Source organism: Populus trichocarpa, chromosome 18, assembly GCF_000002775.5.
Source record: "Populus trichocarpa isolate Nisqually-1 chromosome 18, P.trichocarpa_v4.1, whole genome shotgun sequence".
NCBI lineage: Eukaryota > Viridiplantae > Streptophyta > Magnoliopsida > Malpighiales > Salicaceae > Populus > Populus trichocarpa.
In genome coordinates, this window is record NC_037302.2 from 7,072,449 (window position 1) to 7,216,627 (window position 144,179).

Here is a 144,179-nt window from a genome sequence, read left to right on the forward strand (position 1 = left end):
CTCCGTTTCCAATAATGCTGGTGCCTAGGTACAAGTTATCTTTGTGTCACCCTCCTATCAAACCTGATTTACTTAGCTTTCCGGGAATTGGTGTCTTTGCGTGTGGGTTGCGTGACCACGTGATCACGAGGTTCACATCATTTGGTATCAGAGCTTGGCTCCATTAATCAGGTTATATCCTTATGAAATTTTCGTTTCTTGTTGATTCCGCAAAAATTCCTTAGTATCCAATTTCTTCTTCTCCTTGAATTTGCGGCATATAAAAAAAAAATTGTTATTTCATTCTGTTATTGTTCAAAATATATCAGTAGCATCAAAAACAAAAAAAAAGAGAAAAGAGAAAAGCAAAAAAGAAAAAAAAATTGTTCAAAAAGACGTTTATTGGATTCTGCCACAGAAAACTAAACAAGAGAAAATTGGATCAAATCAACTCGGAATTAGCTCAAATTTGATACTCTAATTACTAGGGTCCTAATCGCACCACATATCAAATTTGGGGTCAATTGGATATCGTTGGCTTTGGGTTTGAAATTCGGGTCTAATCAGGTCTGATTCATAACGTTTTTGCGTCAGTATATCAAACCTTGTCGTAAATTGCTCAAACTTTATATTCTGTCTATTTGGGTTGATATTGCACTATATCTGAAATTTTAACTCAATTGGACATCATTTACTTTAGGTTCCAGATTCAGACTTAACTCGTCGTAAACGAGTCTGTTTTGCGTTAACTTTTGAAATTCGCTAGCTTTCTGTTGTTTTCATTTCTTGCAGTTTATTTTCATCATATCCAACATATTTGGGTGTTGTTTCATGATTTTGCATATTTTTTGTTTTTGTTTTTATTCGAGTCTTCAGTTTTGTTCATATTTCGGATAGACTCGCTTGCTACTCGCGAGACTATCATCGCAGTTTTGTTTTGCTTGTTTTCTAGTTTTTATTCCTTCTTGAGTCATATATATATTTGGATTGCGCTGCCAAGTTGGTTCTATTTGGTGTTGGTTTCAGTTTCGCAAGAACTGTAAGAAGGTGAGACGAGAGGTGTGAGCGTGTGAGGATATTAAGAGTGTTTGAGCGAAATACGAGCGACGTGAGGATAATTGTTTTTACCACTAACCAATTTTTGCAGGAACTATCATGTCAAATCAAAACAACACACCACCCCATCCCAAATTCAAGCCATGACGTAGATGATGGAGAGGATGAATTTTGTGATGGGAAATGTGTGTGACAGACTTTATAGGGTGGAGAAACGTGGTAATGAGGCTGGTACAAGCACCCAAAATGTGAGGAAGCTTGGGGCTGAACCGAAAGCAAACAATGATAGTAGGGCCAAAAGGCCAAGGTGGGCTGATTATAAGGAGGCCGTTGATGATATTGGTGATGGTGATTTTGAGGATGAGGCCATAGGCCATCGGGAAGGTTTTCAGCAGCCTAGAAACCGAAGGGATTATGGGAATAGAACTAGGGGCCAATTCAGCCAAAGGGAAAATTTTCGTAGTGTTGGGGGACATGCTGATTTAGATGGTGATTTGGATGCTATCAAACTGAAAATACCTTCTTTCCAAGGTAAAAACGATCTCGAGGCATATTTGGAGTGGGAGAAAAAGGTGGTTTGGATTTTTGATTGCCATAACTATTCAGAGGTGAAGAAAGTGAAATTAGTAGTCATCGAATTCACGGATTATGCACTGATTTGGTGGGATCAGAATGTTATTAGTAGATTGAGGAGTGGAGAGAGGCCAGTAACATCGTGAGAGGAGATGCAAGTGTTGATGAGAAGGTGATTTGTGCCTAACCACTATTATAGAGATTTGTATATGAAATTGGAGGGTTTGAATCAGGGTTCTAGGTCCGTGGATGAGTATTTCAAGGAGATGGAGATTGCCATGATTCGGGCCAATGTGATTGAGGATCGGGAAGCTACTATGGCTAGATTTCTAAATGGGCTGAATAGGGACATTGCGAATGTTGTAGAATTACAACATTGTGTGGAATTGGAGTCCATATGGCAATGAAGGTGGAGAGGCAAATAAAGAGAAGGGGCAGTACACGTTTTCAAACCAATTCGGCTTCATCTTCCTCAATATGGAGGCTGAATTTGAAGAGAGAGGGGGCTGTCCAACCAAAGCCTTATGCAAAGGCCGAACCACCTAAGGCCAAAAAGGATACTCATACGGATGGGAAAGGTAAATCTGAATCTCAACCTATTCGTGATAGAGATATTAAATGCTATAAGTGTTTAGGGAAGGGGCACATTGCATCTTAGTGTCCAAACCGAAGAGTTATGCTTACAAGAGACAATGGGGAGGTTGAATCTGAAAGTGACAAATCTGAAAGTGAAGAGATGCCACCTTTGGTGGATTGTAGTGATGAGCAGATTGCATATCCTGTTGAGGGGGAGGCCTTGGTTATAAGGTGTGCGCTAAACATGCAAATCAAAGAAGATGATGTAGATCAGCAACGGGAAAATATATTTCACACACGATTTCACATCCAAAACAAGGTATGTAGCATGATAATTGATGGACGTAGTTGTGCTAATGTTGCTAGTGATACTCTTGTGAAGAAATTGAATCTGAGTTGTATTAAGCATCCTAGGCCTTATAGATTGCAATGGTTGAATGATTGTGGTGAAGTGAGGGTTACTAAGCAGGTTTTGATTGCGTTTGCTATTGGGAAGTATTCCGATGAGATTTTGTGTGATGTAGTCTGATGCGAACTCTAGCGGAATTTAATGGTATTCGCGACCCCAAGATCAATCTAACCCAAGTTTGTTGAGATTTGAATGAGCTTATCACAATGGAAGACTTGCTCCAAGGCAACAAGACTATAAACCAACTCGATCACAACGCCTACACCTGGAGACGAGCAAAATAAGTGTAAATTCACAACAAAGAATGGTCAATTCTTTGAAGAGTTGAAAGTTCAATCAAGAACCAAGATTGAGCAACCAAAAGTCGGCTACAATGCTGAAAATATTATCAAAGGTCTGCCCTAAAATTATTCCTAAAGAGTATTTATACTCCAAGCCAAAACCCTAGTTTCCCTAATGGGTCTAACATAAACCCAATTTAAATAATAATCAACCCAAGCTAAAACTAGCCCAAACTAATTAAAATAAACAAAATAAACAAGTCTAAAACCCAAACAAATTGTCTCCTCTCAAAATAATTAAAGTTTGATAGCCCAACTAATTAAATAAGACAAGTTCGTTGTTTCCGCATTCTGTCTGGCAGCAGCAAGGCCCAACTTAAAATAGATGGTTCTCTCTCGTCTTAATGAATTAGAAGGCGTGCCATATACCGTTGGAATGGTATGGAATTCTAGTTTCCAGCCCAACTAGAATCACATCAAATTATATAATGTTTAGGAACATACCTCTTCTTCATTATTGTCTTCAACTCCTCCCATGTGCTAACTGGTCTTTCTCTATTCCTTCTTCTTTCTACCACTAATCTCTCCCACCAAACCATGGCATAGTCAGTAAACTCCACTACAACTAACTTAACCTTCTTTTCTTCAAAGTACCTATGGATGTCAAAAATCATCTCCACCTTTTTTTCCCAATCTAAATAAGCTTCCGGATCAGTTTTTCCCTCAAAGGCTGGGATTTTTAACTTAATACTACCTAAATTTCGGTCTATATCTTCCAAATCATCAAAATCCCCTCTGTGCTCAAAATCCCTATTTGGTCGAATATGTCCCCTCCTTGACCGATTCTCATACCTCTCTCCCCTATGTGTACGGAACCCACCACCACGGTTAAGATCATCCTCGACTTCATCTGCAGAGTTTCCAGCAACACTCTCCTCCTTCCTAGCTTCTCTACCCCTTTTACTATGCCCTCCATCAGATCTAGTCTCTAATTTTTCAATCGTAGTCATCAGCTCACCAAACATAAATTCCATCTGTTGTTGTATTCTCGAAAGCCCATCTTCTTGGATTTCACCGTTCTTCTGTGGCACACTATTATAAGACATTATTTTTTTTAAACCTGCACGAAAATCGTTAGCAATAAAAATAACACCTCACACACTCGTGTTTCACACAAATTTATAGGCTTTTCACTCGAATATGCTCCCTATGCCTTTTTCCACTCAAATTGCCTTTCTTTAGTTCTTGAAATCACTTAGCAACAATTCAGGAAAAAAAAACAACCAACTATGCAGTGAATTTATAAATTTGATATAGACTCTAGAAGCAAGAAATCACGAAACTAACAAAACAAAACTCGATGATAAATTCACGAATAGCGATGCAAATTTGTACGAATAATATAACAATTTGAAGACATGAAAAAAAAATCAGAAAAGAGCTAAACAATTACGAATTATCAAGAACTTAGGATTTAATTCAAAAAAATTCCAGAAACTCAAGAAAATCAACTAAACTACCTAAATTTTCAAGAAACACAAACAAGACTACAAAAAGATTCTGCCAAAACAAAAAAAAGTGATTTTTCTTTTCTTTTTTTTTGTGCGGCAACAATCAAGATTTCAAGATCAAGCCTCCTATATATATATATATATATATATATTTCGGCAAGAACAAAACAAAATCAAGAACTTAGGTGTGTATGCAGATTTTGATTAAGGAAGCATAAAAAAAAAGAACACTAACTTATGATTAAGTGTTCAACAAAGCAATAAAAAGTAAGATCCCTATTTTTTTTATTTTTTTTTATATATAGGTGGCCAAATCTATCAAGAATCAAACAAGAAACAATAAAGACTCAAATTGAAGGATATAACCTGTGATTAGATTAGCTCTGATATCAACTGATGCGAACCCTAACGGAATTTAATGGTATTCGCGACCCCAAGATCAATCTAACCCAAGTTTGTTGAGATTTGAATGAGCTTATCACAATGGAAGACTTGCTCCAAGGCAACAAGACTATAAACCAACTCGATCACAAGGCCTACACCTGGAGACGAGCAAAAGAAGTATATTCACAACAAAGAATGGTCAATTCTTTAAAGAGTTGAAAGTTCAATCAAGAACCAAGATTGAGCAACCAAAATTCGGCTACAATGCTGAAAATATTATCAAAAGTCTTCCCTAAAGAGTATTTATACTCCAAGCCAAAACCCTAGTTTCCCTAATGGGTCTCACATAAACCCAATTTAAATAATAATCAACCCAAGCTAAAACTAGCCCAAACTAATTAAAATAAACAAAATAAACAAGTCTAAAACCCAAACAAATTGTCTCCTCTCAAAATAATTAAAGTTTGATAGCCCAACTAATTAAATAAGACAAGTTCGTTGTTTTCACATTCTGTCTGGCAGCAGCAAAGCCCAACTTAAAATAGATGGTTCTCTCTCTTCGTAATGAATTAGAAGGTGTGCCATATACGATTGGAAAGGTATGGAAGTCTAGTTTCCAGCCCAACTAAAATCACATCAAAATTCAATCTGTAACTCCAGTTATGACTAAAAGAGTAATGAAAGGTCAAACTGTCCGAATCTAGTCTTCTTCTCCCAATCCTTGTGTAATGGTCTTGGTTCCACCAACAAGCCCCTCTTGAACATGAATCAGATTAATCAAGGCTTGCTCTTTATTATTACAAATCCTCTTGAAGTCCACCTTAGCCCATGTATCTTGAAGAAGTCCATTGAAAGCTTCTTTGAACTTCTTAGCCCTAAGCCTAGTAACTGGACCAACTGGAACCTCCAATGGATCCTTTGATGGTTGGATCGCATCATCCCCTCGCTCCTCAAAAGGATTCGACCTCGAATCATCACCTACATCAAATGAAGAAAGATCAAAAACATTGAATGTAGCACTAACACCATACTCACCTGGTAGATCCACTTTGTAGGCATTATCATTAATCCTTTCTATGATCTGATAAGAACCATCTCCTCGAGGCATCAACTTTGATCTTCTTTGTTCAGGAAACCTTTCCTTCCTCATATGCACTCAAACCCAATTACCTGGTTCAAATATCACTAATTTTCGTCCCCTATTGGCTTTGTTTGCATATTGTTCATTCTTCTTTTCTATTTGTTGCTGAATTTTTGCATGGAGATCTTTCACCACCTGTGCTTTTTGATTACCATCAAGACTAACCCTTTCATCAACAGGCAAAGGAATCAAATCTAATGGTGTCAAAGGGTTAAAACCATAAACAATCTCAAATGGGAAATAATCAGTAGTAGAATGCACACTACGATTATATGCAAATTCAATGAATGTCAAACAATCTTCCTAATTTTTAAGATTCTTTTGAATGATAGCCCTTAACAATTGAATCAAAGTCCAGTTAACATCTTCAGTTTGGCCATCTGTTTGTGGATGACAAGTAGTAGAATATAAAAGTTTAGTTCCTAACTTACCCCACAAAACCTTCCAAAAGTAACTCAAAAACTTAACGTCTCGATCGGATACAATGCTCCTAGGAAGACCATGTAGTCGAATGACCTCTCTAAAGAATAGGTCAGCTATATTTATTGCATCATCAATTTTATGGCAAGCAATGAAATGTGCCATCTTAGAAAATCTATCCACAACAACAAATATAGAATCTCTCCCTTTCCTAGACCTAGGTAGACCCAAAATGAAATCCATAGAAATATCAACCCAAGGTTCCTTAGGAACAGGCAAAGGTGTGTATAGTCCATAAGGCATTACCCTAGACTTAGCTTGTCTACATGTTATGCACCTATCACAAGTGAGGGCATGTCATTACAATCAGACTCCTTACTAGCGGACACAATCTCTCCATCATCCCTTAGAATCATAACTCGATGATTTGCACATTCTGATGCATAGTGTCCCAATCCTTGACACTTGAAACACTTTATATCACGATTACGCTTCGGTTGAACTTCTCCCTTAAGTTTTTGATCATTGGTCGAAACTTGCTTCTTCATGGAGTTAGGTTCGACAACTTTAGAAGTTACCTAAGGCTTCGATGACGCACTACCCTCTCTCCTATAATTCATCTTCCAACTCGAAGAAGACCCCGTATAAGCTCCAGATCGTGTATTACCCTTCCTTTTCAACTGTCATTCAACCTTAATGGCTAAGTGTACTAACTCCTCCAAATCAACATATGATTGCAACTCCACAACATTAGCTGTCTCTATTCAAGCCATTCAAAAACCTAGACATCGTAATTTCCTCATCTTCATTAACATTAGCTCTAATCATAGCCACCTCTAATTCTTTCTGATACTCCTCCACACTCTTATTACCCTGTGTAATCATTTGTAAACGATTAAACAACTCCCGATAATAATGTTTAGGAACATACCTCTTCTTCATTATTGTCTTCAACTCCTCCCATGTGCTAACTGGTCTTTCTCTATTCCTTCTTCTTTCTACCACTAATCTCTCCCACCAAACCATGGCATAGTCAGTAAACTCCACTACAACTAACTTAACCTTCTTTTCTTCAAAGTACCTATGGATGTCAAAAATCATCTCCACCTTTTTTTCCCAATCTAAATAAGCTTCCGGATCAGTTTTTCCCTCAAAGACTGGGATTTTTAACTTAATACTACCTAAATTTCGGTCTATATCTTCCAAATCATCAAAATCCCCTCTGTGCTCAAAATCCCTATTTGGTCGAATATGTCCCCTCCTTGACCGATTCTCATACCTCTCTCCCCTATGTGTACGGAACCCACCACCACGGTTAAGATCATCCTCGACTTCATCTGCAGAGTTTCCAGCAACACTCTCCTCCTTCCTAGCTTCTCTACCCCTTTTACTATGCCCTCCATCAGATCTAGTCTCTAATTTTTCAATCGTAGTCATCAGCTCACCAAACATAAATTCCATCTGTTGTTGTATTCTCGAAAGCCCATCTTCTTGGATTTCACCGTTCTTCTGTGGCACACTATTATAAGACATTATTTTTTTTAATCCTGCACGAAAATCGTTAGCAATAAAAATAACACCTCACACACTCGTGTTTCACACAAATTTAGAGGCTTTTCACTCGAATATGCTCCCTATGCCTTTTTCCACTCAAATTGCCTTTCTTTAGTTCTTGAAATCACTTAGCAACAATTCAGGAAAAAAAACAACCAACTATGCAGTGAATTTATAAATTTGATATAGACTCTAGAAGCAAGAAATCACGAAACTAACAAAACAAAACTCGATGATAAATTCACGAATAGCGATGCAAATTTGTACGAATAATATAACAATTTGAAGACATGAAAAAAAAATCAGAAAAGAGCTAAACAATTACGAATTATCAAGAACTTAGGATTTAATTCAAAAAAATTCCAGAAACTCAAGAAAATCAACTAAACTACCTAAATTTTCAAGAAACACAAACAAGACTACAAAAAGATTCTGCCAAAACAAAAAAAAGTGATTTTTCTTTTCTTTTTTTTTGTGCGGCAACAATCAAGATTTCAAGATCAAGCCTCCTATATATATATATATATATATATTTCGGCAAGAACAAAACAAAATCAAGAACTTAGGTGTGTATGCAGATTTTGATTAAGGAAGCATAAAAAAAAAGAACACTAACTTATGATTAAGTGTTCAACAAAGCAATAAAAAGTAAGATCCCTATTTTTTTTATTTTTTTTTATATATAGGTGGCCAAATCTATCAAGAATCAAACAAGAAACAATAAAGACTCAAATTGAAGGATATAACCTGTGATTAGATTAGCTCTGATATCAACTGATGCGAACCCTAACGGAATTTAATGGTATTCGCGACCCCAAGATCAATCTAACCCAAGTTTGTTGAGATTTGAATGAGCTTATCACAATGGAAGACTTGCTCCAAGGCAACAAGACTATAAACCAACTCGATCACAAGGCCTACACCTGGAGACGAGCAAAAGAAGTATATTCACAACAAAGAATGGTCAATTCTTTAAAGAGTTGAAAGTTCAATCAAGAACCAAGATTGAGCAACCAAAATTCGGCTACAATGCTGAAAATATTATCAAAAGTCTTCCCTAAAGAGTATTTATACTCCAAGCCAAAACCCTAGTTTCCCTAATGGGTCTCACATAAACCCAATTTAAATAATAATCAACCCAAGCTAAAACTAGCCCAAACTAATTAAAATAAACAAAATAAACAAGTCTAAAACCCAAACAAATTGTCTCCTCTCAAAATAATTAAAGTTTGATAGCCCAACTAATTAAATAAGACAAGTTCGTTGTTTTCACATTCTGTCTGGCAGCAGCAAAGCCCAACTTAAAATAGATGGTTCTCTCTCTTCGTAATGAATTAGAAGGTGTGCCATATACGATTGGAAAGGTATGGAAGTCTAGTTTCCAGCCCAACTAAAATCACATCAAAATTCAATCTGTAACTCCAGTTATGACTAAAAGAGTAATGAAAGGTCAAACTGTCCGAATCTAGTCTTCTTCTCCCAATCCTTGTGTAATGGTCTTGGTTCCACCAACAAGCCCCTCTTGAACATGAATCAGATTAATCAAGGCTTGCTCTTTATTATTACAAATCCTCTTGAAGTCCACCTTAGCCCATGTATCTTGAAGAAGTCCATTGAAAGCTTCTTTGAACTTCTTAGCCCTAAGCCTAGTAACTGGACCAACTGGAATCTCCAATGGATCCTTTGGATCGCATCATAGTCCCAATGCATGCTAGTAACTTACTTTTGGGGCGTCCATGGTAGTTTGATCGGAAAGCGATTCATGATGGGTTTAGAAATAGGTTCACTATTGTAAAGGATGGTAAAACCATCACTCTTGTACCTCTTTCTCCAAAACAAGTGTATGGTGATCAAATGAAATTAAAAAAGGAATGTGAGGATGGGAAGAGTGAAAATTCACGTGAGGACAATGGTGAGAGAAAACCATCAGATTCGGCAAAACCTAAATCATTAATTAAACCGGTTGAGAGTGGAGGTAAAAACCGAGGAGTGAAGAAAGTAAGCTTGTGTGATGATAATAGTGTGGAAAAATTAAAGAAACAACCTAATTTTTATGCAAAAGGATCTCAAATCAGATCTGTATTTTTCACTAATAAGCCAATGATCTTACTTGTGTATAAGGAGGCTTATTTTAACACTAACGATCTTGATTCTGCTATTCCTAGTGTGGCTGTTTCTTTGATGCAGGAGTTTGATGATGTATTCGCTGAAGACATCCCTAATGGATTACCACCATTAAAGGGGATTGAACATCAAATTGATCTTGTGCCCGGAGCTTCAATTCCTAATCGTCCAGCCTATAAAAGCAACCCCGAGGAGACGAAAGAGCTTCAAAGGCAAGTAGATGAGTTGATGATAAAGGGGTACATTTGTGAGAGTATGAGTCCTTGTGCTATGTCAGTGCTACTTGTGCCTAAAAAGGATGGAACATGAAGGAAGTGTGTCGATTTTCGTGTAGTCAATAACATAACGGTAAAGTATCGACATCCTATTCCTAGGCTTGATGACATGCTAGATGAGTTACATGGATCATGTATTTTCTCTAAGATTGACTTAAAAAATGGGTACCATCAAATTAGGATGAAAGAGGGTGACGAGTGGAAAACTGCATTTAAGACTAAGCATGGTTTGTATGAATGATTAGTCAAGCTGTTTGGACTTACAAATACGCCTAGCACGTTTATGCGTTTAATGAATCATGTATTGCGTGCGTTTATAGGTAAGTTTGTTGTTGTGTATTTTGATGACATTTTGATCTATAGCAAGAACTTAAATGAGCATCTTGATCATTTGTGTAATGTACTTAGTGTGTTGCGTAATGAGCAATTATATGCTAATCTTAAAAAGTGTACCTTTTGCATGGAAACAATTGTGTTTCTTGGCTATGTCGTAACTGCGCAGGGTATCGAGATGGACGAGGAGAAAGTTAAGGCCATTCGGGATTGGCCTACACCAAAATCGGTAAGTGAGGTAAGGAGTTTTCATGGACTTGTTAGTTTTTATAGAAGGTTTGTGAAGGATTTAGTACTATTGCTGCACCTTTAACTGAAATTGTGAAAAATTCTGTTGGATTCAAATGGAATGATGAACAGGATAAGGCTTTTAATTTGTTGAAAGATAAACTTTGTTCGGCGCCTGTTTTAGCTTTGCCAGACTTTATGAGAGCTTTTGAAGTTGAATGTAATGCGTCAGGTATTGGTATAGGAGCTGTGGTAATGCAGGATAGGAGGCCCATTACGTATTTCAGCGAAAAAATAATATTGGGCAGCCTTGAATTACCCTACATATGACAAGGAGCTTTATGCCTTGGTAAGAACTTTAGAGACGTGGCAACATTACCTGTGGCCCAAGGAGTTTGTAATACATTCTGACCATGAATCATTGAAGCACTTGAAAGGGCAAGGTAAGTTTAATAGGAGACATGCCAAATGGGTTGAATTTATTGAAACCTTTCCGTATGTGATCAAGTATAAGCAAGGGAAAGAAAACATTGTGGCTGATGCACTTTCACGTAGGTATGTTCTTTTATCTACTTTGGATGCTAGATTTCTAGGATTTGAACACATAAAAGAATTGTACAAGGATGATAGTGATTTTGCTAATGTTTACAATGCTTGCGAAACTTCGGCTTTTGGAAAGTTTTATAGACTTGATGGATATTTGTTTAAAGAGAGTCGTTTGTGTGTTCCATTAAGTTCTATGCGTGAATTGCTTGTACGTGAAGCACATGAAGGCGGGTTGATGGGGCATTTTGGTGTTGTTAAGACTTTGGATGTGTTGCATGAGCATTTGTATTGGCCTAAAATGTAAATCCCAAGAAAAACCAAGGCTGGATTAAATTAAAGAAAATAAACTAAACTAAAAAGAAGTGGGGGTAAGAACCAATACACTTAAAGAAAATGGGGCCTAAAATGCAAATAAGAATAATTATAGAGCATAAATACTCCTATTCTCACCAAAAACAGATCTGCAGCTACGTAAAGAAAGAAAAGAGGGAGTTTTTATATCTATTTTTAGAAATTAAGAGAGAAACACCAAAATTTCAAGAACCCATCCCAGATTGAGGGTTATAGGTAAAATAAACCCTGGTGGGAAAGGGATTAACAAGAAAAAATTGAATAAGAAGAGAAGAGGGGAGGGTCGGCTGTCATTAGAAAGAAAAGGAGGGTTCGAAACCTTGATTCGCATCAGGTAAGATATTCTAAACCTGGTCTTATGAGTCATTTCAAGTCGATTATGAATTGATGCCTGGATGTTAATTTATATATTGAGTTCTTAGACTTGAATTGAGGAAAAAGTAAGAGTTGTTAAAGTAAAGAACTTCATGTGTTGTGTGTAAATGGAAAAGTTGATGAATCTGGACAGTTTCGTCTCTTGACCTTCAAAGAGATTTTGGGTAGGAGAATGAAGGAATTAGGATCAAGTTCCTTCATAGAAATTGTAGTTTTGGATGTTTATTAATGAGTGATTTTGACTACTTGCGAGGAAGAACTGGGTTCTTCCCAAAACATAGAACTTGTAGCCTCATGTCTTACCTTTCCAACGCCATAAATTTCGCTTGAATCGAAGTTCTATAACTCCAGATATAGTTAAAGATCTGAGGAGAGGTCAGACAGTAACAGTTCAAAAATGGACAGTAACAGTTGGACAGTAACAGTCCAAGCGTTGTTGATGAGCGATTTTGACTACCTTAGAGGCAGAACTAGGTTCTTCCCAAAACATAGAACTTGTAGCCTCATGTCTTACCTTTCCAACGCCACAAATGTTTCTTGAATCGGAGTTCTATAACTCTAGATATAGTTAAAAATCTGAGGAGAGGTCAGACAGTAACAGTTCAAAAATGGACAGTAACAGTTCAAAAATGGACAGTAACAGTTGGACAGTAACAGTCCAAGCGTTGTTGATGAGCGATTTTGACTACCTTAGAGGTAGAACTAGGTTTTTCCCAAAATATAGAACTTGTAGCCTCATATCTTACCTTTCCAACGCCACAAATTTTGCTTGAATCGAAGTTCTATAACTCCAGATATAGTTAAAAATCTGAGGAGAGGTCAGACAGTAACAGTTCAAAAATGGACAGTAACAGTTGGACAGTAACAGTCCAAGCATTTGTTGATGAGCGATTTTGACTATCTTAGAGGCAGAACTGGGTTCTTCCCAAAACATAGAACTTGTAGCCTCATGTCTTACCTTTCCAACGCCATAAATTTAGCTTGAATCGGAGTTCTATAACTCCAGATATAGTTAAAAATCTGAGGAGAGGTCAGACAGTAACAGTTCAAAAATGGACAGTAACAGTTGGACAGTAACAGTCCAAGCGTTTGTTGATGAGCGATTTTGACTACCTTATAGGAAGAACTGGGTTCTTCCCAAAACATAGAACTTGTAGCCTCATGTCTTACCTTTCCAACGCCACAAATTTCGCTTGAATCGGAGTTCTATAACTCCAGATATAGTTAAAAATCTGAGGAGAGGTCAGACAGTAACAATTCAAAAATGGACAGTAACAGTTGGACACTAACAGTCCAAGCGTTTGTTGATGAGCGATTTTGACTACCTTATAGGCAGAACTAGATTCTTCCCAAAACATAGAACTTGTAGCCTCATGTCTTACCTTTCCAACGCCACAAATTTAGCTTGAATCGGAGTTCTATAACTCCATATATAGTTAAAAAGCTGAGGATAGGTCAGACAGTACCAGTTCGAAAATGGACAGTAACAGTTGGACAGCACAGTCCAAGCGTTTGTTGATTAGCGATTTTGACTACCTTAGAGGCCGAAATGGGTTCTTCCCAAAGCATAGAACTTGTAGCCTCATGTCTTACCTTTCCAACGCCACAAATTTCACTTGAATCGGAGTTCTATAACTCCATATATAGTTAAAAATCTGAGGAGAGGTCAGACAGTAACAGTTCAAAAACGAGGCAGTAACAGTTGGACAGTGAAAGTCCAAATATAAAGAAAGGAATGATAACTAGGATTGGACAAAGAACGACAGTAATCATGAGTGAGATGAGAAAAACATAAAGTACTAAGAAATGACTGAAAAAAAAGACTTATTGGTTGTTGATATGGTTATTATAAAACATATCCTTGAGTAAGAAAATTTATGAGATAAACCTGTGATTTGCAGGAGGGACCACAGACGTGGTGCAACAACAGCAGCAGGGGAGCACGAGTAGAGCTTCTATTGCAGGTAGGTGTTTCACACCTATGCTTCCTAGTTAAATTCCATGATTTAATATATTTTGATGTGAAATGTGAAATTACTGAATGTATGTCTATTCAAGGTGAAAAGTTGTTATGTGAATTGCCAAGTGATGAAATTATCACTGAAAAAGGAAAATATTAGAAGTGTGATTTGAGGCATAAACTAGCATATATTGAGTGTATGTTAGGATCCCGGGTAAGGGGATCACCATGTATTGTCTAGCATACATTGAGTGTATGTTAGGATCCCGGGTAAGGGGATCACCATGTATTGTCTAGCATACATTTAGTGTATGTTAGGATCCCGGGTAATGGGATCGTCATGAATGGACTAACATATATTTAGTGTATGTTAGGATCCCGGGTAAGGGAATCTCCACGTATTGGCTAACATACATTCAGTGTATGTTAGGATCCCGGGTAAGGGGATCACCATGGAATGGCCAGCATACATTTTGTGTATGTTAGGATTCCGGGTAAAGGGATCGCCTTATATCGACTCCTATGGGGTGGTGATGACAATACCAGTGAAATTGGTATCGGTAATGTGATAAGAAAAAGTAATCACATTGATCTTATAAAGTCTGGAATGAAGGTTGATAGTGGCAGAGAGAACGGTTATTAATAGTTTGAATAAGGAAGAGATTTTTAAATAAAAAAAAACTAGAAGGGAGAAGTAAATGAAATATGAATGCATGTTACCCTGTTGAAATTATTAGATATTCATATTGTTATATTTATGGAAATATTTCACCTTGCAGTAATATGTATTTTGTTTCAGGATCATCGCATGCACGACAGGAGTAGAATCCTAGCTTATGTTTCTTTTTTGAAGTCTAGGTCCTAGGGAGTATACCCTTGTATTTTGTAAACATGAAAATGGTTGTATAACTTAATTTGTATAATAAATGTTTAAACTTGATTGGATGAATTTAACATTGTAGTTTATATAACCATATTTCATGTCTATGTATTTATATTTATTTAAATTATCCATCCATAATGATATTTTTGTTATATAATGCATATCATAAATATTATGGTTGATAGGTGTGAGTATAATTGTGGAATTGAAACCCAGGATGATTGGGTCGGGAATTAAGTTATGAGATGCGAACTGTTAGAAGTGTAAACAGGTTACATGTCGGTAACTTGAGACCTTCCGGTATAGGGGGGACTCTGTCGAAATTCTGGTAGATGTTAATACGAAGACCATGAATATGTATATATATATAAAAAATATTAACTACTCTGTTTTTCTATTGACATGAGATTGTGGTTTTATCCCAGAAATGGGGGATGTTACATTTTGGTATCAGAGCTCAGGTTGCTATTCCGGGGATAGGAATGATTATATGGTTTTGGAATGTGTTTCAGGATGGTGAGAACAAGGCAAGGAGCCAGGACTGATCCATCCCCAGTTCGGGGAAGTGGCCAGAGTATTCATAATGAAAGTGATCCAGACTGGGATCCCTTGGCAGACACCTCCTCTCATATACCTGCAGCATCAGTGTACTCAGAAGGGGGCGAGTCAGTGAGACTTCGAGATGATTCATCGTTCCGTCAAGCAAATGTATCCATGCCCGAGGGATCAGACAGACAGGGGGGAGATAATATACCTCCACCAGCGGCACCGGTAGCTGAATCAAACCTATTTTCGGATCCTACTTTTATGGAACATATAGTGAGAGTTGTGGCAGCAGGAATGGTAACGGGGGCCTCCAATACGACTCCTAGATCAAAGGGAATAGTCACCATAGTGCAATGGGTGAAGGGTATGAGAGAGATGGGTTGTATGACTTACCAGGGTGAAGAGGATGCTGAGGTTGCTGGGCATTGGCTGAGGAAAGTGGAAAGAGTTATAAATCAAATGCAGGTGCCAGAGGAGCTACGGGTGGATTGTGTGACTCAGCTATTGGTTGAAGGTGCCCACTCTTGGTGGGAGACCGTTAGAGAAAGGAGATCAGGGGAGGTATTGAGATGGAGGGATTTTCGTGAAGAGTTTGAGGAGAGGTACTATTCTTGGGAGCATAAGAGGGAGAAAGAACAGGAGTTCTTGGAATTGAAGCAGGGAGATTTGACAGTGCTGGAGTATGAGAGGAGATTTCAGGATTTAGCAACTTTTGCCTCCACTTACCTTCCCACAGAGCGCCACAGGGTGGAGAGGTTCCGTGATGGACTGAGGCGGGAATTGAGGATGATATTGATAGCCATGCAGTTTCAGTCGGTACGGGAATTGGTACGTGCTGCTCAGGGTATGGAGAGGGTAATAAAGGATACCCCGAAGCCAGTGGTCGAGCAGAGCCAGGCAATAGGAGCTAAGAGGAGAGATTTTGAGTTTATAACTGGGAGACCTCCCCTCCCAAAGAAGGGGAAGAGTGGGTCATCATCAGGACAGTTCTAGAGAAGGGGTGGGAGTTTCACCCCAGGAGGGAGCTCAGGAGGATCTAGACAAGTCAGTGGAAGAGGAGCTTGGGGAGGACAGTCTAGACAGGGAGTCAAAACTGCTGGAGGGTCTACAGAGCAAAAGGGACAAGTATATCCGTTTTGTCAGGGGTGTGAGCAGCGACACCCGGGAGATTGCTCTGCGATGCCGGGGAGATGTTATATCTGTAGAAGTGAGGGGCATCGATGGAGAGAGTGCCCGCATGTAGGAAGAGGTTGTTACTATTGTGGGGACACGAGTCACCGAAAGAAGGATTGTCCTCGTAGAACTACCGAGGGAGCCCATGGTCAGAGGATTGAGGTTCAGAGCCAACAACAATCGATGACAGTCAATCGTCCTATCAGGCCTACCCAGTCAGGCACGAGTGCTACACGCGGGAGGCCCAGAAATCAGGAGGGGAGGACTCAGGGTCGGGTATATCACATGACCTACGAGGATGTGGGAGCTGTACCTGATGTGGTGGCAGGTACTTTACAGTTAGATACAATGCAAGTTTATGTTTTAATTGATCATGGAGCTAGTCATTCCTTTGTATCTTATAGAATTGTGAATAACTTGCATGTGTTATCTAGTAACTTGGGAGTAGGGGAGACGATTAGTACACCTTTGGGAGAGAATATACATATTGATGATATTTATAGAGGGGTAAAACTATATATTGGAGGATTAGAGTTGAGGGTAGATCTTATGCCGTTAGAGTTATATGATTTTGATGTGATTCTGGGCATGGATTGGTTAAGTAAACATAAGGCACAAGTGGATTGTTTCACCAAGACGGTGACAATCCAAGGAATAGGTGATAAAAGAGTAGTGTTTAAAGGGGAAAGAAAGGTAATTCCAAGTTGTGTAATCTCAGTCTTGGTGGCTAGAAAATTACTGAGGAAAGGTTGTTCTGCTTGGTTAGCCCATGTAAGAGAGCTGGAAAAGGGTAGCATAGGTTTGGCTAGTATTCCTGTTGTGAGGGAGTTTCAAGATGTATTCCCAGAAGAGTTGCCTGGATTACCTCCAGTTAGAGAAATTGAAGTTTCCATAGAAACTATTCCAGGAGTTTCTCCTATAGCCCAGTCTCCTTATAGGATGGCACCTATGGAATTGGCGGAACTGAAGGTCCAGCTTCAGGAATTATTAGATAAAGGCTTCATCCGGCCTAGTAACTCACCCTGGGGAGCTCCGGTATTGTTTGTAAAGAAGAAGGATGGCACCCTTCATTTGTGCATTGATTATCGTCAATTGAATAAAGTGACGGTGAAGAACAGGTACCCACTTCCACGAATAGATGACTTGTTTGATCAGTTGAAGGGTGCTAGGGTATTTTCTAAGATAGATCTGAGATCTGGATATCACCAGTTGAGAATCAAGGAACAAGACATACAAAAGACTGCCTTCCGAACCCGTTATGGGCATTACGAGTTTTCGGTGATGCCATTTGGGTTAACCAATGCTCCGGCCATGTTTATGGACTTGATGAATCGGGTGTTTCGGCATTACCTGGACCAATATGTGGTTGTATTTATTGACGATATTTTGGTGTATTCAAACTCTTATTTGGAGCATGAACAACATCTAAGGGTTGTGCTACAGACTTTAAGGGAAAATTGATTATATGCAAAGCTGGATAAGTGTGAGTTCTGGCTCGAGGAAGTGGTATTTTTGGGCCATGTAATATCCGCAGAAGGAATATTTGTAGATCCAAGAAAGGTTGAGGCCGTGTTAAAATGGGAAAGGCCTACCAACGTGACAGAAATCCGGAGTTTCTTGGGTCTTGCTGGATATTACCGAAGGTTTATTGAAGGATTCTCCACCATAGCATCACCTTTAACTAAGCTGACCCGCAAGGAAGTCCGGTTTGTTTGGTCGGAAGAGTGTGAAGCAAGCTTTCAAGAACTGAAGGAGAGACTCACTTCTGCTCCTGTGTTGGCCCTTCCATCAGGGACAGAAGGGTTTGTGGTATATAGTGATGCCTCAAAAAGGGGTATGGGATGTGTATTGATGCAAAATGGGCGTGTCATTGCTTATGCATCAAGACAGTTAAAGTCGCATGAGGTGAATTACCCGGTTCATGACCTAGAACTTGCAGCGGTGGTGTTTGCCTTGAGAGTATGGAGACATTATTTATATGGGACACAAGTTCAAATCTTTACAGACCATAAAAGTTTGAAGTATTTGATGTCACAGAAGGAGTTAAACATGCGGCAGAGAAGATGGGTAGAGTTAATAAAAGATTACGATTGTGTTATTGATTACCATCCTGGTAAGGCTAATGTAGTAGCCGATGCCTTGAGTAGGAAGGGAAAAACAGTGATGAATGATATGGAGCTTAAGGAACAAGAAAGTATAGTGGAATTAAAGAAAATGGGCTTGCGGCTAAGTGTAGGGCCCGAAGGATCACTGTTAGCTCAGTTAAAGATCCGATCTGTGCTTCGAGACAGGGTCTTGGTGGCTCAACAAGCAGATGGGAAAGTAAAAGAGATCAAGGAGAGGGTAAACAAGGGTATAAAGACATCATTTCAATTGTTATCCGATGGGCTAATAGCTATGGGTAGGCGAATTTATTTGCCTGAGGATAAGATTTTGAAAGATGAAGTATTAAGAGAAGCTCATGAATCTCGATTTGCTACTCATCCTGGGAGTACAAAGATGTATAGGGATTTAAAGGAAAACTACTGGTGGCCAAATATGAAGAGGGAAATAGCAAAATTTGTGTCGAATTGTGGGATCTGTCAACAAGTAAAGATAGAACACCAGAAACCTGCAGGGGAATTACAGTCATTATCAATTCCGGAATGGAAATGGGAGGATATTTCTATGGATTTTGTGACGGGATTACCCAGGGGAAAGAAGGGGAATGATGCCATATGGGTGGTCGTGGATCGACTAACAAAATCTGCTTTGTTTTTGCCAATGAAGAAGATTGATTCGGTGGATAAGTTGGCAAAATTGTATGTAAATGAAGTAATCAGACTTCACGGAGTGCCGGTTTCAATTATATCGGATCGGGATCCAAGGTTCACATCAAGATTGTGGCCTAGCTTACAAAGGGCAATGGGGACAAAGTTGAATCTGAGCACGGCATTTCATCCTCAGACGGATGGTCAATCTGAAAGGACCATCCAAACTCTTGAGGATCTCTTGAGGTCATGTGTGCTGGAGTTTGGAGGGAATTGGGAGGATCTCCTGCCATTGGTGGAGTTTGCTTATAATAATAACCATCAAACTACTATTGGTATGGCTCCATATGAAGCATTGTATAGGAGGAAATGTCGTACCCCAATTTGTTGGGAAGAAGTAGGAGAAAGGAAGCTTTTGGGACCTGAGATGGTGCAACTGACAACTGACAAGGTGAGGGTGATCAAAAAGAGAATGAAGGAAGCCCAGGATAGATAAAAAAGTTACGCAGATCGCCGAAGAAGGCCGTTGGAATTCCAAGTAGGGGATAAAGTATTTTTGAAGGTGGCTCCCTGGAAAGGCATCATTCGATTTGGAGTAAAAGGGAAATTAGCCCCGAGATATATTGGCCCTTTTGAGATTAAAGAAAGAATCGGGCTAGTTGCATATCGATTAGAATTGCCTGTATATTTGGATAAGATTCACAATGTGTTCCATGTATCATTGCTACGAAAGGCCAAGATAGACCCCTCACGGGTATTGCCACAAGTTCCTATGAAGATTAAAGGGGATCTAACCATGAAAACTAAGCCCGTCAAGATCTTAGATCGAGATGAGAAATTGTTGAGGAATAAAAGAGTTCCCTTGGTGAGAGTATTGTGGAGAAGCTCTCAAATAGAAGAAGAAACATGGGAAAGAGAATCTGAGATGAAGGAAAAGTTTCCGCACTTATTCTCCGACATAGGTACGTAACTTGAATTTCGAGGACGAAATTTTTATTAGGAGGGGAGATTGTAAATCCCGAGAAAAACCAAGGCTGGATTAAATTAAAGAAAATAAACTAAACTAAAAAGAAGTGGGGGTAAGAACCAATACACTTAAAGAAAATGGGGCCTAAAATGCAAATAAGAATAATTATAGAGCATAAATACTCCTATTCTCACCAAAAACAGATCTGCAGCTACGTAAAGAAAGAAAAGAGGGAGTTTTTATATCTATTTTTAGAAATTAAGAGAGAAACACCAAAATTTCAAGAACCCATCCCAGATTGAGGGTTATAGGTAAAATAAACCCTGGTGGGAAAGGGATTAACAAGAAAAAATTGAATAAGAAGAGAAGAGGGGAGGGTCGGCTGTCATTAGAAAGAAAAGGAGGGTTCGAAACCTTGATTCGCATCAGGTAAGATATTCTAAACCTGGTCTTATGAGTCATTTCAAGTCGATTATGAATTGATGCCTGGATGTTAATTTATATATTGAGTTCTTAGACTTGAATTGAGGAAAAAGTAAGAGTTGTTAAAGTAAAGAACTTCATGTGTTGTGTGTAAATGGAAAAGTTGATGAATCTGGACAGTTTCGTCTCTTGACCTTCAATGAGATTTTGGGTAGGACAATGAAGGAATTAGGATCAAGTTCCTTCATAGAAATTGTAGTTTTGGATGTTTATTAATGAGTGATTTTGACTACCTGCGAGGAAGAACTGGGTTCTTCCCAAAACATTGAACTTGTAGCCTCATGTCTTACCTTTCCAACGCCACAAATTTTGCTTGAATCGGAGTTCTATAACTCCAGATATAGTTAAAAATCTGAGGAGAGGTCAGACAGTAACAGTTCAAAAATGGACAGTAACAGTTGGACAGTAACAGTCCAAGCGTTTGTTGATGAGCGATTTTGACTATCTTAGAGGCAGAACTGGGTTCTTCCCAAAACATAGAACTTGTAGCCTCATGTCTTACCTTTCCAACGCCATAAATGTCGCTTGAATCGGAGTTCTATAACTCCAGATATAGTTAAAAATCTGAGGAGAGGTCAGACAGTAACAGTTCAAAAATGGACAGTAACAGTTGGACAATAACAGTCCAAGCGTTTGTTGATGAGTGATTTTGCCTACCTTATAGGAAGAACTGGGTTCTTCCCAAAACATAGAACTTGTAGCCTCATGTCTTACCTTTCCAACGCCACAAATTTCGCTTGAATCGGAGTTCTATAACTCCAGATATAGTTAAAAAGCTGAGGAGAGGTCAGACAATAACAGTTCAAAAATGGACAGTAACAGTTGGACAGTAACAGTCCAAGCGTTTGTTGATTAGCGATTTTGACTATCTTAGAGGCAGAACTGGGTTCTTCCCAACATAGAACTTGTAGCCTCATGTCTTACCTTTCCAACGCCACAAATTTCACTTGAATCGGAGTTCTATAACTCTAGATATAGTTAAAAATCTGAGGAGAGGTCAGACAGTAACAGTTCAAAAACGAGGCAGTAACAGTTGGACAGTGAAAGTCCAAATATAAAGAAAGGAATGATAACTAGGATTGGACAAAGAACGACAGTAATCATGAGTGAGATGAGAAAAACATAAAGTACTAAGAAATGACTGAAAAAAAAGACTTATTGGTTGTTGATATGGTTATTATAAAACATATCCTTGAGTAAGAAAATTTATGAGATAAACCTGTGATTTGCAGGAGGGACCACAGACGTGGTGCAACAACAGCAGCAGGAGAGCACGAGTAGAGCTTCTATTGCAGGTAGGTGTTTCACACCTATGCTTCCTAGTTAAATTCCATGATTTAATATATTTTGATGTGAAATGTGAAATTACTGAATGTATGTCTATTCAAGGTGAAAAGTTGTTATGTGAATTGCCAAGTGATGAAATTATCACTGAAAAAGGAAAATATTAGAAGTGTGATTTGAGGCATAAACTAGCATACATTGAGTGTATGTTAGGATCCCGGGTAAGGGGATCACCATGTATTGTCTAGCATACATTTAGTGTATGTTAGGATCCCGGGTAATGGGATCGTCATGAATGGACTAACATATATTTAGTGTATGTTAGGATCCCGGGTAAGGGGATCTCCACGTATTGGCTAACATACATTCAGTGTATGTTAGGATCCCGGGTAAGGGGATCACCATGGAATGGCCAGCATACATTTTGTGTATATTAGGATTCCGGGTAAAGGGATCGCCTTATATCGACTCCTATGGGGTGGTGATGACAATACCAGTGAAATTGGTATCGGTAATGTGATAAGAAAAAGTAATCATGTTGATCTTATAAAGTCTGGAATGAAGGTTGATAGTGGCAGAGGGAACGGTTATTAATAGTTTGAATAAGGAAGAGATTTTTAAATATAAAAAAAACTAGAAGGGAGAAGTAAATGAAATATGAATGCATGTTACCCTGTTGAAATTATTAGATATTCATATTGTTATATTTATGGAAATATTTCACCTTGCAGTAATATGTATTTTGTTTCAGGATCATCGCATGCACGACAGGAGTAGAATCCTAGCTTATGTTTCTTTTTTGAAGTCTAGGTCCTAGGGAGTATACCCTTGTATTTTGTAAACATGAAAATGGTTGTATAACTTAATTTGTATAATAAATGTTTAAACTTGATTGGATGAATTTAACGTTGTAGTTTATAGAACCATATTTCATGTCTATGTATTTATATTTATTTAAATTATCCATCCATAATGATATTTTTGTTATATAATGCATATCATAAATATTATGGTTGATAGGTGTGAGTATAATTGTGGAATTGAAACCCAGGATGATTGGGTCGGGAATTAAGTTATGAGATGCGAACTGTTAGAAGTGTAAACAGGTTACATGTCGGTAACTTGGGACCTTCCGGTATAGGGGGGACTCTGTCGAAATTCTGGTAGATGTTAATACGAAGACCATGAATATGTATATAAAAAAAAAATTAACTACTCTGTTTTTCTATTGACATGAGATTGTGGTTTTATCCCAGAAATGGGGGATGTTACATAAAATGAAAAAAAGATGTGCAACGCATATGTGATAAATGCATAACTTGTAGAAAAGCACAGTCTAGGACTCAACCACATGGCTTGTATACCCCTTTGCCTGTACCGAAAGAAGCATGGGTAGACATTTCGATGGACTTCGTCTTAGGTTTACCTAGGTCAAAACGGGGTAGGGATTCCATCTTTGTAGTTGTTGATAGGTTTTCAAAGATGGCACACTTCATTCCATGTCATAAAACTGATAATGCAACTAACATTGCTGATTTGTTCTTTAGGGAGATAGTACGGCTTTACGGGGTCCCTAAGAGCATTGTTTCTGATAGAGATGTTAAGTTCCTTAGCTATTATTGGAAGGTGTTATGGGGCAAATTGGGTACTAAACTGTTGTTTTCAACTACTTATGACCCCCAAACAGATGGACAAACCAAAGTAGTTAATAGGACCTTAACACAACTTCTGCGTGCTGTCATTCAAAAGAACTTAAAGAATTGGAAAGATTGTTTGCCATTTATAGAGTTTGCATATAATCGTAGTGTGCACTCTACTACTGAATTTTCACCATTTGAAATTGTGTATGGATTTAACCCTTTAACTCCAATGGATTTGATTCCTTTGCCAATTGATGAAAGGGTTAGTTTGGATGGTAATCGTAAAGCACAGGTGGTGAAAACACTTCATGAGAGTGTGCGGCAACAGATTGAAAAGAGGAATCGTGTGTATGCGACCAAAGCCAATAAGAGGCGCAAACATGTTGTCTTTCAGCTCGACGATTGGGTTTGGGTGCATATGCGCAAGGAGAGATTTCCGGCCCATAGGAAATCAAAGCTACAACCACGAGGAGATGGGCCATTTCAGATCCTTAAAAGGATCAATGACAATGCTTATAAAGTTGATTTTCCAGGTGAGTATGGTGTTAGCGCTACCTTTAATGTTTCTGATCTTACTCTGTTTGATGTAGGTGATGATTCGAGGTCGAATCCTTTTGAAGACAGAGGGGATGATGCGGATCAGCCTAACACCAAGCGTAGTCATGCCAACGACCCATTGGAGGTGCCAATTGGGCTAATCACAAGAGCTAGGGCAAAGAAGCTTAAAGAAGCATTGAATAGGCTTGTTCAGAACATATGGAGCAAAATGGACCTAGAGAGGCTTGGGACATTTAAGGAGCATGAAGGACAGCCTTTAATTCATCTAGTTCAGGTCCAAGAAGAGCCCAATTCTTGTGGAACAAGGGGTTGATGTGTCCGGCCCAATACCAGCCTTGTTAGGCTTGTTATTTTTCTTAATGCTACAAGGATAAAAAGTCAGCAATTTATTCTCCTAATTAAGGAAGTTGGCCATATCTTATTCCTAAAGAGAGGAGGACTATTCCTAACTTAGGAAGGAAAGTAATTAAATCAGCAACAAAGAAGGAAATTTATTTTCTTATTTTTCCAAGTTAAACAAGGAAATCCAAGCTAATCAAGGACATCAAGGGGGGCAGCAACACAAATTTTCCAAATCAGATTTTTCCTAGTTTATTTAAGACTTCTTAAGGGTGACAAATCTGATTCTAGCATATTTAGCATGATAATTTTTGGATTTTTATTATTTTTATTATTTTCTTCTTAGTTTTTGGGTTATTATTACTTATTTGGGTCAATTGTAAGTGGGCTTCATATAAGTCCACCTAAAGGGGGTCCATTAGGGTTTCTTTAAGTCTAGAGTCAGTATAAATAACGGCATAACCAAACATGTAAGGTTACGCAATTTTCAGATCAATAAACTTCTTTGCTGCACTTATTGTGTGTTGGTGGGATAATCTCCCTTCCTTAGTTCTCTAAAGAACTAAAAACGACTTATCGAAGAACAACTGTCTTCGTGGTGTCATCCTTATACTTCTCGTTCACGAATCAATATTCATTAGGTGGGGGTCTTCGTTTCCAATAGTGCTGGTGCCTAGGTACAAGTTATCTTTGTGTCACACTCCTATCAAACCTGATTTACTTGGCTTTCCGGGAATTGGTGTCTTTGCATGTGGGTTGCGTGACCACGTGATCACGAGGTTCGCATCAAGTGTTGCTTGCAGCGGTACTGTACAATTACTGTTCAAAACTGATTTTTCAGTAGAATTAAGTCTCGGCCTTTTGTTTCATGAAGGGAAAAGACGTTCTGAACAAGACTAGTGATTCCATATGTTCTACAAGGAAAACAACCTCCGGAAACTCCTGTAAAAATTTAAGCGTGATCCAATAGTTGGATCAAAAGTTATTGCCCTTTTGAGTTGTTATTCTGGTATGGCGTGACCAGACCTCCTCTTCAACGAGTAGCGATTCCATAGGTACTTCAAGGAAAATGGCCTCTAGAAACTCCTGTAAAAATTTAAGCGCGATCCAACAATCGGATCAAAAGTTATGGTCCTTTTGAGCTGTTGTTCTGGTCTTGTGCGACCACCCCTCATCTTCACCAAGTAGCGATTTCCTAGGTACTCCACGAAAAATAGCCTCCGGAAACTTCTGTAAGCATTTGAGCACGATCCAACGGTCGTATTAAAAGTTATGGCTCTTTTGAGTCGTTTTCAGCTCCTTTGAGCTGTTATTCTAGCTTGGCGCGACCACACATCCTCTTCACCAAGTAGCGATTCCATAACAAGTATAAGCAAAAATGGCCTCCGTAAACACCTGTAAAAATTTGAGTGTGGTCCAACACTCGGATCAAAAGTTATGGCCCTTTTGAGTTGTTACTCTAACCTAGCGCGACCAGACCTACGCTTCACCGATTAGCAATTCCATAGCTACTGGAATGAAAACGGCCTCCGAAAACTCCTGTAAAAGTTTGAGTGTGATCCAACAGTCGGATCAAAATTTATAGCCCTTTTAAGCTGTTATTCAGGTTTGGGGCAACCAGACCTTCTCTTCACAAAGTAATGATGTTATAGCTACTCCAAGGAAAACAACCTCTAGAAACTACTGTAAAAATTTTAGCGGGATCCCACAGTCGGATCAAAAGTTATAGCCCATTTGAATTGTTATTCAGGTTTGGGGCAACCAGACCTCCTCTTCACTAAGTAGCAATTCCATAACTTGTCTAAGGGAAATGACCTTCGGAAACTCCTATAAAAATTTGAGCACGATCCAACGGTTAGATCAAAACTTATGGTCCTTTTGAGCCGTTACTCTACCTGGCGTGACTAGACTTTCTCTTCACCAATTAACGATTCCATAGCTACTGCAATGAAAACGGCCTCTAGAAACTCCTATAAAAATTTGAGGGTGATCCAACAGTCGGATCAAAAGTTATTGCTGTTTTGAGCCATTACTCTGACGTGGGGCGACCAAACGACCTCTTTATAAATTTGTGAGTCCATAGCAACTCCATGGAACCGGCCTCCAGAAGCTCCTATAAAAATTTAAGCGCGATCCCACCATGACTCAAAAGTTATGGCCTTTTTGAGTCGTTACTCTGACCTGGCGCGACCAGACCTCCTTTTCACCGATTAGCAATGCCATGGCTATTACAATGAAAATGGCCTTTAGAAACTCCTGTAAAAATTTGAGCGCGATCCAACATTGGATCAAAGGTTATGGCCGTTTTGAGTCGTTATTCTGGTCTGGCGCTAGCAGACCTCCTTCTCACTAAGTAGCGATTCCATACCTACTCCAAGGAAAATGGCCTCCGTACACTACTGTAAACATTTGAGCGTGATCCAATGGTCAGATCAAAAGTTATGGCATTTTGAGCCGTTACTCTGACCTAGCACGACAAGACCTCCTTCATTGATTGACGATTCCATGGCTACTACAATGAAAACGGCCTCCGGAAACTCCTGTAAACATTTGAGCGTGATCCAACGGTCGAATCAAAAGTTATGGCCCTTTTGAGCCATTGCTGTGACTTTGCGCCACTAGACCTCCTCTTTACAGGGTAGTGATTCTATAACTACTCCAAGAAAAACAGCCTCTAGAAACTACTCTAAAAATTTGAGCGTGATCCAACTGTCGGATAAAAAGTTATGGCTGTTTTAATTTCTTATTAAGGTTTAGGGCAACCAGACCTCCTCTTCACTATGTAGTGATTCCATAGCTTTTCAAAGGAAAATGGCCTCTGGAAACTCCTGTAAACATTTGAGCGCGATCCAACGGTAAGATCAAAAGTTATGGTTGTTTTGAGCCGTTACTCTAACCTAGCGTGACCAGACCTCATCTTCACCGATTAGCGATGTCATACCTACAGCAATGAAAACGGCCTCCGAAAACTCTTGTAAAAATTTAAGCGCGATCCAATGTTGGAAAAGGTTATGGCTTTTTTTAGCCGTTATTCTAATCCGGTGCTAGCAGACCTCCTTCTTACCAACTAGTGATTCCATATCTTCTCAAAGTAAAGCAGCCTCCAAAAACTCTTGTAAACATTTAAGCGCGGTCCAACAGTTAGATAAAAAGTTATGGCCCTTTTGAGTCGTTACACTGACTTGGCGCGACCACACCTCCTCTTCACCGTGTAGCGCTTACATAGAAACTACAAGAAAAAATAGCCTCTGGAAACTCTTGTAAAAATTTGAGCGCGATCCAATTGTCGGATCAAAAGTTATGGCCCTTTTGAGCCGTTACTTTGACCTGGCGTGACTAGACCTCCTCTTCACCGATTAGCGATTCCATAAGTACTTAAAAAATTTAGCGTGATCCAATGTTGAATAAAAGGTTATGACCCTTTTGAGCTGTTATTCTGGTTTGGCGCTACTAGACCTCCTCTTCACTAAGTAGCGAGTCCATAGTTGTTCCAATGAAAACAGCCTCCAGAACTCTTGTAAAAATTTAAGCGTGATCCAACAGTCGAATCAAAAGTTGTGTCCCTTTTGAGATGTTACTCTGACCTAGCATGACCAAACCTCCTCTTCACAGATTAGTGAGTCCATAGCAACTCCAAGGATAACAGCCTCCAGAAACTCCTATAAAAATTTGAGCGCGATCAAACGATCGAATCAAAATTTATGGCTCTTTTGAGCTGTAATTCCAGTTTGGCACAACCAGACCTCCTCTTCACTTATTAGAGATTCTATAGCTTCTTCAAGGAAATCGGACTCTCGAAACTCCTGTAAATATTTGAGCACGATCCAACGGTCAGATCAAAAGTTATGGTCCTTTGGAGTCGTCACTCTGACCTGGCGCGACCAAACCTCCTCTTCACCAATTAGCGATTCCATAGCTACTGCAATGAAAATGGCCTTTGGAACTTTTATAAAAATTTGAGCGTGATCCACCCTACCTCATTTAAGAGGGGGTATAAATGCAAGAAGAGAGAGAGAGGGGGCTACTTTTCCCTCTTCCTAAAACGAGTTGCATGCTCTTGCCCCCTTTCCTCTTCCTAAAATGGGTTGCATGCTTTTGCCCCTTTCCTCCTTCGCAAAGAGAGCTCAACAAACTCTGTTGCACGTGCCTCCTTAGGTGTGAGAGTGAGAACAGAAAGCTTGAGAAGAGGTTGAACAGCTGTAAACATGAAGGGAGTAGAGGCCTAAAACCAATGGGAAACTGAAGGAGGAGGAGAAACCTAAAGAGAGGAAGAGGAAGAAGCAAATTGAGAACAGAAGGGGAGAAATATTGTCAAACCCTTCCCAAAACTACTAGATCCATGAGGTATAAACCATGTCTTTCTCCACTTGTTCTTAAGGCTTTGAAACCAAAAGGAAGAAGAAACTATGGGTGCATGGCCCAGGAATTTTACATCAACTGTTAAGGAAAGAACTAAGCTAAAAGGAGGGACAAAAACGAGGTTGAAAAGGGTGACCTCACTCGAGAACATTCAATAAGGGAAATGGATGATTCTGAATATATAAACCTAGAAAAAGAACTGGCCATATATAGTGAGGGCTAGACAGATTATGAACTCAAGTGACAAAATGCATGAATGATGATCTTGTTAGAACTGTAGAAACATACTTGAACCAAAAACAGAATACATACATGAGTTAATGATGAAATTTCTACAGATTGAGTCGCTGAAATTATATGTAAATGTGTTGAATTAATGTTAATATGAATTTGTGTTGCTAATAAACCTTGAGAGACATGTTGCAGCTGAAACAAGAATTTCTCTAGTTAATGCCTTGGTTCATTGATGTGTTGAATGGATATATGTCGTTGTGAATCAAGAAAGTGAGCATGTGTTTGTGAATTGTATTGGTACATTGTCATAATGCAAGTGAGAATGCATGAATTTATGTAGTAGTTATGCTAAATACTGATATTGGAAGGAATGAGTTAGGAAAACCTTGCTAAATAAATTGCGTTGATGTTTGTGTTGTTGATGATGAATGATGAAGGGAATGTGATTCGGTGAGCCCTATATCCACCTCAGGTGATAAGTATAGGTAGAGGGAAGCCTTGCGTAAGCCTTACGCTTGGCCAAAAGGAAGTTATAAAACCAAAAACGATTCCATCGTCGCTGCTGACTTCTGAATCGGCAGCGACAGGAGTTGCGTTGATGATTTTTGAGTCGGCAGAGACTCAGTTTTCATCAACAATTTCTGTGTCAGCTGAAAACAATTTGTGTTTTATTTTCTGTTAGTCTATACTTTTTTATTCTTTTTATGCTTTAATTTTTTACTACCTTTTGTCTATCATTTTTATTATCATTATGAATTCTTTTTATGCTTTATTTTTATATATATGTATTGCACATGCATTTGTATATTGAATCTGGATTAAGGCATCATGCATCACTAGCTTTAATTTTTGAAAGCGCATACAAGCTTCTAGTTTAGGTAGGGATTAGCGGTCTGCCCTATGACTATTGGTCAGGGTTTAGATACGTGAAACACCCAACTCATGTTTATCTGCATGGTAATAATAGGCATATGTGCTTTAACCATTTGTCGCAATGCCCTCATACTGTCTTTATGAAAACTATCACTATGCATATTTAAGATCCTTTTGAGACCAATTAGAAAACCTACCCACACTTACTTAATTATTAGAACCTACCTTTAGGATGTTTGACCCCACTAGAACCTACCCTTAGGATGTTTAACTCCCTGATAATTTATTTTTCATATTAAATATATGTATATATATACATTTTCATACATTTGCTTTCATACTTGCTTTGGGTTTTTTTAAATGTCATGTGTGCATATACAGGTTGAAATATAGGTCCTCGAAAAATCCAAACCCATAAAATCTATAACACTAGATTTTGATGAAGAAACATGAAGGACACAGAACGTGCCCATCGTGATTCTCATTTTCAAGGGGAGTTAGATTCCTTGAAACTCAACATGGCTTGCATTACTAGCATACTCGAGAAGACACTTAAGAATATCTCTAGTAAAGGTCCATCTGATTGGCCAGCGACCTTTGCTCAAATCCAAGCTACAATCCAACCTGGATAAAGGGTAGGTGGCCATGGTCAAGAACCCCACTACAATATGGCATTCATGCAGCCAACTATACCAAGTGGACAAGGTCAATAACCCTACTACAACTTGGCATTCGTATATCTAACTATACCTCTACTTATCCCAACAGTTGTAGATGCATATGCTAATGAGTATCATAAGACAAAATACTTTGAGGATGTCGAGTATGATAAGATAACAGCATTAGAGGCAAAAGTTCCATCAAAGGTGTTGACTTATATGAACCCATGCAAGCTACTGAAATGTGCCTGGTTCAAAATGTGGTTGTGCTAAAGAAATTTCATGTACCTGAATTTATAAAGTATATTGGAACTCAATGCCCTTTTACTCATCTCAAATCCTATTGTAACAAAATGTCAGAGGTTGTGCATGATGAAAAGATGCTAATGCACTTAGTTCAAGATAGTTTAAGTGAAGTTGCTTTAAATTGGTACATGAGGCTAGACAACATGCAGATCCAAAGATGAAAACATCTTGTAGTTACTTTCATTAATAGTACAAATTCAACATGGACATTGATCTTGATAGGTCTAGTATGTCTCTTATAAAGAAGGGAGATAAAGAGACTATGCGGGGTATGCTTAAAGATGGAGAGATTTGGCCACCCAAGTACATCCTCCACTCCTAGATAGAGAGATGGTCACCATGTTTACTAATATCGTCAAAGCTGTTAGTTTAATATGTCTTATAGCCAATTGGTTGGTTACATATGGTATTACTATATTCATGGAAATAAATATTTATTATTAATAAATGCTTAATTTATCTTCAATATTCATATAATATTAGATTAATGAATCTAATATTTGATTTATGAATCTAGAATAAAGATAAAGTTCATGAGGCAAAAATGTTTTGCAAAGAAAATTATAAAGTTGTTCTAATTATAGGATTCCTATTGCATCAAAGTATTGTTTCTAAAATGTTCCTGGTTGATGTTTTTTTAAATACTAGACATTTATTAGAGTCATGAAGACTGATACATAGTATGTTCTTTCTTTTTATAAAAGGAAGCAGTTGTTCTCATAAGCTGATGTATAAGAGATACCTAGAACTAATATGTAAATACTTGTTATAAGATATGTACACTGAACTGACCCACAAAGAATTCCATATAGAGAGATAAGTCAATGGAAAGGCTCACATGATGGTTGTGTATGTGATCTTTAGACTTGAGATCACTAAGTTATCTTATATACAGAATGTTATGCTTTGATCATGTTACATGTTATCTTAATCAAAGTAACGAAGAGGCATATATTGGGTATAGCATGAACTATATAAAGGTACTTGAGTTCATAACCCTAGGAGAATTAAGAAAATGTTTCATCTGTTCTCAAATAGTAATGATTGAGAAATCCTTGGTCAAGGTGGAATGAGATTTGAAAAGAGTTTCAAATCTTATTCAAACAATCAATGACTATTATTTAAAGAACAAACATGATTTAACATGGCAGACATAGTTCATGCTTTAATGTTAAATCAAAACATTATTGATTAAAGAATATTAATTACACTGAGATACCAGTCACTGAAAGGTGAAGTCAAACCACTAATGACTTTTCTAATATCTGGAGGATCATAACACATTGCTAGACGATACACTTGATCTTCAAATATAAATTAATCAATTGTTGAATTGATAATAAATTAAATTATTTAATTTATTTAAGTCTATTTAATTTGAATTATAATTTATATTTGAGCCAACTTATTAGGAACCTAATGGGTCACACACATTAAAAACCATTAACCATAAATTAAATTGGAATGATTTAATTAAGTATGACTTGATTAAAATATATTTTATAAATTAAGAACTAAAACATGAATTATATTTGTAAACCTAGAAAAATCAATTAAGGACATGATTGAGTTAATTTCTAAAATTGTGTTGAATTAATATATAAATATTATTAAAGGGGAACATTTTTTTTTTGTCAATTTATAGGGTTTGTTAGATTTTCCTCTAAATAGTAATCTATGCTCTTATTTTTTTAGTGGTTTTTTGTTAGATAGAAAAACTATGCAAGTCATAGAATAGAGAGTTAGTACTCTAAGCATAGCAATCCCTCTCTCCTAAATAGAGATTTAGGATATTTCTCACTAGTTGTTCGTGTGGATTACCATTGAAGGCTGGACAATTGGATAACTTGTGGTTTACGACAACCTAACCTTAAAGAATTATTCAAAGCCCAAGAAGATCAAATTTTCAAGTAATAAATCCCTAACAACTCATGATCTGTCTAACAAGATCCTAGGGACTTCTGAATAATTTTGTTTTATTATTTTCACTGTGTGTTTGACATTCGAGAACCTAATAAAAACACCCTACTGTGAGCATGTTATGGGTAAATCAGCTCAGTAGTTTACTGATGTTGTGATAATGACTGAGCATATTGAGTAAGGTATATGGAGTGAAACGATTTGTGCACCATTTGAGAATAAGGGTTTTGAAGAAAAAAGATAGATGTTAATAATGTCGAAGGAGGATATAAAGGTAAAAGGAAGAATTTCCAAAACTATAACACTCAAGCCTCTTCATCCCAAATAGCTAATGTCAACTTTAACTTACCTTTACCCACTAAAAAAACCCGAAACACAAAATAATCAAATTGAGAACTGACCTAGAAGAAACTACCATACAACCCATGAAGAATTACCCCCACTACCTTTATCTAAGAATTGGACAAGTACCTCCAGTTTCTCCCATACCAGCACAACAACCCTATCCTAATTGGTACAAACTAGAGCTCACTTGTGAATATCATGCAGGCATAGTCGGGCACAACATTGACTCTTGCAACCAGTTCAAAAACAAGCTCTTACAATTGATCAAAGTCGGATGGATAACGTTTGATGAAGCTCCTAATATGAATACAAATCCTCTGCCTTGAAAGATTCTATGAATGAGATCTATGAAATAAATGTGAAAGATGGATATGGAAGGAATAAATATGAGAGTGAAGATTTCCACAATGAAATGATATAGATGTTAACTCAAGGTACTCTAAGAGTTGAAATGGAAATGAGCAAAGAAATACTTGTAGTTGAACATTTATAGATAGTTGACCTACGCATCAACACCTTAGAGTATGAAGATAAGGGATAAAGTTTGGAGACAAAAGTTAAAGTGGAGGATGAGATATTGTCTCATTTGTCTATTCACACATTAAAAAAGACTTTCGTAAAAGCTTTTGTGAGAAAGTTAGTAGATAAGGAGAAATTCTAGAATTGGAAACTAAGCCTATTCCTCTCGTGTTTAAAAAGTAATTGCTTTTGTTTGATCATGTCAATCAAGATACTTTGCCTTTGTTTTACTTTACCTTTCTGATGTTGTTGGTAATTTAGATCATGATGCCACAAGTTTTTCCTTTGTTAACAAGCTTTTATTTTAATGAGATCATGTATTTTTTTTTTCAAAATGTGTTTTGTTTCCTTTTACATGTCTACACAAATACACATTTAGACAAGCACATCTTTTGCTTTCAAGAATCCTAAAAGTGAATATTCCACCAATATAATAGACTAGGAATTCTTTTGAGTATTTCCCTCCTTATAAACCAAAAAAAAAAAACTTTGTTTTTGCAAAGGATAAAACAAATATCAATCAAAGTGTAATGACCTAGCTACTTCAAAGTCAAAATTGGTGGTATTTTGTTTTTGTCCTTACATCCCCGATGCTTTTCACAATAGCATCCCAAGGTTAACAATAGGTTTCATTCCTTATCATGGCTCAATACTAATATGGTTGTCGTAAATCAACATCCCTATAAAATGGTTACTCGATACACATACCCATGATATTTTATTTACATATTCGTAAGTTCACGTTACATCTCATTGACATATTTATAATATTACGTTCATGTTCTAACCTCGTTATTGTCATGAGTTTATACAAAAGTGTCGAACGACAATACACAACTAGTACATTCGATGTTTTTCATAATAACATTTCGAGAATTGATGGATGGATTCCTTTTATTAGTATTGCATAATACGCATATAATAGTGAGAATCATCATTTTCATAAAAAATATTCATTACATATACCACAATATTATATTGGTACAATCATAAGTTTACATTACATCCCATTAACATAAGCATTAATTGGCGTTCCCAATCTAATATTGTATCGTTACGAGTTCATAGAAAAGTGTTCATCGACAACTATACAACTAGTATATTCCTTCCTATTAAATACATAACACCTAAAACATACTATTACATAGCACCTTTCAAAATATATGAACTCGTGGAACGAACTTTTCTATGCACCTTGATTGTGCGATGTCCCTGTTATAAAAACACTTGGATACAAGAATTGTAAATAATCTAAACATAATAATAAACAATTAGAAGACCGTTATCGTTACATTTCGTAATCAACTTTAAATGGGTACATTTCTTCTTTTACTTCTCATATGCATTGTACAATCCTTATTATTTCATTAAGTGTATTATTCTCACTCATATGCCCCAACCTCTCCATAAGAGTTATGGGGCTGAATTTTAAACATTGGTTGGGGTTCATTACTTCACTTTAACCTGGTCATCCACCTTGGATGCTTTTAGCCGTAGCTAATCTCAACATCCAAACTTGGTCATCTATCTCGGATGTCATTAACCAAAGCTAATCACAAAATCAAACTCGTCATCACTTACGGATACCATTAGCCAAGGCCAATCATCATAATTAACGCGACCATCCATCTAGGATGTCATTAGCTAAAGCTAATCATCAACGCAACCTAGCTATCCATCTAGGATGCCATTAGCCAAAGCTGATCATCAATTCATCTTGGTCATCCCCTTAGGATGCCATTAATCGACGCTTATCATCAATCACAACCCGGCTATCCATCGCGGATGCCATTAGCTGAAGCTAATCATCAATCACAACCTGGCTATCCCTCGCAGATGTCATTAGCCAAAGCTAATCATCAATTCATCTCGACCATCTCCTTAGGATGCCATTAGCTGAAGCTAATCACCCAACATAACTTGACTATCCATCACGGATGCCATTAGCCGAAGCTAATCATCAATCACAACCTGGCTATCCCTCGCAGATACCATTAGCCAAAGCGAATCATCAATCCATCCCGGCCATCTCCTTAGAATGCCATTAGCCGAAGTGATACGGTTCAGCCTTGTGATACGAACCAACCAAGGTCAGATTCGGATTTTGGCGTAAAATTTTCTACCATTCAGTTTTACGCTATTGAGCATAACTTCAAATCCAACCGTTGGATCGAGCTAAAACTTTACCAGAAGATTCTAGAGGTGTTTGTCTATGTTGGGTACATTTTCAGGAGAATACACATTCGGAAAGGACTTGCAATATAGGTTCGAATAGGTTATACGAATTCTGTTATTTACTTCCTTTTGACTTGTGGACTTCCTATTTGACAAGGATCCTTTTCTTACAAGGATATGGGAGCTTGTTTTGGGAATTTCCTAGTTCCACAAGGATCTTTAATGAGCTGCAATATAATCTCCAAGTGTGGCAAGGATTCATTAATGTTTCAGAATCCTTTTCTTATAAGGATTCCTTATTAATCCTAACTACACAAGGAAAGAAGGGCTGGTGGTATTTAATAACAAGTTAGTCATTTTTATTATTTTCTTTCATGTTTGGGCTTAATTAAGACTTTGTTTTCAGTTAGGATCCAAGACTTGTTTGGATTAAGTTATGGACTTTTCAGTTTAGGGTTTTGGGTCAGTTTTGAGTGGACCTCATATAAGTCCACATAAGGGGTCCATTAGGGTTAATTTTTCAAGAACTATTTAAACTCATGTAAGCCAAACTTTCTGCAGCTTTAATGATAATTACTTTTGAATTTTTCAGTTTTAACGTGTGAGAGTGATTCTTGCATTCTTCAGTTTTTGAACGAACTGAATCTGACTTATCGATGATTAACTGGCTTCGTGGCGTCATTCTACTCAATCCAATAGTGTTGGTGCCTTGGGGCATGTTTCCATTGTGTCACACTCCTATCAGACCTATTTTAGCTTTCCGGGATCAGATCTCAATCTTGATTGTGGGTTGCGTGACCACGTGATCACGAGGTTCGCATCACGAAGCTAATCATCCAACATAACCTGACTATACATCGTAGATGCCATTAGCCAAACTTAATCATCAATTCATCTTAGCCATCCCCTTAGGATGCCATTAGCCGAAGCTAATCATCCAACATAACCTGACTATCCATCGCAGATGCCATTAGCCAAACTTAATCATCAATTCATCTTAGCCATTCCCTTAGGATGCCATTAGCTGAAACTAATCATCAATCACAACCCAGCAATCCCTCTAGGATGTCATTAGCCAAAGCTAATCATAATACTCATTCAATATTTTATAACGGTTTGGCACTCATTATATCTTAATAATAAATCATTTATAATACTCATACAAACATTACGTATCAATTTAGAATTCATTATAACGCAATGATAGTCCCTTCGTAATACTCGTACAAACATTCTGTAACAGTTTAGCATTCAGTATAACAAAACAATAATAGATCTTTCATAACGAATTCACTTTGAAAGCTAACGTTATGCTAGAAGAGGTGAAAGCCACCTACTTGTTCCTCCCGCGTGGTGTCCTCATCCGGTCAAAGGTTTGATCCCGGTCAGACCACCTGATACATCATATGGTCATAAATCAGCACATTTACATTCGACAATCATATGACTTATCATCATATGTATTTCAAGAATACACATGTTCACATTCAAGTGTCCCACATATTTTACAATCATACAATGAAATCGTTACAAGCATGTAAATCAATTCTGATATGGAAGTCTGTTGCAAAACATCACTAGTGAAAACTGATTCACTGGCAATAAAGAGTTCGACAACAAAAACTGATTCGCTAGTGACACCGAATTCAGCAGTGATACTAGTTTTCACGGTGACACAGAAATTATCAACGAAACTGGTTTCGTGGCTGACGCCTGAAATTATCAGCGAATACCCCCTTGTCAACTTGGAAATCGCTAGTGAAAACTGAGTCGTTACTGGCTCATAAATCATCAATGTAGTCTAGTTTCACCGCTGGCACATGAAATCGTCAAAATCATATAATTTATTGTTGACTCAAAAAATCGTTGCTGAAACTGCGTCGCTGCCGACCTAGAAATCGTCAATGCAATCCATTTCTACTATTGGCGCATGAACTCGTCACTATACATATCCTTCTATTAACACATAAATCGTTGATGAAAATTGGATCGCTGCCAACAAAGAAATCGTCAATGCAACCTAGTCTATGGTTGGCACTAAAATTGTTAGCACACATAGGCAACTATTGATTTAGAAATCATTGATGAAAACTGAGTCACTATCGACCTAGAAATCATCAACGCAATCCAGATTTACAGTTGACGCTGAAATTGTCAACGCGATCTAAGTCGCTGCCGATTTAGAAATCGTTAGCGACAATTCGAACAAATCTGGCTTTGCTTTCTCCTTAGACTACGTGTAAGACTTACGTTATGCCTTTCTCCTTTGTAACACTTCCAAGCTAAGACTTGGACACATACCGACAACAATCATATCTCAATTTATATCACAAGGCATCAACAATGCACAACCAAATCTCACAATGCATATTTGTTATAGGCTCTCCTAACTACTACTTCTAATTATACCAATTCATCCATTACACAACAAAATCAACACATTACCATGGGATGATTTCCTTTTCAGTTTTAACATGCTCCTAAGGGTTTAAGAACAATACAATCCTGCACATGCTCTCATTCTATCTTATTTTCATAAGTGTAATCACAACAATCATGCCACAACCATGTTTTCATTCATTTAAGCCATATTCATGTAATTTCACTCATCTCATAACAAAGATCAAAGCATGAACATCCATACAGTTCTGGTTCCAGCACAAAAATGTACATAGGAGTCCAACTAGATCACAATCCAAGCATTTTTATTATTTCATTACATATATCATACAAATACATCAATCATTTATGAGAATTTAGATATAAATATTAATTTAGCTTCTAGTTCGGCTTCAGCATGTCCTTGGGGATCTAACAAGATCATCATTCATACATTACTTCATTTCACACACAATTTAATTATCCTTCAACCTAGTTGGCCCCTCCCCATGTTTATACATTCAATTTCATTCATGTTTTTATGAAAAATGGTCTGCACGTGAGTCTTTTCTTCCTTAAGGTTCTGCTTAGGTTCCCTTTTTGTTTCTCTTTGGTTATAAGTTCTTGAGCTAAGGTGCAAGAACACTTCTCTCCCACTCTAGGTTTCCCCCCCTTCTCCTTATCTAAACCGTGAGTAAATCCTCAGCCAAGAGATGAAATTAACCTTACCTCACTTTTTTAACAAACTCCTAGTATAGAGTTTGTTGGTATCTCTTTCTTTTTCAGTCTGTTTTTCTTTTTCCTTTATTCTGTTGTCCAGCTGGCCTGCTACACCCTCTCTCCTTCCATAGTTTCAGTCATCAACCTTACTCTCTAGCTCTTCTTTTACTCACACATTCAATGAAAGGAACATGCAACTGGATCTATTTAGTTATTTTTCTCTAGACAAGAGGGGTCTGCTGTAGCTGTTGTGGACGGTTTTGGGAAAGAGGAAAGGTCACCTCCTTTTCCTCTCTTGTATTTGGTCACTTCTCCTTCCCTCTAACTCTCTTCTCACTGAGCACCCAAGTAGGGGGTTTGCATGCAGCTGATTGCTTTTTATTTCTTCTTTGGGAGAGAGCAAGAGAACAAGGGACATACAGTTGGACACATGCAGGCTGTTGTGGCTAGTTTTTGGGGGAGAGGAAAGGACACCTCTTTTCTCCCCCTTGTATTTATACCCCTTATAAATGTGAAGGGGTGTTTGGAAGTCTAGTTTCCCATATTCTTATCCATATTTGGTTCATCCCAGGGCTGGACAAATCCTTCATAGTTCTCATTTAAGGTAGGTCGATGATTAGTACTTAAAAGTGTATTTTTATCAAGGTTTTATATCATCATTTTGCACTTGAAGTATCAATAACTCCTTAACTAGAGCATGTTTTATAATAACAAGTATGATAATATAAGATAGTTTTAATTTATGGTAAATGTTCATCTTAAATGCAGGCCTATCACATAAATCAAAGGATTGATTGATGAGTTCAACTACTGAAATTGAGAAGACAAAGAGAGGGTTACGTTTAGAAAAGAGATGATGGTTCAGTCCAAACTGGAACACTGTTCAGTCATTGGGTCATATCTAGGTAGATCTTGGATTTCAATTTCATTTATATGGCTAGAAAGCTAAGATATAGGCAAAAAACATTCATGGGGAGTCCAAGACTCAATTCTGTTGTTTGGAAGTCCAAATCTTAGCAACAACGGAGAAGTTGGAATCTGTCATGCAGCCTAGACATTGTTCAGTATTCAGCCCATATCTCGAGTTCTAGAAGTCCAAATGCACTGATTCTTTTTTTGTTGGAAAGCTGAGACAATTTCCTAGAACTTTCATGGGGACAATGTGTTCAAATTCTGATGTTAGCAATGGCGTTTTGTTCAGACAAGAAGATAAGGATTGTCACCAAGTCAAGATGTGGCCACCCACTCAACAATTAGTCATCAAATCAATAGTTCCAAATTTTGGCCTATGAAAGAAGGCATTTGCCATGCATTTAGGCATCTTGGTTTTCAGATCAAGATCATTTTCTTGCTCTCTTTCTTTATATTTTTATAATGCTTAAGTTTTGTTTATATTAATCTCTTGTTTATGCTTTTCATTTCCTTTCCTTTACTTAGTTAACTTATATCTTATTTATGTTCTTATCTTGTTTATTTATGTTTCTCTTCTTCATTATGTTTAGCTAAGTTTATTATGTCAAGGTGAAAAGGTTACCCTAATGGTGTAAGAATAAGTATAGTATAAACTCAACATGGACTTTAATGTTTGATACTAACATGTTTTGTATTTGTTATCTTATTCACTCTTAATACTTTGCTTGTTAAATGGTTAATCTAGATTTATGTTGTATAACCTTGGTACAACAAATATTTGGCACTTTCATAGCCCAAACCATATGGTATAATCGACACCTGTGCTATAAAAGGAACTTGTTTGTTGTTAACATAAGTTATAATCATGAATACCTGACAACATTTACAAATATTAGCATTCTTCGAATAAGATAACTAATGTAATCATGTTAACAATTTATAATCCGATTGGAACCTCCTCTGTGTGTGGTTTCCAGTTGCGTAATAAGAGTTTATACTATACTTGTTTGAAATACCATTAGTGGATCCTCTAACCTTGACAATTGTTTTTATCATTGTTTAATCCTTATATCAATATCACATCTCAAAGCTCTCTTCAACTTATTATTATTATTATTATTATTATTATTATATAGTTAACCTCCTTGTGGTTCGATCCTGATCTTGCCGGGTTATTTATTACTTCGACACTCCTACACTTGGAAGAAGATATCAATCTTTTGGTCGTGTCAGCTGATTCTGCTCCCTTACATTTCCCATTAGAGTAGGCTGGTTGGTTACCTCTAACTCCCTCTTAGCATAGGCCGACCTTATTGAAATTTTTGTTGGGCTTTACATAAATGTTTTTTAGGAAACCAAAGGTTTTAGTACAAATTTAGAGGTCAAATTGGTGTTTGTTTTTAATAAGTGAGTTTTAGGAATTCAAGTGATCTCCTAGTAAGATGACCAAATGCTTAAGAAACCTGGAAAAATAACCAAAAACCATTCAAACTAACTTTGAAGCTAAGCTTTAGTTGGTTGAATAATGATTCACAATTTAATTTGGTGGAAACTATTTTGCATGTCCAACTAATTACAATGTATGAAAGCAAAGCTTACTGATCCTAAACACATGCATTTAAGATGATGAAAGACCATATTTGATAATCCTTTCATGATACTTGAAAAATATCCTTTGTGAGTCCTTGTTGAACTTAGTAAATGTTTCTTGCAAAAGAACCTTGACTTGGATCACACCCCACACCAGGAGCAAGTATGAGGATTATAAAAGCAATTAAACCTTGGAATTATACATCCTCAATGATCAATGAAAAAAATCAAAAGTGCCCAGATGAAAAGCTGAGGGGCATGTAGAGATTCAAATATTCAAAAAGGTCGAGCATGCCATGTGATGGTGATGATGATGATGCTCAAAACCAAATGAAGAAAACAAATAAAAGTAATCCAAACCCAACACTAGAGGGCATATAAGATAAATCCCAAGATCTGAGAGGCCATCATGAAGAATAAGGGAAGGCTTGAGAATGAGTGCTAGTGATCCTTAATCCTAAAAGCCCTTAAACACCTCTTTGAGCTTGTAAAAATCCTTTTCTTTCATAATCAAGAGCCAAGACCTACATTACATGTCTGATAGTCTTTTCTAATCAAAGGCATTTAATCTGTGTTTGTAAGCGAAGCTCTCCCGTATAAAATGAGATCTTCAAAAGATTATGGTCATACTTTATTATTCATATAAGTAGAATGAATGCTTCAAAGATTTTCTTTTCTCTGAAAATCTCGAGTTGAAACTCAAGCCTTTTTTACCAACAAATCTTAAAAAGAGAAAGTCACCTCACATTTTTAGTAAAGGAAAAGCATGCACCAAAATCTAGATTCAACTTTAATAAAACTCTGTCCAGGTGTCGCTTGAATTTTTCAAAACAAATTTACTTTAAACTTGCATCAAAATGGTTTTTGCATTTGGAAATAGCTTTGAAATTCCAAAGATTTTATGTGATATCGATCTTTTATGAGAACCAAACATTTTTTTGCAAAAATCATCCTTGAGAAAACCTAATCAAACAAAACAAGATAAAGTGCTTGGGGGCATGATCAGGTTAAGGGCAATTTAAGAAATCCAACAAGATTGGCTACGTAACTCCTTTTCTAATAAGATAGAAATAAGAAGCAAACTATTTATAATCCTCGAGAACTTAAGAGATAGCTAGAAAGCTATCATAGAGCAAGTATGTTGAATACTTAATGGTGGTCATAACACCATACTAGTGGTAGTTATATAATTATAGTAACAAGTATGAGAGTCTTGAGAGGTCACAATCAATGAGACAAGTGCTCAAATAATGGGATAGGCCAAGATCATTTAAGCTCATCAAATGAGCATCCCTTTCATAGAGATCAATTCCACAAGTTATAGCTTGAGTAGACCAAAATAGAGGAGCCATGAAAACCTGCTACAATGATTGAAACTTTGAAGACATAGAGTCCATGAAGAAAGGGGACCTATATTTATCAGGTAAAAATACATGTATATTAACCCCCAAATCATTGCATTTTGATCCTTGCATGGAGTCCAAGAAAAATAATCCTTGACAAATTCATTTTTTTTCCAGCAAAGGAAAGTTATTGGAAGTTTAGGTCCTACCAATATCGGGGTAGAGAAAGCCCAACTTTCATCATACGAGATCATGAAATATTTTTTAAGTTTATGTGAATGTGATTTTGAAGCATATCTTTTCGAGTGCGCTTTTAAGCCACTCACTTTTAAATAACATCTTTGAAATTATCAATTTTTTAGTACACCTTTGAGCCCTCGCCTTTTAGATAGTATGTTTTTTAGCCCTTATCTCCTTTGAATAGTGTTTTTGGCACTATCACCTTTTTAACTATGTCTTTAAGCTCTCACCTTCCAGATAGTATGCTTTTTAGCCCTTATCTCATTTGGATAGTGATTTTGACACTATTAATTTTTTAGTGCTCTTTTGAGCCCTCGCCTTTTAAATAGTGCATTTTTTAGCCTCTATCTCTTTTAGATAGTGTTTTTGGCATTATCAGCTTTTTGAATGTGCCTTTAAGTCATAACCTTCCAAATAGTGTGCTTTTTAACCCCTATCTCTTTCACATAGTGCTTTTTTGTAAACCCCGGGAAATAAATGTTTGTGTAAATTACAAACTAAACAAATGGGAAATAAAAGTGAAGAAATTCATGTACAAATTTAAATAAAACAAAAATTCAAAAACTTTCGGATTTAAATTTCCAGACAAAATATTTCGAGATATTATAAATTTAACCCAAAAATATTGAGGGTTGGATTAAATTAAAGAAAATGAATTGAACTAAACTAAAAAGTTGAGGGGTGAAATTATAAGAAATGAAAAGAGGTATAACTTAATTACAAGAAGAAAAGATGTGGGGGCAAAAATAATACACTTAAAGGAAATGGAACCTAAGTGCAAATAATAGAAATTATAGGGTATAAATACCCCTCTTCCTTACTCATCAAAAATTTGCAGCAACTATTAAGAGAGAGTGAGGGAGTTTTTGAATTGTTCTTGCCAAATCAAGAGAGAAGCACTAAAAATTCCAAGAACTCATCCAAGATTAAGGGTTTATAAGTAGAATAAACAGTTATGGGCAATGGATTAACAAGAAATTTTAAAGGTAGAGAGAGAAGGGAGGGTCGACTTTCATTAAAAAAAGGGGGAGTCGAAAATTTTTGGCTGGTTAAAGATTAAAACCTTGATTCTTACCAGGTAAAGAGTTATAAACATGGTTCTATAGGTCGTTTTGAATTCGATTGTGAATTGATGCCTTAGTGTTGAATTTTAATTAGGGTTTTTAGACTTGAATCGTGGAAAATATATTAATTGTTAGAATTAAGTTAATTTATGTGTTGTATATGATTAGGGGCATGAAATCATGATAATTCATCAAGAAAATGTATGGGTAATTGAGTTGGGGGTGGCCGACCATATGAAGAGCAAAGAGGGAAAGGGGGAAATTGTGGTTTTCCTTATTGAATTTATTATAATAGGTTGTTTTTTATGTGAATGTGTATGTGAATTGAATGAAATTAGCATGAAAGGAATGAGGGAACTCTTAGTTCCTTAAAGCTATACTTTCAACCAATTATACATCAAATGGGGAGGATGTTTAATTTGATATATTTAGCTTGATGACGTGTGTTTAATTGTATCAAAATGAGAAAAAATACATGTTGAAGTAGCAAGGATTGTGTTTAGAAGAATATTATTTGGAAAGTTAGTAAAATCGATAAAACATCCTATTTTGACATTAAGAGGAACGATTGAAATAAATAGAGTAAATTGTTTCTTAAAAGATATTGTTGACACTCTTATATGGTATGTGATATGGCCAGGGGTTGAAATAAAAGAGGGAAAGTTGAATTGTGGATGTTGCATGTAAATGGAAAGGTTGACGAATCTAGATAGGTTCATCTCCTGACTTTTATAGAGAATTCGGGTAGGAGGATGAGGAAATTAGGATCAGGTTCATTTATAGGAATTGTAGTTTTGGATGTTTAATAACTAAGAAAATTGATCTTACTCAATTTGGAGCTATAAAACTCCAGTTATGAGTCACCAACCGAGACTGAGTCATGACAGACCCTATAGGGCAGTAGGTCTGATTCATTGATGAGTAATTTTGAGTGTCTTGGGGATAGAACTGGGTTCTCCTCCCTTCAGGGTACTTGTAGCCCTGTATCTTATCTTTCCAACGAGACCAATTTGCTTGAAACAGAGTCCTAGAACTTCAAAAATAGTCAAAAATCTTAGGAGAGGTTGGAATGCGACCTCTGCTAGCAGATTCGGGAAGTCACTAAAGCGACTATCTAGACACGTTAAGGGTGAAAATTAAGGTCTTTTCCCTTCTGGGAACATGTGATATTACATCTTACCTTCGAAAAGAAATTAGCCATGTTCGAAATGAAAATTTATAATGATAATTATGGTTGAACAAAGAATGACAATATTAATGGGTGCAATGACAAAAATGTAAGATATAAAGAAATGAATAATTGAAAGAAGGACCTATATTGGTTGTTAATATGGTTATTATGAAATGTATCCTTGAATGAGGATAATTTATGAGATATTCTTGTGATTACAAGAGGGATCACAGGCGTGGTGCATCAGCAGCAGCAACGGAGCACGAGTAGAGCTTCTACTGCAGGTAGGTAATCCGCACCTATGCTTCTTAGTTAAATTTCATGATTTAATATGTTATTGAGGTGAAATGTGAATTAAAGAATGTTAGATATTATATGAAAGAATGAAAGTTTGCGTAATGATATTGTTATTTCAGATAGTATCCCCAATGTATATGTGTTTAAGATGAATGGTCTTTCATGTGAATTGCCAAGTGATGGAAGTATCGCTGACATAGAAAATATAAGAAGTGTGATATGTGGCATGGACTAGCATACATTTAGTGTATGTTAGGATCCCGAGTAAGGGGACCACCATGCATCGATGCCTATGGGGCATGGACTAGCATATATTTAGTGTATGTTATGATCCTGGATAAAGGGATCACCATGCATCAGCTAGCATACATTTAGTGTATGTTAGGATCCCGGATAAGGGGATCATCATATATTGACTAGCATACATTTAATGTATGTTAGGATCCCGGATAAGGGGATCGTTATGCATCGACGCTTATGGGGTGATGATGATACCGGTGAAATTGGTATTGATAATGTGTTAGGTAGAAATAGATATGGTTGATTTTATGGAATCTTGAATGGAAGTTGGAAATGGAAGTTGGAACAGTTTTAGTAGTTGAATGAGAAAGAGTTCCAATGGAAACAAAAAGGGAGAAGTGAATAGAAGAAGAATACATGTCTACCTTTTAAAATTATTGGATATTTGTGTTACTATACTTATTGTGATATTCATGTTTCAATAATATGTATTTTGTTTCAGGACCATCGCATACACGGCAGAAGTAGATTCTAGCTTTTGTTCACCTTTTGTCTTGTAGCCTAGGGAATATATCCTTGTAATTTTGTAATATTGAAACATTTGTATAACTTAATTTGTATAATTAATGTTTAAACTTGAATATATGAACTTAACTCTGAAATTCATATAATCATGTTCCATGTATGCGTGTTTATCTCATTTATCTCTCTATATTGATATTTATTGTTCAATGTATGTTATAAATATTATGGTTTAGATGATGATGATGTTTGTGGGTTTGAGACCCAGGATGATTGGGTTGTGATTGAGTTATTGAGATGTGGGATATTAGAAGTGTAAACATGTTATATGTCGATAACTTGAGACCTCCCAGTATAGGGAAGACTCTGTTGAAATTTTGGTAGAAATTTCAGTAGACTTTTATATGAAAACTATATAAAGTTTTTTGCCCTGTTTGCTTGTGTGTTTAGAGGTGATTTGTTCCAGAAAAATTAGGAACATTACATTTGGTATTAAAGCTCAGGTTGCTATTTCAGAGACTGAAATAATGATATGCTTTTGAAATGTGTTTCAGGAAGGTTAGAACAAGACAAGGAGCCAGGACTGATCCATCCCCAGTTCGGGGAAGTGACCAGAGTTCTTATTATGAGAGTGATCCAGCTTGGGATCCCTTGGCAGACACCTCCTCTCATGTACCTGCAACATCAGTACACTCCGAGAGGGGCGGGTCAGTAGGACTTTGAGATGATTTGGAGTCTCGTTAGGTAGAGGTATCATTGCCCGAGGCATTAGATAGACAGGGGGAGATAGTGTACCACCACTAGTGGTGTCGATAGCTGCGTCAAACCCAGTTTCAGATCTTGCTTTTATGGATCATATAGTGAGAGCTGTAGCAGCAGGGATGGTAGCGAGAGCCTCTAGTACAACTCCTAGACTAGGGGGAGCAGTCACCATAATGCAGTGGGTGAAGGGTATGCGAGAGATGAGTTGTGTGACTTATTGTGGGGAGAAGGATGCAGAGGTTGCTACGCACTAGCTTAGGAAAGTGGAGAGAGTTATAGATCAAACAACTCCTAGACTAGGGGGAGCAGTCACCATAATGCAGTGGGTGAAGGGTATGCGAGAGATGAGTTGTGTGACTTATTGTGGGGAGAAGGATGCAGAGGTTGCTACGCACTAGCTTAGGAAACTGGAGAGAGTTATAGATCAAATGCAGGTGCCAGAGGAGTTACGGGTGGATTGTGTGACTCAGCTATTGACTGAGAGTGTCCACTCTTGATGGGAGACCATTAGAGAGAGGGGATCAGGGGAGGTATTGAGATGAAGGGACTTTCATGAGGAGTTTGAGGAGAGGTACTATTCTTGGGTGCATATGAGGGTGAAAGAACAGGAGTTTTTGGATTTAAGACATGGAGATTTGATAGTTCTAGAATATGAGAGGAGATTCCAGGATTTAGCAGTTTTTGCCTCCACTTATCTTCCTACGAAGTGCCATAGAGTAAAAAGGTTTCATCATGAACTCAAACAAGAGCTGAGGGTAATATCAATAGCCATGTAGTTTCAGTCTGTTCGGGATTTGGTATGGGCAACTCAGGGTATAGAGAGGGTGATAAGGGATGCCCTGAAGCTGGTGGTTGAGTAGAGTTAGGTGACTGGAGACAAGACAAGAGATTTTGGGTTTTTGACTAGGAGACCTCCTCTCCCAAAGAAAAGGAAGAGTGGACAGTCTTTAGGATAGTTCCAGAGGAGAGGTGGGAGTTTCACCCTAGGGGGTAGCTTAGGAGGATCTAGATAGGTTGGTAGAGGAGGATCCTAGGGAGGATAGGCTAGACAAAGAGACACAGCTGCTGGAGGGTCTACAAAGCAGAGGGGACCCGTGTATCCATTTTGTTAGAGATATGAGCAGAGACACTCTGGAGATTGTTCTATGATGTGGAGGAGATGTTATATTTGTAGATAAGAGGGGCATCAATGGAGATAATGCTCGTATTTGGGTAGAGGCTGTTATTATTGTGGAGACACGAGTCATAGGAGGAAGGATTGTCCCCGTAGGGTTACAAAGGGAGCCCAGGGCTAGAGGACTGATGTTCAGAACCCGCAGCAGTTAGTTACAGTCGATCATCCTGCTAGACCTACCCAGTTAGTGACGAGTGCTACACGAGAGAGGCCCAGATTTCAAGAGGGGAGGACTCATTTCATTGTAATTAATGTAAGGTATTTGTGAAAACCCTTATGCCACTAGTCGTGCCTTACATCTTAAGATTTCATTTTTCTCATTTCATCTTCAAGTGTTTGGACTACAGGTTAAAAACTTCATGTTTCGCTAATGAATTTAATTTTATCTGGATTGTATCTTTTCATTTTGGCCAACTATTTCTACATCGACATTCTTTGATAGATTTAGGCTCAAGGTCCTCATTTCACTAATGATATCAAATGATATATTATATGAAAAAATGTTGTCACAACCATCTCATTTTGGTTCCATCTTTTTTTCATAAAGACAACTTATTGATATCTCTTTCTTTTTACTATTTTTAGGTACCTGAACCTGTTATAGGGTTTTATGATTAATTTTGTCTACATCCTTAAGAATATTTTCCTCCTCAATAATGACAACTTGATTATTTGCTTCTTCTTTTTTCTCTTTTCTAGGATTTTTATCTTTTGAATTGGTTGATTTACCACGCTTCTAGCATGCCTTAAATTCATTTGCTATAATTTAAACAAATTATCCTATTAGAAATTTAATCGTAACTGGAGCATTTATAGCTAGTATATGAGATTTGGTTACTCCCTTTAGGTGAATACATCTGGTAGCTTATTTGTTATGTTTTGCAAGTGAAATATCTTTTGAACTTCTTGTTCACATTGCTTTGTACAAGGATCAAAATTCAATAATGATAATGCATTTCATGTAATATCTTTATCCAATTGTTTAATTTCTCCCCTCTGAAAATGTAGTCTTATCAAAATGACAATCGACAAATCATGTTGTAATGAATCACTTATTAAGGGTTCAATATATTTAATTATCGACGGGGACTCAAACCCAATATATATTCCTAACCTCCTTTGAGGACCCATCTTTGTACAATATGAAGGATAAATTGGAACATATACAACACAACCATATATTCTTAGATGGAAAATGTTTGGCTCATGATCGAAAACCAATTGTAATGGGGAGAATTTATGATATGATGTTGGCCTAATGCATATAAGTGTTGCTACATGTAAAATAACATGTCCCCAAACATAAATAGGGAGTTTTGTTCTCATGAGAAATGATCTTGGAATTAACTGAAGGCGTTTAATAAATGATGTAGCAACATTTTGAGTATGAACATGGACAACAAGATGTTCAATGTTTATCTCAAGTGACATGCAAGAATCATTAAATGCTTGGGATGTGAATCAGTGTTGTCAAGACGAATTGTCTTGATTATATGATCTAGAAATTGTGCTCACAATCTAAAAGTTTGAGGAAGTAATCTTGCAAACATCAAGTTACGAGTTGATAATAAACACACGTATGACTATCTTGTAGATACATCTATTAAAATCATAAAATATATGTCGCGGTAGCACAAATTAATTACCCTCGCTTCAAACACAACACAAAAAATAGTATAGAGCAAGCAAGGGGTCGATCCCACGGGGAAGATTCAAGTCAGATTTTTATGCTAAATGATATGCAATTTGGGGGGGTTTGGATGTTATCTAGGTTAAAGCAAAAGAAAACAGAAAACTATCAAATGAAATTTAATAAAATCAGAAAATTATCAAGAGAACAAACCTTGGTCACAAGCACACATCCACCTACAGAAATCAGAACTGATCATGGAAACGAAACATCAATTTATATTCTAAATATTTATCTCTTCTTAACATTGGTTAGTTAACGGATCCGCCGTATAACTAACCTTAACCATCAAACAACCACAGTGTTCGCACTAGTAATTTAATTCAATGGCAGCAACTAGATAAGTTGATTAATCAAGAAAACATAATTGTCGCAGTCTATGTTTGATTTGATTGAATGTTCTCCCTAAGATTAATAACATAGATCCGCCACAATTATTAAACTCAGTTGCTTCACAAGTTCATATACCACAACTCCGGTTTTGATATCAAACTTAGCAATAGATTGTCTACAATAATAACTTAGAGTCTGCTCTAGCAATTAAAATAAACAATCATAGGAAAATAAGCATAGGAGAACAAACATATTCATCATATAAACTGAAAAGAAAAGGTAAAATAAATCTCACAGTTCTTGAAATCCGAAGGTTTCCGTGTCTTTGCAACCAAGAACAAGTGTTTAGCCTTGCATGTTTGTTGAACAACTAATCAAAAAGAAGGAAGAATGTATAATTTCGTGTTTCTTAGAGGAGGGGGGCATTTTTCTCCTCTTGGCTGGCTGCCCCCCTTCTCTTCTCTCATTCATTTTATATCCTAGGAAACCCTAGGTCTCTATTTTACAAAATAGTCCTCCATTAAGTAGATTGTTTACATTTAAGTACTTCAATAACTATTTTCCTAAAAACGGAGAAATAGCCTTGCATGAAATCTTCAAGCTTTGACTTAGAGGAGCTTAATTGCTGAAATAAAAACTTGGATATTGGTTTAGATGCTTCGAAATGTAATTTGGACTCGTTTCTTCACGAAACCTGTTTGCTGGCAGAATTTAGATGTCATCTTTGAAAAATCATATCTCCCTCATATGACATCGTTTTTATCTGCAATTTGGAGAGTTTATAGACCTTTGAGTCATGACTCCAAAAAAATTGAGTGTGCATCGATTGGACTTCTTTAGCTCCAGATATTCAAGTTGGAATGGCCGAAGGTCAACATTGGCAGATTGCGAGATTTGACTTTGAAGGCTGCGATTTCCATGCTCTTCCTTATTATATTTTCTTGCCTTAGATGTCCAGAAAGGTATGGATGTTAGCTTTTTAATGCCACTTGAATCACTTCATTTCAACCTGTAGAGCTCATGCTCTGCACAAAACATCAACTGAAGGTCAAATCTGCCAATTATCTCCAATTTACTCCTTTTTGCATCTTTCATCCAAAAGTGCCTTCAAAACATAAAACAAAGAATATCAATGCATTTTATATATAAAAACATAGGCAAAACACTAGTTTAATATGGGTGAAACTATCGAATAATATGGTTGCATCAAATACCCCCACAGTTAGCTCTTGCTCGTCCTCGAGAAAGGATAGGTAAAATCAAATTGAAGTTAAATTAAATTAAATCACTATGACTAATCTTCTAATCTCCCATCAATATCCAAGAATATATGCATTATAAACAAGAACACAATTAAGAAGGATAAAGAGTATAAATTTTCATGAATTTATTTACATGCAAACTTCAAAATTCAATTAATCGTCGGGATTTAAATGAAATCTATGTCATGCCAAAGTGATAGGTCCTCTCATTGATATACACTCCAACACTCACGTGTTTAAGGCTTATTTGTTTAAATCTCTCAAATTCAATCAATGAATATGTTCTACCATAAGTTTGCTCTTCAATCTCATCTCCATTACTAACATATTACAAATAATGCATGAATCAAAAGGTCTTATTTTCTGGTTGTAATGGGGCTAAGGTTAAGGTGAGGTAAAAGAGAGTAAAAGAAAAGGTTCAAACCAAAGAAAGTAGAGCATTCTGAAAAATGATATTTCAAACAAGATATTCCATCAAAGCGCATAAATTTTCCATCTTTAATCACCAATGCTTAACTTCTTTTGATTTCAAGCTTTTTCAACATAAAATCTTAAGAACATAAAGGAACACTTTTTTCTTTTTTTTTTTTCTTTTCCTTTTTCTTTTCTTTTCCTTTTTTTTTTTTTACCTTGGGCAACTTTGCCCATCTTTTCATCAAGCATCACTTCTTCTTTCTTTTCATATAATTTCCAACCATAATTCCATGATATATCATAAGTATATGCTCTACTAATCCTTGGCCAGGGGAAAAGGAAAACATATAAAAAGTTAAGGCTTATACATGGATAAAGCAAAGAAAAGATAAACAAGCTCAAAGGGGGCTCACTAAGGATAATATGCTTTAGGTTGACTTTTTGGCTCAAATGGTTAAAATTCCTAATGCCTTTATCATCTTCATGTATATATGTAATGTGAATGTAATCTCAACAAGATATGAAGCAAGTTCTAGAGATACATATCATTGAAAAAAGGCACAATAAAAGAATATAATGTTGAAGGCTCAAAAGCTTGCATTGGTATAACACTATAAAGTCAACATGACATATTCTCAAAGTCAATCCCTAAACCAATTAAACCTTAAAACTTGCATGCACACTCCTTCATTCGATTCATATCTCCATCTATCTCAATTAATTCTTATATGTAATACTCACATTCTCATAAACCAATAGGAGTTCAAAAGATCAAACATAGAAATTTTTTTTTTTTTGGAACAACAAAGAAAACCAAAATAAGAAAACCAACATTCTCCCAATACCCCCACACTTAAAACACAACATTGTCCTCAATGTTGAAATAAAAGAAAAGGAATATAGGAGAATGACAAAAATAAAGTAAAATGCGAAAAATAAAAGATTAAGGAAAAAGAAAGCAAATCTGTTTTTTTTTTCTTTTTTGTGCTGGGTTGCCTCCCAGTAAGCGCTTTTGTTTTATGTCATTGGCTCGACATGTTGCATGCTCATTCTTCATAGATTGGTTCAGCTAACTCCGCAGAAGCGGTGAGTTCTGTCATCCAACCTTCATAGAAAGGTTTCAAGCGATGCCCATTGACCTTGAGTACTTTGTTGGTTTCTAAACTTGTAATTTCAACTACACCATAAGGAAAAACATTAGAAACAACAAAGGGTCCAATCCAATGAGAGCACAACCTTTCAGGAAAAAATTTCAAACGCAAATGATAAAGAAGGACTTTGTCTCCAACATTAAACTCTTTTCTTGTAATCATTCGGTCATGGAGACTCTTAGTCTTTTCTTTATAAATCCTTGCATTCTCATAAGCATCATTTTGTATTTCTTCCAACATAATTCCAATCTTTTTGGGCACCAAAAGGATAGGCGTCACCCATTCACTGTCCATGATGGGGTGAATGACTCCTGTATCATGGGGAACAGTTTGCAAAGCTTGCAAAGCCAATGCTGATTCATGCACATTTTGGGAAACACATATATGCCTCTCCATCTCTTCTATCTTGGTAAAATCATAGTCATAGCTCAAAGCTACGCTTAATCCATCCTCACTATCAAAATCACAAACTTGTTGCGCACACTTATCAACTTGGTCATAACATGTGATAGAATAAACATTGCTACAAGGATAGGTCATTGCATCATGAAAATTAAATTCAATTTTCTCATCTCCTACCTCAATAGACAAAGTATCCTTACCACAATCAATTTTTGTATTGGCAGTTTTCAAGAATGGTCTCCCAAACAATATAGGAGTGTTGTTTGATGAATCACAAGAATCATGTTCCATATCAAGAATATAAAAGTCGCATGGAATGACCAAACTATCAATCTTGACTAGGACCTTTTATCACACTAAATGGGTAAACAAAACTACGATCCGCAAGTTGTATTATAATGCTAGTTTTATTCAAAGACTCAAGACTAAGAGAATCATAAACATGTTTAGGCATAACACTAATGGATGCACCTAAATCGCACAAGGCCCTTTTGAAACCAGCATTACCAATAACACATGGGATAGTAAACGCACCTGGGTCTTTTTGCTTCAAAAGCATATTCTTTTGAACAATAGCAGATACAACTTCACCCATACTTACCATTTCATGACCTTTTAGTTTGAAAGCTCTCTTGGTAGTACCAACTCCTTCAAGAATTTGGCATACTTGGGAATTTGCTTGATAGCATCAAGCAAAGGAATGTTGAGTTCTACTTTCTTGAAAACCTCTAAAATCTCTTTTTCTTTGTCCTCTTTCTTTGACCTAGAAGAACTCACAGGAAAAGGTGGAATTGTTTTAAAACTAGAATTCATTGAGTGAGGAGTTACCTTTGGAGTGTTGGTCGATGTTTCAGTTTGTGGAGGAGGAGGATGTTCCTTCTTTGTACTCAATTCGGTTTCTATCTCTTCTTCTTCCTCCATCTCAATTTGTTTCGACCTTTTCTCTTCAAATTCTTTCCCACTTCGCAGCATGATCACACTAACATTCTCTATTGGATTCAATGCTTGGGAGGGCAATTTTCCATTCATTTGTGCTTCCAATTTCCCCACACTTGAAGCTACTTGCCCCATTTGCTTCTCCAAGTTGTGAATACTTGACCTTGTTTCCTGTTGAAAAGACATGACATTTTGTTGCAAGGTCACAGTGTTAGAAGCCAAAGTTTTCATCATCTCACGAAGATCATCACTGGATGACGACCCCATAACATTGGAGTTTGTGAATGGAGGGGGTTGTCTTGCTTGATAATTCTGTTGCGGCTGAAATCCATGGGGATGGAACTGTCGGCCTTGATTGCCTTGTTGAGGTAGGTTCCCATAATATAAGTTTGGATGATCTCTCCATCCGGGATTGTACGTGTTGGAAAAGGGATCATATTTACGCTGGGACTGTCCGTTGAATCCTCCATCAACTGCATGAACCTGTTCAATGTAATCTTCTTGCATTGTTGGGCACATATCTGAGGTATGTCCTTGTAAGGAACACATGCTAAAAACTTTCACTTGTTGTACATTTCCACAAGCCAAAGAACGCACAAGAGAAGTAAGATCATTAACTTTATTTTCAAGGTTAGAAATACTTACCTCATTTACTCGTTTGCTTATGAAGTCTCCACGCATGCCAAATTGTTTCGAGTTGGCTGCCATGTTTGAGATTAATTGGTGTGCAGCCTCGGGTGTCTTATCTACCAATGCCCCTCCACTTGCAGCATCAATGATACTATGGTCAGTAGGCATCAATCCTTCATAGAAATATTGAATGAGCAGCTGATCGGGTATTTGATGATGAGGGCATTGAATGCACAGTTGCTCAAATCTTTCCCAATACTCGGAAAGTGTCTCTCCATGAGATTGTCGAATCCCACATATTTCTTTCCTTATGTTGGCAACTCGAGATGCTGGGAAATACTTTTCAAGGAAAATCTTCTTCATGGCATTCCAAGTTCCAATGGAACCTGGGAGAATAGAGAAAAACCATGTCTTTGCTGCCCCTTTCAAAGAGAAAGGGAAAGCTTTCAACTTAACTTGTTCTTCATCAACTCCATTCGGTTTCATGCCAACACAAACCATATGGAACTCCTTGAGATGAGTATGAGGATCTTCTCTTGCAAGACCATTGAATGTTGGTAACAAATGTATAAAACCAGATTTGAGCTCAAAGTTTACATTATTGTCAATGTTTATGCACAATGGTTGATTTTCCATGTTAGGAGCAGCAAGCTCCTTGAGTGTTTGTTGTCGTGCAACCGCCATGATGTTGAGGCGAGCTTCCTTTCTTAACCTGCGTAAAGTGCTTTCTATTTCAAGATCAACCTACACTTGAATTTGATTAGTAGAACGGGTCACAGGCATAAATCGCTAAGAAAACTCAAAACAAAGCAACCCACACAAGAGATAAAAAAAAAAAAAAACAATGCAAATTATATGAAAATCCTACGCTAGAAAACTAAAACTGCCTAAAAACCTTAGAAAACAGTGGAATTTGGCCTCGATAGGGTGGGGCTAGTGGATATCACTAGTCCTGTTCATAACGTCGTTTCCCTTAAGGAAACAAAAGGTCGAAACCTAATTCCACCAAAAATTCTGTTTTGAACAGTACCGCTGCCGCAAGTGAACAGTACCGCCGCAAGCAAAAATTTTGTTTCTCTTTTTTTTTTTAATCATAGAAAATAAAAATAACATGATAACCACAAGAATCAACTAAAATTACCTCCCCGGCAACAGCGCCAAAATTTGTTGCGATGTCGCGGTCGCACAAATTAATTACCCTAGCTTCAAACACAACACACAAAATAGTATAGAGCAAGCAAGGGGTCGATCCCACGGGGAAGATTCAAGTCAGATTTTTATGCTAAATGATATGCAATTTGGGGGGGTTTGGATGTTATCTAGGCTAAAGCAAAAGAAAACAGAAAACTATCAAATGAAATTTAATAAAATCAGAAAATTATCAAGAGAACAAACCTTGGTCACAAGCACACATCCACCTACAGAAATCAGAACTGATCATGGAAACGAAACATCAATTTATATTCTCAATATTTATCTCTTCTTAACATTGGTTAGTTAACGGATCCGCCGTATAACTAACCTTAACCATCAAACAACCACAGTGTCCGCACTAGTAATTTAATTCAATGGCAGCAACTAGATAAGTTGATTAATCAAGAAAACATAATTGTCGCAGTCTATGTTTGATTTGATTGAATGTTCTCCCTAAGATTAATAACATAGATCCGCCACAATTATTAAACTCAGTTGTTTCACAAGTTCATATACCACAACTCCGGTTTTGATATCAAACTTAGCAATAGATTGTCTACAATAATAACTTAGAGTCCGCTCTAGCAATTAAAATAAACAATCATAGGAAAATAAGCATAGGAGAACAAACATATTCATCATATAAACTGAAAAGAAAAGGTAAAATAAATCTCACAGTTCTTGAAATCCGAAGGTTTCCGTGTCTTTGCAACCAAGAAAAAGTGTTTAGCCTTGCATGTTTGTTGAACAACTAATCAAAAAGAAGGAAGAATGTATAATTTCAGGTTTCTTAGAGGAGGGGGCGTTTTTCTCCTCTTGGCTGGCTGCCCCCCTTCTCTTCTCTCATTCTTTTTATATCCTAGGAAACCCTAGGTCTCTATTTTACAAAATAGTCCTCCATTAAGTAGATTGTTTACATTTAAGTACTTTAATAACTATTTTCCTAAAAAAGGAGAAATAGCCTTGCATGAAATCTTCAAGCTTTGACTTAGAGGAGCTAAATTGCTGAAATAAAAACTTGGATATCGGTTTAGATGCTTCGAAATGTGATTTGGACTCGTTTCTTCACGAAACCTGTTTGCTGGCAGAATTCAGATGTCATCTTTGAAAAATCATATCTCCCTCATATGACATTGTTTTTGTCTGAAATTTGGAGCGTTTATAGACCTTTGAGTCATGACTCCAACCAAATTGAGTTTGCATCGGTTGGACTTCTTTAGCTCCAGATATTCAAGTTGGAATGGCCGAAGGTCAACATTGGCAGATTGCGAGATTTGACTTTGAAGGCTGCGATTTCCATGCTCTTCCTTATTTTATTTTCTTGTCTTAGATGTCCAGAAAGGTATGAATGTTAGCTTTTTAATTCCACTTGAATCACTTCATTTTAACCTCTAGAGCTCACGCTCTGCACAAAACATCGACTGAAGGTCAAATCTGCCAATTATCTCCAATTTACTCCTTTTTGCATCTTTCATCCAAAAGTGCCTTCAAAACATAAAACAAAGAATATCAAGGCATTTTATATATAAAACATAGGCAGAACACTAGTTAAATGTGGGTGAAACTATCGAATAATATGGTTGCATTAGTTGTCAAGATGAATTGTCTTGATTATATGATCTAGAAATTGTGCTCACAATCTAATAGTTTGAGCAAGTAATCTTGCAAACATCAAGTTACGAGTTGATAATAAACACACGTATGACTATCTTGTAGATACATCTATTAAAATCATAAATATCTAAATGGTCTATATTGGGAGGTAAGCCCACAAATATCACCTTGAATATGTTCTAGAAATCTTGGGGATTTAATCCCAACTTTAGCTAGTGATGGTTTAATAACCAATTTGCCAGCATACAAGTATTCTTTAAATTAGAGAATCTTCTGATTCTTTAATGGATGGCCATAAGAATTCTCAATAATTCTTCGTATCATTATTAATCTAGGATGGCCTAACTTGTCATGCCAAATAATAAAATTATTTGTTTTATTGAACTTCTGGTTCATTATTGCATTGGTTTTAATTGTACTAATACTTGTATAATACAAACCTGAAGATAAAATGATAATTTTTCCAATATTTTTTTTAGTAGAGACATTTGATACAATATGAAGATATTTATCATTTTCATTGGTAGTTTCAATATAGTACCTATTATGATGTATATCCTTGAAACTTAGTAGATTTCTTCTTGATTTCGTAGAAAATAAAGCATTATCAATTATAAATCTTGTTCCTTTAGAAAATATTATATTGGCTCTTTCGGAGCCTTCAATCATGTCTATTGAACCTGATATTATAGTTACTTTTCTTTCATTATTCTCATATTTGAAAAATATTGTTTATACCTTGGAATGGTTTGCATTGTTGCACTATATGCTAAGTATATATCTTCACCACTAATATTGGACTCATTTACAGTATGATGCAAATCCATGTTTTCTTCATGAAAGGAAATAAATAAATAATAAGTTCATAAAAAGACATAATTCTTAAAGTTTATATGACAATTATTATAACACAATCATTTATATTAAACATGTAACGACCTGGAATTTCCATGTAACTTTCATATTTCTAATCATCATGTCTAAGTATAATGAGGTAATTTATTTTTTTTAGCATTCTATATAACAATACATCCCATTATTGATTCTTTGATTTACCAAATTTACAATAGTGTTTTCCTCTATAACTTATACATTTTCTCAGTTCTTTTCTTATCCTTTTGAGTAATACAATATCAAATAACTCTATTACATACAAGCAGTAGCCTTCGGCCACCCACCAGTTCAATTGTTTCTCTATTTGATTCTTTCACATTGCTTCTCACAATTCATCTTATATTCTTTCAATTTTTCATTTACTTAAAACATACGTGTGATGGACACACACACACACACACATAACAAAAGAGATGCAATAACCAAATGTTAGAAATACAATCATACCATTTAGAATATTTCAAGGTGAAGTTATTAACACAATTTTAAGTATTCATAGTACATAAAAATAAGTATCTAACAAAATTATAAATAATGAAACAATACAATCAATGTTGGCCCACTTCGTGACATAGAATTGCAACATATATAGCATTATAAGAGTTATTAGTTGTCAAGAAGACTTATGCTCATGATTTTTTTATGAGCGAAATGAATCATTATGTCTATTAGCACTTTTAACAATCTTGCTCAAAACATTCAACTCAAGTTTAATAATATCTTAACTCATATGACAATACTCATGCTCATCATTGCAACTAAAATAACATTACAAATTTAACATCTAACCATAAAATACATGTACATGGTTTTTCATAAGGAAGGAGAACAATATGTTTATCCATAATTCTTTTAGTATCGATTACATCATATACATATTGAATTACACACTAGTTGTTATGGTGTCTAAATTCATATATGTCACTTTCGACATTGCCTTTACAATTAATTATGTAATACATTCAAATCTAAGGTTGCCAACTATACATCACCATATAGCAACTCATTTACTTAATTTTTGATTCTCCAATCAATAATTAATATTTCATTTCCTTAGTTACTGATTTTCTTGGGTACAATTCTTGAAGTAACCACATGTATTATCTTATGTTTACTCGTCACCATCACCGCTTAACATAATTTGTTTGTAACATTACCATATTTACTTTGACTTAGTAGTACATCAAATGGTATCATGTTTTAAGTTGCTAATCAACCCCCCTGTCATATACATTTTTAAGAATCGGTTAATGGTCTTACACAATGGTTTCCATTATACAATCAGGGATAGTTTCAATGGATTTCATTATTTGAAAACAACAACACCATGGTTTCTACTCACTGGAAACAACAACACAATGGTCTTCATTCAAAACAAAAACAACCACATGAATATTCTTTTTGTTAGGAACAACTAAGAAGTAATTTTCTTTATCATTTTTCAATTAATAGTTACCCTATTGAACCTAGATTTATCTATTTTTTACTCAGGGTTTACAAAATAAGCTAATATGAAAGGAACAAACCAAAATACATTGAAATATACTAGCATAAAAGAAACACTCCCAAAAGATTAGCTTAATTTTAAATTTTGTCATTCTTATATTTAACTCACTAATTATTATCATTACAAGAAATATCAACTTTCTCACCAGTATGCTTAAAGAAATCGGTAATATCATGGTGTGTCATATCCAAAAGGTTAAAATAAATATCATTATTATCTTGATATGGGTGAACAAAATGTATTTCTATGTCCTCCTTTTCTTTCAATGAGGACTAATATAAATGAGTAAGATGTTTGGTCCTACGACAAGTACGTGACAAATGCTCATTCATTCCACACCTATAACAGATATTTGATATATTTCTTGGTATCTTTTCTATGCATATTCTTCCATTTTCTTGTTTCTCTTTATTCTAAGAAGGTTTGTTAGAATTGTTGTAAATCCCAAGAAAAGGGGGGGCTGGATTAAATTAAAGGAAATAAACTAAACTAGAAAGAAGTGGGGGCAAAACAAATACACTTAAAGAAAATGGGGCCTAAATGCAAATAAGAATAATTATAGAGCATAAGTACTCCTTTTCTCACCAAAAACAGATCTGCAGATAACGTAAAGAAAGAAAAGATGGAGTTTTTATATTCATTTTTACAAATCAAGAGAGAAACACCAAAACTTTTAAGGGTTATAGGTAGAATAAACACTGGTGGGAAAGGGATTAACAAGAGAAATTGAACAAGAAGAGAAAAGGCGAGGGTCGGCTGTCATTAGAAAGAAAAGGAGGGATCGAAACCTTGATTTGTACCGGGTAAGGTATTCTAAATCTGCTCTTATGAGTCATTTCAAGTCAATTATGAATTGATGCCTGGATGTTAATTTATAGATTTGAGTTCTTAGACTTGAATTGAGGAAAAAGTATGAGTTGCTAAATTAAAAAACTTCATGTGTTGTATGTAAATGGAAAGATTGACGAATCTGGACAGTTTCGTCTCTTGACTTTAAGAGAGATTTTGGGTAGGACGATGAAGGAATTAGGATCAGGTTCCTCATAGAAATTGTAGGTTTGGATGTTGGCTAACTAATGAAATTGGTTTTGCTCAATTTGGAGTTATAGAACTCTAGCTATGGGTCACCAACCGAGACTGGGTCATGACAGACCCTATAGGGTAATAGGTCTGGTTCGTTTATAAGAAATTTTGACTGCCTTAGAGGTAGAACTGGGTTCTTCTTCCTTCAGAAAACTTATAGCCTCATGTCTTAGCTTTCCAACAAGACTAATCTCGCTTGAATCAAAGTTCTATAACTCTAGATATAGTTAAAAATCTAAGGAGAGGTCGGAGAGTAACAGTTCAATATCTAGACAGTAACAGTTTAAAAATGAGACAGTAACAGTTCAAAAAAAAACGAGACAGTAACAGTTCAAAAACGAGACAGTAACAGTTCAAAAACAAGATAGTAACAGTTCAATATCTAGACAGTAACAGTTCAAAAAAGAGACAGTAACAGTTCAATGTCTAGACAGTGACAGTTCGGGATATATATATATATATATATATATATATATTAGAAATGATAACTGTGGTTGGACAAAGAATGACAATATTAATGGGTGAAATGAGAAAAATGTAAAATATTAAGAAATGACTGAAAGAAAGACTTATTGGTTGTTGATATGGTTATAATAAAACATATCCTTGGGTGAGGAAAATTTATGAGATAAACCTGTGAATTTCAGGAGGGACCATAGGCGTGGTGCAGCAGCAGCAGGGGAGCACGAGTAGAGCTTCTATTGCAGGTAGGTGAATCGCACCTATACTTCCTAGTTAATTCCATGATTTATTTATATTACCAATGTGAAATGTGAATTACTGAATGTATGTGTATTCAATATGGAAACTTGTTGTGTGAATTGCCAAATGATGAAATTATCACTGACAAAAAAAATATGAGAAGTACGATTTGAGGCGTAAACTAGCATACATTTAGTGTATGTTAGGATCCCGGGTAAGGGGATCGCCACGATTGGACTAGCATACATTTAGTGTATGGTAGGATCCCGGGTAAGGGGATCCCCATGTATGGACTAGCATACATTTAGTGTATATTAGGATCCCAGGTAAGGGGATCATCATGTATTGGCTAGCATACATTTAGTGTATGTTAGGATCCCGGGTAAGGGGATCACCTTGCATCGACTCCTATGGGGTGATGATGATAATACTAGTGAAATTGATATCGGTAATGTGATAAGCAAGAATAATCATGGTTGATCTCATAAAGTCTAGAATGAAGGTTGAAAGCGGCAGAGGGAACAATTATTAATAGTTGAATAAGGAAGAGATTCTAATAAATACTAGAAGGGAGAAGCAAATGAACTATGAATGCATTTTACCCTGTTAAAATTGTTAGATTTTCGTGTTGTTATATTTATTGTGATATTCACCTTTCAATAATATGTATTTTGTTTCAGGATCATCGCATGCACGACAGGAGTAGATCCTAGCTTATGTTCCCTTCTTGTAATCTAGGTTCTAGGGAGTATACCCTTGTATTTTGTAAACATGAAAATGTTGGTATAACTTAATTTGTATAATAAATGTTTAAACTTGATTGAATGAATTTAACCCTATAGTTCATATAACCATATTTCATGTCTATGTTTTTATATTTATTTATTTTTATCCATCCGTAATGATATTTTGTTATATAATGCATATCATAAATATTGTGGTTAATAGAGTGAGTATAAAGGTGGAATTGAAACCCAAGATGATTAGGTCGGGAATTAAGTTATGAGATGCGAGCTATTAGAAGTGTAAATAGATTCCATGTCAATAACTTGAGACCTTCCGGTATAGGGGGGACTTTGTCAAAATTTTGGTAGATTTTAATACGAAGACCAAGAATATAGATATATAAAAAAAATTAATTACTCTGTTTTTCGATTGACATGAGATTGTCATTTTATCCTGGAATGGGGGATGTTACAGTTTGTTATCAGAGCCCAGGTTGCTATTCTGGGGACAAGAATAATTAGATGATTTTGAAATGTGTTTCAGGATGGTGAGAACAAGGCAAAGAGCCAGGACTGATCCATCCCTAGTTCGGGCAAGTGACCAGAGTTTTCATAATAAAAGTGATCCAGACTGGGATCCCTTGGCAGACACCTCCTCTCATATACCTGCAACATCACTGTACTCAGAAGGGGGTGAGTCAATGAGACTTCGAGATGATTCGTTGTTCCGTCAAGCAGATGTATGTATCTATGCCCGAGGTATCAAACAAACAGGGGGGAGATAATATACCCCCACTAGTGGCACCGGTAGCTGGATCAAACCCATTTTCAGATCCTGCTTTTATGGAACAAATAGTGAGAGCTATAGCAGCAGGAATGGTAGCGGGAGCCTCCAATACGACTCCTAGAGCAGGGGGAGTAGTCACCATAGTGCAATGGGTGAAGGGTATGAGAGAGATGGGTTGTACAACTTACCGTGGCGAAGAGGATGCTGAGGTTGTTGGGCATTGGCTGAGGAAAGTGAAAAGAGTTATAAATCAGATGCAGGTGCCAGAGGAGCTACTAGTAGATTGTGTGACTCAGCTACTGGTTGAAAGTGTCCACTCTTGGTGGGAGACCATCAGAGAGAGGAGATCAGGGGAGGTATTGAGATGGAGGGATTTTCATGAAGAGTTTGAGGAGAGGTACTATTCTTGGGAGCATAAGAGGGAGAAAGAACATGAGTTTTTGGATTTGAGGTAGAAAGATTTGACAATTTTGGAGTATGAGAGGAGATTTCAGGATTTAGCAGCTTTTGCCTCTACTTACCTTCCCACAGAGCGCCACAGGGTGGGTGGAGAGGTTCCATGATGGACTGAGGCGACAATTAAGGATGATATTGATAGCCATGCAGTTTCAGTCTGTGCGGGAATTGGTATGGGCTGCTCAAGGTATGGAGAGGGTAATAAAGGATACCCCGAAGCTAGTGGTCGAGCAGAGTCAGGCAATGGGAGCTAAAAGGAGAGATTTTGAGTTTTTGACTGGGAGACCTCCTCTCCCAAAGAAAGGGAAGAGCGGGCAATCATTAGGACAGTTCCATAAAAGAGGTGAGAGTTTCACCCCAGGAGGGAGCTCAAGAGGATCTAGACAGGTCAATGGAAGAGGAGCTTCGGGAGGACACTATAGACAGGGAGTCAAAACTGCTGGAGGGTCTATAGAGTAGAAGGGACCAGGATATCCATTTTGTCAGAGGTGTGAGCAGCGACACCCTGAAGATTGCTCTGTGATGCCGGGGAGATGTTATATTTGTAAAGGTGAGGGGCATCAATGGAGAGAGTGCCCGCATGTAGGTAGAGACTGTTACTATTGTGGGGACATGAGTCATAGGAAGAAGGATTGTCCTCGTAGAACCACTGAGGGAGTCCATGGTCAGAGGATTGAGGTTCAGAGCCAACAGCAATCAGTGACAGTTGATCGTCCTATCAGGCCTACCCAGTCAGGGACGAGTGCTACTCGTGGGAGGCCTAGAAATCAGGAGGGGAGGACTCAGGGTCGGGTATATCACATGACCTACGAGGATGTGGGAGTTGTACCCGATGTGGTGGCAGGTACTTTACAGTTAGATACAATGCAAGTTTATGCTTTAATTGATCCTAGAGCTAGTCATTCCTTTGTATCTTATAGAATTGTGAATAACCTCCATGTGTTATCTAGTAACTTGGGTGTAGGGGTGACGGTTAGTACACCTCTGGGAGAGAATATACATATTGATGATATTTATAGAGGGGTAAAACTATATATTGGAGGATTAGAGTTGAGGGTAGATCTTATGCCGTTAGAGTTATATGATTTTGATGTGATTCTGGGCATGGATTGGCTAAGTAAACATAAGGCACAAGTGGATTGTTTCACCAAAACGGTGACAATCCAAGGAATAGGTGATAAAAGAGTAGTGTTTAAAGAGGAAAGAAAAGTAATTCCAAGTTGTGTAATCTCAGTCTTGGTGGCTAGAAAATTACTAAGGAAAGGTTGTTTTGCTTGGTTAGCCCATGTAAGAGAACTGGAGAAGGGTAGCATAGATTTGGCTAGTATTCCTGTTGTGAGGGAGTTTCGAGATGTATTCCCAAAAGGGTTGCCTGGATTACCTCCAGTTAGAGAAATTGAAGTTTCCATAGAAATTATTCCAGGAGTTTCTCCTATAGCCCAGTCTCCTTATAAGATGGCACCTATGGAATTGGTGGAACTGAAGGTTCAGCTTCAGGAATTGTTAGATAAAGGCTTCATCCAGCCTAGTAACTCGCCCTGGGGAGCTCCAGTATTGTTTGTAAAGAAGAAGGATGGCACCCTTCGTTTGTGCATTGATTATCGTCAATTGAATAAAGTGACGGTGAAGAACAGATACCCACTCCCACGAATAGATGACTTGTTTGATTAGTTGATGGGTGTTAGAGTGTTCTCTAAGATAGATCTGAGATCTGGATACCACCAGTTGAGAATCAAGGAACAAGACATACAAAAGACTGCCTTCCGAACCCGTTATGGGCATTACGAATTTTCGGTGATGCCTTTCGGGTTAACCAATGCTCTGGCCATGTTTATGGACTTGATGAATTGGGTGTTTCGGCCTTAGCTGGACCAATATGCGGTTGTATTTATTGATGATATTTTGGTATATTCAAACTCTCACTTGGAGCAATCTAAGGGTTATGTTACAGACTTTAAGGGAGAATCAATTATATGCAAAGCTGGATAAGTGTGAGTTCTGGCTCAAGGAAGTAGTATTTTTAGGCCATGTAATATCCGCAGAAGGAATAATTGTGGATCCAAGAAAGGTTGAGGCCGTGTTAAAATGGGAAAGGCCTACCAACGTGATAGAAATCCGAAGTTTCTTGGGTCTTGCTGGATATTACCGGAGGTTTATTGAGGGGTTCTCCACCATAGCATCACCTTTAACTAAGCTGACTCGCAAGGAAGTCAGGTTTGTTTGGTCGGAAGAATGTGAACCGAGCTTTCGAGAATTGAAGGAGAGGCTCACTTCTGCTCCTGTGTTGGCCCTTCCATTGGGGACGGAAAGGGTTTGTGGTACATAGTGATGCCTCAAAAAGGGGTTTGGGATGTGTATTGATGCAACATGGGCGTGTGATTGCTTATGCATCAAGACAGTTAAAGTTGCATGAGGTGAATTACCGGTTCATGACCTAGAACTTGCAGCGGTGGTGTTTGCCTTAAGAGTATGGAGACATTATTTGTATGGGACACAAGTTCAAATCTTTATAGACCATAAAAGTTTGAAGTATTTGATGTCACAGAAGGAGTTGAACATGCAACAGAGAAGATGGGTAGAGTTAATAAAAGATTACGATTGTGTTATTGACTACCATCCTGGTAAGGCTAATGTAGTAGCTGATGCCTTAAGTAGAAAGGGAAAAATAGTGATGATTGATGTGGAGCATAAGGAACAGGAAAGTATAGTGGAGTTAAAGAAAATGGGCTTGCGGCTAAGTGTAGGGCCCGAGGGATCACTGTTAGCTCAGTTAAAGATCCGATCTGTGCTTCGAGACAAGGTCTTGGTGGCTCAACAGGCAGATGGGAAAGTAAGAGAGATCAAGGAGAGGGTAAAGAAGGGTATAGAGACATCATTTCAAATGTTATCCGATAGGCTAATAGCTCGTAGATGAATTTATTTGCCTGAGGATAAGATTTTGAAAGATGAAATATTAAGAGAAGCTCATGAATCTCGATTTGCTACTCATCCTGGGAGTACAAAGATGTATAGGGATTTAAATGAATACTACCGGTGGCCAAATATGAATAGGGAAATAATAGAATTTGTGTCGAACTGTGGGATCTGTCAACAAGTAAAGATAGAACACTAGAAACCTGCAGGGGAATTACAGTCATTATCAATTCCGGAATGGAAATGGGAGGATAATTCTATGGATTTTGTGACGGGATTACCTAGAGGAAAGAAAGGGAATGATGCCATATGGGTGGTCGTGGATCGACTAACAAAATCTGCTTTGTTTTTGCCTATGAAGATGACTGATTCGGTGGATAAACTGGCGAAATTGTATGTAAATGAAGTAATCAGACTTCACGGAGTGCCGGTTTCAATTATATCGGATCGGGATCCAAGGTTCACATTGAGATTGTGGTCTAGCTTACAACGGGCAATGGGGACAAAATTGAATCTGAGCATGGCATTTCATCCTCAGACGGATGGTCAATCCGAAAGGACCATTCAAACTCTTGAGGATCTCCTGAGGTCCTATGTGTTGGAGTTTGGAGGGATTTGGGAGGATCTCTTGCCATTGGTGGAGTTTACTTATAATAATAGCCATCAAACTACTATCGATATGGCTCCTTATGAAGCATTGTATGGGAGGAAATAAGACAGTAACAGTTCAAAAATAAGACAGTAACAGTTCAATATCTAGACAGTAACAGTTCAAAAACGAGACAGTAACAGTTCAAAAACAAGACAGTAATAGTTCAATGTCTAGACAGTGACAGTTCAGGATTTAAACAGAAACGGTTAATATATATATATATATATATATATATATATATATATATATATATATATATATATATATATATATAAGAAATGATAACTGTGGTTGGACAAAGAATGACAATATTAATGGGTGAAATGAGAAAAATGTAAAATATTAAGAAATAACTGAAAGAAAGACTTATTGGTTGTTGATATGGTTATAATAAAACATATCCTTGGGTGAGGAAAATTTATGAGATAAACCTGTGAATTTCAGGAGGGACCATAGGCGTGGTGCAGCAGCAGCAGGGGAGCACGAGTAGAGCTTCTATTGCAGGTAGGTGAATCGCACCTATACTTCCTAGTTAATTCCATGATTTATTTATATTACCAATGTGAAATGTGAATTACTGAATGTATGTGTATTCAATATGGAAACTTGTTGTGTGAATTGCCAAATGATGAAATTATCACTGACAAAAAAAATATAAGAAGTACGATTTGAGGCGTAAACTAGCATACATTTAGTGTATGTTAGGATCCCGGGTAAGGGGATCGCCACGATTGGACTAGCATATATTTAGTGTATGTTAGGATCCCGGGTAAGGGGATCACTATGTATGGGTTAGCATACATTTAGTGTATGTTAGGATCCCGGGTAAGGGGATCACCTTGCATCGACTCCTATGGGGTGATGATGATGATACCAGTGAAATTGGTATCAGTAATGTGATAAGCAAGAATAATCATGGTTGATCTCATAAAGTCTGGAATGAAGGTTGAAAGCGGCAGAGGGAACAGTTATTAATAGTTGAATAAGGAAGAGATTCTAATAAATACTAGAAGGGAGAAGCAAATGAACTATGAATGCATTTTACCCTGTTGAAATTGTTAGATTTTCGTGTTGTTATATTTATTGTAATATTCACCTTTCAATAATATGTATTTTGTTTCAGGATCATCGCATGCATGACAGGAGTAGATCCTAGCTTATGTTCCCTTCTTGTAATCTAGGTTCTAGGGAGTATACCCTTATATTTTGTAAACATGAAAATGTTGGTATAACTTAATTTGTATAATAAATGTTTAAACTTGATTGAATGAATTTAACCATGTAGTTCATATAACCATATTTCATGTCTATGTATTTATATTTATTTATTTTTATCCATCCATAATGATATTTTGTTATATAATGCATATCATAAATATTGTGGTTAATAGGGTGAGTATAAAGGTGGAATTGAAACCCAAGATGATTAGGTCGGGAATTAAGTTATGAGATGTGAGCTATTAAAAGTTAGAAGTGTAAATAGATTCCATGTCAATAACTTGGGACCTTCCGGTATGGGAGGACTCTGACGAAATTTCGGTAGATTTTAATACGAAGACCGTGAATATATATATATATATATATATATATATATAATTAATTACTTTGTTTTTCGATTGATATGAGATTGTCGTTTTATCCCGGAATGAGGGATGTTACAATTGTGACCATTATAGTTGTGAAAATTAATTCGTCTTTGCCTGTGGCCATGTCTGTGGCCTCTACCACAACCACAACCACAACCATAATCATACTTATTATTATATCTCATAGCATTCACTTCGAAGAATGGAGTTGAACTAGTCTATCGTGATACATGATTGTTCATCAAAATCTAATTATTTTGTTCAGTCACAAGGACATATGAATTCTATTAAGAGTATTTCTTAAAACATCATTCTCTATATTGTTGTTGCATGAGCACATTCTAGGCTTGAAAAGTAGATAATGTTTTTTTTTTCCTAACATATCTTCATCAATTATATTATCTCCATATAATTTCAGTTTAGAACTGATATTAAACATTGCAGAATTATATTCATTTACTGATTTAAAATTCTACAATCATAAATGTATCCAATCTTAACGAGCTTTTAGGAGAATAACTATCATTTGATGATCATTTATTTCGTTCAAGTTTTGTCAAAGAAAAAAGAGATCTTTGATTGTGAGATACTCAATTTTCAACTCCTTATGAAGATGATGTCGTAAGAAAATCATGGTCTTTGTATTATTTTGATTAAATGCTTCATTGTCATCTTCAACAGTGTCTCCAAGATCCATGATATTAAGATTAATTTCAGCATCAAGAACCTATGATAAATAATTCTTGCAATATCAAGTGACATAAACTCAAGTTTGGCAAGATTTGTCATGGTTACTTCATAAAAAATATCAAAAGTGTTAAGAATTTGGTTTAAACATTATAATAAATATTGAATAAACATTCAATCAAATATTGAATAAATTTTTTATGAACTTCAAAATAAAAAGAAAAATGATTCACTTAAATAACTAGAAGGATTATAATTTTTTTTTTAAGTGGATAAACATATTTTATACTTTTTATTCACAAATCAAATATGATTATCTGTTTTAAGATGAAAGTGAAGAGCAATCATGTTGATAACATATTATAAAATTATATATTTAGAAGTAAACAATATACTCAATAAAAAGTAAATAAAATAAATAAAAATAAAAAATATTAGGGGAATAAGAAGAGTATTTTTATTTCATATAATCTTGTAAATATAGTTGTAATTCACCATCATCTCCATGCTTGTATTTATAGTCTAATGTTAAGACCAAATGTTATAAGAACTTCTAGAGTTTAAATGTATTTTAGAAATGATGAATGAATAAAGATTGCAAATAGAAATCTATATACAATATAAAATATCATAATACTATGGTAATTTAAAAAAATTCCTAAATGTGACCTTAGTTTTGTATAAAAAAAAAGTTTTCAAAAAAACGGTGAAAAGTAACAAAAATATTTTCTGCAATCGGGGGCTTTATTTTTAGGCTCACTTCTACTCCTACTACTAGCCAGCTGTCTTGCATTGCTCATTTGTTGGACTTGAGCTTTAGGCCCTTGAAATGAAATGGGCTCTTCGGCTTTTTTCCTTGTAAACGACGTGTATCTTTATTCCTTCCTCATTCCCGAAACACAGAGAGGATACACACGGTTGTTCCCGAAAGCAAGAAAATCTGGAGAGACAGCGAGAGATGGAGATGGTAGAAGCAGACAGCTCTACAGCAAAATTATACAGTCTGAATCCAAATCGAATAAGCAACGAAGACATTTTGTTTTGCATAGACATCGGCCCAGAATCTCTTGTGGAAATGAAATCCACAGGACCCGGTGGTAAACCCCTCACTAGACTGGACTCAATCAAGCAAGCTATTCTTGTCTTTATCAACGCCAAGCTCTCTATCAACCCTGATCACCGCTTCGCTTTTGCCACTCTCGCCAAAACCGCTTCTTGGGTACCTTTTCCTTTTCTGTCTCTTCAGAATTTCATATTCATTGAATCGCTAAAAATTGAATTTTTCATATGAGTTTATCTTGTTAGCTTTCAATTTGGTTGCTTGTGTGGTGGCATGATAAAAGGAAAAAGGACCTTTTCTTTTATAGTGTAAGTTATAATTCTAGGGTTGCATTCTTCGTGAATTTAGCTCATTTTCTTGATGGATATCATTGTTCAACTATTTAATGCAATTAAAATAGAGGGTCTTGATATTTTCCTATTTGGTTGGGAGAAGGCGAATTGTTTGGCCAAGATTTTATGGTACTTATAAGAGAGTTTGGTGTTGTGGTTTTTTATTTTTATTTTATATGTATATGGTAGCTGCGGAAAGAGTTCAGCAGTGATGTCGAGTCTGCAGCTGCTGCTCTCAGGGGGCTCTCGGCGGCTTCAGCTTCATCTTCTGGTCCACCAGACCTTACTCAATTATTTCGTGTAGCAGCTCATGAAGCAAAGAAATCCTATGCACAAAATCGGATATTGAGAGTGGTGAGTACTACTCTAAGTTTGATATTCTGTGTACGTGAACAATTGTTGCTAAACATGGATGTCAGTTAGATTGTTTAGTTGATGATCTTCTATGAGATCATTGTAGATGATGTGGTTGATGCACTTTGGATATGATTGTATTGTAGTGGAAGAAAGAATTGGCACGAGAGAGAGAAATTAATCGGCACTTGCTTTGTGTAGCTTGTTTCAAGTAGCTTTTTAGAATGGTTTTGTGGGTTTTGGTGTTATTCTTGAGGTCGTGATTTAGTATGAGGTTTTATAAAATTGTTCAATATTCGTTGTCCTTGTATTAACTGAATTATGAGCCCAGAAATTGTGCTTTCAAACTCCATTTGACCTGGGTTACAAGTATTGTGTTGTGTGTAGATTCTGATATACTGCAGATCATGTGTACAACCTCAACATCAATGGCCTGTTAGCCAGAAACTCTTCACATTGGATGTGATGTACCTCCATGACAAGCCTGGACCTGACAACTGCCCCCAGGAGGTTTATGATGCACTTGTTGATACTCTCGAACATGTTTCCCAGTATGAGGGTTACATTCATGAGACTGGGCAGGGGGTGCGAATCCTCCTCCGTTACATGTCAGTGCTATTGTCACACCCTCAGCAGCGTTGCACACAAGACATGATGGACTTGCCCAAGTCTCTTACAAAGAGATCACCTACATGTGATCCAGCTAATGGTGAAGAAGGTGCTCCTATATCCAGCCAGTGAAGACCATGAACAATTGGAGTATTTGGTACTTACTTGTAGGCTGTGGGGTTTTCACTGTAAGTTATGCGAGCCTCCAGTTAAATATAATCTGTAGCCTATCTTCTGAGCTTCCTTCATATGTACAAGCTGTGAATTTCGCTTCATGCGATTTCAAATGAATCATTGGAAATGCGTCCTGAGTGTTATATATGGTCATCATGGTTTATGTTTGGCAGACAAGATGGCTCTCCCAAGTAGACTGGATACGAACTAGGCTAGACTTCCCATATTCTCTAGTCTGCTCTGTAGGGAGGAAATTGATATGGTGAATAGTTTTAGATCTTTCAACTTGAAGGGAAGCATCTCTCTCTTTAATATTTCTTGTTTGTTTATTTCCTGGGATGAGGAGGTGCAAGTTATGGCTGACTTCAATTTGATTATTTGACTTTGCTTGAACAAGTGTCCCAATCTTTTAAGCTTCATCTACTCACATTTGATTAAAAAAAAAAAAAAAACCCGAATCCATGTCAGCTAGAGAAGAGCTAAGAATTGTCAGGAAAATAAAATTTAAGGATCTGGAACTATGCTCAACTTGAGTGCTGTGTATTTGACAAACAATTTTTGTGCTCTTTCTTTCTTTACCAGTGATGTAACCATGCCGATGTTATAGAATAGCTATTTTTGGAGGTCGTAAATTTATAAAAAAAATCATGGTATTCAATAACCAAAATAGGGTGCATTAGAAAGAATCTAGGAAAAGAAGTGGTGGCCAAAATTGAGCAGCAGGCTGACTCCCTTCTGCTATCAGTTCCACGAGGCTAAATTAGCCTACGCTGAGAAATGTTTATTCTGATATTGAAAGCTTAGTCGCTGGTATCCTGCGCTACGTTTGCATGTTGGATTGGTTAAATTTTTTTCAATGTCCAAAAAGAAAAAAAAAATTCAGCTAATGCTAGTATTTTTAAGAAAGTAAAAAAAAAACTCAAGACTTAGTTAATTTACTTGATTGGTTTCAAATTCAATTAGTTTAATAATATTATTAATAAAAAAAAGATAATATTAAATAAATCGAACCAAATAAAAAAATTAACAATGATCAACTTAAAAAATAAATGTTTGTCAGTATTATGAAAATATATCCTATTAATATTTTTAAAAGATCTTCACGATCTTATTTGATAACAAAAAACAATTAAATGAGAAAGTGATAACCCACAGAAAAAAAATTATGAAGAAGTCAAATGTTAAAAGAAAAAATTATAAAAAATCAAATTAAAAAAAGGAAAAAAAAACCGACTTGAGTACACTCGAATCAGCTTGCCGAGTCCGCGACTTGGTTGTGAGACCGTGATAACTTAGTAAAAATAAAATTTAATAAAACTACGAAGCTCAATTTTCAAGTAACCAATGTTAAAGGGAAAAACTCAAAAAAATAAATTAAAAAAACCCATAAAAAAAGACCTGAATCAACCCTCCAAGCTAACAAACCAGGACATGATATCAGGATTATCCGATATAAAACAAAAAGTGAAAAAAATCACAAAGCATAATTCTCAACTAATATAATATTGAAAGATAAAATTAAAAACAATTTAATTTTGAAAAACGACCAAAAAATAGATTGAAGTAAACTCGGGCTAATTTTTGAAACTCGTCGGGATTAACCCTATAAAGGGTAAACCTGAGAAAAACTTGAAGCAAAATTCTCATAAGAAAAATATTAAGGTATGAAATAAAAAAAATAAATCCAAAAAATCCAAAACAAATCAAATAATAATTAAAAAAATAAAAATCAAATTTAATATAAAAATAAAATAAATAAAATATTGATGGAAAAAATTAAAAAAAACTATAATAAAATAAAATAAAATAAATAACAATTTAAAAAATAATAACTAAATTTAATAAAAAAACAAAACATGATACCTCTTTAATTTTAGCTGGCCAGCATAACTCCCGATGAGAGGAGAAAAAAAAGCCATTGAAACCCAATTGTCGCGCCACAATCGACTTGCGTCGTACCACCGAGAAGAGCGCAGCATGCCATTTCCAATGCCGCCGCAAAATTAGTTTATTTTCTTTTTGTTATACGCATGGTAGCCTCTACTTTGTGTTTGGACTGTTTTGTAGGCTTTTCATTTGTTGAAAATTTTATTTGACGTTAAAACTTTGGGGGCCTCAAAGCCTTTCTCTTATTGGTTATTAAACGTATTTGTAAGTAAAAAAAAATAAAACAAAAATAAATCTGATCACATTCATTTAATATATATATATATATATATATATATATATATATATATATATATATAAAATTCATTTTCTTATTTATAATGCAGAGTTACAAAAGCTTCAAATTTCTTCTCAAAAAAGAAAAACTTCAAAGTTATTTTGTTTCTCAATATCTTAGGCATTTTTTAAAATCATTTTTCATTTAGATAAAAAATAATGTTTTTATTAATTATGGAGTCTGATTCATATAAAGCCATTTGTAAAGACAAGGTTAAAAACCTATCCCAAAAAAAAAATTCTTATTTAATCTAGAAATAATATACGAGTTAAATTGAGTAAATGAACTTTAGATAACAAAAATATGGATGAAATTAAATAAAGAAAAGAGTGTCATGGTACAATTAATATAAGAAGGAAAAGTAGTGAGGCAAAAAGAAAAAAAATGAGAAAGAAGAGGGGTTAACATATAATTAATAAAAATTTGGCTATAAATGCTCCTTTTTCTTCTTCTTGGCTAGTGGTTTTCTACACAAAGAGAGGGTGAGGGTTGTTTGATTTTTTTTTCTACTTATTTTCTTGTTAAATTCACCTAAAAAAGGTGTAATTGGAGTGATTAAATCATAATTAAGCAAATAATAGAGGTGATTAAGTGTTTGAGGGTTGTTTTGGAGAGAAAAATTCTAAAGCTAGGGTTTGAAAAGGAAAAATAAGGGAACTTGGATTTTTCTTGAATCCAATCCATGAAACATCACCAATTAAGGTAAAAGAGCATATCTAAGTAATTAATTGTTATGATTTGGTGTTTTATGAAGAAATTCAATTGTTAGGATTTTGTGAACTTGGAGATTTATGGTATTAATTATAGAATTGTTGCAAATTTTGATTTAATAATGCTTGTATGCATGTAATATAAATGGGTAATTGATAAATTCATAGAGAGAAAAAAAGAGGAATAAGAGAATTTGATGTATTATTTGGAATTGCTTGAAATTGTGTGTTTAAGATTGATAATAGATGTAAAGGAAGGAGAATTTCCAAAAAAAAAAGAGAAAGAATTCTTGCAATTCTTTTATTTCAAAACCACCTTAAAAAGGAAGGGTTTAAATGTGATCTTATCAATGTAGAAAGTCATGTTTGATAAAATCAATTAAATTATTTTAAGGTTTAGAGATAGAAAAAATATTAAAGAAACAAAAGGGGGATTTTATTCTTTTTTGGATAAGGAATTCAACCAAACTTAAGTAAGAATATTGAATTTGGTTAAATGAATGAGTACGTAAATAGTCTTAATGTGTTGATATAAAATATAAATTTGAACAAAAAAGACAATATATATATATATATATATATATATATATATATATATATATATATATATATACACACACACACGTAAAATATAAATTTGAACAAAAAAGACTATATATATATATATATATATATATATATATATATATAAATTTATATTTTATATCAACACGGCTTAAGACTATTTACGTGTGTGTGTGTGTGTGTGTGTGTGTATAAAATGAAGGTGAAATTGTTAATATGAATAAGTAAGAAATTAAAATTTAAATGGAAAATGAGATTGACCCTTATAATAAATAATCAATTAGTAATTATTGATTTTGTGGTATATGAGAGGCCACGGGACCCAATTAGCAGCAGGGGACCACATAACGTGTACAGACATCAGGTAGGTGCCTAACACCATCAAAGAAGCTATTTAATTGTATAATTGTTAGTTAATTCCTTAATTATATTTTAGTTTAAATTGAAAAGCATGAAAGCTACAATTGAGACACTAGCCCCTAGTTAATGAGATTAGTACCCTGATTATTGGGCAGATTATAGAAACTAGTTTCTAAATATTGAGATTAGTGCCTTGTTTATTGGGCAGATTGTAGAAACCAATCCATAATTAATGGGATTAGTGCCTTGATTACTATGTGGATTGTAGAGATTAATTCCCTAATTAATGAAATTAGTGTCCTGCTGAATGGGCAGATGTTGAAACTAGTTCCTAGTTAATGGAACTAGTGTCTTGTTGAATTGAAAGATGTTGAAACTAGCTCCTGGTTAATAGAACTAGTGTCTTGTTGAATAGGTGAGTTGTGAAATCATTCCCTTATGAAATGATTTTATATTTTTAATTGTTGTAAAGTGTAAAATTAGTAACTAAATCTTTTGTGTTTAAAAATTATAATGTTTAACTTATTTAATTATGAATGATGTAATTCAAGGAAGTTGGTTTATAGTCTTGTTATATATATCTATTTAACCATATTTATTTTCTAAAACAAAATGATGTATTTCATGGAGTAATCAACTTTAAATAATTGTTTTATGGAATATCAAAATATTAATTCTACCAAAAAAATAGGAAGTTGATACTATGATTGAGTTATGAAATTCCTATATGATGGAACATGCATTGTGATTAATGTTGCAGATTGAGAAATTATTGAGTCGATAACTTGGTATTGAAAATACATAGGAGATTCTGTCAAAAGTTTTGGTTAAAAAAATTGCACTATTAAAAAAATTGGTAATTTCAAATAAATGATCATAAAATCATGATTTAAATTTTTAGGATGTTACATACATGAATTAAGAGCCACAATATCATGAGACCATGATGCTTACAAGATGAGTTCAATGACATTTCAAATCTTGTAGTATCTTCTTTACTGTGAACTTTATTCATATTCTTAGAGAGAGGAATCATGTCGCGGATCATTTAGCAAACTCCATAGAAAAGCAGATCTATTTCCTTGGTTTTAGTTTGTTTTAATTTCGAAGTTTGGTTTTTGTTATGGTTTTATGGGTTAATAGTTCATTGTTTGGTTTAGTTCTGTTTGGTTTGTAAAGTATCTATTTCCTTGTTTCTTTCTCTCTCTATATAGCTTTTTTTTTTGTACTGGCTATAAGAGATCTTAATGAAGTTATCATCTTTCATAAAAAAAAAAAAATTGGATAAACAATTGTTTATTTTAATACGAAGCTATGGTATGATTTTTTTTTACCAGACAAAAGGGAAGACGAAATGTGTTTTCAAATAACATGTACTGACATTTTACACACACACACACACACTATAGATGCATGAAAACAATGAATAATAATGCTTCATGTATGAAGAATGTAGTCAAAAAGTCATTTTTCAATATTAAGTGCTTTTGTATATGATATTCTCGCAATGTCTTCACCTAACTCTACATTCTCTACTTATTTTCATAGTTCCTCTTCCTTTTTATTTCCTCCCACCACAACCTTTTCTAAAATACAACTTACCAAAGACAATTATCTCTATTGAAAAAACCTCCATTATCCCTTATCTCCGAGCCACTGCTTATCTAAACTATGTTGAAGGCCATATTTCTCCACCTCCTAAGACTCTTCTCACAACATTAGAAAACTCTTCTGAGTCGTCTCCTAATACAGTCTACATTCAATGGCTTGCCATAAATCAACTCATTCTGAGCACACTCATTTACACTCATCATGAATTTATTATCCCTATTATTGTTGGTATTAACCTTCTTATTCTTTATGGAACTCACTTCAACAAAGATTTTCCACACAATCCAAAACATGTCATTCAACTTCATCTTCAACTAAATACCCTAAAGAAAGGTAGCCAAACTATCTTTGAATACTATCAAAAAGAAAAAATCTGAATCAATACCCTCATTGCCTCATGCAACCATATTATTCGATAGTTTCACCCACATTTAACTAATATTTTGCCTATGTTATTGTTGCTACCCAATTTTTGACCCATGTTTTGATAAATTTTCAGAAAAATCCAAAAATAGCGAAAAAACATTGAAAAATCCAAAAATAGCGAAAAAACATTGAAAATCCAAAAAATACATTTTTTATACATTTGTATCGTTTTTAGCATTTTTAGTATCGTCTCAAAAGAATTTAAATTTTCAAAGACATTTGGAACGCGTTCAACTTTTCACGCGTCATTTTTAAAATCATTGATTTTCCGCATTGAGTCGATGTTGATATTTGCTCGCTTTCAAAAATACAAAAAAATAAGAAAAATCAAAATTTACAAAAAAAAAGGAAAAGAGAAGGAAAGGAAAAGTTGAGGGACTAGTTTGAAAACCTAGCAAAACTTTTCCTATAAATACCAAGCTACACTGATTTTTTTGAGGGAGGGGGACAATTTTGAAACATCAGAAAAATACAAAAAAAAACCCTAAACCTAAAGCTAAACCTATCTCTAACAAAGGAGCCCCCCCCCACGGTTTTGGTTCTCCCAAGCCGCCGCTCATCATCCTCTTTCTCCCATTCTCCCTTGACCTCCAGCCATCCCCAACCGTTCCTTCCCCTCAGCCACAACCTCTCTCCTTCTCCAAGACACCGCATCTCCATTTTTCCCCCCATCTCCACCGACCAGCCTTCCAGAGGCAGCCGACCGACCGGTCAATCGGCCTTCAGCTAGCCACACGCCACTCATGTTCCTCTGTGAACACAAAGCCTCTCCCTCACAGAAACCAGCTGCTTATCTTCCCCCGATCTCGCCATCTCCATCGACAACGAAGCCAGCCGAACGGACGACAGCAGCGCAGCGACCACCACCGACCAGCTCTCCTCTGCACAGACCGGCCATCAGCAGCTGCACAACCGTCGAAGACAAACCCATAACAAACCGACCCGCCTGAAACAGAGAAGGGAGGAGGCAGAGTAGCAGAGCAGATCTGAAAGAGGAAGAAAAGAAGCCGAAGCAGATTTCAAAAACAAATGAAATAAAAACTAAAATCGACTGTGTTGTGCGTTTTCTGTTATTGCAGGTAGTGGTGTTCCTCACAGCCGGCAGGGAAGGGAAGAGAAGAAGGAGACGATCCCGATCCACCAGCTTGCTGGTCTTCGTCGGCGGCGGCGCGTGGACCCACGCACCGCCGCTGTTCAGACGACACCAAGGCTGTGTAGCACTGTTCCCGAGGATTTCTTTGTGTTTTTGTTGTAACTTTCAGATGATGTGTATATTTAGATATTATTGTATTTGATTTATTTTGAATTTTTGTTATTTGTTTTACATGTAAAAATTGTGTATGTAAAAAACAAAAAAAAGAAAAGGAAAGGAAAAGAAAAAGAAAATATAGTGAAAGTGTATGGGTGTGTTTGTATTTGTTTTATGAATGTTTTTATTTTTATTTAAGATAAAATTGTAAAGATTAAAGAAGAATTTAATATTTTGATTGGATCACGGTCAAGAATTATTAACTTACATGTAAGTTGTATTTCTAATATCCGATGAAAAGACAATTATTAAAACTTCTTTAATACATCAAAGTCACGAAGCAGCTTACCTCAGGTAGGGTGCGTTAGGGGTGCTAATACCTTCCCTAACCACAACCAGTCCCTTACCCGCGAATCTCTGACAAGACCAGTACATCCGGGTTCCCTAGTAACCCTCAATTAAATACTAGGTGACGACTCCAACGAACCAATCAAATCAAAACATAACAACGAAAAATCGCCAGCCGATGCCGCGTGGATTTTTTTGACGTGCGACAGAATGGCGACTCCATTGGGGAAGGTACTGTTTCTGACAATATTGGACTAAGCTTTGTGTATTTGATGTGTTTAAGTTTTTGCATTTGTCTTGTTTTATTTTTGTTTTATCCATGCATTTTTAGAATTGTTTCATGCATCACATGTATTTATTTTTGAAAGCACACACAAGCTTCTAGGTTAGGTGGGGAACTAGCGATCTGCCCTAAGACTATTGGTCAGGGTTCAGATGCGTGAAAACCCAACTCATATCTGAGTGTCTGCTTGGTAATGGTGGGTATATGTACCTTAACCATTTCTTGCAACGCCCCTATACTGTCTTTACGAAGAACGTCACTGGGCAGATATGAGACCCTTTTGAGACCAGGTAGAAAACCTACCCATGATCACATAATGAATAGAACCTGTCTTTATGTTGTATGTGCTATTTTTATTTGTATTAGGGCAAACCCTTCTTGAAGCATCTTGAACTCAAGACTTATGGGTGACCCAATAGCCGTCACTCAGAAAATTTTCATTGTAGAGTTTGGGCAAGAATCAAGATTCTTGTTTCATCATACAAGAGTTACGACCATATGTCACCCCTCGAAGGGCGAGTTCATCATATAGTTTACATGTTCATACATTTATCATGCATGTACCGGGTTGAAAGATAGGTTCTCCCACACAAGCTGTGCTACGCGCGAATGAAGAAAGATGATAGAAGCAAAGAAAGTTGTCGGAGAGAGGCTCATTGTCAAAAGGAAGTTGAGAGCATCAGAGGTGAAGTAGCTAGAATCAGATCTGCTTGAACAAGTGTAGAGCATCAAAGGGAAAAGGAATGTCTACACAGTCTTCTGTGGGAACACTGCTTGTCCATGTCCCATTGAAGTTACACCTCCTCTTTTCAGTCATGAATAATTGCAGCAATGCCTTCAGTCATCAGCTAATGACAACCTTTGTTCTTGTTTAGTTGCACTGATAATTATTCATCGCCTCCGTATCTGCTAATGGAACCAAATAACTACTAGCTTCTGTGCATGGTACATTAGCCTTCTTTGAAGTTACCCCAACTATGAGCTCAATTCCAGTTCAGCAGAAAAAAAACTGAAAAAAAACCATGATTAGACACTGAACTTCTACGTTGCAGAGCTCTCTCTGTAGCGATTTGTTTGTGGATCTGCCAGTGGGGAATGCAAGAGGGGGTGTAGTAGTTTCATATGCTTTGAAACTTTCTCTCACCAGTGGCACCAGCAAAACATTGTAGTAGGCAGAAAAGCCAGACTTGAGCTAGAAAACAGGAGCAAATATAGAACTTCACCGTGGCAGAGCTCTCTCTGCAGAAATATGTTTGTAGCTCTGCAAGTGGAGAATCCAAGAAGGGATGCAGTAGTTTCTGATCATCTATAATTTTCTCTCATCAGTGTTAGCTTGAAGATGCAAAAGTAGGGAAAAGAGACAGACCTCGGCTGAAAAATAGAAAGAAGATTGAAACTTCAACAGAGCAGAGCTCCCTCTACAGGTGTTTGTTTGCTGCACTGTCAGTGAGGGATCGAAGAGGAGACAAAGGAGTTTCAGATTCATCAGTTTCTCCTCCAATAAAAACAATGCATCATTTCACACATTGACAGTGATAGCGCTGCATGATTCTATGCGCTGCCAAGATTACCTAGCTGTTGGAAGGTTTCCAACAATCCACAAACGACCACAACAACATGGGAAGATTGACATGATGTTGTGAAGATTGTCAAAAGAATTGAACGAGCCATGAAGAAGTGAAAGATTGAAGGTTCTGCCATGAATTCCAGAACAATAAAGAGAGATGAATAAGAAGATAACTCTGAAGGTGGAAAACCTTATTCATGTGGTTTAGCCAGGTCTCGCTGTAACATCAACTGCTCCAATGTCTTTGCAAAAGATAGACATTCCTTTGCCATGTGGGTTTATTTACTAGCATCTGCCAGATTCCAGACTTAGTGCCTGACTCCGACAAAACCCATGCAACCACTGTTTTCTAGGTGGTTCAATCTAGACAAGAGATGTGTTGTCATGGTGGGGTCTTCAGCCATTTCAATTGAATAGTTGCAAGAATTTCAAGAAGCGAGTCCAGAAGTTGGTGAGCAGGAGACGAGTGGAGTTTGCGAAGGAGGGTGTCATTGGCTATATTGTCCCCGAACATCTTCAAGAATGACATGTGATCGAAATTGCTCGGTGAAACACAAATATTGCTAGAATAGTTGATCCAAGAAGGGCGTTGAACTGTCAATCATGTTATGGAATTTTTGTCATTCTGCATTTTGTTTCGGGATCACATCCCACCCTTCAACGAAACATGTCTTTTCGTTGTCTCTTTGTTGTTATGAAATCATGAGATGCTTCTTTCAAAGGGTATTTTGACAGAATATATTTGATCAAACTCCAACATGCAAAGTTTAATCATGAACATTAAAAGTGTTTTGATTGCAGAAATGACTTGATGCTTGAAAATGACATGAGGTGACCAAACAATTTTGAACTCATACCTCCTGAAACTGAACCACATATCATATAGCTAGTTTTAGCAGTATGCATAATGACATGTAGTGGATTCAATAGTTATGGACTCGTGAATCATGATTCTTACAAGTCCAAATCATTACACTGGACGAAGTCAAAATTTATCGGTTCTAACCGACCTTGCTTGAAATGAGAAAAGGCCATCTTTGATATCCCTTCACTTTCTAAAGATTATATCCCTTGCAGTCCCATTTGAGCCTGATAGAATATTTTTCAAGAAACCCCGACTAGGATCACACCCCGCACTGGGGGCAAATAAGAAAAGACAAAAGTGAAAGAGAAGGCTTAGAACAAAAGTCCAACGTTTGAGCGAGAGTTAAAAGAAAGAAGACCTAAACTGGGGGCGTGTTAGAAAACTATGAGAAATGCTATGTGAAAGCCATGACCTTTGGCATCCATGATAAAGCCCCTGAAGTTATCAGATGATTGAGATTGGTTATTCATCAAAGAAAAAGTTGGATTTGCATATAACCCATGTTAAGAGAATTCTGATATTTAAGGTTAATAAGGTTATATGTCATTTCCTCTATAAAGACAACAATAGAAAAAGAGTTGATGAATAGTTTGATGTTGATCCTAGGTCTTTGAAACCCTCAAACACTTTTTGAGCTTGTGAAATCCCTTTCTTTCATAGCCATGAACCATAGCCTGCATTACGTGCTTTTAAAAGCCCTTTTCGATCAAGTAAGCAATCTGAACTGATAAATGGCGCTCTCAAAACTTGAAGAGCCTTTCCATAAGAGTCGTGGCTTCATGGATTAAGCTACTTGTTATTGTGCATGCTAATAAAATTGGTGCTAAAAAAGAAAACAATCATTCTTGATGAATCCTCAAGTTTTGACTTTGAGCCTTTTGTTTTCCTCGAAATTAACAGAAGGTCACCTCATCGCAAACCATCAAAAGATATACCCAAGATCAAAGATTAAAACTGACATAAAAAACCATGAAAAAAGTCATTTTAAACTTACAATGGGTCATTTCTGTTTTCAAAATACAAGACAATCAAAGGACTATATTGAATAGTGTGTGTTGGGTCTTTGACCAAAAAGCTTGATTTTCAAAAGATCTTTTCCAAAACTGATATCTCTTTGATTTCATTTCAACAATTAGACTTGAATTGACATGATCTTTGAAATATGAGAGTTGATTCCAGAACAAGAAAGATTGTTAAACAACAAGAACATCGACCGAATTTGCAAAATCCTTGACAAGAATGACATCAACATTTCTCGACACTCCTTGAAAAGTTGACCACCTGGGGGCAATACAGTGGATCCTGAAAGGGAAACAAGCAGTATTCAGATTAGCTAGGGGGCAATGAAAAATGATCAAATGATGAATCAATGCACTGAGGACAATGGTGTTTAAAGAAAGCTAATCAGCAGAACAAGCATTCAGATAATTACTGGGGGCAATGTTGTTCAAAGACAGTCAGTGATTTAGTGAACTTCAGTAGCAATTAATGAGCAACGCTGCACTTGAAGGGCATTTTATTATCGTCAGCTAAAACATGGCTATGACTCCTAACATATGTTATCAGGTGAGTGCATTTGAATGAACATCGAAAGATGCACACCACCAAGACTGACTGTGGGACCATCTATTCTGAATCTCAAATGCGCACTTCACCGCATGAATATGGGTGATGAACATCATTGATGATGCCAACGCATTTCCGTTCATGATCTGATTTGACAAACTGAGAGGAATCCATGGAGAAGAACATTAAGCTTACAACAAAGAACTTTTCACTGCAAGCTATGAGATGCATGTCTGGACGACTGGATGATTTCCATGAAGACTGGTGATAACATTACTTGAAGAGTATTGTTTCAGCTTGAGGCAAGTTTATGACTGGTTGACAATCGTGATGGTATTGGCACGATGCGCACAATCAATGAGAGAACAACTCTCAGGATAATACAGAGGATGAATGATCGGTTAAGATCTTCATGATGAATCAAGCAACACCACACTAGGGGGCAGAGTCAAGCTTGATAAACAACGAGAGCAGTAATCGTCATGGACAACCCAGGATGGGCACTTCACTTACAGCTGAGTGGATGACTAGCACATGAATGAGCCAATGCATCGAAAGAACAAATAAAGCTTTGGAATGCAAACAAAGGCACCCTGTGATGATGGAACATCGAAGAGGGGGGACCTATATTTCGAATCAGGTAAGGATGCATGCATGTCAGCTAACGTTAAACATTGTACATATTTTTTATTTTGTTGTAGGAAAAATCCTCAATGTAGTTTAGCAAGGTTGGGGACCAAAAAAAAAGAGAGAAAAAAAGGGAGAATCATTGAGCTGATAATAACAGAGAATCATGGTTGTGACCTTGGAACGGGAAGAAGATGAGATAAGCCTTACTGTTAGGAAAATCTCAAAGAAATGAAAAGATCAACCTTGCAATCAGGAAGCATCGAGTTTTCAAACCCTGCGATCAAGAATTATCAAGAAGCACCAAGTTTTCTGGCCCTTCTTCTATCATCCCTTCAGGACTTCACCAGGTAAGTCCCATTTTTCACACTTGTCACATCACATCTTTCATTTGGGTAGGTCACCCATAACAATGAGACCATTTCATATTTTTTCTATCCTCCACCTGGGTAGGTCACCCATAATAATGAGACCACTTCATATTTTTCTCATCTTCCATTTGGGTAGGTCACCCATAACAATGAGACCATTTCATATTTTTTCTATCCTCCACCTGGGTAGGTCACCCATAATAATGAGACCACTTCATATTTTTCTCATCTTCCATCTGGGTAGGTCACCCATTACAATGAGACCACTTCATATTTTTTCTATCCTCCACCTGGGTAGGTCACCCATAACAATGAGACCACTTCATATTTTTTCTATCTTCCATCTGGGTAGGTCACCCATTATAATGAGACCGCACATCACATTTTTTCCATCTGGGTAGGTCACCCATAACAATGAGACCACTTCATATTTTTTGTATCTTCCATCTGGGTAGGTCACCCATTATAATGAGACCGCACATCACATTTTTTTCCATCTGGGTAGGTCACCCATAACAATGAGACCACTTCATATTTTTTCTATCTTCCATCTGGGTAGGTCACCCATTATAATGAGGCCACACTTCACATTCTTTCCATTTGGGTAGGTCACCTATCATAATGAGACCGCTTTCCACATTCTTTCCACCTGGGTAGGTCACTCATTACAATGAGACCATTTGTTCCACATATTCTTTGTTTTGGTTTAATGAGGTCGCCAGATGGGATCTCATGTAGCTTTGGTTAAAGGGAATCGCCAGATGGGATTTCAGGTTGACCGAGCTACCACACATTTTTTAGTTCTAGTTGAATGAGGTTGCCAGATGGAATCTCATGTAGCTTTGGTTAAAGGGAATCGCCAGATGGGATTTTAGGTTGACCGAGCTACACACATTTTTTAGTTCCACTTTAATGAGGTCGCCAGATGGGATCTCATGTTGGTTCTGGTTAAAGGGGATCGCCGGATGGGATCTCAGGTTAGCCCAACCACACAGATTTTGGTTCTGGTTAAAGGGGATCGCCGGACGGGATCTCAGGTTAGCCCAACCACAAACAGGATATTGGTTCTGGTTAAAGGGGATCGCCGGACGGGATCTCAGATTAGCCCAACCACACACAGATTTTGGTTCTGGTTAAAGGGGATCGCCGGACGGGATCTCAGGTTAGCCCAACCACACACAGGATATTGGTTCTGGTTAAAGGGAATCGCCGGACGGGATCTCAGGTTAGCCCAACCACACACAGATTTTGGTTCTGGTTAAAGGGGATCGCCGGACGGGATCTCAGGTTAGCCCAACCACACATGATATTGGTTCTGGTTAAAGGGGATCGCCGGACGGGATCTCAGGTTAGCCCAACCACACACAGGATATTGGTTCTGGTTAAAGGGGATCGTCGGACGGGATCTCAGGTTAGCCCAACCACACAGGATATTGGTTCTGGTTAAAAGGGATCGTCGGACGAGATCTCAGGTTAGCCCAACCACGCAGATTTTGGTTTTGGTTCAAGGAGATCGCCTGATGGGATCTCACAAAAAAAAAAGGAAAGAAAAATGAAAAAGAGAGAAAGAAAGAAGAAGAGAGAAAGAAGGAAAGGAGAAGGAAAAAAAGAAAGAAACATTTAGAGTTTTTCTTTACAAAGCTTACTATGCGAAACATTGGGGAGTTTTGCTTCGTAAGCATTGTAAAGAGGGGGCATCTGTTGCTACCCAATTTTTGACCCATGTTTTGATAAATTTTCAGAAAAATCCAAAAATAGCGAAAAAACATTGAAAATCCAAAAAATACATTTTTTATACATTTGTATCGTTTTTAGCATTTTTAGCATCGTCTCAAAAGAATTTAAATTTTCAAAGACATTTGGAACGTGTTCAACTTTTCACGCGTCATTTTTAAAATCATTTATTTTCCGCATTGAGTCGATGTTGATATTTGCTCGCTTTCAAAAATACAAAAAAATAAGAAAAATCAAAATTTACAAAAAAAGAGGAAAAGAGAAGGAAAGGAAAAGTTGAGGGACTAGTTTGAAAACCTAGCAAAACTTTTCCTATAAATACCAAGCTACACTGATTTTTTTGAGGGAGGGGGGCAATTTTGAAACATCAGAAAAATACAAAAAAAACCCTAAACCTAAAGCTAAACCTATCTCTAACAAAGGAGCCCCCCCCCCACGGTTTTGGTTCTCCCAAGCCGCCGCTCATCATCCTCTTTCTCCCATTCTCCCTTGACCTCCAGCCATCCCCAACCGTTCCTTCCCCTCAGCCACAGCCTCTCTCCTTCTCCAAGACACCGCATCTCCATTTTTCCCCCCATCTCCACCGACCAGCCTTCCAGAGGCAACCGACCGACCGGTCAATCGGCCTTCAGCTGGCCACACGCCACTCATGTTCCTCTGTGAACACAAAGCCTCTCCCTCACAGAAACCAGCTGCTTATCTTCCCCCGATCTCGCCATCTCCATCGACAACGAAGCCAGCCGAACGGACGACAGCAGCGCAACGACCACCACCGACCAGCTCTCCTCTGCACAGACCGGCCATCAGCAGCTGCACAACCGTCGAAGACAAACCCATGTAAGTTGTGTATGTAAAAATTGTGTATGTAAAAAACAAAAAAAAGAAAAGGAAAGGAAAAGAAAAAGAAAATATAGTGAAAGTGTATGGGTGTGTTTGTATTTGTTTTATGAATGTTTTTATTTTTATTTAAGATAAAATTGTAAAGATTAAAGAAGAATTTAATATTTTGATTGGATCACGGTCAAGAATTATTAACTTACATGTAAGTTGTATTTCTAATATCCGATGAAAAGACAATTATTAAAACTTCTTTAATACATCAAAGTCACGAAGCAGCTTACCTCAGGTAGGGTGCGTTAGGGGTGCTAATACCTTCCCTAACCACAACCAGTCCCTTACCTGCGAATCTCTGACAAGACCAGTACATCCGGGTTCCCTAGTAACCCTCAATTAAATACTAGGTGGCGACTCCAACGAACCAATCAAATCAAAACATAACAACGAAAAATCGCCAGCCGATGCCGCGCGAATTTTTTTGACGTGCGACAGTTATATCTATAAAATACCTTGAAATTCTTTTTTTTATGTTTTGAAGGTACTTTTGGATGAAAGATGCAAAAATGAGTAAATTAGAGGTAACTGGCAGATTTGACGTTCGGTCGACGTTTTGTGCAGAGCGTGAGTATAGAGGTTGAAATGAAGTGATTCCAGTGGCACTAAAAATCGAACATCCATACCGTTCTGGAAATCTAAGGAAAGAAAAATAAAAAGAGAAAGATCATGGAAATCACATCCTTCAAAGTCAAATCTCGCATTCTGCCAATGTTGACCTTTGTCCATTAAAAATTCAATATCTGGAGCTACAGAAGTGCAATGGATGCAAACTCAATTTTTTTGGATTCCTGACTTAAAGAAATATCAACGCTCCAAATTTCAGCTAAAAACGATGCCATATGAGGGAGATATTAATTTTCAAAGATGACAGCTGAATTCTGCCAGCAAACAAGTTTCGTGAAGGAACATGTCCAAATTACGTTTCAAAGCATCTAAACCGGCATCCAAGTTTTTATTTCAGCAATTTAGCTCCTCTAAGTCAAAGCTTGAAGATTTAATGCAAGGCTATTTCTCCTTTTTAGGAAAATAGTTATTGAAGTACTTAAATGTAAACTGTCAACTTAAGGGAGGACTATTTTGTAAAATAGGGACTAGGGTTTCTTAGCATATAAAAAGAAAGAGCAGAAAAGAGGGAGAGCAGAAGGAGGCAGCAACCAGCAGAGAATAAACACAAATTCTCTTCTCTACAAACCCTAAAATCATGCTCTCTTCAATCTTTAGAAGTAGTTGTTCAATAGTTATGCAAGGCTAAGCTCTTTTCTTGGTTGCAAGGACGCAAAAACCTTCGGATTTCAAGAACCGTGAGATTTATTCTTCCTTTTATTTTCAGTTTATGTTATGAAGGAGTATGATTGTTTTCCTATGCATATTTTCTATGATTGTTGTTGATGATTGCTAGAGCGGACTCTAAGTTATTGTTGTGAACAATCTATTGCTAAGTTTAATATCAAAACCGAAGTTGTGATATACGAACTTGTGAAGCAACTAAGCTTGATAATTATGGCGGAACTACGTTATTGAACTTAGGGAGAACATTTGAACAAAGTGACACAAGCTGCGGACAGCTTGTATGTTAATCTTGATGAAATTATCTAGTTCTTAAAGCTGCCATTAAATTAAATCATTAGTGCGGACACTTTGATTGTTTGTTGGTTAGGATTAGTTATACGACGGATCCGTTAATTAATCAATGTTAAGAAAAGATAAAATTTCAAAACATAAACTGCAATTTTCGTTTCAAGGATCGGTTCTAATTTCCGTAAGTGGATGTGTGCTTGCGACCAAGATTTGTTTTCTTGATAAGTTTCGGTTTTAATTGATTTTGTTTGCTAGTTTGATTGCTGTCATAGTTTAGATAATCACAAACCAAATCCCCCCAATTACATAACGTACAACATAAAAATCTGACTTGAAACTTCCTTGTGGGATCGACCCCTTGCTTGCTCTATACTATCTTGTGTGATTTAAGCTTGGGTAACTAATTTGTGCGAACACGACATCGTAACATTGCCATTAGTCAAAGTCTTCATGAATAAAAATTATCTCATATATTCTTGTTAACCTTCCAGCTAATTGTGATTCTCTTGTTACATCACTTAGAACTTGTCATGAACCATCACACTAGATATGCTTTATGGTTTTCTCATCATGCATGAACTACAACTTAAACAATAGTCCACTCTCACTGATTTCACTATTCCATCAGTTAACTTCTCAAATCACCAATCCACTTTTGCTCATTATAGTACTACTTCTTATCATGGCAATAACCATGGTTGTTAAAAATGCGTTTTAACTCGTAAAATCGTCCGATTTTACGAGTTAAAACACAAAAAACGTGTAGAATCGGGGTTAAAACTCGAAAACCAGCAAAATCGGGTTGACTCGGTCAAACTCGCAAAAAAACGGGTTGACTCGGTAAAAACGTAAAAAACATAACGATTCCACGAGTTAATAAAAAAATTCACTTTCACACCATTTCACGCCTTCACGCTCACAGTTTCACTTCACCAAAAGGCAAATGCAGAGTTGCAGAGGGCAGACAATTAGAAATGCAAAATTGCAAAGCACCAGTCTCTTTCCAGTTTCCAAGTCCCCATCTCCCACTCTCCCCGTCTCCCTGACCTGACTCCTTTTCCCTTTCCCCTTCCCCCTTTCCCCTTTCCCCTTTCCCCAGCAATTTAAGAAATCAATTTCCCCCGATCCGGAGCGTTCTTGGCGAGACGAAGGTAAGAATTGATTCCCAGTCCCAAGCTTTGTTTTTTCTGTCTAATGGTGGTGATTAGAGACAAAACTTATCTAGGTATTTTGTGAATCTGAGTTTATCTTCTGGGTATTCTACTATTACATGATTTGCTGCTGGGTATTTTTTCGGAGGAGAAGTGGTGCTGCACTGCTCTGTATTCACCTATGCTCTGTTTCATCTTGCATTCTTGCTTGCTTTGGTGTTGCAGATTCTGTAATTTTGCATAAACAACGAAGCAACGAAGCAGATTTCCAGGATTGCACTCTTGTCAAGGTCACTTTCCATTAACTTTAACTAAGCTTCTTAATTATATGTAATTTGTCTACGTATTCTGTGAATGTGTTTAATTGCTTGCTTGCTGTTTTTGTGTGTTGTAATTTCTTGTAATTAAGCTTCTTGATTCTCGGTTCTCAATGTGTTAAGGTCAGTCTTGGATTGGAATGCCTTTTGCAGTGCTTCTGTTGCTTTTTTGTGAATTGTAAATCGTTAGATTACATGTTGTCACCTGCCATACTTCTGTAGTTTAAATACTGGGAAACAAACATTTCAATTCCTTTGGCAATTGGCACTGTATTTGGTGGCAGCAGGGCAATTGATGCTAAGAGCCTTGCCTGACGTCTTTGTTATTGTTCTTATTGACAGAAATGCATCATTTGCTGAGACTTTGGCTTGTACAATTTTTACCTTGTTGAATTAGCCAGGTTGAATGTGAATAAGTGACAGAACTGTAACAAAAAATAATTGCTCTAATCCTGCTATTAGCTAGGTTAAATGTGAATTAGCTAGGTTGAATGTGAAATGATAATCTGCAATTGTTTGAGTGTAAAAACAGAACAGTGAGGATTGAGGAACATAATCTCCTTCAACATTCTTGAATTTACTTGATATGGTCTTGTGCAATAAGGTTTTAAAGCTGATATTACCAAATAGAGCTGGTTTCAGCTTACGGTTTTTACTCTGTAGCCATGTCAAGAGAGCATTCTAATACATTTCTATTTTCCCCATACCTGCCATGCAAATGTGTGCTGAATAGCCAAATGATTCTTGAACTGCAGGTTACATGGCATCTAAAAAAACTACCAGTGGCAATAGACTTGACGTGGGATGGCAATATGGTATAGATGTTGATAAGAATTCAAGAAGAGTGCAGTGCAAGTATTGTCAGAAAATTATCAGTGGAGGTATTTACCGTTTCAAGCATCATTTGGCTTGCACTCGAAAGGATGTTGAGCCATGCCAGCAAGTACCAGAAGATATAAAGAAGATGATGTTGAATGTTTTGGTGAAAAATCAAGAAGCAACTGAGAAGAAAAGAAAGGCTTTTCAATATATTGGAAAAGATGAAGATAATGATGAAGGGAATGAAATTACCTCAGTGGACAAAGGAAAGAGAGTAACAAGTGGGAGTGGAAGTACACAAACCACCATCAATCAGCTGCTAAAAAGGGATCTTAGAGAAGAAGCATGTCGACAAATTACAAGATTTTTCTACACCAGTGCAATTCCATTTAACTGTGTGAAAAACCCTGAATTTGTTAAGGCACTTGAATTGGTTGCAAAGCATGGGCCAGGTTTTAAGCCTCCATCCTACCATGATATTAGAGAGAAATATTTAAAGCAAGAAGTAGATCACACGATAAACTTGCTTGAGGAGTACAAGTTAGAATGGAAAAAAACAGGTTGCTCAATAATGTCTGATGGATGGACTGATAAGAAAAGGCGTTCTATTTGCAACTTTTTGGTTAATAGTCCTAAAGGGACAATTTTTTTATCATCGGTAGATACCTCTAATATATCCAAGACTGCTGATAAGGTATTTGAGATGTTGGATGCTATTGTGGAGAGGATTGGAGAGGAAAATGTGGTGCAAGTAGTCACTGACAATGCTGCAAATTATAAGGCAGCAGGGCAATTGTTAATGGGAAAAAGAAAAAGATTGTTTTGGACACCATGTGCTGCCCATTGTATTGACTTGATATTGGAAGATTTTGAGAAGAAAGTAGAGGTCCATCAAGTAACTATTGCTAATGGGAGGAGAATCACCTCATACATATATTCAAGAACTATTCTCATTTCCATGCTCAGACACTTTACAAAAGGGAAGGATTTGATTAGGCCTGCTGCCACTAGATTTGCTACTGCATACTTAACTCTTGGATGTTTGAGTGATTGTAAGATACAGTTGATGACAATGTTTACTTCCATCCAATGGAGGTCATGTAGGTTTTCAAAAACAGAAGAAGGGAAGCGAATTCAAAGTTGTGTTTTGGACAGCAAGTTTTGGCATGATGTTACTATATGTATTAAGGCAGCATATCCTTTGATAAAAGTTCTTCGATTGGTTGATTCAGATGAGAAACCAGCTATGGGTTTTATATATGAAGCAATGGATCAAGCCAAAGAGAAGATACAGGTGAATTTTGGTTGTGTGAAAAAAAGGTATTGATTATATATCTTGCTAGTTATTTATTTACTACTATCAGTTGATTATAATGTTTACCAGTTAGGTCATGTAATGTTGATAGTAATATTCTTATTTTTATTTTGTAGTTATATGCCTATATGGAATATCATTGATGCAAGATGGGAACTTCAACTTCACAGACCTTTACATGCAGCAGCATATTATTTGAATCCTCATTATCATTATAATTCTAATTTTAAAGTTAATGCCAACATTAAAATTGGATTATATCAATGCTTAGAAAGGATGGTGCCCGATGCAAGTGAAAGGTGTAAAATTGACTTGCAACTTGATTCATTCAAGGATGCAAGTGGGTTGTTCGGTATTGAGGCTGCCAAGATAACAAGGGATAAAAAGACTCCAGCTAAATGGTGGGATTCTTATGGGGATGAATGTCCAGAGCTACAAAAATTTGCAATTCGAGTTCTAAGTTTGACTTGTAGTTCATCTGGATGCGAGCGAAACTGGAGTGCATTTGAGATGGTAAGTTTTTTTCTTTTTAATTTTAATGTTTTTATATTTTATAAGAATCTTATATGGTATTAATTTGAATTGCTTACATAGGTTCATACAAAACGAAGAAATCGTTTGCACCAGAAAAAAATGAATGACTTGGTATTTGTAATGTGCAATCTGAAATTAAATGATAACCAAGTCAAAAAGCAAGCTAATGATTTTGGTGAAGTTTTTTATCATCTCTCATCTGATGATGATTGGATAACCGAGAGAGAGAAACATGATGGTTCATCCAGCTTTGATTTGCTTGGTGTCATTGATAGTGCAACACGAAGGAAAAACGGTAAAGAAGATGAAAGTGATGATGAAGAAAATCTTAATGATGTTGGGATGGAGTGTCATGGAACTGAAGATGATTTAGAGATTCAAAATGATGTCAATTCAGATAATTCAAGGAGCTTGGAGTTAAATATTGTTGACAATATTGGTGTTGGTCCTGGTACTAGTAGTAGCACTAATGTTCCTAATATCGGTGCTGGTACTAGTAGTAGCACTAATGTTCCTTTAGATGGTAATGATTTTGATAACTGTTTTAGGAATAATGAGGGAGACAAAGGTAATGACGGTGTGTTTAGTTTACATGACACACCTACAGACTGTTTGTTTTAGGTGTGTTAACTTTTAGTTATTGAAATACTATGGACATGTATGAATTTTTATTTGAATTATGTATTTTAAGATGTTTGGATATTTGTATTGTTTATTTTACTTTTATTTGAATTATGTATTTTTAGATGTTTGGATATTTGTATTGTTTAAAATATTTTACTTGCGATTTTACGATTTTAGTTAAAATATTTTACTTGCGATTTTACGAGTTTTAGTTAAAAAATTTTACTTCCGATTTTACGATTTTACGATTCGAGTTTACGAGTCGAGTTTATATTGCATGTTCCGTGTCGTGTCAAAAAAGCGTTTTTGACAACCTTGGCAATAACCATGTCCTTCGCGGTCATTCATATGGTTGTGGTCTTTCATTTCCTTATAATTTTACCAATAAATCATTATCCCTTAACTTGTCATGGATGTTCTGTTACATTTGATCAAAATCTAGCCATACTGCTCTAAAATGCCGACATCACTTTGACCAGGCATTTCAGCTTACAACTTCTCCACAAGCATATATTACTACAACTTCATCATCATTTGCTCTATTACTCTCCTTGGTTCCCTAACATTGGTGCAAATCATCGTGTCATATATGATCTCAACCATCTCAATCTTCAAAACACTCCTTATAATGGTTCAAATCATGTTCAAATAGAAAATAGTCAAGGTTTGCACATCCATCATATTGAATCTTCAATTCTCTGCTAATCTACTAAACAATTCTTTCTTTATAATTTTATTTATTTTCCAGCAATAAATAAAAATCTCCTATCTATTTATCAATTTGCTAAAGATAATAATGTCTATTTTTTTGTTTTCAAGGATCAATACTCGGGAGCCACCCTTCTCAAAGGCATGAGTGAACATTGCCTTTATCCCCTCAATAGCCTTTCTAAAATTAGAAAATATCCAACTACTCAGCTTAATGAATGTATCTCACTCAACCAACCAATGTGTAATAACCCTAATTTTACTTACATGATATTTCATTTTCAAATTACATTATCATTAAAAGTACAGGGAAGTTACACACACACATTTCTATCAAAATTTCAAAAGAATTTCCTTTATATGTTTCAATACCAAGTTATTGACTCAATCAATTTTCACAACGTGCAAATAAATTCTCATATATTCCTATCATCTGGGATTTTTATATTTATATATTATCATCAACACAAGAACAACTTCTTCTTTTTCCTCTATATTTCCTCAAACATATCAACTATTATATTATTTAAAAAAAATATCTCAAGGAATGGAACAATTAACTTAATTAGGCATAAATCCAAACACATATTCATTTTAATGCAAATCTAACCTAAAGCTTAATCTATATAATTACATTCATATGGTTTCAAAAGCAACTAATTAAGATACATCATCCGTAATTAATTTAGATTCATAGACTTCTTGGCTACAAAATTACATTACATAGCAAAATATACAATGGATACACAAATTATAAAAGCAATATCCACTACTCGTCATGATATTGTGAACTATCTGAAATTTATATAATAATCAACATAATTAGTTTCTACATAAAGAATATTTACTAATATTATTACTATTACTTCTATTTATGTAATTATTCCTTACTTAAACAAATTGCATAGTTTAAGAAGTGTAAATAGATTTTAAATGACAAGAAAAAGTAAGTCTTGGTCCAAATCAATTTTAATGGTGATGTATTGGTGATTCCTTCAACATGTATAAGATAACTCAACCTAATATCAACGATGGTGATATTAGATCGGAAGATATTACAATGAAGTTTAAAAAGATGAAGATTGATTATTGCTTAAGAATGAACAAGTATTTTCATATTAAGTAAGACATTGAATCAAGCAATCTCTATACAAAAACTAAGGTTTGTGCATAAAAATTCAAGATTATAACATTACCTAAATGATTTCTAAAATTTCTTTGCAATAATAAAACATTCATGAAGAAAATAAAAAGATAGACATTAAGATTCATTCATATCTTAAAGAACTCACCTCAACCACCATCATCTTTGATTTGGATCCAAGAAGGAGATTAGCCAACCATGATTATATATAATAACACTTTAATAAACATGAAATAACTTGAATCAAACTGAAATAATAAGTTTTACAAGTTAAAGAACCGAAATCTATAAAGAAGAACACAACACAATTTCAGTAAATATTCGGATATAAATCTGACTCTAACTTTGTACAGAAATTTGACCCTCTTAGAAGCCTCCTTTGGAGATGGATATTAGAGACATATTTATACTCCATTCTGTTAGCTTTCCAGATCATTAAAGAACAGCTCATTTGAACATCTGAGTCAAAAGTTATGGGCACAACACCGAAAGGTGTTCTGGAAAATCAAATCAGGCCAGCTTGGAGAACACTTCGGTGCACGTTTTTCTTCCTCCTTTGTGAGCTGTCTTTACTTCTTTTTGACCCAAAATAATGTGACAATGTCCCCTCCAGCTTTCCATCCATGTGCTTGCCCTCTTGGGTCAATGAATTACCCAAAATAAATCAAATGTTATTTGTTGTGTGGACATGTAAGATCATGGATTGTGCTTGGGCTGATTTGGAGGCTGATTTGGGGCTGAATTTAAGCATCAAATAAGGATACAAATGTACCTATTATTTGGGCTAAGATTGACATTAAAACCTTGAGTGTTTGATGGTTGAAGTTTGCACACAACATAAGACAAGTTTGGGCTTGAAATAGATCATATGATATTCTTTTCTAGAATTGGAATAGAATTGATTTTTAGGGCAAATTTGGAGCACTTATTTGAACCAAGATTTGCTTCAATCTTCAACTAAATTTCTCTTCAATTCTTTATTCTGAATTCCGAAGTTGAATTTTCTAAAATAATTCATTTAAGCTCCAAAAACCTATCGAACATTAAAAGAAATTTCATTACTAAAAAGCACATCAATTATTATAAAAAACCCAAATAAAAACAATAAATACGTATGTAAAATAAGAGACTTAATGATACTTTTGATGCACAATCACACCCCCCAACTTAGATTTTGCTAGTCCTCAAGCAAAACAAAACATAAAACCTTTGAAATAAAAAGAATAATAATAACATAATTAGGCTCGACTCATCACACTTAAAGGACCTATCATGCAAACATTGGTATCTTTAACTTAGTGTACACAATAGCAAATAAAGAAAAATAAGCATACTCACATTCTCTAAATCAAACATCCATACAAAATTCCAAATTCAATCGTATTTATCATGCAACCAACATAATTGATTCACGTGAAAACTCAACTTGTAATCTTCCCTTCTCACTACTACAAACAAGGTAGCAAACTAGAGAAGTATCTATATATATATTTTTTTCTTTTTTTTTCTCTTTTTTTTTATGATATTATTTATTCTTTTTCTTTAAGTGGTCACTTCCCTTTTGACGCGAATACAAACATTTGTGATGAATGCACCCGGTTACTCACAAAGTCACAAACTTAAAGTGTTTTGCATACTCATATTTCAAGCTGCCGTTTGACGTAAAGATAAACATTTGTGATGAATACCCCTAGTTACTGAGCAACTCAAAACATTGGAGTAGATAGAACTTTGTACACATTTGTGTAATAATGATTACTCTATTTACTTAAACCTTGTTTAGGACTAGATCAAAAAGGATGATCACAAGTAAAGCATCACACTCATCTTTCATGCATAATCACACAACTCACACAACTTTTACAAGGAAAGATGTACTTCAATAATCTTAAGAAAAAAGTATGATATATCTTGCTTTATAAGATATTATCTATCCCAAATTAAAGCATGCAATGTTCAACACAATAATGAATCCAAAAATGTAATGTTGATCCTAAACAAGTCTCATTCACATACGAATGCAAGTTTTTTTTTTTTTTAACAAGCATGGTTATCTCAAGCATTCAACATAATCAAATATCTAAAATTAAGTTTTTCATTATCCTCAATGTAAAAAAGAAAGAGAAGAAAAGTATAAAGATTAGAAAACTGTTACTCCCCTTTTGTTCTCAAGGATGAATGTCTGATTGAATTGGACATGAGCTGACTTCTTGCTTGATTTTTTTTTACTTGCATATCACAACTAAAAGAAAACATTGATGTTTTTTTTAAAAAAAAATAAAGAACCTCACACCCCCCAACTTAAAATAATGCATTGTTCCTAATGCATGGACAAGAAAATATAAGAGATGGAAGAACGAAAAATAAATAAATAAATAAAAATGAAATAAAAATAAAAATAAAAACTCATTACTTCTGATACTACAATGGTATTGGATCTTCAAGATCTAATGTCTCAACTTCAGCCACAACGTTTTCAAGATAAGGTTTCAATCGATGACCATTTACTTTGAAAACATTTCCATTCTTAGGATTTTCTACCTCAAATGCACCATGCTCAGAGATGGATTTAATCACAAATGGACCAATCCATTTTGTCCTCAACTTCCCAGGAAAGAGATGTAATCGTGAATTATACAAGAGAACCTTTTGACCAACATTAAATGATTTTCTAAAAATATGTTTACCATGCAAAGCTTTCATCTTATGTTTTGAAATTTTTGCATTTTCAAATGCATCATTTCTCAGCTCCTCTAATTCATCCAATTAAAGCTTTCTATTTTTGCCAACCTCGTTTTCATTATCATTGAATTGCCGGATGACCCAGTATGCACGGTGCTCAATCTCAACAGGGAGATGACAAGGCTTTACATAAACTAGCCTATAAGGAGACATTCCTAAAGAGGTCTTGTAAGCAGTGTGATATGCCCACAAAGCATCAACTAGTCGTAGGGACCAATCTTTACGGTTTGGATTGACTGTTTTCTCTAAAATGTTCTTGATCTCCCTATTTGCCAACTCAGCTTGGCCACTAGTCTGTGGGTGATAGGGGGTACTGACCTTGTGAATTACACCATATTTTCTCATCAAAATCCTAACGGGTTTGTTACAAAAATGTTTTTCCCCCATCACTAATCATAGCCCTGGGCATGCCAAAACGAGAGAAAATGTTTTCTTTCAAGAATTTGACCACAACTCGATGGTCATTAGTTCGAGATGCAATGGCCTCCACCTATTTAGACACATAATCAACAGCTACAAGGATGAATTGGTAACCAAATGAACTTGGAAAAGGTCTCATGAAATCAATCCCCCAACAATCAAATATTTCCAAAACAAAAATGGGGTTTAGGGGCATCATGTTACGCCATGTGAGGTTACCTAGTCGTTGGCATCGGTCACATGCAACACAGAAGGCATGGACATCTTTGAACATGGTGGGCCAATAAAAACCACACTGCAAGATCTTGGCAGTGGTTTTCTTGGAAGAGAAATGCCCACCACAGGCTAATGCATGACAAAAATTAATTACACTTGGAATTTCATGATCAGGGATGCACCGCCTAACAATTTGGTCAGGGCAGTATTTAAATAGGTAGGGGTCATCCCAAAAAAAGGTACGCACGTTGCGCAAGAATTTTTGTTTGTCAAGTTTAGACCAATGAGAAGGAATCTGACTTGTGGCTAGGTAATTTGCTATGTCAGCATACCATGGAGAGCCAATGTAGGAAACAGTACCTGCACAAAATAAATTTTCATCAGCAAAAAATTCATTTATTGGAGATTCATCAATTGTGGTCTCATAGCTTGAAAGACGGGACAAATGATCAGCCACTACATTCTCTACTCCCTTTTTATCTCGAATTTCAAGGTTAAACTCTTGGAGTAGGAGGATCCGTCGAATCAAACGTGGCTTGGCATCTTGTTTTGTGAGCAAGTATTTCAATGCTGCATAATTAGTGAAAACAATAACAAGAGATCCAACCAAATAAGACCGAAACTTGTCCAATGGAAAGACCACAGCTAAGAGTTCTTTTTCAGTTGTAGTGTAATTCAATTGAGCATCATTCAAAGTTTTACTAGCATAATAAATGACATGAGGCTTCTTATCTTTTCTTTGCCCTAAAACAGCCCCTACCGCAAAATCACTAGCATCACACATCAGTTCAAATGGTAAAGACCAATCAGGAGCTTGCATGATTGGTGCAGTGGTCAACAACCCTTTAAGCTTTTCAAAAGCTTCTTGACATTTTGATGTCCAATCAAATTGAACATCTTGTGACAACAAGTTACACAATGGTTTGGCAATGGTACTAAAAGAATGAATGAATCTTCGGTAAAAACCAGCGTGTCCTAAAAAAGATCTCACATCTTTCACAGTCCGGGGGTAGGTAATTTTTGAATGACTTCAACCTTTGACTTATCTACCTCTATCCATTTTGAAGAGACAATGTGACCTAAGACAATGCCATGTGTCATCATAAAATGACACTTCTCCCAATTGAGTACAAGATTGCTCTCTTCACACCTTTCAAGAACTTTTTCTAAATGCATTAGACACAACTCATAAGAATCCCCATAAACTGAAAAATCATCCATGAAAACTTCCAAAAACATTTCCACCATGTCACTAAAGATACTCATCATACACCTTTGAAAAGTGGCTGGTGCATTACACAAGCCAAAAGGCATTCTTCTATAAGCATAGGTGCCAAAAGGACAAGTGAAAGTGGTTTTTTCTTGGTCTTCTAAAGAAATTTCAATTTGGTTGTAACCTGAGTATCCATCAAGAAAACAATAGAAAGCTCTTCCGGCTACTCTTTCAAGCACTTGGTCTAAAAATGGAAGTGGAAAATGGTCCTTCCTAGTCACCATGTTCAACTTACGATAATCAATGCACATACGCCATCCAGTTTGGGTTCTAGTTAATACTAGCTCATTATTTTCATTCTTCACTACCGTAACTTCAGATTTTTTAGGGACAACTTGGGTTGGACTAACCCATTTTGAGTTTGCAATGGGGTAAATGATACCTACATCAAGTAGCTTAAGCACTTCACCTCTTACTACTTCCTTTATGTTTGGGTTCAATCGTCTTTGCATTTGCCTCACAGATTTAGCCTCTTCTTCAAGATAGATTCTATGTGTACATAAAAGAGGGCTAATTCCTTTCAAGTCAGTAATAGTCCACCCAATTGCTTTCTTGTGTTTTCTCACCACTTTCAAAAGTTCTTGTTCTTGCTCTATGCTAAGTTTTGATGAAATCACAATAGGATATGATTCATCTTCCCCTAGAAATGCATACTTAAGATCACTCGATAAAGGCTTCCTTTCTAGTTTATAAGGTTGGACAAGAGATGCCTCAGCTTTCACTTGGGGTGAAATCAAAGGCTCAAACGATGGGGTCCATTGACCTATTGACATAATAGGCATTGGATCTAAATAAGTCTCGAGTTCTCTTACTGCCTCATCAACACATTTCAAAGAACAAAATCTTTCATCATGAATTAAAGTTCTCTCCAATGGATCCTTGATCCACTCTCTCTCAAAGTGTTCTTGACAAACTGTTTGGATCAAATCTACCTCTCTAATGTCCTCATGTTCACCAATTTGTTTGGAGACATTGAATATGTTCATCTCCACAGTCATATTCCCAAAAGACAATTTCATCACCCCATTCCTACAGTTAATTAAAGCATTAGATGTAGCTAGGAAAGGTCTACCTAAGATGACTGGGATGAGAGCATTAGAACCTTGAATTGGTGCGGTGTCTAGCACTACAAAATCAACAGGAAAGTAGAATTTATCTACTTGGACCAACACATCCTCAACAATACCCTTGGGAATCTTGATTGAACTATCAGCTAATTGAAGGGTGATTCGAGTAGGCTTGATTTCTCCTAAACCTAATTGTTCGTAAACAGTGTAGGGTATCAAATTCACACTTGCTCCTAAATCCAACAAAGCTTGGTCTATCTTATGATTTCCAATAATGCATGAAATGGTAGGACAACCAGGATCTTTGTATTTGGGAGGGGTCTTAAACTGGATGATGGCACTAGCATGTTCAGTTAGAAAGGCTCTTTCTTTCACATTCAATCTCTTTTTGACTGTGCATAAGTCCTTGAGGAACTTTGCATAAGATGGGACTTGTTTAATTGCATCAAGGAGTGGAATGTTGACTTTCACTTGTTTGAACAATTCATAGATTTCCGAGTTCATAAGATCATGTTTAGGTTTCCCTAACCTTTGTGGAAATGGTGCTCTAGGAACAAATTCTAAATCACTCACTTTGACTCCAATTTTTCTTGAATCATCTCCTTTCTCACTCATCTCTTTCTCATTTATCTCACCTTCTTTGTCACTCAAACTCTCATTTGTCACTTGTGTTTTGATTTCCTCTTCACTTTCCTTAGATTTCTCCTCCACAATACCTCTAGGAATCTTAAAACCTATAGTTTTGTCAACAATCTTTCCACTTCTAAGGGTAGTGATGGCTTGGACTTGTTCATGGTTTGAAGGTTCACTAGATGAGGATTCACTCATGTGTACTTGACCTCTAGGATTTGGCATTGGTTGAGCTGGAATCTTTCCCTTCTCTTGAATGCTTAGTGATTGAGTCAACTTGGTTAGTTGACTTCGAATGTCATCTAAGGTCCTATTGGTCTGGTCTTGAAATTTGTAAGCTTGGTTGTTGATTCCTCCTTGTGTTTGCATGAATTGTTGAAGAGTATCCTCTAGGGATCTCTTATGAGGTGGTTGGTATGTGTTATGTGTGGGAGCATGAAATGGTTGGGGTGAAGGTTGAAATGTTTGAGGTACTGAAGAGCCCTCATTTCTCCATCCTAAATTTGGGTGGTTCCTCCATCCAGGATTGTAGGTCTCAGAGTAGGGATTGCCTACTTGGTTTGAAAATGGCTTTCTAACATTACTTGAATCAGAAGTTTGGCCATATAGCATTTCCTTGAAGGCTGGAATGGTAGGACACTCAGTTGTCCTATGCCCTTTGCTCTCACAAACAACACAACTTTCCTCTTGTTGTTCACTCATGACATGCACTTTTTTAATCTCAAGAGACTCTACTTTCCTAGCCAATGAGGCTAATCTAGCATTGAGGTCATCAGTCTCTTTCAATTGGAACTTTCCACTTGAATGAGAAATGGTGTTTCTAGACTCAACATGAAGTGGGAGAGAAGTCTCCCATTGCTTTGTGTTTTCAGCCAATTGATCAAAGAAATCAAAGGCTTCACTTGGTTCTTTGTCATAAAACTCACCATTACACATGGTTGACACTAGCTTTTTAAAATCTGCGGTAAAAGAGTCGTAGAAGAAACTCACTAACCTCCACATCTCAAAACCATGGTGGGGGCATGCATTTAACAAGTCTTTGAACCTTTCCCAAGCTGCGGTGAAATGACTCATCAACATGAAGTGGGAGAGAAGTGGGAGAGAAGTCCTATGAGTGGGGAAGTATTTTTTCAAAAATTCAGCTTGCATTTCTCTCCATGTACCTATAGACCTAGGACACAAGGAGTTTAGCCAAAGCTTGGCTTTATCCTTTAGAGAGAATGGGAACAATTTAAGCCGAATGGTTTCCTCGGTGCATGTTCTATCAATAAAAGTATTACATACCTCTTCAAAGTCCTTAATATATGTATGGATTTTCAGAATCCATACCGTGAAATGTGGGAAGAAGTTGAATCATGCCCAGTTTCAAATTGAAAGCTTGTTGGTTAAGAGGCAAGATAATACACGAAGGTCTACTTTGTCTAGCCGGGTGAAGATACTCTCTAAGAGTTCGAAAATTAGGTTGATCATTGAATTGTGGAGGTCCATTACCTTGAACACTCCCTTCACCCTCTACATCTTCAACATTAGCCATGATTAAAAAAAATATATATATAACAATTATATGAATATGAAAGGAAAGGGAAAAAAAAAAGAAAAAGAAAAAGAAGATTGCAAATAAAAGTAAATGAAACGTAAAAGATAAAGTAATAGCACAAAAATAAAAATACAACAAATTAAGAAATTCACTCTCTAACTAATAAGCAATATTAACAACAATAAACATTAAAAGATAATTATAACAAGCATGAATAAAAAGGCGGTAATACCGGCCAAACACTTCAAACAATAAATATAAGAAAAATAATAACAACAAAACAACAAAAGAAAATAAAATAAACAAAAGGCGGTAATACCGACCAAGCACTTCAAACAATAAATATAAGAAAAATAATAACAACAAAATAAAATAGAATAAACAAGAGGCGGTAAAACCAGCCTTATAATATAAACAATAAATATTAGAAACTAATTAGAATAGACAATAAAAGAAAAATGTTGAACCAACCAAAATCCAATAATTAATAGTCCAGTCCACAGTCCAATATCCGAAAAGTTGAGGTCAAAAATTTTTTTTTAGGCGGTAAAACCAGCCATTTGATTTTTTATTTATATGTATTTTTTTTGTTTTCCAATAATCAAATATAAATTTGTTACCTTTGCTTGCTAGCTCCCCGGCAACGGCGCCAAAATTGCTTGACCGCTTTTTATGATCGGCTTGTTTTAACTCGCAAGTGCACGAGTGTACGATGTAGCAATTAACTCGGTAAGATCGAGGTCATATCCATAGAGAGCTAGATCTAGAAATTAAGCTAGGTAACAAAAAAAACTCAAGAGAAATTAAATTAATAATAACTTGGTTGAAAATGATTGATGGATTTGTTTTCAAAGATGAAAAAGTGTAAATAGATTTTAAATGACAAGAAAAAGTAAGTCTTGGTCCAAATCAATTTTAATGGTGATGTATTGGTGATTCCTTCAACATATATAAGATAACTCAACCTAATATCAACGATGGTGATATTAGATCGGAAGATATTACAATGAAGTTTAAAAAGATGAAGATTGATTATTGCTTAAGAATGAACAAGTATTTTCATATTAAGTAAGACATTGAATCAAGCAATCTCTATACCAAAACTAAGGTTTGTGCATAAAAATTCAAGATTATAACATTACCTAAATGATTTCTAAAATTTCTTTGCAATAATAACACTTTAATAAACATGAAATAACTTGAATCAAACTGAAATAATAAGTTTTACAAGCTAAAGAACCGAAATCTATAAAGAAGAACACAACACAATTTCAGTAAATATTCGGACACAAATCTGACTCTAACTTTGGACAGCAATTCGACCCTCTTAGAAGCCTCCTTTGGAGATGGATATGAAGACATATTTATAGGCCATTCTGTTAGCTTTCGAGATCATTAAAGAACAGATCATCTGAGTCAAAAGTTATGGGCAAAACATCGAAAGGTGTTCTGGAAAATCAAATCAAGCCAGCTTGGAGAACACTTCGGTGCACGTTTTTCTTCCTCCTTTGTGAGCTGTCTCTTACTTATTTTTTACCCAAAATAATGTGACAATGTCCCCTCCAGCTTTCCATCCATGTGCTTGCCCTCTTGGGTCAATGAATTACCCAAAATAAATCAAATGTTATTTGTTGTGTGGACATGTAAGATCATGGATTGTGCTTGGGCTGATTTGGAGGCTGATTTGGGGCTGAATTTAAGCATTAAATAAGGATACAAATGTACCTATTATTTGGGCTAAGATTGACATTAAAACCTTGAGTGTTTGATGGTTGAAGTTTGCACACAACATAAGACAAGTTTGGGCTTGAAATAGATCATATGATATTCTTTTCTAGAATTGGAATAGAATTGATTTTTAGGGCAAATTTGGAGCATTTATTTGAACCAAGATTTGCTTCAATCTTCAACTAAATTTCTCTTCAATTCTTTGTTCTGAATTCCGGCGTTGAATTTTCTGAAATAATTCATTTAAGCTCCAAAAACCTATCGAAACATTAAAAGAAACTTCATTACTAAAAAGCACATCAATTATTATAAAAAACCCAAATAAAAACAATAAATACATATGTAAAATAAGAGACTTAATGATACTTTTGATGCACAATCACTAATATTATTACTATTACTTCTATTTATGTAATTATTCCTTACTTAAACAAATGGCATAGTTTAAGAACACACTATCATCTCTTACCAAACTAGTATTTTTTCCATTTCTACATGAACAAATTTATCCAATTGCCCATTAATCAGGGCACTGGTCCTAGAAATTCCAAGGATTAGTTTCTCCATTTACCCATTAATCAAGAAATTATCCTATTAACCAGGGAAACCAAAATCTCCATATACCCAATAACCAGGGTACTAATCCTAGTAACCAGAGCACCAACATCTCTGTCTGCCCATTAACCAAGGCACTTGTCCCACTAACCAAGATAACTAGTTTCTCAATTGCCTATTAATTAGTGCACTAGTCTCATTTACCAGGATAAGTAGTTTCTTCAAGAATTTATCCTTTATCAAATATGATTACCATATTTTAAGGAAAAATTACAAACATAGTTAAATAATGCTTAAATTTTAAGGTGCCAAGCACCTACTTGAAGTATAGGCACGTGAAATGATCCCCTGAAACTGCGTGGGTCCTACGGTCTTTTCTGTACCAATAGAAACAAAATCATTTACTCTTCTATACTCAGTTTTTAATTTGTATCTAGAGTTTTTTAAATTCGATTTAAGTGAGGTCAATTGTTTTTGGAAAGATAGCATCCCTCACTCCCACTTTCATGAAGAACCTATTCCAATTTTTTTTTGTTTACATTTTTTAGTCCTAAATCCGACTGGAAATGAATTCATGACTATCGTATGGAATTATCAGTGAACACAATTTATTACTGACCCAGGAACTGTCAATGAAAATTGAGTTACTGCCGACTCAGAATTTGTCAGCGAAAATAATTTCATGGCTAACGCATGGAATTGTCAGCGAACATAATTCACTACTGACTCAGGAATCATCGATGAAAACTGAGTCATTGCCGACTTATAATTCATTAGCGAAGACAAGTTCACGGCTGACGTGTAACAGCCCGACTTTTTCGTAGCAAAGAATTAGTGGATTTATTTTTGTAAGTCGTTATGTTCTCGATGCTTTTCATAATATTATTTTGTGAATTTATAAATGCATTCCATTCATTAGCAAGACACAACCCACATAGAGTAATGTAAATGAACATCCCATAAAAGTGACAATACACATTCTCGTAACGGTATTTAGGGTTTATCGTAACAGATTTCATCTCCTAGTGTAGTGCAATACTCATGTGATTCCCAACACAACATTCTCATAAAAGAGAATATCACATACATATATTCACCACATCATGTTTACAAGATCGTACTTTCGCATCTGTATTCCATTATAATTTTTTATACAAGTCTTGTAAACCCTCGAATACAATAATCTCATCTTGATTTAGTAAAATAAAAAAAAAATACAAAGGATATGGAGAAATGATTAAATTGAACAAATTAATTTGGATTAAAAGAGAAGTTATTTAAGCCAGGGGTGAAATTAAAAACAATAATAAAGGAGTAAGGAGTTAGTAAAGAGAAAGAGAAGTGGTGGGGTCAATGTGAAAATAGAAGTAAATATAGGGGGAAAGATGCAAATAAGGAAATAACATGATTATAAATAATAATACATCTCTAGAAATCCCCAAAGTAATGGCCGGCTAAGGAGAGGAAGAAAGAGGAGAAAAGAAAAATTAAGAGGAAACCTTGTAAATTCATCATTTGAATCCAAAGGAAAGTGAGAGTAAGTGAACTGAGAGTGCTTCAAGTAAGATTTAGGAAGAAAACATTTACTAGTGGGAAGGAAGGGTTAGAAGAAGGAAGGAAAGAGAAGAGGAAAAGGGGTTGTTCTCAATCTCTTGACTCATTATTTTGCAATAAAAGGTAACAAGCTCTCTTATTAAGTCACTTGAATTTGTTTGTGTTTTTCTTGAATAATTAAAATTTTAGAATACCTTAGTATAGGTTTAAGAAGTTTGTTAAATAATGAAAGGTGGATGGAAATGATGGAAAAAAAATGCATGGGAAACAAATTTATATTTATTGAATTTAGAAATCAAAACTGGACTAGTTGTATCTCAACTTCTCTGCTAAGATTCGGACCCTAAGATGACAAAATGTGAGATACTTTTCTTCATGAAAGTTGTAGACCCATGTTGTAGTGTTCCAAAGAAACAAACCACACATAAAACCAAGCTCTATAGCTCTGGTTATACTCAAAATGCTAAATAGTATTTAGATAGTAATAGTTGGTTAGTAAAAGTCCAATATTCGTTGATGAGCAATTTTGAATTTCTTGGGGGCAGAACTGGATTCTTCTTTCTACTATCTTGGGGGCAGAACTGGATTCTACTTTTTACATAGAACTTGTAGCCTCGTGTCTTAGCTTTCCAACGAGACCAATCTCGCTTGAAATGGAGTTCTATAACTCCAGATATAGTTAAAAATCTGAAGAGAGGTCGGATAGTAACAGTTCAATTTTTAGATAGTAACAGTTGTACAGTAACAATCTAATGTTTGTTCATGAGCAATTTTGACTGTCTTGGGGGCAGAACTGGGTTCTCCTTTCTACATAGAACTTGTAGCCTCGTGTCTTAGCTTTCCAACGAGACCAATCTCGCTTGAAATGGAGTTCTATAACTCCAGATATAGTTAAAAATCTGAAGAGAGGTCGGATAGTAACAGTTCAATTTTTAGACAGTAACAGTTGGATAATAACAATCCAATGTTTGTTGATGAGCAATTTTGACTGTCTTGGGGGCAGAACTAGGTTCTCCTTTATACATAGAACTTGTAGCCTCATGTCTTAGCTTTCCAACGAGACCAATCTCACTTGAAATGGAGTTCTATAACTCCAGATATAGTTAAAAATATGAAGAGAGTTCGGACAGTAACAGTTCAATTTCTAGACAGTAACATTTGGATAATCCATTATGTTAAGCCACCTAAAACTTGTAAATTGGTAACTTCTATTTGGAATTGTTTTTTATTACAAAATGTTGAATTATGAAGGTAGTATGTATATGTGTGTATGTGTGGTCAAGACTTGAAATTTAAATTAGTGTAACTATTGGTACAGGTGAAATTATGGAAAATAAACGGGAGTAGGGGACGACTAACAGAGCACAGTTTTCAGGTAGGTGTCTGACACTTAGATTTCTAATTTAAAGTCTTGTGTAATTCTTTAACTTAGTCCCTAATAAGATGTAGTTCAAATTTTGTGTTTATATGTAGTGTATGAATGATGAATGGACCAGTGTCCTAGTTTGGAACTAGTGCCCTGTGAATGGGTTGGTTGTTGGACCATTGTCCTGGTTTGGAACTGGTACCATGTGAAAGGACGATTAATAAAATTAGTTATTATTGGACAAGATTGGTGTGCTTGGCAGGTGGGAAACTATAGAAATTGATGATGAATGAATTAAAAACGCAAATTGTTAGTGTAGTGAAAAATATACTAGATCATCTTAATTAATTTAATTATGTTAATGCAAACTACTATGCAAGTTCATCTCAGCAGCGTAACCCTTAATGGATGTTTGGGTGTTCTCTATATATAGTCACTTAAGTTATTAGAAAGTTGGAAGAATTTTCCTTTTGGGTTATATATAACAATATTTATAAATTGTATGTCTAAAGTTATGTAGCGTTACTTTTGTTAAAACTGTAAGTAGTAATTTGAAAGTTAGAATCTTTATTATGCTAACGTATGAATGCAATTACGATGATTAATTATTGGTTACCTCTGAAATCCTAGGATTCTTCTCATTTTTATAACTTGATAATTGTGTGAATTTTATCTTAAAAGTTTAAAGTTTGAGACTTGGAATGTTTGGATTGTGTATGAACAATGAATACAGGATGGGTACAAGGGATTTGTCGATAACTTGGGACCTCCCGGCATAGGGGAAACTCTGTCGAAATTTCGGTAGAAATTTCAATAAACTATGTATGAGTTCAATAAAAAAAAATTTACCATGTTTTTTTTTTATGGTTGATGCATTGGTCCCGGTATGGAGATGTTACATTTGGTTTCAGAGCACTAGTTAGAGTTCAGGATATTGAAATGAAAACCTTCTGATTGTTAGATTATTTCAGGATGGTACAAACGAGAAAAGGTGTGGCTACTGATCCCTCTTTAGTGAGGGGGAGAGATCAGGATACTGGATTTGCTGATAGGCAGCGAGAGGATCCTTTAGAGGACACTGCTTTGCATGTACTGCCAGCATCTCATCAGCCAAGTGTTGAGGAGTCATCTAGACTCCAGGTTGGGGTTGGTTTTATTCCAGCTGGGGATTTACCACCTGAGAGAGTCGAATCGCAAGAACAAAAAGCAGCACCAGCAATAGCCCTTATTCCTGTTATGAACCCCGTCTTAATTGCCCAGACAGTTAGAGCCGTGATCGAGTCTATGCCTAATACAGTAGCTCCAACACCCCTAGTAGCACCAGCAGTTTCAGTACCACTAACAACTCCGGTTTTCCCTACTGCTATTGATTCTGATAGTGTAATTACCCTAGTACGGACTGCAAAGAGTATGAGGGAGTTGGGATGTGAGCCCTTTTTGGGCAAACAAGATACAAAGATTGCTGGTAGATGGATGCAAAAAATAGAGAACACTATGACTCAAATGAAAGAACCCGAGGATTGGCGGGTGAATTGTGCTACACGGTTACTGTTGGATAGAGCCCAATCATGGTGGGAGGTGATACAGTCTAGGAGGGATACTGGGACATTGACTTGGAGTGAATTCAAGATATATTTTCTCTTCTTATCAGTGTAGGATCAAAGAGCAGGAGTTCCTGGCGTTGAAACAAGGGGACATGTCAATACTAGAATATGAGAGGAGGTTCCATGATCTCTCCCTGTTTGCTTCACAGTTCATCGCTACTGAACAACATATGATTGATAGACTACGTGATGGATTGCGTCAAGAGTTGAGACAAGGATTGATTGCTTTACGGTTTGAGTCTATTAGGGAGCTTATAGAGGCAGCTCAGGCTGTGGAAGCATGTATAACAGAGGGCCACCAGGGCCAGACAGTATTGGGTAAGAGGAAGGACATTGATGTTTCCTCTGGTAGACCTCCTTATTTTAAAAGGGGGAAGCCTCAGTTCAGGAGAAAAGAAGGGATAACAGTTGGGACTGTTCAAAGTTCTAGTATTGGAACTACTGGAGGACAATAGGGCAGTATGAGTGGATCCAGATCGGTTAGAGGTGTCAGAGCAGAGGCCAATTGTTTATCCTCTGTGTATCCGGTGTGGACAGAAGTATCTTGGAGATTGTTCCACCATACCAGGGCGGTGTTATGTATGTCGAGGAGAGCATAGATTGAGGGATTGCCCATATTTGGGCAAGGGATGTTATTACTGCCATGGGCATGGACATGTTTGAAAGGATTACCCTCGGAAGTTAGAGTTTATTCAGACACAGCGGCAGATGCAGATACAGAGCCAGAAACAGTCGGTTGCAGTGGATCGACCGGCTAGACAAACTCAATCTGGGACCAGTGGTAATAGAGGCCATGTCAGGGCACAAGGGGATCGGACCCAGGGTACGGTGTTCACCATGACGCAAGAGGAGGCTCGGGTTACCCCTAATGTTGTTGCGGGTACCTTGCTGTTAAATCATCTGCCTATCTATGTGTTATTTGATCCTGGAGCTACCCATTCATTTGTTGCACATAAGGCAGTAGGAAAATTAGGAAGGAGTCCAAGTAGAGTTGGCAAAGGGTTTATCATTAGTACTCCTTTAAGGAAACATGTAGACATTGATATAATATATATGGGTATTAAACTTGAAATCATGGGGTGTGAGACACATGTAGATTTGATTCCCTTGGGGATACATCATTTTGATATTATATTAGGAATGAATTGGTTGGGTAAGTATAGGGCCCAAATGGACTGCTTTGCAAAAACAATAATATTTTCTGGATCTATGGGTGAGAGAGTAGTATTTTGAGGAGAAAGAAATGTCATACCTAATTGTCTTATTTCCACTATGACGGCATAAAAAATGATGAGGAAAGGATGCGAGGTTTACCTCGCCTTAGTGGTGGATGTCCATGGAAGAAAAACTGAGTTGGTCAGCATCCCCGTAGTAAGAGAGTTCTCGGATGTGTTTCCGGAAGAACTACCAGGATTACTTCTAGAGAGAGAAGTAGAAGTTTCAATTGATACACCACCGGGTACATCCCCTATAGCCCAAGTGCCATATAGAATGGTGCCGGCGGAGCTGACTGAACTAAAAATACAGTTGCGGGAATCATTAGAAAAGGGGTTCATACGTCCAAGTAATTCATCTTGGGGAGCCCCGGTGTTATTTGTAAAAAAGAAGGATGAAACTTTTCGACTCTGTATTGATTACAGATAATTGAATAAGGTGACAGTAAAAAATAAATACCCACTTCCACGAATATATGATTTATTTGATCAACTTAAGGGAGCTATGGTATTTTCAAAGATAGATTTGAGATCGGGGTATTGCCAATTAAGAATAAAAGAACAAGATGTAGTAAAGACCGCTTTCAGAACCCGTTATGGACATTATGAGTTTTTCATGATGCCTTTTGGGTTGACAAATGCTCTCGCAATATTTATGGATTTGATGAATCGAGTATTTCGACCATACTTGGATAAGTCTATGGTGGTTTTTATAGATGACATACTGGTGTATTCCAATACATATTTGAAACATGAACAATATTTGAGGGAGTTTTTGCAAACTTTGAGAGAACATCGGTTGTATGCCAAGTTGAGTAAACATGAATTTTGGTTAAAGGAGGTGACTTTCTTAAGGCATGTTATATCGGTTGATGGGATATTTGTTGATCCAAGAAAAGTAGAGGCGGTGTTAAAATGGGAGAGGCCCACTAATGTGACTGAAATTCATAGTTTCCTTGATTTGGCTGGTTATTATAGAAGATTTATTGAGTGATTTTCTTCTATTTCAACCCCAATAACCGATTTGACTCAGAAGGAAACAAAGTGGGAATGGACACCCGAATGTGAAAAGATTTTTCAAGAACTAAAGAAGAGGCTTACCACTGCACCGGTGTTAGCATTACCCTCAGGGACATATGGTTTTGTGGTATATAGTGATGCATCCAAAAAGGTTTAGGGTGCGTATTGATGCAACATGGGAGGGTGATTGCTTATGCCTCTAGACAATTAAAGCCCCATGAGGTCAACTATCCAGTTCATGATTTAGAATTGGCAGATTCAACCTTCTTTGCATTTCCCTTGTTGGTTTCGCATTGTCCTCCAATAGTATGTGGTGCATACACATCGAGGGACTAATGCCTTTGATGTCGGCTAAAGTTCATCCAATGGTTGTTTTGTGATCGCACAACAACTTCACAAGTTTTTCCTCTTGCGCACTTGTCAAACCTTTTGCTATGATAAAGAGAAGTGTATTGTTGTCTCCAATGAATACATACTTCAGATTATTAGGTAAAGGTTTCAACTCTAACTCGGGGGCCGGTAAAATAGATGGCAAAAGCTTTTTATGTGAAAGTATTAAATCAACAAAGACATTACCATGGCGAACGGTTTGCAAAGCTTGCAAAGTCAATGTTGATTCGTGCCCATTTTGGGGAACACATATCTCTTCTATCTCAGTAAAATCATACATATAGCTCAAAGCTACGCTTAATCCATCCTCAGAATGTAAATCAAAAACTTATTGTACACATTTATCAACTTGGTCATAGCATGTGATAGAATAAACATTGCTGTAAGGATATCTCATTGCATCATGAAAATTAAATTCAATCTTTTCATCTCCTACTTCCATAGACAAAGTATCCTTACCACAATCAATTTTCGTATTGGCAGTTTTCAAGAATGGTCTCTCAAACAATATAAGAGTGTTGTTTGATGAATCACAAGAATCACGTTCCATATTAAGAATATAAAATTCGCATGGAATAACCAAACTATCAATCTTGACTAGGACATCTTCTATCACACCAAGTAGATAAACCAAACTACGATCCACAAGTTGTATTACAATACTAGTTCTATTCAAAGGCTCTAGACTAAAAAAAATCATAAACATGTTTATGCATAACACTAATAGATGCAACTAAATCGTATAAGGCCCTTTTGAAACTAGCATTACCAATAACACATGGGATAGTAAACGCACCTGGGTCTTTTTGCTTCAAAGGCATATTCTTTTGAACAACAACATATACAACTTCACCCATACTTACCATTTCATGGCCTTTTAGCTTGTAGGCTCTCTTGGTAGTACACAACTCCTTCAAGAATTTGACATACTTCGAAATTTGCTTGATAACATCAATCAAAGGAATGTTGAGCTCCACTTTCTTGAAAACCTTTAAAATCTCTTTTTCTTTGTCCTTTTTCTTCGACCTAAAAGAACTCACAGGAAATAGGGGAATTATCTTAAAACTAGAATTCATTGAAGTAGGACTTACCTTTGGAGTGTTGGTCGTTTTTTCAATTTATGGAGGAAGAGGATGTTTCTTCTTTATACTCAATTTGGTTTTTATCTCCTCTTTTTCCTCCATCTCAATTTGTTTCAACCTTTGCTCTTCAAGTTCTTTCCCACTTCGCAGCGTGATCACACTAACATTCTCTTTTGGATTCAATGCTTAGGAGGGCAACTTTTCATTCATGTGTGCTTCCAATTTTCCAACACTTGAAGCTACTTGCCTCATTTGCTTCTCTAAGTTGTAAATACTTGACCTTGTTTCCTATTGAAAAGACATCATATTTTTTTGCGAGGTCACTATGTTAGAAGCCAAAGGTTTCATCATCTCACAAAGATCATCACTCGATGACCCCATAACATTGGAATTTGTGAATGCAAGGGGCTGTCTAGCTTGATAATTCTGCTGGGGCTGAAATCCATAGGGATGGAACTATCGACCTTGATTGCCTTGTTGAGGCGGGTTCCCATAGCGTAAGTTTGGATGATCTCTCCATCCGGGATTATACGTATTGGAAAAAGGGATTATATTTACGTTGGGGTTGTCCGTTGAATCCTCCATCAACTGTATGAACCTATTCAAAGTAATCTTCTTACATTGTTGGGCACATATCTGAGGTATGTCCTTGTAAAGAGCATACGCTATAAACTTTCACCTGGTTTACATTTCCAAAAGCCAAAGAACGCACAAGAGAAGTAAGATCATTAACTTTATTCTGAAGGTTAAAAATACTTACCTCATTTACTTGTTTGCTTAGGAAGTCTCCACGCGTGCCAAATTGTTTGGAGTTGGCTGTCATATTTGAGATCAATTGGCATGCAACCTCGGGTGTCTTATCTACCAATTCCCCTCCACTTGCCGCATCAATGATATTGTGGTCAGTAGGCATCAGTACTTCATAGAAATATTGAATGAGTAGTTGATCGGGTATCTAATGATGAGAGCATTGAATGCACAGTTGCTCAAATCTTTCCCGATACTCGGAGAGTGTCTCCCTATGAGATTGTTGAATCCCACATATTTCTTTCCTTATGTTTGCAACTAAAGGCTAGGAAATACTTTTCCAGGAAAATCTTCTTCATGCCATTCCAAGTTCCAATGGAACCTGGGAAAATAGAGAAAAGTCATACCTTTGCTACCCCTTTTAAAGAGAAAGGGAAAGCTTTCAACTTAACATGTTCTTTGTCAACTCCATTCGGTTTCATGCCAACACAAACCATGTGGAACTCCTTGAGATGAGTATGAGGATCTTCTCTGACAAGTCCATTGAATATTGGAAGTAAATGTATAAAACCAGACTTGAGCTCGAAGTTGGCATTGTTGTCGATGTTTATACACAATGGTTGATTCTCCACGTTAGGAGCAGCGAGCTCCTTGAGTGTCTGTTATCGTGCAACAACCATGGTGTTGACGCGAGCTTCCTTTCGTAACCTACGTAAAGTGTTTTGTATTTCGTGATCTACCTGCACTCGTCTCTGATTAGTAGAACGGGTTACAGGCATAAATTGTCAAGAAAACTCAAAAGAAACCAACCATACAAGAGATTGAAAATAATGCAAATTGAATGAAAATCCTACGCTAGAAAACAAAAACTGCCTGAAAACCCTAGAAAACAGCGGAATTTGGCCTCGATAGGGTAGGGCCAGTGGCCTTTCCCTTCAGGAAATAAAAGGCCTAGATCTAATTCCACCAAAAATTTGGTTTTGAATAGTAACTATACCGTACTGTACAGTACCGCTGCAAGAAAAAAATTTGTTTCTCTTTTTTAAAAAACAAAATAAATAACAATCACAACACAAGAATCAACTAAAATCACTTCCCCGACAACGGCGCCAAAATTTATTGCGATGTCGCAGTCGCACAAATTAATTACCCTAGCTTAAAACACAACACACAAGATAGTATAGAGCAAGTAAGGGGTCGATCCCACGAGGAAGGTTCAAGTCAGATTTTTATGCTAAATGATATGCAATTTGGAGGGGTTTCGAAGTTACCTAGGCTAAAGCAAAAGAAAACAAAAAACTATCAAGCAAAATTAAATAAAATCAGAAAATTATCAAGAGAACAAACCTTGGTTTCAAGTAAACATCCATATACGAAAATTAGAACTGATCACTGAAACGATACATTAATTTTATATTCTGAATATTTATCCTTTCTTAACATTAGTTAATTAACGGATCCGCCGTATAACAAACCCTAATAATCAAATAACCACAATGTCGGCACTAGTAATTTAATTAAATGACAGCCTTAAGAACTAGATAAATTGATTAATCTTGACAACATGATTGTCCGCTGTCTATGTTTGATTTGTTCGAATGCTCTCCCTAAGGTTAATAACGTAGATCCACCACAATTATTAAACTCAGTTGCTTCACAAGTTCATATACCACAACTCTGGCTTTGATATCAAACTTAGCAATAGATTGTCTACAATAATAAATTAGAGTTCGCTCTAGCAATTAAAATAAACAATCACAGGAAAAATAAGCATAGGAGAACAAACATATTCATCATATAACCTGAAAAAAAAAGGTTAAATAAATCTCACAGTTCTTGAAATTCAAAGGTTTTCGTGTCCTTGTAACCAAGAAAAAGAGTTTAGCCTTGCATGTCTACTGAACAATTAATCAAAAAGAAAGAAGAAAGCATGATTTCGGGTTATGTTGGAGGAAAAGGGTGTTTTTTCTCTCTTGGCTGGATGTCCTCTCTTTTCCTTTCTCCTTTTTTTTTTATATCCTAGGAAACCCTAATCCATTTTCTACAAAATAGTCCTTTTCTAAGTAGACAATTTACATTTAAACCTTTCAATAACTATTTTCCTAAAAAAAAAAGAAATAGCCTTGCATAAAATCTTCAAACTTTTACTTTTAACTTAGAGGAGCTAAATTGCTGAAATAAAGACTTGGATGACAGTTTGGATGCTTTCAGAAGTACTTTGGACTTGTTTCTTCACAAAATATATTTGTTGGCAAAATTCATATATCATCTTAGAAAAATCATATCTATCTCACATGAGCTTCTTTTCTTCTGAAATTTAGTAGCTGATAGGTCTTCGAGTCAGAAATCCAACAAAATTGAGTTTACATCAAATGGACTTTTGTAGCTCAAGATATTCAAGTCAGAATGGCCAAAGGTAAATATTGGCAGAATGCGAGATTTGACTTTAAAGACTACGATTTCCATGCTCTTTCTCTTTTTATTTTTCTTTCCTTATATGTGTAGAAATGTATGGATGTTAGCTTTCTAATGCCACTAGAATCACTTCATTTCAACCTCCAGAGCTTAACCTCTGTACAAAACATCAACTGGAGGTCAAATATATCAATTATCTCCAATTTACTTCTTTTTTAATCTTTCATCCAAAAGTGCCTTCAAAACATAAAACAAAGAATATCAAGGTATTTTTTGTATAAAACATAGGCAAAACACTAGGTAAATGTGGGTAAAATATCAAATAATACGGTTGCATCATCTACCGTTGTATTATATCGAATGAAATTGTCACGAATGGTTGTATGAGTATTATGAAAGATCTACTGTTGTATTATACTGAATGTTAATTATCATGAATGGTTGTATGAGTATTACGAGGGATCTATTGTTGTACTGTATTGAACATTAACTGTCATGAATGGTTGGATGAGTAATACGTAGGGTGTATTGTTGTGTTATACTAAATGTTAAATTGTTATGGAATATTTGTTTGTGCATTACAAAGGATCTATTATCATGTTTAATGAATGTTAAACTATTACGGAATGTCTATACGAGTATCACGAAGGGTCACTATTATGTTACAGTGAATTTCAAATTGTTATGAATCGTTTGAATGAGCAATTCAAAGGATATTACCCTGTTATGGTGATTTCATAAACCGCCTCTAGAACATTTGATTGGTTAATGATTATCTTCGGCTAATGGCATCCGAAGTGGATGACCAGGATCGGCTAATGGCATCCGAAGTGGATGACCGGGATTGACAACTGATTAGCTTCGGCTAATAGCATCCCAAGTGGATTACTGGGATGAACAAATGATTAGCTTCGGCCAATGGCATCCCAAGTGGATGTCCGAGATTGACAAATGATTAGCTTCAGCTAATGGCATCCCAAGTGGATGACCGGGATAAACAATAATTAGCTTCGGCTAATGGCATCCTAAGAGAATAGCCGGATTTGGGATTATGAGTTAGTTTCAAGAATTTGATGCGTCATGGGTACTATGTTTTGTATATACCAAGTATATGAAAGAGCTATGATTGTTATGCTTTAAACAGAGAATAATGTTAGTTCAGTTAACGGTATTCGAGATGGCTGACCGAGTTTGAGTATTGTAACTAGCCTCGGTAATTGATGAATTATTAAGGGTGGTATTTACAAAAGGAAAATTGAAAGAATTATACTCTTTTGGTCCATGAATGAAATGTAACATTAATATTCTTTATTATGTTTTTAAATTGCCTATAATACTAGAAATTATCTTGTGCTATAACAGGGATATCATACCAACATGGCGCGTGAGGAAATCTGTTTCGCGGCTTACACATTTTGAAAAGAATTATATATTCGCATATTATGGGTGATATGAGTTCTGTATAAATAGAGGTGTTAATCGCTCAATTAGTCATCCAACCTCTTTTGTAAAGGCTTGTAATGAAAAAATTGGAATGGAACATGGATGTGTATGTGCGAACATGTAGATATGATGTGTATGAATATACATATATGGTATTCTTTTTATGAGGATGTTATGTTGTGAAATTACATGGGGTCAGGGTAACGAAGTGCTAGTTGTGTATCTTACCATTCGGCACTCTTGTATGAACTCGTGATGATAACGAGACTAGAACAGGAATGTGAATTTATGAGTATGTCAATATGATGTAATGTAAACCTATGAGTATGGAGATATAATATTATGGGCATGTGTATTGCGAACCCGTTTTATGGGAATGTTGATTTACATGATCCTATGTGGATTGTGTCTTGTTATTGAATGGAATGCAATTATAAATCTATAGAATGATCGATATGGTGAAAGACATCCAGAACCGAACCCAAAAAAAAATCCATCGATTTTGACCTTGAAAAAGTCGGGTCGTTACAACCAGCACCCAAACATCCCTTTTTATTTAAAAGAGATATAAATGTAAGAGAGGAAGAGGAGGTGACCTTTCCTCTTCCCCAAAACCGGCCACAGCAGGCTGTAGCAGACCTCTCTCTTTTCCAACTAAACAAATCCAGTTACATGTCCCCTTCATTGAATGTTTGAGTAAAATGAGAACTAGATAGTTAGGTTAATGACTGAAACATGGAAGGAGAGGGAGTGTAGTAGGCCGACTGGACAACAGAAGAAGGGAGGAAGAAAATCGAACAGAAGAAGAAGAAACCACCAAACCTTACACTAGGACTGTCTAAAAATGTGAGGCAATACCAATATCCTTCCCTTGGTTGGTTGTTACCCTAGATTTCAAACAAAAGAGAAGGGAAAAAAAAAAACTCAAAAATGAAAGGGGTAGTGTTCTTGCACCTTAACTCAAGAAATTTCGACTAAATGAACAAATCTAAGTAGAACAAAAGGATGAATGAAAAAATGCACAGACCCTTACTCAAGAAATATGAACGATTTTGAATGCATGAACTTAGGGGAGGGCCGACCATAGTGAAGGCTGGACAAAATACAGATTAATGTGATGAAATGCATAGATTGTGACCTTGTTAGAGTCTTAAATAACGCTGGAACCAAAACATAATTTATGCTTGTGCTAATGACCTAATTTCTGCATATGAGATTGAAGAAATTATGTGAAAGTGTGTTGGAATGTTGCTATGTGCAGAATCGTATTGTCATTGAACCCTAGAAGCATGCTAGAGCTGAACCAGAAACCATATTATGTTGATGTCTTGATTTTGCTATATGATTGATGAAATTGCATGGTTATGAACCAAGTGAATGAAGATGTTTTTGTAAAATATTGTTTTGATTATACTTGTATAAAAATTACGAATTGCATGTGTAAATTAGAGAACAATGGACAGCAATGTCGGGTCAAAAGGAAGAGGGCGAAACAATGAAAGACCTGTCCATCATGATGCGTTTGTCTTTCATGTGGAGCTCTAGCTGCGTTATTTGGGCAGACTATGACATACCATTAGATGTTGTTAGAAGACAGATGCAGGTATAGCACAATACCTGTGAAACTCTCATTTTCTGGCTATTCTAGACTTGACTATTTCTATAGGATGTAGAAATTTATTAATGTACGGCTGTACAGGGAGTGAACTTTAGGACGCTTGCTGTAACTCTTTTTACGTATCTCCAGTATGAGTGATTGCTGCATCTGGATCTCTGAATGTATCCTAGATTTTAGATTTGCCGCTTCCTGAATTTATATTATTCAATTGACCATGTTGCTTGACCAATTGACCATCACACGCCTCTCCTGATCATAGGAAATGCATGTCAAACATAGTGTAACCTGCTCTGAATTTGCCAAAAAAAATGACAGCTCTTTAGTCAGGATTTTAGTGTCAGCACTTGTCAGTTTGAAACTTTGATAAGCATTTTGGGATTTCAGGTTTACAAGTATTACTGGAATGTTATTCGACAGGAACACATTAGAAGGGTTTTTTACTATAGTCCGCAATCAAGGATGGAGACACAGTTATTAATTTGCTGGCCCGATCGAGCGTTAATAATATTAAGGTAATGCTTTATATTTATAGAATATTTCAAACTGGTATTATACTCTTGTTATCAATGTATTTTTGCCTGACTAGCAAATATTATGTACTTCCATTGCACGTGATCTTCTTTCTGCATTTAAATAAAATCTTCACCATTCATATTCTGCATGGTGGCTGAGTTTTTTTATAAAGCGGAAATTAAAGAAATTGTTATTAGATGCTTGCAAGGAATGGAAGGCACAATCTTGTTTGTGAGCCCTGGGATTAATTGATCTTTAATGATGGCTGTGTGATTGGTTCACAAGTCATTTGGAATACTTTTGCCTGACATGCATGCCTGATGCTGGAAGCATTTTGAAACTAATCTGACTGGTTGGTTCAAGGTTCTCTATTTTCAAGTCTTTATTTATAATATTTTGCTGCATATTAAAAGGAAGTCGCAGCGAATTAGAGTCGCTATCCAGTCCCATAATACTTGGTCTTATTTGGCAGGTCGGGATTATTTTCCCTAGTCAGAACGAGTTATAACCACTCCGGCTCGTGCACATTGGCCATTTTTCTCTGAAATGGTTTTCCTGTTGGCAGGCATTTGGTTTTGGCATAGAAGTGTCCATTTCCATGGGAGTGATCCCTAGCCACCTTAATTGACTGTTTGATGGGAGTTGCCTGCCCTTGTATTTATAACCAATTGTTGGCTTGGAAAAAAACAATAAAAATAAACTACAATCCGGATGAACAAGTCCATCTCTTGATGCCTGGAATTTGATCGTTTTGGAAAGGTCGTCTAATTTTCTAGTTTTAGCTGTAGTCAAAGCCGATAAAGATATCTCAATTGCAGGAAAAACAAGCTAGGCTTGAATGGGAGGCAATAACACTCTTGTTGAATTGCTTTTGGGTGTTAAAATGATTTACTTCTTTATTTTTTAATATTAATATATAGAAATAATAAATTAATTAATTTAAAAAATTTACAAGATAGTAATGCAACCGCTGTGCTAAACAGTTCCGGACCTCTGCAGCACAATTCAAATTTGTCCTTGAATATATTGTACGTGTTATTGAAGTCAATTGTACTTGGGGGATGGGGTTTTGGTTTTGGACGTCATGTTTTCCAGGGCCCCAACTTGTTCGATGGGATTGATTGACCTTCCATTGCTGTCATTCATGGCTAAATAATAAAATAAAATAAAATAGCTGACCAGTAAAATACTTGTTTTCATTTACCCCCCCACTAATTTATGTTTAACAAGTAGACCTTGTTTGTGGTCATAGAAATAACAAGTACATTACTGAATTCAATTATACAGTATAGTTTTGTTATATTACGAATGAAGTGGATGGGGCTGTTAAAAATTTCAAGAAAACGTGCTTGGACATAAAAATTCAACTCTACTTAATTGAAGCCACGACGATCCTAAATTTATATTAACAAAACTTTAAAACTTTTGACTATTTTACTGTTGTAATCACGATGAATACTTACTTATTTTATTATTAACAAATTAAAATCTCAAAATTAGCTATATGGGATAATTTTGTTTGCCAAAGATTAATTGTTCATTGCCAAATTCAAATGAAACAATTAAGTATTTTTATTTTTACATTGCACAAAAATAATTATTATACTTTTAAATTCAAAAACTTTTAAACTTTTTGTATTTTTCATTTTTAAATATACTAAATGACTTAAATATCTTTAAAAGTAGAATTTTTTTTAACTTAAATCCATGGGTGTTTTTGTACTTTCATTCGGGTTTTTTTGTGTTATTATCAGGTTGGAAGATGGATAATTTTGTAATTTTAGATATAAATATTATTAGAAAAAAGCGGTTTATACGTGCATTGCACGTGTTAGTGCATGGGTGGTGGCCATGTTATTCGGGCAGCGTGTGCAGTATCGCTCTATGGCCAAACATAGATTTCAAGGGTGGCGTTCGAATATTCCCGTCGGCCCTTCATTTCTAAGCGGCGCATGTGATGAACGAAACTCTAATTAGGCATAAGCGATCTTTGCTTCTTTTTTTTTTTCTCTTCTCTTTGATTTTTGTGCCTAACTTTGTAAATTCTCAAAGAATCCCTTCATTTTGTTTTTCCTTTCAATTCAATCCTTGTTCTTTTAAGCTAACTTTTTCAGCATTTATTTAATTGGAGATTCCGTTAGTCTTTTTTTTATTTGTTTTTTATTTTGTTTAATTAACATTTTTTTAAATAGCAATTGTTTTTTTCATTATTTTTATGTAATTAATTTTTTGAAGAGATTATTTGAGAGATAACAATGAATTGAATTGAAATTAAGGAACTAGGGCTTTAATTGAAAAAACTAAGATTAAAAGAAAAGGAATTTTTCTGGGCAAATTCAAGGTAGCCCAGCCTCGAAGGTCTAAACTAAAAGTTTAGAAATAATTCATTGCCTACCTTTCTTAAATCTTTTAAAACTATTTATAATGGAAATTGCAAACTTTTTATTTGAATTCAAAAGACTAATCCTGGTTATTGAGTCAGATTTAAACACTGTCATTACTTATAACATTTGGTTAAAGAGTAATTCTTTGTTAATTCAAACACTGTCATTTTACCTTGCAAAAATATTTGGTTCCTTGAACATTAACCATCTATTTTTCATTATTTTCACCATTACTTATAACATTAACTATCAGTCGTCCATGTTTTTGGTATCAGTCTTGAGGTGACATGTTGATCATTCACTTTCCATCTTCTCTCCACATGTCTATCTTTCCCGATCAAATGTCTTTCAAAGGCAACAATAATCATAATTATTTGCTCTTAGAAGAAGAAATGATGTCATGAAATTAACCAACACCTTCAATTTCTCCAAGCCTGTTACAACTCCATCCCCCACAAAAGACCTTTCCTTCAAGGTGAGAATGAGTGTTCTTTAACCATTGTTCTCTACCCACATATTATCCTCTAGAATCTGCCTTTCCCATCGAACTAACAACTCCCTATTGGCTTTTCTTTTAACATTTTTCTCTTGATTATTCAAGATTTCTACTGGTTCTGGCTGTGGGGTTCCTTCTAGCCTGAACGGTAGGAGTTTAGGCTTTAGAGTCATGTCCTTACCTATCTTTTTCTTCAATAAAGAGACATAGAACATGGAATGGACCCTTGTATCCTCTAGAAGCTTAAGCTAGTAAGCTACTCGTCCAACTCTTTTAATTACTTTGAATGGGTTATGGTACCTGTGAGCTAACTTTTGTTTCTTTATTTGATGTATGTTGGATTAGAGGTATGGCTAGAGTTTGAGCTAAGCACAATCACTTGTGCTCCTCGTCCAAAATTTGCTTGTAAGAGTAAGATCCTTATTTGTGATAATACTTCCTGGCAGTCCATGTAACTTGAAAACATAATGTGCAAATACTTGTGCTACTTGAATTGTTGTGTAAGGATGAACCATGGCTATGAAATGTGTATATTTGGACATTATGTCCATCACTACTAGGATGGTTGAGATAGGAAGGCCCTCTATAAAGTCTATAGAGATAGAAAATCAGGGCCTTTCAGGAACAAGTAAAGGATGTAAAATGACACGACCAAAAGATTGATGTCTTCTTTCAAGTGTAGGAGTGTCGAAGTAATAAATAACTCGGCAAGATCGGGGCAGAACTACATGGAGGTTAACTGTATAAACTACAAATAAAGAAATAAATAATAATAGAAAAGGAGTTGAAAAGAGCTTTGAGATGTGATATTGATATAAGGATTAAACAAGTATAAAATAATTATCAAGGTTAGAGGATCCACTAATGGTATTTCAAACAAATATTGTATAAACTCTTTTTATTACTCAACTGGAAACCACACACAAACTAGGTTCCAATCGGATTATAAATTATTAACATGATTACATTAGTTATCTTATCGAATAATGCTAATACTTGTAAATGTTGTCAGGTATTCATGATTATAACTTATGTTAACAACAAATCAAGTTCCTTTCATAGCACAGGTGTCGGTTATACCATACGGTTGGGCTATGAAAGTGCTAAGTATTTGTTGTACCGAGGGTTATACAACATAAATCTAGATTAACCATTTAACAAGCAAAGTATTAAAAGTGAACAAGATAAAAAATACAAAACATGTTAGTATCAAATATTAAAGTCCATGTTGAGTTTATACTATACTTATTCTTACACCATTAGTGTAACCTTTTCACCTTGACATAATAAATTTAGCTAAACATAATGAAAGAGAGAAACATAAATAAACAAGATAATAACATAAATAAGATATAAGTTAACTAAGTAAAGGAAAGGAAATGAAAAGCATAAACAAGAGATTAATACAAACAAAACTTAAGCATTACAAAAATATAAAGAGAGAGAACAAGAACATGATCTTGATCTGAAAACCAAGATGCCTAAATGCAAGGCAAATGCCTTCTTTTATAGGCTAAAATTTGGAACTATTGATTTGATGACTAATTGTTGAGTGGGTGGCCACATCTTGACTTGGTGACAATCCTTATCTTCTTGTCTAAACAAAACATCATTGCTAACGTCATAATTTTAACAGATTGTCTTCATGAAAGTTCTAGGAAATTGTCTCAGCTTTCCAACAAAAAAACATCGGTGCATTTGGACTTCTAGAACTCGAGATATGGGCTGAACACTGAATAGTGTATGGGTTGCAGGACAGATTCAGACTTCTCTTTTGATGCTAAGATTTAGACTTCCAAACCTCATAATTGAGTCTTGGACTCCCCTGAATGTTTTAGGCCTATGTCTTAGCTTTCTAACCATATAAACCAAACTGAAATCCAAGATCTGCAGCTCCAGATATGACTCAATGATTGAACAGTGCTCCAGTTTGGACTGAACCAGCATCTCTTTTCTAAGCTTAAACCCTCTTTTTGTCTTCTCAATTTCAGTAGTTAAACTCATCAATCAATCCCTTCATTTATGTGATAGGCCTGCATTTAAGATGAACATTTACCATAGATTAAAGGTATCTTATAGTATTAGACATGATATTATAAAACATGCTTTAATTAAGGAGTTATTGATACTTTAAGTGAAAATGATGATATAAAATCTTGATAAAAATACACTTTTAAGTACTAATCATAAAACCCAAAAGGCCTAATGTTCTTAGCTTTGTTTCTTTGGCAAGTATCATACTACATGATGTAACTCTTTTCATCAATTTTCACCCCCACAAAAAAAAACCCTTCTTTTCTCATCTTAGGGTTTTTCCATACCATGAATGACCAACTTTAGGGTTGTTGTAATGTCCTCAACATTTAAAACATTATTTTACATATTCAAGGTTATAGATAAATGTAAAACCAAAGATTTTTTTATATGGTTTCTCTACTGAAATTTCAATAGAATTTCTCTTAAATTTTAACATTTCCAAGTGTCGACATCATTAATCATCTATACAAATCACAATTTAACTTAAGATCTAATATCTTGAATTATTCCCATATTAAAATCAATAATAGACTATATTTATTCTTTCGACATCCCATTTCACATTCCACGTAATAATCATCACACATTTATCTTATAAAAATCAACATAAACAAGGTATAAAAGATTAGTAAATTAAATCCCATACATTCCTATTCATTGTATAAAAGAGTAATATTATACATTAATATTTAAAAAACCTAGAGGATTTAAGTTAACAAGGACATTTGTAACATTAAATTTACTTACATATTAAAAGACCTTATTAAAATTACATTACACAAGAAGTTATTATATTCCTAGATACAACATTAAAGACTACCACCCTAAGTAACAACAAGTAGTCTATTGCTCAGCTCGAACTTGTAAGGATCTTGTAGTCAAATTAATTTAGATTGTAAGAAACACTATTTAACAATTAATATATCTAGTTGGAACAATATTTATTAAATAACAAACATCATTAACCAACTCTTAAATAATTTGATTAATCCATTAATATCCCGACTAACAATACTATTAATTTCTCTAATATCATTATAATCAATTAGCCCAACACATCATCCCGGACATTTATCGCTCTGATGCTTCTAATCTCCTTAAGACAAATCAATCAAATAAAGTCACGATCGTCAGATAAACTAACGTCTCTAGTACCTTTTATGGTACTAGTCAACTTAGATTCTTAGTCATCAGTCACATTGACGTCTCTAGTACCACCCAGGGTACAAGGCAATTTTAAATTCATGTTAGTCAGTCAATTTTAAACTCCTGGTACACTGACGTCTATAGTACAACTTAGGATCCTAGTCAATTTTAAACTCTCGGTCATCAGATAAATTGACACCTCTAGTACCACTCACAATACTTTTTAATTTTGAAAATTTCTTTTTCGTTACTCACGCCACAATTAACACACACACACATAAGCAATACATATAAAAAATTACAGTTATTTAACATGAAGAAATTTTAAAAACTTAAATGGTGGAAGAGCGAACACCTGCCTAATGTCTGAGCTCTCGATATAGTTCTTTGTTGTTGTCTCGAACTTGCAGTCTTTTTTGTTACCATAGAAATCCAAACATCATCACAACATGAACACCACTGGAAACTTATTCCAAAAACTTTTTTTTTCAATCTTTTTAAAAGTTCATATTACACACACACACACACCTTTCTTTCTTTTTCATCCATACTAACTTATTGAAAAGAAATCAAAGAGTATTTGACTCTTTCTCATTTGCTAAATTTTTGGCCGAACTTGGTTGATAATAGTACTATATTTTGGTGTTCAAATTTTTCCTTCACTTTCCTCATCCCTTTGGTATTCTTATTAATGCATTCAAGCATAAATATCCTATCAATTTAAACAACTCTTCACTTATTTTACACTTTTTCATAGGCGAAATTTAAACAACCTATCTTTCAAAATATCATAGGCTAAATTTTTCATAAAGGAAAATATGAGTTTTTCTTACACTTTTTCATGCAATTCCATTCTTATTCACTCTTCACTTATTTTATTTAACACAATTGGATACAATTTCTATGTCAATTCAATCAACCACTTACATCCCCTCTTTATTAGACAAATGGCCGAATTGTGCTTCTATAGATGAAGTATGAATTTTTCTTAATTTTCTGTGGTTGATACATTACTCACTCATTTTCTATATAATGAACATAATTCTAACCAAAATTCATGAAAATTTCATTAAAAAAAAAAAAGAAATCCCTTGCTGACCATAGGCCAAAACCTTTCAATAGTAAAGGGGTATGTTTTTTTTTTTGGATTTTAGAAATTAATTTACTACCTATTAATTAAATTCTTTCTTATCATGAATTATAAATCAATTGATCCAACAAGTCCAAGTTCTCATTGAACTAGTGTGGCCAAAACCCTCATTACACAAGAACAATTTTTTTTTTTAATTTTTCTTTCAATTATCACTTAACCCATCTGTTATTCATGTCTAAGAACATCATCTAAATATAGAAACAACAATCCATAATCATAACATACATAATCCAAACTTCCATCATGAAATTAAAATGACCCACTTCTGAAACCATAACAAAGCTATAATCAATCAAGGTAAAAGTGTTTTTAACCTCCAAATAACACTAAAACAAGGATTACCTTTGTTCTTCCTCACCCTCACTACTTCTTTCAAGCTCTAAACTTTAGTTTTGTAGTTTTTAATCCTTCCTAAAAGCTTAAAATCTCTTTCTAAATCCTTAAAAGCTTCTTTAAATACTCAAATCTCCCTCTCTTAAGTGTTTTAATGTGAGAAAAAAAAGAAATCAATAAATTATTGCCTCGTTCCTTCTCATTTATTCAGCAACTCTTGGCTTTCTTGAGAAGCCAAAAAAGTTATTTATATACCCTTATCATTGATATTTACAATATTGCCATTAGACTTTAATTTAGGTAGTTTTTCATTTACCCAGGTATCCCATTTCAATCTATTTTTACAGCTTACCTTACTTTGAAGTTTTAATCCATAAAACTTCATTTCAACTACTTTAATGTGTGTGTGTGTGTGTGTGTATTTTATCTCAATTTATTAGTGATTGAAATTTTTCCAATACTTTACTAGCACTATAATATTTTTAACTATGGGTTTGCATTCTCCCCACCTTTAAGAATTTCATCCTTGAAATTACGCCTCTTACCTGTATAAAGAAATAATTCAGGATATTTTCTTTTTATTTTTATACTCTTTCCCAAGTCTTCTTTTTTATTTGGGAGCTTCTCTATAAAACTTTTATCATAGGAATCTTCTTACTCCTAAACTCATTTTCACTCTTATCCAACACTTTCACAGGTTTTACTTCTAAGGTTAAATCTTCCTCTATTTCCAGAGGAACTTACAGTAATACCTGGGACGATTCTACTTCATCCTTTCATAATAGTGATACATGAAACACATAATGAATCTTGGCTAATTGTAGGGGTATGCATTTCCGGTTCGGTCCGGTTTTGGGCCAAAATAAATAACCAAATTGAAATTATTTTTTTTCAAGTTTTGAAACCGAACCAAACCGAAAACCGGTTCAAACCGACCATGTTCGGTTCGGTTCGGTTCGGTTTTTTTTTCTTTCAAACCGTTTAAACCGGTTCGTCTTATTTCTATTTACATAGCTTTGTGCTTATGAGAGAAATCTTGGCTTTCTTAACAAGCTAAACCGGTTAGGAATATCCAGAAATCCAACCCCAGTTTTCTTTTTGTTAGATCCTTGCTCAAAAATTAATCTTTGCATAAAAAATACACAAAACATAAGGGAAGAAAAGAAGTTATTTGACTGGAAAAAAAAATTAAGATCAAAAGATATATATTATTCAAATGTAAAACCAAAACAATCAGAAACTAATTACAAATTTTTACATAGATCCACATCATCTATTGAGTGTGTGGTGTATTTATACTCGGTTTCTTCAATAAATAACCAAACCCGATATTCAATTGTTGTCCTCACGAGACCAACATCAAGAAAATCACAGAAAAACCTTTCACTGGTTGGACATAACAATCTTCTTCGGTTACATGGGTATGAAAAATTATATAGCAATTACAAAGTTAAAAGCAAAAGAAAAGGTAAAGAGAGGCGTGACTGAACTAAAAAAAAATTAAAATCAAGTGAAGAAAGGTGTGCCTGTGATATGAGGACAGATAAGCATGGAGAAGCAGGAGCTTAACAATTCTTAAAAATTATGGGTTATGGATTGTGGAGTACAGAGAAAAATAAGAGAGAAGAGAAAGTGGGAGACGCAGAGAGCAAACTAAGGGGAGGGGACGGCTGTCTTTAGAATGTTACTTTAGGTTTAGGGTTACGAAAAAACATCTTATTTATACTTTTTTTTTAAATGTTGGCTTGGTTGAACCGGTTCGGTTCGGTTTGGTTCAATCAGTTTCAGACTTTGAAAACCGAAACCGAACCGAATTTTTTTTGTGAATTTTCAATCGGTTAATTCGGTTTTTTTTTCGGTTCGGTTTTTTTTTGTTGTTTTTTTTTCGATTTTTTCGGTTTAATCGGTTATTCAATTTTTTTGCTCACCCCTAGCTAATTGCAAGGCAGGGCCAAATTATATGTTATATGACCAATCCTCTTCATAACTTCAAAGGGTTTAGTATACCTTGGTGCTAGCTTTCCCTTCATGCCAAACCATAGCATATATTTTCAAGGGGCAACCTTCAAAAATATTTTTTCTCCAACATTGAATTCCAGAGGAACCTTTAAAAAATACTTTGTCTCCAACACATCATGAATCTTGCCCAATTACAGGGGCAAGGCTAATTTGTATGCTGCAAGACCAATCCTTTTTGTAACTTCAAAGGATCCAATACCTTGGTGCTAGCTTCCCCTTTATGCCAAACCATAACTTATGTTTCAAAGGGAAAACCTTCAAAAATACTTTGTCTCCAACATTGAATTTAAGAGGCAACCTTAAAAAATATTGTCTCCATCACATCATGAATCTTGGTCAATTGTGGGGGTAAAGCCAATTTGTATGCTACAAAGACTAGTTATTTCTGTAACTTTAAAGGGTCCAATATACCTTGGTGCTAGCTTCCTCTTCATGCCAAATCGTAGCATATATTTCAATGGAGAAACCTTTAAAAATACTTTGTCATCAACATTGAATTCTAGAAGCCTTATTTTTATTATCTGCATAATTCTTTTGTTTATTATAGAACATTTTCATTCTATCTTTTATGATTTTTACCTTCTCAATGATAACCTTCATCAACTCTAGCCCAATTAATTTTCTATTAGCAACCTCCTCCTAGCACACAGGCGTTCGACACATTCTACCATATAAAGCCTCATAAGGAGTCATTTCTATTGTAACTAGGTAATTGTTATTGTAAGTAAACTCTACAAGATGCAAGTGGTTTTTCTAATTTCTCCCCATCTCCAATATACATGCTCTTAATAAATTTTAAATGTCTGAATTTTTCTTTTAGATTGTCAATCAGTCTGAGGGTGGTGAAATCTCTATCTATATAGTAATTGTGTGTTTGAGAGTGAGATTCTTTCTGTTTTAATGTGCTTTTTCAAAATGCTTTTCTCTTTTAAAAAATATTAAATTGATTTTATTTTTATGTTTTTTAATCATTTTAATATATTAGTATAAAAATAAAAAATAAAAAAAATTATTTTAATATATTTTAAAATAAAAAATATATTTTAAAATATCCTGAACATCACAAAGCAACATCCTTACCACGGAAAGCAGGCTGAAGTAAAAAACTGCAATGAATGTCCAATAATCAGGCATGTAGACTTCTCTATTACTGGGATGTTGCCACCGTGTCCCCGCATGCATTTTATTCTCACTTCATTTAATATTCTCGAGTAGAAAACATTAATGGTATATTATTATGCATGCATGCCTGCCTGGACAATGTTTTCTAATGTGCACTTGACTAACATCTTACGTGCTTTTCTGTAGAAATTTTGCGCACATATGGAAGTAAAGTCAACAACGAGTATTAAACTTTGAAAAGTTGAATTTGATTAATTCAAATTAAAAAAAAAAAACTCAATATATAGTTATTGGTAAAACGTTGTTTTTATAATAACTTTACAATTATTCTTAAATTAGCTTTCATATGTGAACACACATTTTTAAAAAATAATTTTTTTAAAATTTTCTACTTCTGCTATATCATAAGATTAATAATTTCAAATAAAAAATTAACTGATTTGAAATAAAGATTAAAGTTATATATATATATATATATAATGCCTAGTTGATTGCTTCCTCAACCTTTCTCCATAACTTCCTTGAAAGTCCCTAGCATTATCCCTCCCTCCCTCCCTCCCAAGCCGTACTTTGGCTAGCTGGCAGCAGCAGCGTGCAGGAAGGAAATAGGTTTACTTTTTGACATATGTACTTTGACTAAAAATATTATGTTGATTTTTCAAACCGCTACCCCTATCTATATAAGATAGGACTTGGTAGTTAAATCGACCACATTCATTTCTTGCTCCTAACTAGCTAACCTCTGAACCTCACACACAAAAAGAATAAAGAGAGTGAAAGAGAGGCAGAGTTCAATTTCGCAGCCATTGTTGTGGGCGCTCTGGGTGAGCTATCTTGATTTAAGCCCTTCTCTTTCAGTTTTATGTGGATCCAATATTGTACATTTTGATGGGTTATTGCAGTGGACTTGATTACTATTAAATAATTAGATTGTTTTCATGATTAAAGATTAAACCCTCTTTATTTTTAATTTTTTTATTCTTGCTTTATTTATGTGATTACCTAGTTGACACGCTTGTGACTGTTTTCATGATGAACAGGCTTGTCAGTTCTGATACCACACATCAAGTTTGCTGGATATTCGATGGGCCTTTCTTTTTCATTACTCTTGTCTGCATGGACTGCGATTCTGGGACACAAGTTTTTCGGCTCAAAGGATACTGTCGAAAAGATTGTTGTAAGGTCCCTCAGCTTTGCAAGGAAAGATGGAGAAATGGGTTCAAGGACAAACAGCTTCAAGAAAGATGTTTCAGAAACCATTGGAAAGTGTGAAGGGTCAGATAAATTGAGTTTTGAGAGATCATTAAGCTTTAACCACTGGGATTCCGATAAAATCAAGGCTAAACCATCCGATTCATCCAGAAGTTCAAACTCTCTAAAGATAAAAGGTCATGAAACAGTCCACATAACAAAGCCTACAATATTACTCCCTGAACCACCTGTGATCTTCTTTTCTCCAAGACCTATTAGTGAGCTTGATGCTGCTGCAACTAAACTTCAAAAAGTCTACAAGAGTTACAGGACTAGGAGGAACCTTGCAGATTGTGCAGTTGTTGTTGAGGAACTTTGGTATGTCTCTCAATACATATTCTTGACTCTCAACGTATTTGTTGTAGTCCTTTGTGATATTCATTTGATATTACAATTGTTGTAGGTGGAAGGCCTTGGATTTTGCAGCTTTGAAAAGGAGCTCGGTATCATTCTTCAACATTGAGAAACATGAAACTGCTATATCTAAGTGGGCCAGGGCCAGCACAAGGGTTGCTAAGGTACTGTACTTACAGGTCAAGGAGTTGATTCATTAGCAGTATTATAGAATAATAACATGTATTGTTTTTGTGTTTGCAGCTTGGAAAGGGTTTATCCAAGGATGAGAAGGCTCAAAAGTTGGCCCTGCAACACTGGCTTGAAGCTGTAAGTCCACATATGCCCTTTCATGAGAGTTTTCTTTAATTTAATCACTCAAAAATTTTATCTGTGGCTTTTATATATGGAATACATTTAATCTAATTAACGGATCACTTTACTTAATAAACTTCTCCCTGCTGCAGATCGATCCACGCCATCGTTATGGACACAATTTACACTTCTATTACGATGTTTGGTTTGACAGCAGGAGCACACAACCTTTCTTTTACTGGTAAATACAGACTCATTCAAACCAAAATCATTGTATGATATGCAGTTGTACAAGTGCTGCCTATTTCCTTAATTTAGTCCTCTATATATACTGTTCTTCAATTTAAATTTCCTTGTGGAATTGAAGGTTGGACATTGGTGATGGTAAAGAAGTAAACCTTGAGAAGTGTCCAAGGAGCAAGCTTCAACGCCAATGCATTCAATACCTTGGACCAGTAATGTCTCATCACTAATACTGTGTGCAATTCTATTCTAATTTTACCAATCCTAATGCAGTTTTTTGTCCACGTATTTAAATTCTCACGAAGTTGTTTTGTCCTCACAGAAAGAAAGGGAAGCATTTGAGGTGATTGTAGAAAGTGGCAAGCTCGTGTACCGCCAAACCGGATTGCTTGTTAACACCACGGATGATACGAAGTGGATTTTTGTGTTAAGCACTTCAAGATCCTTGTATGTAGGGCAGAAGAAGAAAGGTGTTTTCCAGCACTCAAGTTTCCTAGCTGGAGGAGCTACAACAGCTGCTGGAAGATTAGTATCAGAAGATGGGGTTCTACGGGCAATATGGCCTTACAGTGGTCATTATCTCCCTACTGAGGACAATTTCAAAGAATTCATTAGTTTTCTTGAGGAGCATAATGTAGACTTAACAAATGTTAAGGTAATAAAAAACTTTAAGCATAATAAAAGATTTCCTAGTTGCCTTGGTATGATAGCCTTGTTTATTTGTTCATTTATATGTAGCTTATTTTTTTACCATTTGTTTGCAGAGATGTTCAATAGATGATGATGATTCTTCGTTCAAAGTTACCGATGAAGGGTGTAAACAAGAGGAGATGAAGGAAATCACCACGATCACATCTACCAACACAACAGCTAATGAGGTTGATGGGCCTATTGATAATAATAATAAAAAGACAACCAATGATCAACAGGACAATATGGAAGCTAATGCAGCCATGTTGCAAGCTCCAGCATTTGACCTAAGCAAGCGTTTATCATGCAAGTGGGCAAGTGGATACGGTCCCCGTATTGGATGTGTGAGGGACTATCCAGCTGATTTACAATCTCGGGCACTAGAGCAAGTCAACTTATCGCCAAGGATCAATCCTGGCCTTGCAGGGAGTTGTGTTCCGATCCCTTCGCCGCGGCCGAGCCCAAAGGTTCGAGTCTCACCAAGGCTTGCATACATGGGACTTCCTAGTCCAAGGGTTGCGGTTTCTACTCGTCAAAGAGTTTGAATTTCACCAAATGGTGAATTACCATGGTCCATGGTCGTCATGTTTTTTTGGATTTTTTGATCAGCTAAGCTCTTGGCCTTAAAATGTTCAAGAGGGCTGGAGACCCTTCTGGTGCCCTTCCAATCAGTTTCTAGAGGGGGAATATTTAGGTGATAATTAACCCATCATTCTTTATTCTTTTATTTATTTCGTTTTTTCATGGAAATCGTAAATATAATAAGCCAAATAAAGTTTTTCTTCTTTGAAAAATCTCAAAGTTGTGATATGGTGTTGATAATTCATGCTCCTATATGTAATGAATATGGGGTGTTAAATTTGTGCTATAGAGAATTCAAGAGTTAATATTAATGATTCAAGAGATGAACATTTTTCTTCCCTTCGCGTGGGAACGGGGAAGATTGGTTGTTGTTAACAGCCTCTCTTTTTTTCCTAGAGCATTCAATAATTAAAAGAAAACAAATCAAATGTGCTCCTCAAACCATAGAAAAAGAAGAAGAAGAAGAAGAAAGCGCGCGCGTGAGGTGAGACTGTAGAAATGTTGCTGGTCTTATCCCATGCACTTTCGGTCAACCATGTAGCTTGACTGTTACCCAGGGTCATCCTCCTCCTCCCAAAAATAGAAGGGACGACCCTTTCTTTTTATTTTTTCTTTTTTCTTAGGGATGGGAATGTTGACCCGAATGTTAATTATTGTGCCTGTTTTATTCTATCTGTCCCGAAAACAAAAGGGTTATTGTATTATGCAGGGAGGGGGAGTTGGTAAGAATAATGACACCCTGGGTTCTAGCTTGTTGGTCTGTGCCATGCCCCTCGAACCTTAACTCGAGGCTCCTGTGATGGCCCATGTCTCGAGGATAGTAAAGGACCGTTAAGATCTCTTGGATCAAAAAGAAAAGAAATACAAGCCAATTACTTGGGATTCCTCAAACATTTCTGAGGAGAAAGAAAAGGAATAAAGAACAAAGATACAATCCTAAAAAATGCCTCCTTGAATTATTTGTGTGAAAATTACTCACTATTCGGATGGTGATACCACAATTTATTCCACACAAAACCCATTGAAAGATCACATGATGAGTAATTTTTGAACATGTTGGGTTTCATTAAACACATACACGCAGCAGTGAAAACGATAAATTTAAAAAAAATTCGGGAGTTCCAAGACCCGTTAGACAGATTTAGAGTTATTTAGGGTTTATACGAAGATTACGTGAAGATCTGAACTTCTTTTCGGTTTTAAATATATGCTTCAAGGCTACGTTGTCGCAAACCACGATTGTCCGGCCTCTAACGGTAATCCACACAAACTACCAGTGAAAAATCTCCTAAATACTTTTAGGGGAGAAAGATTGTTATACTTTAGAGTACTAGCTCTCTGTTTTTTTCTATTTAGGTGTTTCTGTATTGTACTCTTCTCACCTTAAAACTCTTTACATGAAATAAAAACATAACTTTTTTTTATAGAAAAATCTAAAAGCCCTATAAATGACAAAAAGTCAATTTGCCACTTAAATAATATATATATATATAAGTCTAATTTTAGAAATTTATTCAATCTAGTCCCTACTTGAGTTTTCTAAGTCTAAAATTGTAATTCCTTGTATAAATTATACTCTAGTCCTTAATTTCTATAACTTATTTATAATCATCTCATTTTAATTTCTGACCAATGATTCTTATGTGTATAACCCATTAAGTTCCCTAATAAGTTGACCCAAATATAAATTACAATCCTAAATAAATATGATTAAATAAATTAAACAAATCAATTTATTATCAATTCAATAATTGATTGATTTATTTATTTTTTAAGATCAAGTACAATGTCTAGCAACCTGTCATGATCCCTCGAATATTAGGAAAATCATATGTAGTTTGACTTAACCTTTTAATGATTAATTTCTCATTGTAATTATTATCTATTCATTAACAATTTTTTGATTTAGACATAATAGTTGGAGTGTATCTACTATGTTAAATCATGTTTTTTTATTAACACTATAGTCATTGATTCTTTGAATAAGATTTGAAACTCTTAACAAATCTCATTCCACCGTGCACCAAAATTTATAATCAAAACTATTTAAGAACATATGAAATTTTTTTCCTAATTCACCAAGGCGATGAATCATTTCTTAATTATTTAAATATCTTCATATAGTTCATGTTATATTCAATAACTGCACATTTGTTACCCTTGATTAGGGAACCACATGCATAGTGCAGCAACGACAGTAAGGGAGCACGAGTAGAGCTTCTACTGCAGGTAGGTGATCCGCACCTATGCTTTCTAGTTAAATTCCATGATTTAATATGTTATTGATGTGAAATGTGAATTAACAAATGTTGGATATTATATGAAAGAATGAAAGTTTGCGTAATGATGTTGTTATTTTGAATGGTATCCCGAATGTATATGTGTTCAAAGAGAATGGTCTTTTGTGTGAATTGCCAAGTGATGGAAGTACCGCTGACATAGAAAATATGAGAAGTTTGATATGTGGCATAGACTAGCATACATTTAGTGTATGTTAGGGTCTCGGGTAAGGGGATCATCATGCATCGACGCCTACGAGGTGATGATTGTTGCGATGTCGCGGTCGCACAAATTAATTACCATAGCTTCAAACACAACACACAAGATAATATAGAGCAAGCAAGGGGTCGATCCTACGAGGAAGATTCAAGTCAGATTTTTATGCTAGATGATATGCAATTTGGGGGGGGTTTGGACGTTATCTAGGCTAAAGCAAAAGAAAACAGAAAACAATCAAACGAAATTTAATAAAATCAGAAAATTATCAAGAGAACAAACCTTGGTCACAAGCACACATCCACCTACAGAAATCAGAACTGATCATGGAAACGAAACATCAATTTATATTCTGAATATTTATCTCTTCTTAACATTGGTTAGTTAACGGATCCGCCGTATAACTAGCCCTAACCATCAAACAACCATAGTGTCCGCACTAGTAATTTAATTCAATGGCAGCCTTAAGAACTAGATAAGTTGATTAATCAAGAAAATATAATTGTCCGCAGTCTATGTTTGATTTGATTGAATGTTCTCCCTAAGATTAATAACGTAGATCCGCCACAATTATTAAACTCAGTTGCTTCACAAGTTCATATACCACAACTCCGGTTTTGATATCAAACTTAGCAATAGATTGTCTACAATAATAACTTAGAGTCCGCTCTAGCAATTAAAATAAACAATCATAGGAAAATAAGCATAGGAGAACAAACATATTCATCATATAAAATGAAAAGAAAAGGTAAAATAAATCTTACATTTCTTGAAATCCGAAGGTTTCCGTGTCCTTGCAACCAAGAAAAAGTGTTTAGCCTTGCATGTTTGTTGAACAACTAATCAAAAAGAAAGAAGAATGCATAATTTAGGGTTTCTTAGAGGAAGGGGGCGTTTTTCTCTTCTTGGCTGGCTGCCCCCTTTCTCTCATTCTTTTTATATCTTAGGAAACCCTAGGTCTCTATTTTACAAAATAATCCTCCATTAAATAGACTGTTTACATTTAAGTACTTCAATAACTATTTTCCTAAAAAAGGAGAAATATCCTTGCATGAAATCTTCAAGCTTTGACTTAGAGGAGCTAAATTGCTGAAATAAAAACTTGGATATTGGTTTAGATGCTTCGGAATGTAATTTGGACTCGTTTCTTCACGAAACCTGTTTGCTGGCAGAATTCAGATGTCATCTTTGAAAAATCATATCTCCCTCATATGACATCAGTTTTGGCTGAAATTTGGAGCGTTTATAGACCTTTGAGTCATGAATCCAAAACAATTGAGTTTGAATCAATTGGACTTCTGTAGCTCCAGATATTAAAGTTGAAATGGCCGAAGGTCAACACTCGCAGATTGCGAGATTTGACTTTGAAGGCTGCGATTTCCATGCTCTTCCTTATTTTATTTTCTTGACTAAGATGTACAGAAAGGTATGGATGTTAGCTTTTTAATGCCACTGGAATCACTTCATTTCAACCTCTAGAGATCACGCTCTGCATAAAAAAATCGACTGAAGATCAAATCTGCCAATTATCTCCAATTTACTCCTTTTTGCATCTTTCATCCAAAAGTGCCTTCAAAACATAAAACAAAGAATATCAAGGCATTTTACATATAAAACATAGGCAAAACACTAGTTAAATGTGGGTGAAACTATTGAATAATATGGTTGCATCAAATACCCCTACACTTAGCTCTTGCTCGTCCTCGAGAAAGGATAGGTAAAATCAAATTGAAGTTAAATTAAATGAAATCACTATGACTAATCTTCTAATCTCCCATCAATATCCAAGAATATATGCATTATAAATAAGAACACAATTAAGAAGGATAAAGAGTATAAATTTTCATGAATTTATTTACATGCAAACTTCAAAATTCAATTAATCGTCGGGATTTAAATGAAATCTATGTCATGCCAAAGTGATAGGTCCTCTCATTGATATACACTCCAACACTCACATGTTTAGGGCTTATGTGTTTAAATCTCTCAAATTCAATCAATGAATATGTTCTACCATAAGCTTGCTCTTCAATCTCATCTCCATTAATAACATATTACAAACAATGCATGAATCAAAAGGTCTTATTTTCTGGTTGTAATGGGGCTAAGGTAAAGGTGAGGTAAAAGAGAGTAAAAGAAAAGGTTCAAACCAAAGAAAGTAGAGCATTCTGAAAAATGATATTTCAAACAAGATATTCCATCAAAGCACATAAATTTTTCATCTTTAATCACCAATGCTTAACTTCTTTTGATTTCAAGATTTTTCAATATAAAATCTTAAGAACATAAAGGAACATTTTTTTCTTTTTCTTTTTCTTTTTTCTTTTTCTTTCTTTCCTTTTTTTTTTACCTTTGGCAACTTTGCCCATCTTTTCATCAAACATCACTTCTTCTTTCTTTTCACATAATTTCCAACCATAATTCCATGAGATATCATAAGTATATGCTCTACTAATCCTTGGCCAGGGGAAAAGGAAAACATATAAAAAGTTAAGGCTTATACATGGATAAAGCAAAGAAAAGATAAACAAGCTCAAAAGGGGCTCACTAAGGATAATATGCTTTAGGTTGGCTTTTTGGCTCAAGTGGTTAAAATTCCTAATGCCTTTATCATCTTCATGTATATATGTAATATGAATGTAATCTCAACAAGATATGAAGTAAGTTCTAAAGATACATATCATTGAAAGAAGACACAATAAAAGAATATAATGTTGAAGGCTCAAAAGCTTGCATTGGTATAACACTATAAAGTTAACATGGCATATTCTCAAAGTCAATCCCTAAACCAATTAAACCTTAAAACTTGCATGCACACTCCTTCATTTGATTTATATCTTCATCTATCTTAACTAATTCTCATACATAATACTCATATTCTCAAAAACCAATGGAAGTTCAAAAGATCAAACATAATTTTTTTTTTTGAAAAATAACAAAGAAAACCAAAATTAGAAAACCAACATTCTCCCAATTCCCCCACACTTAAAACACGGCATTGTCCTCAATGTTGAAATAAAAGAAAAGGAATATAAGAGAATGACAAAAATAAAGTAAAATGCGAAAAATAAAAGATAAGGGAAAGGAAAGCAAATCTGTTTTTTTTTCTTTTTGTGCAAGGTTGCCTCCCAGTAAGCGCTTTTGTTTTATGTCATTGGCTCGACATGTTGCATGCTCATTCTTCATAGATTAGTTCAGCTAACTCCACAGAAGCGGTGAGTTCTGTCGTCCAACCTTCATGAAAGGTTTCAAGCGATGCCCATTGACCTTGAGTACTTTGTTGGTTTCTAAACTTGTAATTTCAACTGCACCATAAGAAAAAACATTAGAAACTACAAATGGCCCAATCCAACGAGAGCGTAACTTTCTAGGAAAAAGTTTCAAACGCGAATGATAAAGAAGGACTTTGTCTCCAACATTAAACTCTTTTCTTGTAATCATTCGGTCATGGAGACTCTTAGTCTTTTCTTTGTAAATCCTTGCATTCTCGTAAGCATCATTTCGAATCTCTTCCAACTCTTACAATTGCAACTTTCTTGCAATCCCAGTAGCATCATAATCCATGTTACATTTTTTAATGGCCCAAAAAGCTTTGTGTTCAAGATCCACCGGTAGATGACATGCTTTTCCATAAATCATCCTATAAGGTGACATTCCTATAGGTGATTTGTAAGCAGTCCGATAAGCCCAAAGTGCATCACCAAGTCGTAGACTCCAATCTCGCCGGTTAGGTTGCACTGTCTTCTCCAAAATGGACTTGATTTCTCGATTTGAAATTTCAGCTTGGCCATTCGTTTGAGGATGGTATGCTGTGGAAGTTCGATGAGTCACATGATATTTGCGTAACAATGCTTCCATTGAACGATTGCAAAAATGAGTGCCACGATCACTAATGATAGCTTTAGGGATTCCAAACCTGTCAAATATGTGAGTCCTGACAAAATCTAAAACAACCTTAGCATCGTTAGTTCGTGTGGCTTTCGCCTCAATCCATTTGGACACATAATCAACAGCAAGAAGGATATAAAGATTGCTAAAAGAAGAAGGAAATGGACCCATAAAATCAATACCCCAAACATCAAAAATTTCACTTACAAGAATATTCGTTAAAGGCATTTGATTCTTATGAGTGATATTACCTGTTTTTTGGCATTTTTCACATGATTTGCAAAAATGATATGCATCCTTAAAAATAGAAGGCCAATACAAAACCACTTTTAAGTACCTTGTGGGCCGTTCTTTTTGCTCCAAAATGCCCACCACAAGAATGAGAATGACAAAAGGTAAGAATGGAATGAAATTCATCTTGTGGTACACATCTCCTAACTACTTGTTCCACACAAAATTTCCACAGATAAGGAGTATCCAAAAAATAATATTTAGCATCAGCTCGTAACTTGTCTTTTTGGGATGTAGACAAACCTGGAGGGAATTCTTTGGTGACTAAATAGTTCACCAAATCAGCATACCATGGTCTTGTAGAGGAATGTAACACATACAACTGCTCATCGGGGAATGTCTCTCGTATTGTTTCGGTTTGTATATCCTCAGTCCTCAGTCGGCTCAAGTGATCAGCCACATGATTTTCGGCACCTTTTTTTTTATCTTTGATCTCAAGATCAAATTCTTGTAAAAGCAAGATCCACCTAATCAATCTTGGTTTGGACTCCTTTTTCTTCAAAAGATACCTTAAAGCTGCATGATCAGTAAAAACAATGACTTTTGTACCAAGTAGATATTACCTGAATTTTTCAAGAGCAAACACCACTGCAAAAAGTTCCTTTTCAGTTGTATGGTAATTGCATTGTGCTCCGTCCAACATGCGGGAAGTATAGGCGATAACATGCAAATTCTTCCCTATTCTTTGCCCAAGGATAGCCCCTACCGCATAGTCACTTGCATCACACATTATCTCAAAAGGCTCATCCCAATTTGGTGGTTGGATGATAGGGGCAGATGTCACACGCCTTTTAAGCTCATCATGAGCATCTTTACATGCTTGATCAAACACAAAATCCACTTCTTTGGCTAATAGTTTGCACAAGGGTGCTGTAATCTTTGAGAAATCTTTGATAAAGCGTCGATAGAAACCTGCATGGCCAAGAAAAGAACGAATTTCCCTCACGCAGGAGGGGTAAGGCAATGATGAAATAACGTCTATTTTAGCTTTATCAACCTCTAATCCACGTGAAGACACAACATGCCCAAGAACTATTCCTTGTTCTACCATAAAATAACACTTTTTATAGTTTAAGACAAGGTTAGTTTCAATGCACCTTTTCAAGATCAAAGATAAATTTTCTAGATATTTATCAAAAGAATCACCATACACCGTGAAATCATCCATGAAAACCTCAATTATTCTTTCAACATAGTCAGAAAAAATACTCATCATGCATTTTTGAAAAGTTGCAGGTGCATTACAGAGACCAAAGGGCATTCTCCTATATGCATATGTACCAAATGGACATGTAAATGTAGTCTTTTCTTGATCCTCAGGATTAATAACAATCTGATTGTATCCACTATATCCATCAAGAAAGCAATAAAAACACTTACCTGCTAGGCGTTCAAGCATTTGATCCATGAATGGTAATGGAAAATGATCTTTGCGTGTAGCAAGATTTAGCTTTCTGTAATCAACACACATTCTTCATCCACTCGAGATGCGAGTAGGAATGAGCTCATCATTTTTGTTTTTCACCAACGTGATTCCGGTCTTTTTAGGCACCACATGGATTGGCGCCACCCATTTACTATCCGTGATGGGATAAATGACTCCTGCATCTAACAGTTTTAAAATTTCAGCTTTCACTACCTCCATCATAGGCGGGTTCAACCTCCTTTGCATTTCCCTTGTTAGTTTCGCATTGTCCTCCAATAGTATGTGATGCATACACATTGAGGGACTAATGCCCTTGATGTCAGCTAAAGTCCATCCAATGGCCGTCTTGTGATCACACAACAACTTCACAAGTTTTTCCTCTTGCGTATTTGTCAAACCTGTTGCTATAATAACGGGAAGTGTATTGTTGTCGCCAATGAATACATACTTCAAATTATCGGGCAAAGGTTTCAATTCTAACTCGGGTACCTGTAAAATAGATGGCAAAAGCTTTTTATGTGAAAGTACTAAATCAACAAAGACATTACCATGGGGAACAATTTGCAATGATTGCAAAGCCAATGCTGATTCGTGCATGTTT

At 35.9% G+C, this 144,179-nt stretch overlaps 3 protein-coding genes and 1 pseudogene across 4 annotated transcripts; all 4 read left to right on the forward strand.

Annotated features, from left to right (window-relative positions):
- Window positions 1-17,482: 17,482 nt before the first annotated feature.
- Window positions 17,483-67,197, forward strand: LOC112325047 (uncharacterized; annotated as a pseudogene).
- A 3,790-nt stretch (window positions 67,198-70,987) lies between these two features.
- Window positions 70,988-72,793, forward strand: LOC7463711 (uncharacterized). Its single transcript, XM_002324696.3, has 3 exons — window positions 70,988-71,340; window positions 71,703-71,867; window positions 72,255-72,793. Exons 1-3 carry the CDS (start codon window positions 71,080-71,082, stop codon window positions 72,606-72,608), a joined length of 780 nt encoding a protein of 259 aa, XP_002324732.1. The 5' UTR covers window positions 70,988-71,079; the 3' UTR covers window positions 72,609-72,793.
- Window positions 72,794-90,533: 17,740 nt separating this feature from the next.
- On the forward strand, window positions 90,534-94,465 carry LOC112325722 (uncharacterized). Its single transcript, XM_052448892.1, has 5 exons — window positions 90,534-90,778; window positions 91,004-91,068; window positions 91,851-93,234; window positions 93,346-93,742; window positions 93,824-94,465. Exons 3-5 carry the CDS (start codon window positions 91,856-91,858, stop codon window positions 94,382-94,384), a joined length of 2,337 nt encoding a protein of 778 aa, XP_052304852.1. The 5' UTR covers window positions 90,534-90,778; window positions 91,004-91,068; window positions 91,851-91,855; the 3' UTR covers window positions 94,385-94,465.
- Window positions 94,466-132,746: 38,281 nt separating this feature from the next.
- Window positions 132,747-135,689, forward strand: LOC112324967 (IQ domain-containing protein IQM1). 2 transcript variants are annotated; one of them, XM_024589935.2, is made up of 8 exons: window positions 132,747-132,887; window positions 133,104-133,632; window positions 133,718-133,832; window positions 133,912-133,977; window positions 134,115-134,203; window positions 134,330-134,417; window positions 134,528-134,860; window positions 134,970-135,689. In XM_024589935.2, the coding sequence occupies exons 2-8, from the start codon at window positions 133,148-133,150 to the stop codon at window positions 135,438-135,440; spliced, it is 1,647 nt and encodes a 548-aa protein (XP_024445703.2). In that variant the 5' UTR covers window positions 132,747-132,887; window positions 133,104-133,147; the 3' UTR covers window positions 135,441-135,689. The 2 variants fall into 2 exon arrangements, with proteins under 2 accessions (XP_024445703.2, XP_024445704.2); XM_024589936.2 differs by lacking the exons at window positions 134,115-134,203; window positions 134,330-134,417.
- Window positions 135,690-144,179: the final 8,490 nt, after the last annotated feature.

Excerpts from the sequence above, each read along its gene's own strand:
- LOC7463711 (XM_002324696.3), top strand. The coding sequence starts at position 71,080 with ATGGAGATGGTAGAAGCAGACAGCTCTACAGCAAAATTATACAGTCTG. Across the intron at positions 71,341-71,702 it reads TCGCCAAAACCGCTTCTTGG|CTGCGGAAAGAGTTCAGCAG; the intron begins GTACCTTTTCCT and ends TGTATATGGTAG. Across the intron at positions 71,868-72,254 it reads AAAATCGGATATTGAGAGTG|ATTCTGATATACTGCAGATC; the intron begins GTGAGTACTACT and ends TGTTGTGTGTAG.
- LOC112325722 (XM_052448892.1), top strand. The coding sequence starts at position 91,856 with ATGGCATCTAAAAAAACTACCAGTGGCAATAGACTTGACGTGGGATGG. Across the intron at positions 93,235-93,345 it reads TTTGGTTGTGTGAAAAAAAG|TTATATGCCTATATGGAATA; the intron begins GTATTGATTATA and ends TTTATTTTGTAG. Across the intron at positions 93,743-93,823 it reads ACTGGAGTGCATTTGAGATG|GTTCATACAAAACGAAGAAA; the intron begins GTAAGTTTTTTT and ends TTGCTTACATAG.
- LOC112324967 (XM_024589935.2), top strand. The coding sequence starts at position 133,148 with ATGGGCCTTTCTTTTTCATTACTCTTGTCTGCATGGACTGCGATTCTG. Across the intron at positions 133,833-133,911 it reads CCAGCACAAGGGTTGCTAAG|CTTGGAAAGGGTTTATCCAA; the intron begins GTACTGTACTTA and ends TTGTGTTTGCAG. Across the intron at positions 134,204-134,329 it reads ACACAACCTTTCTTTTACTG|GTTGGACATTGGTGATGGTA; the intron begins GTAAATACAGAC and ends GTGGAATTGAAG.